Raw genomic sequence first — 144179 nt, 5'->3', positions numbered from 1 at the left:
CTGGACTGAATAGGAGTCTTGCACCTACTGTAACAAAAAGATCTTATGGAACAGCATTACAAGGGGGGGAAAAAACCCTGGCCTGCATTAGAGGATGTGATCCGTTAGCAGCACACCCTAAAGCAGGGCTGCCCAAGTTCGGTCCTCGAGATCTACTGGCAGGCCAGGTTTTCAGGATATCCACAATAAACATGCATGAGAGAGATTTGCATACCAAGAAGGCAGTGCAGGCAAATGTCTCTCATTTATATTCATTGTGGATATCCTGAAAACCTGGCCTGCCAGTAGATGTCGAGGACCGGACTTGGGCAGCCCTGCCCTAAAGAATTCCACAATGGTACTGGGAGGGGGAGTTGGCAGCAAGGACTTGTGCGTATGAGAAGTATGGTAAGAATATGGCCCCCTCTTCTGCACTTCTGTCACAAGAGCCATACTCAGAAGTTGATTGGGGAAGCAACTGCCTTCATTACACACAGCCTGTCTACCGATTCAGAACATGCCCTGATGCTTTCGATATGTGCCCATTTATAAAAATATACCATATCATTTCTACAGGATCTTGAAACATCTGCTGAAAGAAAATCAGAGACATAACAAAGCTGGGCTATTTGCCTTCTCGGGTGCATCCTTACCTTCAAATCCCAAATCTTAATCTGCGAGTCCATGGTCCCTGTTCCAAAAATGAGCCCATCAGGGTGAAACTGGGCACAGGTGAGAGCTGTAGAGATAGAGTGAGAGAGAGGTTAAGGGACTCAAAAATATTGTCATCCGAGTGCTTCTCTCTGTGACAAGCAGACCCAATCCCAAACTGTAATATACCACAATCCAACAGTAAAGGGCTAGATATTTGGAATCGAATAGTCAAACCAGAGGGATGAGGGGAAGATAAGCTCCAGCATCAATGAACTCAGCAAGGAGACGACTTTTGTAAATTATGGTGAAAACAGAATCCTTAACAGATACACAAAAAAAGCTTCCCAGTAGAAGGATTTAAGGGAGATAAATGAAAAACTAGCTCAAAGAGAAATCTCCCTCTAGGTCACTTAGGAAAGCAAGTTTAGCACACAGTCTGAAAGGTAAAAGCAAAAGGCTTAAATATTAATATCTGAAAAGTGAAGCTGCAATATTACAGAGTGACAGGGGAATCTGTCTCCACCCCCCCCCCCCCCAAGCTCGGTCCCCATCTCCACCCCATCCCCCGTGAGCTCGGCCCCCATCTCCACCCCATACCCATGAGCTCGGTTCTCGCCCCTACAAACCATCTGATCCCATCTGCACAAGCCTCAAATAGTTATGAATTTATATTGAACTTATTTTATTAAAGTATAAAAAGAAACAATATTCTGTACAATTATCATTTTATAAACACAAATAATATATTGCAAGGATCAACAAAACCCCCGTCTCCCCTACCCTTCACAAATATCCCCTCAACTATCAACAAAACTGAATAAGACTGTTGAGGCAACTGGGATCCCCAACTGAACCAGAAGGCTTCCCTCCGATGTCAGCTCTGACATCGGAGGGAAGCCTTCTGGGGCGCTTTGGGAAAGGGGGGCCTCTTTATAAATGAAATCCCCGGTGGTGGCAAACGAATTTGGCTGCGAGGGTGGGGGACTGTTCGACCCACGATAGGGAGGGAGGGTGGTTGCTGGACTCGCGAGGGGGGGAGGTGGAGGCTGCTGCTGCACGAGCAATCACGAGGGGGGAGGCTGCTGACCCGGAGGGGTGGGAAGGGAGGCAACTTGTGGCAGATCCTTTACTGCGAGGACAAGGCCAATCACCACTCCACGGGGCAGTGAATAGTCTTGTCCCTGTACCTGTGGAAACCAGTTGATTTTTTCTCCCCCTGTTCCGGCGGGTTAGCCACAGGTAACAATCACCATGTCATTCTCTAAACCCTTGCAAATGCTAGCAGTAACACAGTTCTGACTTTGGGTTTAACACTCTCAGATGGTAGCAGGTATCCTGAACCTGGCTCTCACAAAAGCAGACAAGTAAAGCATTCTTACCACAGCCAGATGTCTCATCTGTGACTTTGGTCAGAACACGTCCCATATGGATATCTGAGAAAGCCCAGTACTAAAACGAGAAAGAAAATGGAATATTACCAGGATGACATATTTAATTGGGTTCTTGATGGAGGAGTAAAGCCAGGTGCGATACCTGATCATCAGAAGAACTCAGCAAGTAGTCTCCCGTGGCATGCAAACTCAGACCTGTTACAGCACTCTCATGGGCACGGATAACTTGCATACAGGAGGCATTCGGTACAGACCAGATACGGATGGTGGCATCTGGAGAAGCTGAGAACACCAGCTCCTAAAGGATTAAGAATAGAAAATATTAGGAGCAGAATACATGGGGGAAAGAGAGTGAAGAAAAAAGGGCAGATCTTACCTGGGAGGGGTGAAAGACCACACTGGTGACCTTCTTGGTGTGACCTTTGAGGGTAGCCAGAATCTGTTCTGAACTTTTGTCAAATACAACAACATTCTTATCTGCTCCTCCTACAGGAATGGAGAAGGAAAACAGAGTTCCACAGTGGGGACAGAGTATCAGACATACACTATAATACACTTTTCCCTCCAAATCCGTGGTTTCAGCATCCGTGGATTCGGTTATTCGCAATTTTTTTTGGGGTGGGACTGAGTTTTATTTTTTGGGTTATTTTTAAGCCTTACCTTCCTATGCTCCTGCCCCGAAAGTCCGCTAGACCACCAAGTAAGGTCCGGGATGGTTTGTTTGAGTGAGAGTTTGTATTTAAAGCACGGGAGGGAGGCGGGGGTGGGGCAGAGCTGGCCTAGAAGTTATTTGTGGTTTTTCACACTTCGCGGTCCGGCTCTGCACCTAACCCCCGTGGATACAGAGGGAGAAGTGTATATAGAAGCAGGAAGGGAAAAGGTAAAGCACTAAAAAATAATCTAAACTAAACCTTAAGTTTATATACCGCATCCACTCCATAATTATAGAGCTTGGCACAGTTTACAAAACCTTAATATAAGGAAGGAACAGCATAATGAGGTTGGAGGTTGAGTATAGGGGGAAGAGAGCCTTACATTTTTGTAAATAGCCTAGTTTTTAGATGCTTTCAGAATAGTTGGAAGGAGCCCAGATTCCTTAGTGGGGAAGAAAGGTTATTCCAAAGCCCTGTGATTCTGAAGAGAGATTTCCCTAATCTTCCTGCATAGAGGATACCTTTGAGGGGAAGATAGTTTAAATTTTTGGGTGGACCTGGTGGTATCAGGACTCAAGGAGTTCCAAGATAGTGGAATTAGGGGAGGGAGGATGCCGTGTAAGATCTTAAAAAGCTAAGCAAGCGCATTTAAAATGAACCCTGGAAATTACTGGAAGCCAGTGAAGTTTGGACTTAAAGTAACTCTACTCTCAAGTTACATTACGTTTACAGGAAGAAAAAACTAACTGCCATTAGAGGTAACACTGTTGGGAATTAGGGAAAAAGTTGGGGCTCATTGAGGAACTTGTTTGTCTGAGTGAGTGGGACCTGCTCTACAAGTTTATTATTGGTGTTTACAGACAATGGGATGGTATCCCTTTCTCCTTTTTGTTCGATTTTCTTTCTTTTTCTCTCATAAAGTTCTTACATATACCTGAAAAAGGGAGATTACTTCAGGTTGAAAATTATTGGTATTATACTTGGAATATTAGTATGGAGTTTTGAGCCACACTGGTGTTATAAACATTTGCAAACCTCAATAAAAGACCTCTTGTTCAATAATTTTTTTTTTTTTTAAAAGATGTCCCTCAAGTTCTGGAAGTCGATATGGGGACAGATTAATGCTATACTTGAGGCATCGATTCCTTTGATATATGAGGCAGTCACATGTGGGACGATGTTACATCTGAAGCCCTCATTGAACATATATAGAGGGCGGCTTTTCCTTATCATGACCGGGGTAGCCATACAAATGATTACGCGTAACTGGAAGAATTGGGCTCGCCTTAACTTTAATTTTTGGTGGGCAAGTTTATGCTTAACTTATAGATTTGAAAAAATGAGTCATACTAAGAGATTTAAGTTAATCTGGGGCCCTTTGATATCTTTTATGGATGCGTTGTAATTGGGTTTTGGTTTTTTTTTCCTTTGATCCTGTTGGTATATTGCACCAGGGGAAGGGAGGGTGGGAGAAGGATATTTATGTCATGGTTTTATTCTCTTGCAAGGTATTGGTTGGGTGGGGGTGGGCTTTTTTTTAATCTTGCTGTGGGGATTTTGATTGATTATAAATGCATATATGAATAATGTTGTTTGTGTAGATACTGTACTGCATTTTTATTAACTTTGGAAAATTAATAAAAGATTTAAACACAAATAAAGATGTCCCTGTTCTGTTTGAAGCAGATCCTGTGGTGTCATGGAGGTAACTAAGAGAAAAGGAACCACAAACAGATCAGAGCATACCCAGGATGGACACTCACAGGGAATCCATATATAGAAAGGGATCTGTGCTACCTCAAGTAATACAAGAACTCCAAAATCCATGAACCTGGCTGCTTCTTCACGCTAGTGGGAAGGTGTGGCTTACTGGTAGAGCTGCTGTCTCTGCACCCAGAGGTTGAGAGATCAAATCTTAGTCCTGTTCCTTGTGATCCCGGGCAAATGACTTTAATCCTCCAGTGCCTACCATTTTGAATGTCAGCTTTGAATGCCAAAGCCACAAAAAGGTGGTATACAAGTTCCAGTCCCCTTTGCAGAGGTTTATGAGCTGTGCCACTTATTCTACATGAAAAAGATGGGTGGGGGGGAGGACTGATTCTCTCAGTAGTGCACTTTCATGGGGACAGCTGGGAACAGTCTATTAGCCCCGCAGGACAGAGAGCTTACCTGTCAGGGTCTTGTTGGTATCAGCGGGACAGAGGTCCAGAGCAAGGATTCCTGGGATGCTGGCACTGTGCAGTCCCTAAATACAGAATAGACAAAGTCACATCCCTATATGTGTACACTCTATATGGCAGTATTTTTCAAATTTTAGGTCACTTCCCCATTTTGTTCTTTTAAGTAATAATTTTAGATCCCCACACAAAATATAGCTTTTTATAATTCCATTGCAATACACTGAAGTAAAAGTTGCATCAAACAAAACATTCCATGAAGTATACAAAAGATGAGCCCATCGGGGTGAAACTGGACACAGGTGAGAGCTATAGAGCTAGAAAGTGAAGTTAATGGACACCGACATGCACAACATTGTCAACTGAGTGCTTCCCACTGTGGCAAGTGGCTTTAGAAATATGGGCAGCCACTGTGTCTCTGTGCAGGAAAATACTGGACCAGATGAGACAACCGATACAGGCAAATGAGAACGAGGATTGTTTTTGTCTGCCCCGAGATGCAAACGGAAATCTGTATTTGGCCGAGGAAAATATTCTGAGAAAGAGAGGGAACTAAAGATAGGTGAAATGTAGCTTATGACCCTCTCTATGCTAGATCAGCACCCCTCCCACATTATGAGGTATCCAAACTGAAGGGAAAGGAAAAAGACCTCTGCTCTCTATCCCCTGTTACTCACCACATGCGAGGACACTTGACGGTATTTATTCAGCTCCTCAGGCTTCACCAAGTCCTCAGGGACAGTCTTTCCTCTCTGACAGTAGAAAATAAATGCAAAGTGTCAGCAACAGTAAACCGGCAGGGTTATAGATGCTCAGTTTTATCTGCTTTCTTCTCCATTTGCTCCCCCTCCTCCCATCTTTAGCCTTTCCCAAAGTCCACAACTGAGCTCAGACATGGATATGCACTAATTCAGTCAAAACATTAGGAATTCCTACACTTCCATTTATCCAAGTTAGAGATTATAACACCCTCATTGGCTTATAAAAGCCACAAGACAGGTTATTAAGCACTGCTTGTATAGCACTCCTAGTCCTGGTCACCAAGTCCTGGTCACCAAAAAGTACAAGAAACCAAGTCTGGAACCAACTCCCCCCTCAACTCAGACTACAGAACTCACTAATGACATTCCGGAAAATGGTAAAGACCCTCCTCTTCAACTAAAGGTCACCCTCAGTCTTCACCCAACCTCTACCCTTCTTTCTCCATTCTAATCTGCCTAAATTTCTGTATAGTCCACTCTCAGCCTATACTCAAATAACTTGTATCTAAACTAAACTACTTATATTTAAACTACTGTTCTTTTTTTTTAAATTCTTTATTCATTTTTAATCATTCAACAAGTGTACAATAAAAAGTGATAAATAAGTTCAAAAACAGCACTTGATAAATCCAACAAGATAATAACAATTGTATATATAGAAACCCCTCCCCCACCCTCTCTTTCAATACTATTCTTCTTAATTCCTTTATCTTATTTCTTTTTACCTTTTTCTTCAATTATACAATCCCTCCCCATTCCCCTCCCTTAATAACTTATGTTAAACTACTGTTCTTAATTTGCTGTATAGTCCCTATATCTAAACTGCTGCACAGTCTCGTATGTCCAAGTATTTAAATCTACTGTATAATCTTGTATGTCCAATTCACTTCATTGTGTATGTTTACTTGTAAACCGTTCTGAGCTACTGGGAGGACGGGATAAAAATCTAAATAAATATATAAATAAGTTGATATATTCCTTTTCTTAGAGCTCCCAGCTTGGGTCATGACTGTACAGTGCACTGCAACCTGGCTTCTTCTGTACTAGAGAATGACATAGGGATGAATTTTTCCCCGTCTCCACAGGAACTCAATTTCCTCGTCCCGTCCCCACGAGTTTTGTCCCTGCCCCATTTCTGTAAGCTAAGCCTTAATAGCACAAGCCTCAGACACTTATAATTTTAAAGTGTTTGAGGCTTTGTGCAGATGAGGACAGAGCTTGCAGGAATGGGGCAGGGACAGGAAAAGAGCTTGCCGGGATGGAAAAATGAATCCCCATGTCTTCTCTACTCTGTACCCGTTTCATAAAGAAAGAATCAACGTCCCTTCTTAAAACAGATTAAGATCCCCTTTTCACCCCTGCTCCCCTGAATATTTAGGATTCCTGCTCAGGAAATCCAATTCTACCATTCCATCCCTCATTAAATCATCCAGTGACATGCAGCCTAACTCACCTTCTTACGCTCCGTGGTCAGCACCGTAGCTTTGTCTTGCAGCTGAAAGACAAGACCATCCATAACCATGATTCCAGCATAACAAGAGCTTCCACAATGAGAAGATGACACTACAAACGAACAAAACACCTTACTGCTCCCTTTCTTTATAGCAGTATCAACACCAAGCACATCAGATTCAGTGTGCCCCCTACACAACCAGCAACAGCTGTACCGCAACCCACCCGTCAGTGCCTATGTCAGTCGCAAGGAAGCAAATGCTATCTTTCCAGCTTTTTACCCCCTTGAAGGAGCAGGGGGAGAGTCTATTCTTCATTGGGGTGACACCGATGCTCCAGAATCCCACTCACAAGCTGTAAGCCTTTAAAGGCCCCTCCCCCACAGGGGCTAAGGAAAGCAATACACACAAAAGGAGGGTGGGGGGGGAGAAAGATGGATATGTTTGATCAGGACACTGGGGCAAAGGAGGAAAAGTTGAGACAGATGGTATTTGAAGGGTCCATAACGCAACTGCACAGAAAGAGCAAAGGTCTAAGACATGTGCTTCCCCTTTGTAGCACTACAATGCTCAGAGAGAGTGGGGAAGGCTGGAGAAAAGTATTAGCATCTTGTGCAAACAAAGCAAATAGTTGCTAGTAGTTTTGGGGTGAAACTCCTGAGGGCTGGTCATTGATACCATGAGTAGAGGTAATAAGGGTGAGATGTTCATGCTGTGTGACTTACCTTCTGAACAATTTCTGGTGTCATTCCCACCAGCTCTCCCAGGTCCATTGGCTCTCCTGCTCCCTGCAGGGTAAAGAGAGACTCAGTCAGAGGAAGAGCAGAGAGAGAAGCAGATTGAGTCAGAAATCATTTACAGATTAAGCCTGGCCCAGAACAGAGAGAAACAGAGACTCTTCTCGTCTCTCGACTCACCGCAGCAGCAGGTTGAGCAGCAGGTGCAGCTTGTGGAACCACAAGGCCAGCCTGGGGTTTCAAAGTTGCCAAAGCTGTAATGGAAGAAAAGGAAAGAGCTGTCTGGTAAATAATGGCACATGAAGCACAGTACTATCAGCTAAAGAATGCACACATTAACTAGAACAACAAAAAAAATTGAATAGGTATGCTCATCTCTGGGGTTGGAAGAGTAAGTACCCTTGGGTATCTGGCTACTGGGAAGGGGGAGTCACACAAAGTATTTCTTTATAGTAGGGCTGTGGGCCGAGACTAGTGCTAAGCTGGCAGGCCATCACAAGCACTCTTCACACTGTCTCTCACTCTTCTGATTAAGATAGACCATACAAATAGCTGCAAACTCAATTCTTTTATTTTTTTCTTTCCAACGGAAACAGAGGCACTTTCTTCAACAATGTGGTTTCAGAACCTCCTATCTCCTGGTGCATAACTCTACCCCAAGCTACAGAAGCATGAAATCTTGCTACTTTTTGGCTTTATTCTAGGTACTTATGACCTGGATTAGCCACTATTAAGAAACAGAATGCCAAGTTTGGTGTTCTTAGATCACCAAGCAGGAGAATGGATCACTGAATGCCATGAGCTAGTCCGGCCACTATCATAACAGCCGCCAAACTGTGGCCAATCCAGGTCACAAGTACCTAGCAGAAATCCAAATAGTAGCAACATTCCATGCTACCGATCCCAGAGCAAGCAGGTGCTTCCCCCATATCTGGCTCAATAGAAGACTATGGACTTTTCCTCCAGAAACTAATCCAAGCCTTTTTTAATAGTCATCTACGTTAACCACTGCTACCACGTCCTCTGGCAATGCATTCAAGAACTTAACTATTCTGAGTGAAAACATATTTCCTCCTATTGATTTTAAAAGTATTTTCCTGTAACTTCATTGAGTGTCCCCTAGTTTTTGTACTTTTTGAAATAGTAAAAATATCAATTTATTTTTACCTGTTCTACACCACTCAGGATTTCTCATACTTCGATCATAATCTCCCCACTCCCATTAGTTATCTCTTTTCCAAGCTAAAAAGCCCTAACCTCTTTAATCTTTCCTCATATGAGAGTTCCATCCCCTTTATCATCTTGGTCGCTCTTCTTTAAACCTTTTCTAATTCCGCTATATCTTTTTTGAGATACGGTGACCAGAAAAGAATGCAATACTCAAGGTGAGGTTGAGCGATACAGAGGAATTATAACATTGTTAGTCTTATTTACCATCCCTTTTCTAATAATTCATAGCATCTTGTGGAGGCAAAATAACAAACTGGATTCCAAAATGGATTAGACAAAATCATAATTACTCAAAACCTATTCAAATCGTTAGAAGGGGTCTAAATACTACAGTGTCCTCAACAAAGACCAGCTTCCAAGTTTTTTAGCTTGCTCACAGCACTTAACACTAAATCAAATTTTGTTTCAATAATGAAGGTATCAGTTTCTGGGGAATAACCTTATGTGTAATAGGTTTTCTCCCGGGTATATCCCACAGCAAACATGCACACAAGGTACACTGTGGGCCTTAAACAAAAACATCATTTTTAAATCACCAACATTTATTTTTTTAGAAAAGTACCCAGTGCAATAAAAACTTTTAAAACATTTGATATCTAATGTGTCACTGTGATTACTTAATGAAATAAATAATTAGAAAAACGTTGCTTGGACTTATCTGGAGATGAAGGTAGCTGTTCAATTCATTCAAGGGTGCCTTAGCTGAATGCCCTACAGAGAACCCCTGTTTCGTGTCCTTCCTCAGGGGCAAGCTCAAAAGATCAACCCGCTGCCATCATGACATGTCAATTACACTTCTCCCTCCAAATTCATGGGATTAGGGGCAGATCCGGCCCACAAATATGGAAATATCATGAACAACTTTAGGACCGACTGACCCCCCCCCCCCATACACACACACCTCTACACACCTTACCTGGTGGTCTAGCAGTAAAGAGGGGCAGGAGCAATCTTCCTACACTCCTGCCCCGTGCAGAACCTTGAATAAAAATGGCTGCCTGAACTCTCATTATAGTCTTGAGAGACCACGAGAACTCACGGCAGCCATTATTATTCACGGCTCTGCACAGGGCAGGAGTGTAGGAAGATCACTCCTGCCCTGCTTCACCATTAGACCACCAGGTAAGGTGTGAAGAGGTCCGGGAGGCGGGGTTGGGTCAGGGCGTGTACATTTTTAAAAGAAAATATAAGTGCATGGTTTTCCTTTCCAAACCTGCTGAGGAAACCTCAGCAGGTTTGCTGTGCAAGCTGTATATCATTGGCTGCCATCGGGGCAATGAGCTACTGTCACTGAACGCATGCTTGTTGGGATTTTATATTTGGGGATATAAGAGCTGTGTTGCTTCTCTCCTCTGTCCATTCCCTTCCTCCTCCAATCTACAAACATACCCTCTCTTGCAGCAGTGACCTCCTTGGTAAGACGGGCAATGACACGGCAAGCAGCATCGTGTTGGTAAAGGGCGTGCGAGAGCTCCTGGCGAGTTGTTTGCAGCTGCTGTCGCAGGGTAAAACTGTGAAGCATCACTGCATCCTGAAATCAAACAGAGGTTTGGGGTCATGGTCCCAGGAAACCAAAATGCATAAGCTCAAGGTAGCTCTCCTCACCTAGAAACTAGACTAAGGAGATAAGCCCCTTCTCTCCAGAAACCATGCACAAAAATATACACTTGTGTCTGAATTCAAGACGGCCTGGAATAGGCAGATGAGATAATGGTTACTGTGGATGGGCAGACTAGATGGGCCATTTGGCCTTTATCTGCCGTCATGTTTCTATGTACAATTCAAGGTTATTGTTCCCCAGAAACCAGGAAGGGACACTCTGGCTTCCCCCAAAACCACCAAACACAGAAACTCGGGGCCAGAAACTGTCGTCGTCCCCCCGCCAATCAAGCTGTCATACTGATCTTGAAAAATACTGAAGTCTTTATCCATTTAGAATTTTCCAATTATGAACATACTACAGGTTAGCCAATCCTATAGTATAACAATAACCACCTGCAAACAACTCAGTATTTTTTTCTATCCTTTCTAAAGGGGCCAGCAGTATGGTAATATTTATCCACCTCCTGCAAATGTTTCCTCACCTTTGACACCCCAAAATCAGCCTTCCCACAACCTTCCTAACGAGGCACCCTTCATCCTCTGTTGCCCACCCCAAATCTACTGCTATTGTCCCAATGATCACTCTTTATCCCAAGAGATTGAAGGCAGGCAAGCGTACTGTCTTAGTTGATGTGGAAACCATTATCGGCAAGAAAGAAGGGACTAAGCAGAAGATCATGCCTGAATCTGGAAATTCCAAGAAATGGATCTCTAAAGGATCAAGCCTGACATTCCGACACTCTTCAGGTGGAGGTGATCGCCACCAAAAAACACTGTCTTGATGTGAGGTCTCTCAAGGGAGCATGTTCCAAAAGGTTCATAGGGCATTCACATTAGGAGGACCCAGATTAAGATCCCATGTCAAATTTGGCAGTGTGGACTCAACTTATACAAAAGGTCACATCAATTTTGGCCATTTTTTGTCCCAAAATTGCCCTCTATCTATATACCGTATTTTCACGCATATAACGCGCGCGTTATACAAGATTTTACAAATCGAGCATAACCATGCGCGTTATTTGCATGAGCGCATTATACAATTGTTTTCTGTCTTGCTGGCGCCCTCCTCCATCTTCCTGCAGCGTTCGCTGAAAGCCGCAGCAGCGGCTTCCATGCATCTCCTGCGGCTGGGAAGCGTTCCCTCTGACATCGTGACGTCAGAGGAACACTTCTGGGTCAGCCGCAAGAGGCACATAGGATCCGCTGCCCGCGAACGATGACAGAAAACAGTGCATCACAATAGAATAGGCATTACAATAGAAAACCTGGGAAACAAAATTACTTCATTGGTAATTTCCCTGCTGGTGGCATGGCATTTGCTGATAGTTAAAATAGCTCAGCTAATATTTCTTGTGAAGTCATTTTGCATACGAAGCAACAGTTAGATAAATAGGACTTAAACGCTGGCATGGATTATAAAAGTTCAATGAGGAGCATGCGCGGTATATGCATGGGCGCGCTATACCAAAATTTTCTTACATAAATTCCTTGTTCCCGCGCGCTATACCCGTGTGCGCGTTGTACACGTGTGCACGTTATATGCGTGAAAATACGGTATATCATGACTTATAGTAGTTGTATGCAACTGTGTTCAATAAAGATATGCCAATAAAAATCCAAGCCAGCCGTTCACTTACCAATTGGTCTAAATGCTCTCCACTCAAATTCATCACTTTTGTGACTTTGCTTAAATGTGATCCCACCTCCTGCTCCATGCACTTACCCACTCATCTTGTAGCGCCTTCAGGATAGCCGGGATACTGGTGGCAGAAGGGGGCTTTGGTCGAATTGGGTGGGCAACTGTGAACAAAATGAAGCAAGACACAATGAGACAGGTTGATGATTTAGCTACAAAGGATGCTATTCAAATTCAGCAAAAAGTTTGATTAACTCTGGTGGTTTTTAATATAATATTATCCTTCTGGATTTTATTTCAGCCTTTAGAAAAAAAAACCTAATATCTAAAATTTTTTCAAAGTGCTACTTATCTGCTCCAATTGTGGTGAATCTAAGTAATCTCTATTAGAGCCACAAAGAATAATCACATGGTTTAATGTAAACAATGAATAAGCATGGACATAAAGATCCTCAAACCAAGCAGGTATTACAGCGATACAGGTAAAGCAATAATACTGCATTGATAGCTGAAAAGCAGATATTCACCCTAGCCCTGTGATGACATCATACAAATGTAAGTACAGCAAGAATACAGAATGGAAAGGAAGTGTGGCTCCTCTGCATAATCCCGTGTAGCCATTATACCAGAGGTTCAACCCAGTCCTTGGGACACAGCCGGCCAGTCAGGTTTTCAGGATATCCACAATGAATATGCATAATACAGATTTGCATGCAATGGAGATAGCATGGAGAGCGTAGAGAGCTGAGGATGGTACTTGGGAAAAAGAGAATTGGAAAGCTAGGGTTAGATATTTATATGACTTTAAAATACTGCCTAATTTGTGATTCAAGTCTACACAAATACAAATATATAGTATAAAAGACCTCCATTAACTTATGCAGGCCTCCCTTCTTGGAGTTCTCCAGGAGCGGGTCGTGCTGCAGCTGGATCCCTCCTTTCTTCTGAAGGTGGTTTCGTCTTTTTGTTAATTAGTCCGTGATCCTCCCAGTCTTGAGTAGCCAGGAGGGCTCTTCAGAGCAGAGACAGTTGCACAAATTGGATGTCCGTAGGGTCCTTCCCGTGTATTTTCAGCAGACCCAAGAGTTCAAGCAGTCAGATCATCTTTTTATTCTGTTGGCGGGTCCTCAAAAGGGGACAGTGTGTCTAAAGTTACAAGTGCGCGCTGGATCAAGGAGGCTATTGCTTTGTTGGATTTTTTTCAAAGCTCATTCCATTCGGGGTCAGGCAGCCTCATAAGCTGAGAGTTCGTTGGTGCCTCTGGTGAATATCTGTAAAGTGGCGGTTTGGTCTTTGCTCCATTCCTTTGTTTGTCACCACAGGGTGGACGTTCAGGCGCACTGGGACGCAGTGTTTAGGCAGCATGTGCTTGTGGTGGCCCTTCGGGGGTTCAACCCATGATGGGTACTGCTTTGGTAGGTTTCATCCGTTTTGTGCCAGTCTGGAGGAACCTCGGCGCTTTGGCATTGACACTCGTGGCCATGAGGTCCATCACCGGCCGGTCCCAGGCCTGAACAATCAACTTGAAGGCTTCCAACCTGAGACACCACTCTCCAGGATCCAGCACATGATGACTGAGGAAGTCTGCCTGGATGTTGTCCACTCCCGCTATGTGGGAGGCCGAGATGTCCAGAAAATGAGCTTCTGCCTATTCCATGAGAAGAGTCGCCTCCTGCGCTACCAGATGACTCTTGGTGCATCCCCCCCAACTGACGATTGACATAAGCCACCGTTATGGCATTTTCAAGAGAACCCAAACCGACTTGCCCTCCAGCAACACCAACCAAATAGCTCTAGTCCCCAGAATACTGATCGACCAGGAATCCTCCACCGGCGACTAGCTGCCCTGCGTCAAGCAACTGAGCTATTGGGCTCCCCAACCAAGGAGATTGATGTCCGTTAGAAGCACTGTTCATTGGGGCTGATCCAGACTCACTTCCTGAACCAGATGGAAAGACTGCAGCTACCAGAACAGAAGGCCACCATCGACCCCATGATCTGCAGAAAATCCTGCCCCCAAAAGCAGCGACAATCCACGAGGGAGCGAATCTGCGACTGCAATTTCAACACCCGGGCCTCAGGAAGGAAGACTCTCCCCAAGCTAGTGTCAAAGAGAACCCCAAGATACTCCAAGCACTGAGATGGAGTCAACCAGCTCTTGGACAGGTTGACCATCCAGCCCAGCAACTGCAGAAACTCCACTACTCGAGATGTGACCCGGGAGCTCTACTGAAAAGACTGCTCGAATCAACCAATCGTCCAGATAGGGATGAACTAGAATGTCCTCCTTGCGCAAGGCTGCCGCCACATCATCATAATCTTGGTGAAGGTCCGCGGAGCCGTGGCCAATCCAAAAGAAAGTGCACAAAACTGCATTCCCAATATTGCAAAGCGAAGGAAGTGCTGATAGGAGGCCCGAATAAGAACACGCAGGTAGGCCTCCATCAAATTCAGAGAAGTGAGAAATTCCCCAGGTTGGACGGCAAGAATTACAGATTTTTGGGTTTCCATATGAAAAGATGGGAACCCAGAGTGCCCTGTTGATACCTTTCAGATCCAAAATGGGCCGAAAAGACCCCGCCTTCTTGGGCACCATGAAGTAAATGGAGTACCTGCCGGTACAAAACTCCTGAGGCAGCACTGGGACTAGCACTTTGAGATCCAGCAACCTTTACAGCGCCTGACAAAATACCCGCTTCTTCCAAGTTGCCTGACAAGGAGAAGAGAGGAAACGATCTGGAAAGGAACGAGGGGAAACTCTAGCGCATAGCCATCCCGAATCACCTCAAGGACCCATTGTGATCTCGGTGTATCACTCCCCCCCCCCCCCCGGTAAAACTCCCACAAGCAGGCTCCCACCAGAGCCATGGAAAGGACCTGAAGCAAGTCATTGGGCTAGATGGGCAGAGGAAGAGCCACCGGCGGAATCCTGACCCTCCCTCCCCAGCGGGATCCCTGAAAGGACTGCATGCGCTGAAAGAAGAGAACCTCTTGAAGGAAAAAGGAGCCGACCCCCCTCCAGGGTGGTACTTATGAAATTCACACAAACGCCCCATGGGCGGAACCACCCCATGGCACTAAGGTGCCTCCAGAAGCCGATACACCTTAGAGTCACTCAAGGCCTGAACCAGCTTATCCAACTCCTCTCCAAAGAAGAAGGAACCTCGAAAGGGAAATTTACCGAGCTTAGACTTAGAGGCTATATCTGCCAACCAACCCCTGAAGCAACAGGGTATGTAGAGCTGCTACTCCAAGAGGCACTGACTTGGCCAATGCCCTTAAAAGATCATACATGGCATCTGAGAGTTAAGATGCACAAACTCAATTTTAGCTACCTCCTAATCCACTAAAGACCAGTCAGCCGACTCCCGGTCCAGGACCAGCTCCAGCTCCTACCACCAGAAGCAAGCTTGGGCCACCAAACCTCCTCATATTGCCGCCTGGATAGCTAAGACAGCTACATCAAAACTTTACTTAAGAAGAGCCTCCATCTTACGGTCCCGAGGATCTCTCAGGGCCTAACCGCCCTCAATCAGCACAGTGTGTCAACGAGCAATAGCCGAGACCACCGCATCCACAACAAGAGACTTAAAAGTATCCCTATCTCCATCAGGAATGAGATAAAGTTTGGCCATGGACCGCGCCAAACAAAAAGGCACGTCCGGCGTCTTCAACTCACTGTGCCTGCAACACATCCCAAATATCCTGATGTATAGGGAAAAAGTGGAATGCTGACCGGATCCCCTGAAGCAGAAGGTCCACAACTCGAGGGGGGTTCTTAGCTTCCTCCTCAAAACCGAAGACACCTGAAGAATGAGCTCCTGCACTCTTCTTGGTCAAAAATGCGTACCACCGATGCATCCTTGCCAGACACAAGCCAAAAGAAAAAGTTGTATCATGTAATGTCAAGAGGCCCAGGCTACTGATCCTATTTTTCTGTTTAACAATATAGATCTATATTATATGAGCCTTTCTGTCACTGATGCTAAAAATATAAATGTTCAGGTTTAGTTCAGGGTGGGGGTAGGAATGCTTGCATTTTTGCATTAGAGGGAGCATTGTTTTATGGTGTGTTTTCTAGTTTTCCTTTTTTGTGTGGGCCAAGATGTTTTTCCAAGCGTAGGATCTCTCAAGATACTGTACACTAGGTCAGTGTTTTTCAACCTTTTTTGGGCAAAGGCACACTTGTTTCATGAAAAAAATCACGAGGCACACCACCATTAGAAAATGTTAAAAAATTTAACTCTGTGCCTATATTGACTATATATAAAGTAATTCTCTTGAATAGGAATCAAATAAACACAAAGAAAGTATTTTATAATGCTGCCACCGCCAACAACACCGTTGGCGGCGGTGGCACTCAAGTGGCTAAAGAGCCGCAGTTTGCCGGCCTAGGGACAACACTGGAGGGTGGCCAGCTGTGCACCCCCTTGGGACGTAAACCCGGGGTGGGGCAGACCGCCCCCCCCACCCTGGTATGCCACTATCTGTACCTCACTCCCTCCCTATGACCAAAAATTCTCCTTTCTTCTATTCCCCGTGTACACAACCATCTCTTTCCCTCCCTTCCTCTCTCCAAAGTCCATGCCTTCTGTGTCCAAACACTCATTCCCTCCCTTCCTCTCTCCCAAGTCCATTTCTTCTGTGTCCAAAAACGCATTCCCTCCCCACCTCAGCATCTCTTTCCCTCCCTCCCAAGTCCATTTCTTCTGTGTCCAAAAACGCATTCCCTCCCCCACCTCAGCATCTCTTTCCCTCCCTTCCTCTCTCCCAAGTCCATGCCTTCTGTGTCCAAAAACCCATTCCCTCCCCCACCTCAGCATCTCTTTCCCTCCCTTCCTCTCTCCCAAGTCCATTTCTTCTGTGTCCAAAAACGCATTCCCTCCCCACCTCAGCATCTCTTTCCCTCCCTCCCAAGTCCATTTCTTCTGTGTCCAAAAACGCATTCCCTCCCCCACCTCAGCATCTCTTTCCCTCCCTTCCTCTCTCCCAAGTCCATGCCTTCTGTGTCCAAAAACCCATTCCCTCCCCCACCTCAGCATCTCTTTCCCTCCCTTCCTCTCTCCCAAGTCCATTTCTTCTGTGTCCAAAAACGCATTCCCTCCCCCACCTCAGCATCTCTTTCCCTCCCTTCCTCTCTCCCAAGTCCATGCCTTCTGTGTCCAAAAACGCATTCCCTCCCCCACCTCAGCATCTCTTTCCCTCCCTTCCTCTCTCCCAAGTCCATTTCTTCTGTGTCCAAAAACGCATTCCCTCCCCCACCTCAGCATCTCTTTCCCTCCCTTCCTCTCTCCCAAGTCCATTTCTTCTGTGTCCAAAAACGCATTCCCTCTCCCACCTCAGCATCTCTTTCCCTCCCTTCCTCTCTCCCAAGTCCATGCCTTCTGTGTCCAAAAACCCATTCCCTCCCCCACCTCAGCATCTCTTTCCCTCCCTTCCTCTCTCCCAAGTTCATGCCTTGTGTCCAAAACGCACTCCCTCCCCCCTTTTGTGTTCCGTGTTTGCCTCCCAGCCCATCTTTGCAACTTTCTCAGCAAAACGAAGCTCAAGCCGCAAGGCTTGTCTTCTGCTTCCTGCCTGCCCTGCCGCGCACAAATAGCCGAACGGAAGTATTCTCCGACGTCAGCGCTGACGTCGGAGGGCAGGCTTTGCTTAAGCCCTCCCTCCGACGTCAGCGCTGACATCGGGGAACGCTTGCGATCGGCTATATGTTAGCTGCAGGGCAGGCAGGAACAGAAGACGAGCCTCGCGGCTCGAGATGTATTGAACTCCGCGGGTCCCCCGTCTAGCTCTCTCCTGTCCACGTGGGGCGGACCGCCCCTCTCCCTAGACTGGTGGTACTGCCCTGATGGCGGCCCTGACCGTACGGCACACCAGGCAACATCTCGCGGCACACTAGTGTGCCGCGGAACAGCGGTTGAAAAACGCTGCACTAGGTCATGCTTTATTCTTTGAATGCATGCGATGTTCGTACTTCCCTTTTTAGAATTTCTGCTGGTTTTCTTGTACAAATGGTTGTAGTTGTTTAAAAATTTATTTGAATAAACAAAGTAAAAAAAACACACTTGTGAATACAGCACAATTGATGCACAAGTCCCACTGCAATGCCATGCCATTGCAGAGAGCCACCCAAGCCCGCTCTGTGCTCTTACCAGAGACAGGCTGCCATAATATCCAAAGGATATACTGCTTCATACTCTCCCCCTTGTCTTTTGGGGGCAAGGGAGAGAAGGGTCTCCAAATAGGATAGTTCTGCACATAGGACAGTAATGATCCTGGGTGCCGTGTAGGACAGAAGCAGATTTTTAACATAACTACATGCACAGGGAGATAGAGATGAATTCTATAAAAGGAACAGGTACTTATTAACTCCTATATAGAAGCTCCTACTTTCTCCTTTGAGGACAAGGAGCTGCTCCTCAGACAAGAGCTTCCTAGCAGCCTTTCCCCTCTCCCTCTCGCCCACCCCCCACCCAGGTCCAAAATGTATGTAACTCCATAATCTCCATAATCTTGAAGATCAATGGCCAACATCTTCTCCCCTCAGTGATGTCTCAAGATCTGACCCTCTCCATGACCTCTCTTCCCATTCTTACCTTTGAGATCTATTAGCTGCTCCTCTGACAAGGGGTGGTTGTTCACTGGGTCTGTGCCATTCTCTGCAATGTACTTCTCAATCAGTCGCCGCTCAAAAACATGATTGGACACTGGAGACACACAGGGGTGCTCTGGGACCTCATTGGAAACTAGGAAATAAATGCACAAAAACAATTTGATGAGACAGAGACCATTTGCTCTCAATAACCCCCAATCTCAAACACACATCTCCAAATCATCATTACTTCCCAACTTCAGTAGCCAAACAGATATACAAAATTAATGCATTCGTCCTCAGTTCCCAGATAATTGCAGTGATGCGACCTTTCCCTGGTAATAGAGCTGAGCCCCATGAAAACCATTTATTGCATTTAGAACTATGGTTAAAGTAGGGAACTGCAATTAAAACGGTGATGGGTCAAAAGCGCGCGAGCACAAAGGCGCGCCGACAACTGAGGGCGGACAACTGAGCGCAGGGCTTAATCGCGCTGAAGGAAACCCATATTTTAAAGGGCTCTGACGGGGGCGTGGTGGGGAACCCTCCCCACTCTACTTAATAGGGATCGCGCTGCCTCACGTTGCCATGTTGGGGGGGTGTGGGGGTGTAACCCCCTACATTATACTGAAAACTTAACTTTTTCCCTAAAAAACCGGGAAAAAGTTAAGTTTCCAGTATAATGAGGGGGGTTACAACTCCCCAAACCCCCCACAACGCCAGCACGATCTCTATTAAGTAAAGTGGGGGGGGGGGGGTTCCGCACCAACACCCCCCGTCGGAGCCCTTTAAAATACGTTTTTTCTTCGGTGCAATGAAGTCCTGCGCTAAGTTGTCCGCGCTCGGTTGTCGGCGTGCCATTAAAACACATTATGTAGGAAAGCTATAAACAGACGTGCATATAACAAAGCTAACCCTAAATAAACCACAAATCCAAAAGTCCAGGAAATAATAAAGTATACAGCATCCCTTAGTAATGCATAAAAAAATAAGTTATACAAAATAATTAAAATTAGAGAGTTAAAAACAGAAAATATAGTCACACATAGAAGCCATAATGCAAGTAAGGGAAGTCCAATTATTTGCACTCAAACACATTTCATCAGCTAAAAACAAAGATAAAATAAACCAAGAGAATGTGAGCACCTTCTCTATCCTTGAAACAGTGCTACCACAGAAGACAAAGGCTGTCTGACCGCTAGGGATTCCATCAAATTCCCAGCAGGATTTTGTTTGTATTCTTTTGCATGGCATATTAGCTGCTAAAACTCCTGATGGAGCCTCGTCTTTAAATCATCTCTAATTTTATCCATGCTGTCAAAAGATACCAGATTAAGCACTTTACTTTCCAGCTCATTTAATGTACAAAGTTGTACAGTTGCCATGCTTACTGATTGCAATTTCTATGCATTCTAATTAAAACATACATCTTGGACTACCTTTCAAAGCTCTAACTTGTTGAGATGCTAATTCTTGAAAGCTTGCCAGGAATATAGTTAGTCCTGTAAAAATGAATTAAATACACCTTGTTTGTTGACTTTCATATTTACAAATCCATAACTGATTGCATAAAGCAGGTTCTGCACAAGCGTAGCAATCCAAGGGCTCCTTTTATCAAGCCGCACTAGCATTAAACTGCTGGTCGCGCTAGCCGCTACCGCCTCCTCTTGAGCAGGCGGTAGTTTTTGGCCAGCGCAGGGGTTAGCGCATGATGAAACGTCACGCGCGTTAACCCCGCTAGCGCGGCTTGATAAAAGGAGCCCCAAGTTTCCTTTACCTATACCAGTGTCCCGCAAGCATTTTGGCACCGTGGCACACTAAACCCAGTGCTGTGGCCAGAAGGCATATGGCTGTGCGTGGGCGTCAACACGTGTGCGGAGGCCCTTTGGCCGTGACCCTGAATCTGTCGCTTCGCCGGTGGGGGTTCCTGGAGGAGGGGAGGAGAGTCGTCAGTGCCGGCTCACTGCCTACAGGACGTGCCTCTCGCCGCAAAAGGCACGTCCTGTAAGCAGTCAGCCGGTGCCTCGCCTCCTTGCCGATGTCTCACGGCTCACCTGGAATCTAATGCAGCACACAGTTTGCGATACACAGACCTAAACTAGCCCATAACAAAGCAGGCAGAAGCAGCAGTACAAGCTTCCAGACACACACACTGCCCCACCACAGAATAGAGGTCTGCACGGGAATGGGGATCGCAGGAATCCCGCAGGAATCCCCCCTAACCCACGGGACTCCCTCAGGCCCACGGGACTCCCACGGCGACACCCCTCTGGCCCACAGGACTCCCAAGGGGATGGAAGGCTTTGGAAACAGGGTTCGTCCATATAATATAATGGACACGTCAGCTTTAGTAAAAGAGGGGGCTTATAAGTTAATTACCTGAACAGAAAACAAAAAAAGGGTTCCACCAAAGAGATTCCACAAGGAAAACAGCAGCACAAACACAAAAGAAACTGTGGAATTGATGATCCTGTCAGAAGTAATTGCTGCTTTTTATGGGGACGGGCGGGGATGGAGGTAATTCCTTGCGGGGATGGGTGGGGACAGAGAGGATCATGGCGGGGACGGGTGGGGACGGAGAGGATCCTGGCGGGACGGGTTGGGATCCTGGCGGGGATGGGTGGGATTTCTGTCCCCACGCAACTCTCTACCACAGAATAGATAAAGCATGTGAAAGAAGACTGCAACCTTCAAACACACACATTCTGTCACAAAACAACAGCAGAGCAAGTTTCCCTCACACACTGCTGATGAAGTGTGTGTGGGGGGATTGCTGTTGTATTGGAAACTTGTGTCCATTTACCTAGCTCAAAAGCATGCACACTAATTTTATAGTCATTTTCATGCATATGTGGTCATATATTCATGAATATGGCCTGTTATAAAAGTGACCAACGTAAAAGCATACACTAAGACATGATACCACACACTTTGCCAATAAGCATGTATGGGGTGGAGTTTGGGAAGAGTTCACATGTACATGCACAGTTTATAAAATATGCAAATTAAACATGCACTTGAATAATCTAGGTGTGTGAACATTTTTATATACCTGCTCAACAGCAAGTGTTTACGCCCATGTGTTTTTATGAAATAGCACCTAAGTTCTCAGAAAAGTTCTCAGACCAACCAACGTCCTAAATTCGGAGCGTTGTTTTGTCCACTATAGCTGAAAAGTGTTATTTTATTTTGCAACGCGCCAATTTGCAGAACCGTAGTGCTCTGTTTTTTGACATTGTTTCAGATCATTGATTGAACCAAATTAACAAAAAGTGTGGCATTTTCAAGTGTGGAACTCTGAGCCGTCAAAAAGTTTCCATAAGTACACCACCTTTTGAGTTGTGAACCATAAAATGTGCACAAAGATCTTTATAAAATAGCATCTAAAAAGATGTGTGCAAAAAAATCCAAAATTGTTGCCAATTACCACCAATAATTCATTGCTAGCACTCAATTACCACCAATTGGTTCATTAGCCAATTTAGCTGTGCACACAACTAAGAGCTACTTGAAATTTTACATGTCATTAATAAACACGGAATATATGTGCAACCATGAAAAAGTTCATGGTGTCCCAGCTTCCAAATGCCTCTTCAAAAACAAGAGGACATGGACAGGTTCTAACTAATAAAAAAATTTGACAGTGTGAAGGATTATTATGCCAGGAATGGATGAGCAGCAGCATAATGGTTAGAGCAGTGGTTCTCAACCCTGTCCCTGGGGGACCCCCAGCCAGTTAGGTTTTCAAGATATCCCTAATGAATATGCATAAGACATATTTGCATGCCTGTCTCCTCCAGTCACAACCTGGATGAAAAATCACAAACTTAAACTCAACCAAGACAAAACCAAATTCATCCTCCTAGAAAATGACAAGATCCAAACCACAACCAACCTAGACATAAACGCAACCAAATATCCCATCCAAACCACCATAAAACTACTAGGCATGACCATAGACAGATGCTGCACAATGCAACCGCAAATAAATAAAACAATTCAAAAATCATTCGCAATCATGAGAAACCTGAGACAAGTCCGAAAATTCTTTGAAAGAACACAATTCCAACTTATAGTACAATCCCTAATACTAGGTATATTGGACTACTGTAACATACTCTTCCTTCCATGTCCTGCAACTACGATAAGACAACTCCAAACAATCCAAAATACAGCTTTGAGACTCATCTACTCATTGAAAAAACATGACCACATCACTGAAGCCTTCATCAACTCACACTGGCTCCCAATCCAAGAAAGAATCCATTTCAAATTCTACTGCATATTATTTAAAACCCTACACGGAGACAGCCCATCATACCTGAACAATCGCCTCATCCAAGCACCCAGTACCAGACACAGAAAAACGCACTCCCCATTCATACCCCCCCCAATCAAAGAAGTAAAAAGAACAAAACTACACGACGGCCTCCTAGCCACTCAAGCCGCAAGACTGGACAACCAGATCTCCAACCTTCTGATGACCACCCCAGACTATAGGACATTCAGAAAAGAAATAAAAACCACACTTTTCAAGAAATTCCTGAAACAGCAATAACAACACGACCTCTAAATGCTCTTAAGATCTACAACTTACCTCTCTAGCTAATCATTGTAATTCTGTCTTTTTTAAATTAACCTTTTGTAATCCGCCTTGAACCGCAAGGTAATGGCGGAATAGAAATCCCTAATGTAATGTAATGTAATGTAATATGCATATTCATTAGAGATATCTTGAAAACCCAACTGGCTGGGGGGTCCCCCAGGGACAGGGTTGAGAACCACTGGGTTAGAGCAACAGCCTATGGAACCGAGGGAGCTAATTGCTGTTCCTTTTGATTTTAGACATTGTATACCCCAATTGCCTCAAGTGCACACAAACTGTGAGCACTACAAAACAGGACTTTATCTACAGTTCTTGAGCATAACTCATCCTGAACTACAACTGAAAAAGGCTTGAGCTATAAATCCAAACTGCTTTCCTTTTCTATGTAAAAAAAAAATGAAAAATGCAAAAACAAGGAAGAGAAAGACTGAGAACCAATATAGAGAAAACATATGTAGAAAGCATTAATTATTTTGGGAAACACACCTACAAATATGCCAATAGAATGTTTTAATTTATTTTTAGAGAGGGGCTACGAATAAAATACTGTACTGTATTGTAAGCAAACACCAGCTCTAAGAAATGCATAGCAAGAAGTGGTGTCGCTGTGGGAGAAGGGGATGAAAGGTTTTGTGGAAGAAGTTACACGGGGGTGCTTTAGGAGAAGGACAGAATACATAACTGCAAGGTAGGTATACTATGGGAAGATTTAAGATGAAGGCAATCTGCAGAGAGGGGGAGGATATGAAAGGAGCTGCCATATTAAAGGAGCAAGATGCATAAGGGGTTCAAAGGATATTACAGTATGTGGAAGGGAGAGTTTAAAAGGGAGAAAGATGTATAAGGGTTCAAAGGATATTACAGTATGTGGAAGGGAGAGTTTAAAAGGGAGAAAGATACATAAGGGGTTCAAAGGATATTACAGTATGTGGAAGGGAGAGTTTAAAAGGGAGAAAGATGTATAAGGGGTTCAAAGGATATTACAGTATGTGGAAGGGAGAGTTTAAAAGGGAGAAAGATGCATAAGGGGTTCAAGGGATATTACAGATTGTGGAAGGGAGAGTTTAAAAGGGAGAAAGATGGATAAGGGGTTCAAGGGATATTAAAGTATATGGAAGGGAGAGTTTAAAAGGGAGAAAGATGCATAAGGGGTTCAAGGGTAAAGTATATGGAAGGGAGAGTTTAAAAGAGAGAAAGATGCATAAGGGGTTCAAGGGATATTAAAGTATGTGGAAGGGAGAGTTTAAAAGGGAGAAAGATGCATAAGGGGTTCAAGGGATATTAAAGTATATGGAAGGGAGAGTTTAAAAGAGAGAAAGATGCATAATGGGTTCAAGGGATATTACTGTATGTGGAAGGGAGAGTTAAAAGAGAGAAAGATGCATAAGGGGTTCAAGGGATATTACAGTATGTGGAAGGGAGAGTTTAAAAGAGAGAAAGATGCATAATGGGTTCAAGGGATATTACTGTATGTGGAAGGGAGAGTTAAAAGAGAGAAAGATGCATAATGGGTTCAAGGGATATTACTGTATGTGGAAGGGAGAGTTAAAAGAGAGAAAGATGCATAAAGGGTTCAAGGGATATTACTGTATGTGAAAGGGAGAGTTTAAAAGGGAGAAAGATGCATAAGGGGTTCAAGGGATATTAAAGTATGTGGAAGGGAGAGTTTAAAAGAGAGAAAGATGCATAAGGGGTTCAAGGGATATTACAGTATATGGAAGGGAGAGTTTAAAAGGGAGAAAGATGCATAAGGGGTTCAAGGGATATTAAAGTATATGGAAGGGAGAGTTTAAAAGAGCGAAAGATGCATAAGGGGTTCAAGGGATATTAAAGAATATGGAAGGGAGAGTTTAAAAGAGAGAAAGATGCATAAGGGATTCAAGGGATATTAAAGTATATGGAAGGGAGAGTTTAAAAGAGAGAAAGATGCATAAGGGATTCAAGGGATATTACAGTATGTGGAAGGGAGAGTTTAAAAGAGAGAAAGATGCATAAGGGGTTCAAGGGATATTACAGTATGTGGAAGGGAGAGTTTAAAAGGGAGAAAGATGCATAAGGGGTTCAAGGGATATTACAGTATGTGGAAGGGAGAGTTTAAAAGGGAGAAAGATGCATAAGGGGTTCAAGGGATATTAAAGTATATGGAAGGGACAGTTTAAAAGAGCAAAAGATGCATAAGGGGTTCAAGGGATATTAAAGTATATGGAAGGGAGAGTTTAAAAGAGAGAAAGATGCATAAGGGGTTCAAGGGATATTACAGTATGTGGAAGGGAGAGTTTAAAAGGGAGAAAGATGCATAAGGGGTTCAAGGGATATTAAAGTATATGGAAGGGAGAGTTTAAAAGGGAGAAAGATGCATAAGGGGTTCAAGGGATATTACAGTATGTGGAAGGGAGAGTTTAAAAGGGAGAAAGATGCATAAGGGGTTCAAGGGATATTAAAGTATATGGAAGGGAGAGTTTAAAAGGGAGAAAGATGGATAAGGGGTTCAAGGGATATTAAAGTATATGGAAGGGAGAGTTTAAAAGGGAGAAAGATGCATAAGGGGTTCAAGGGTAAAGTATATGGAAGGGAGAGTTTAAAAGAGAGAAAGATGCATAATGGGTTCAAGGGATATTACTGTATGTGGAAGGGAGAGTTAAAAGAGAGAAAGATGCATAATGGGTTCAAGGGATATTACTGTATGTGGAAGGGAGAGTTAAAAGAGAGAAAGATGCATAAAGGGTTCAAGGGATATTACAGTATGTGAAAGGGAGAAAGATGCATAAGGGATTCAAGGGATATTAAAGTATGTGGAAGGGAGAGTTTAAAAGAGAGAAAGATGCATAAGGGGTTCAAGGGATATTACAGTATATGGAAGGGAGAGTTTAAAAGGGAGAAAGATGCATAAGAGGTTCAAGGGATATTAAAGTATATGGAAAGGAGAGTTTAAAAGAGCGAAAGATGCATAAGGGGTTCAAGGGATATTAAAGTATATGGAAGGGAGAGTTTAAAAGAGAGAAAGATGCATAAGGGATTCAAGGGATATTAAAGTATATGGAAGGGAGAGTTTAAAAGAGAGAAAGATGCATAAGGGATTCAAGGGATATTACAGTATGTGGAAGGGAGAGTTTAAAAGAGAGAAAGATGCATAAGGGGTTCAAGGGATATTACAGTATGTGGAAGGGAGAAAGATGCATAAGGGGTTCAAGGGATATTACAGTATGTGGAAGGGAGAGTTTAAAAGGGAGAAAGATGCATAAGGGGTTCAAGGGATATTAAAGTATATGGAAGGGACAGTTTAAAAGAGCGAAAGATGCATAAGGGGTTCAAGGGATATTAAAGTATATGGAAGGGAGAGTTTAAAAGAGAGAAAGATGCATAAGGGGTTCAAGGGATATTACAGTATGTGGAAGGGAGAGTTTAAAAGGGAGAAAGATGCATAAGGGGTTCAAGGGATATTAAAGTATATGGAAGGGAGAGTTTAAAAGGGAGAAAGATGCATAAGGGGTTCAAGGGATATTACAGTATGTGGAAGGGAGAGTTTAAAAGAGAGAAAGATGCATAAGGGGTTCAAGGGATATTACAGTATATGGAAGGGAGAGTTTAAAAGGGAGAAAGATGCATAAGGGGTTCAAGGGATATTACAGTATGTGGAAGGGAGAGTTTAAAAGGGAGAAAGATGCATAAGGGGTTCTAGGGATATTACAGTATGTGGACGGGAGAGTTTAAAAGGGAGAAAGATGCATAAGGGGTTCAAGGGATATTAAAGTATATGGAAGGGAGCATTTAAAAGAGAGAAAGATGCATAAGGGGTTCAAGGGTAAAGTATATAGAAGGGAGAGTTTAAAATAGAGAAAGATGCATAAGGGGTTCAAGGGATATTACAGTATGTGGAAGGGAGAGTTTAAAAGAGCGAAAGATGCATAAGGGGTTCAAGGGATATTAAAGTATATGGAAGGGAGAGTTTAAAAGGGAGAAAGATGCATAAGGGGTTCAAGGGATATTACAGTATGTTGAAGGGAGAGTTTAAAAGAGAGAAAGATGCATAAGGGGTTCAAGGGATATTACAGTATGTTGAAGGGAGAGTTTAAAAGGGAGAAAGATGCATAAGGGGTTCAAGGGATATTAAAGTATATGGAAGGGAGAGTTTAAAATAGAGAAAGATGCATAAGGGGTTCAAGGGATATTAAAGTATATGGAAGGGAGAGTTTAAAAGAGTGAAAGATGCATAAGGGGTTCAAGGGATATTAAAGTATGTGGAAGGGAGAGTTTAAAAGAGAGAAAGATGCATAATGGGTTCAAGGGATATTACTGTATGTGGAAGGGAGAGTTAAAAGAGAGAAAGATGCATAATGGGTTCAAGGGATATTACTGTATGTGGAAGGGAGAGTTAAAAGAGAGAAAGATGCATAAGGGGTTCAAGGGATATTAAAGTATGTGGAAGGGAGAGTTTAAAAGAGAGAAAGATGCATAATGGGTTCAAGGGATATTACTGTATGTGGAAGGGAGAGTTAAAAGAGAGAAAGATGCATAAGGGGTTCAAGGGATATTAAAGTATGTGGAAGGGAGAGTTTAAAAGAGAGAAAGATGCATAAGGGGTTCAAGGGATATTACTGTATGTGGAAGGGAGAGTTAAAAGAGAGAAAGATGCATAATGGGTTCAAGGGATATTACTGTATGTGGAAGGGAGAGTTAAAAGAGAGAAAGATGCATAATGGGTTCAAGGGATATTACAGTATGTGGAAGGGAGAGTTTAAAAGGGAGAAAGATGCATAAGGGGTTCAAGGGATATTAAAGTATGTGGAAGGGAGAGTTTAAAAGAGAGAAAGATGCATAATGGGTTCAAGGGATATTACTGTATGTGGAAGGGAGAGTTAAAAGAGAGAAAGATGCATAATGGGTTCAAGGGATATTACTGTATGTGGAAGGGAGAGTTAAAAGAGAGAAAGATGCATAATGGGTTCAAGGGATATTACAGTATGTGGAAGGGAGAGTTAAAAGAGAAAAAGATGCATAAGGGGTTCAAGGGATATTACTGTATGTGGAAGGGAGAGTTTAAAAGGGAGAAAGATGCATAAGGGGTTCAAGGGATATTACAGTATGTGGAAGGGAGAGTTTAAAAGAGAGAAAGATGCATAAGGGGTTCAAGGGATATTACAGTATGTGGAAGGGATAGTTTATTCTATAGGAATGTGACTCATGTGCAGCAGCTCCTACGGGTGAAGGACGAGGTGGGCTAAAGAACGAGGGGAAGGAGGGAAATATGTCACTGGGCGAGTGTGGGGGCGGGGAGGGAGAAGGGAACCCACAACCGAGTCTATGAGCGACACTCACTGGAGCAGATCAGGGACATGGTTCGGGCCTAGGCTTCGGTTCTTCTATCCGATTCGGAGCCGGTTTTGCTAAACCGAGCCCTCCTCCCTTTCCGGTTCTACCGGACACCGATAGGTCCGTTCCTCAGCGTCCCTGCTACCACGCGCCACTGCTTGAAGCGCTCCTCCCCAGGGCCCGCGCGCTGAGGTCTAAAACGCGCAGGCGCACCGATGTTTTTTTTTTTCTCTCTCTGTCCTAGTGACCGCGCACTAAGTCTCAATCGCGCATGCCCTGTGACGTATTTCCGGATTTGTACTTCCTGTCCTGCTTGAGATGCTTCCTGGGTTAGTTCAACCCTGTTTCAGCTCCGCCTTTGACCTATGACGCAGAAGCGACAGGAAGAATTTTTGTGATAATTTTTTTTTATTGAATTTGTTCCGTAAGTGGAATGAGTAGCTCCGTCGTGTTGGATGTCAAAGAAAACACTTGGGTAAGAATGTTCTCCCATTATTTCCAGTTCTTTCTTGTCTAATGTGTGACTTTCCCATAATACCATAGTGTCAGCTGGATATGACGTTAGTTAAGGGGCGGGTCAGAAGTAGAACTTTTTTAATTTATTTATGTGTACAGTAGTAAGTTTTATTAGCATGACAATTTGTATGTGTGATGCCAAAGTAATAAATTAAGTAAAAAAAAGCATGATAGAGGATTCAAATTATTTGCTTACTATATTTATCCTGACCACAAAGTTTTTTAGTTAAAAATTTATAGAAATAATCTCTTTTTCCTACACTCAGACAGTCCTAAAAAGAGAACATGACCAGGTTTTCCCAGACGTCTAGGAACCCTAAGAAGATTGGATTCATTAAAAATGACAATAGTCCCCCAAATATTATACATATTAAATATATTCCCAATATTATTTCCTTCCACCTTCTACTAATCCTAACCCAAAAAAATACGTATAAGGCACTTAAAGAGATAGATAAAAAAATTAACAACTCCCTGGTCTAAATTATTACCCTCTCTGGTTAGGATTACCAGACATCCGGATTTACCCGGACATGTCCTCATTATAGAGGCTTTCACCTTTGTCCGGGTTTTCTTTCCTGTTCCCCACCTACCTCTGGCTCCGCTGAAACATAATCTTTGGGCCGACAGGCTGCAGCAGCGAGGTAAACCTGCTGCCGACGTCATGCCCTGAAAACTGCTTCTCTAGAGCAATTTAGCGTGCCTCGTTGGGCCACCAGTTCTGGTCTTGTCCATTGGTGTTTGTTAATGGAGGTCTTTGGGTTGCTATATTTCATCTATCTGGCCCCGGAGTTTGACCCCTAACCCACAAATGTTATTTGGATGTACTATGAGAGCTTATACTCAGCCAAGAAGTAATACAGTTTTTCTGGAATGAGCAATCTTGATGGGAAAGAAAGCTATCCTTTTAGCCTGGATGACACCTGAGGCACTTTCGGTGGCCCAATAGCGATCTTTATTGATCATTCAAGCATCTTTGGAATGTTGTAGACTACAAGAACTTGACTGCTAAGGGATGACGATTTTGTGCTGTTTGGGAACCATTTTAGTTTGATCTTACACCACATGCATAAGGTGACCATACATCCCGTTTTGAACGGGATTGTCCCTTTTTTAGATCTCCTGTCCTGTTGTCCCAACACACAGCTTCGGGACGCCAAAATGTCTTGTTTTCAGAGACGGCGTCCTGAAGCTGTGTGGGGACAATGGGACAGGCGATCACAGGAGAATGGGCTCTCTCCCTACTTCCCCGCACGCCGCAGCAACAACTGCAAGAAAGGAAGGTCCAGGCGCCGGCCCAGAAGCTTTCTCCCCAATGTCAATCGCTGCCTGGCTGGCCTGGAACTTCCTCTCTGACATCAGAATTGACATCGGGGAGAAGGCTTCTGGGCTGGTGCCTGGACCTTTCTTTCTTGCGGTTGTTGTGGTGGCGGCGAGTGGGAAGCAGCAGCGGGCTGCGGCAGTGGACCGGGTGGGGGGAGCAGAAGAATCGGAGGTAGGCCAGGCTCCGAAGGGAGTGAGGGAGGCAGGCAGGCAGGCAGACTGGCTGTCTGGCTTCGGCACGGCAGGGAGGGAGCGAGGTAGGCTGGCTGGCTTCAGGGGAGGGGGTGGGACAAAGGCAGGAAGGCAGTGAAGGGAACATAGGAAATGAGGGAGGGAGGAAGGCAAGAAAGGGGGGGTTGTAAGAAGATTTGAAAGGCTAGAGAGAAAGGCCTGGACCAAAGGGGAAAGACAGGAGGCAGATGAAGGACTATGGGAGGTTTAGACAGGGAGATAAGATCATAACAGAGGAAGTAGAGAGAGGGAGACCTGGAACAAAGGTACAAAGGGGAACTGACACTAGATCTGGGGAAGGTAACAGAGGAAAAAGAGAGAGAGACTTGGACCCAAAGGGAATGGGGCTGGATTGTGAAAGAAATGTTGGATGCGAAAGAAATAAATAAATATTGGACGCACAGTTGGAATGATATGCAACCAGAGTCTCATGAAATCACCAGACAACAAAGGTATGAAAAATTATTTTATTTTCAATTTAGTGATCAAAATGTGTCCATTTTGAAAATTTATATCAGCTGTCTATATTTTGCACTATATTTGTCTATTTTTCTATAGTTACTGAGGTGACATTGAATATTGCCTTGAAATCTTTGAAAATAACCCGAAACTCGTAAATAATAATTAACATTTTCTCTGTGTACAGTGTGCTTTGTGTTTTTTAAAAAATTTTATGTTTACCATTATGAATTAATAAGATAGTGTGTGTACATGAAAAATGAATGGAAGAAATTGGGGGTGGGGCTAGGGTGGGATTGGGGACGGGACTGTAAATTAATAGATGTCTCGTTTTGATGAAAAAAAATAAATGGTCACGTTACACATGCACATAGTAGAATTTTGAATATCTGAGATATTTGATACAGAGATTTATTTTTTTACTTAGCGGGATTGAGGATATGTCTTCGGGGGGTGGGGGGGATTTATGTGCTAGCTGTTTGCTCTGCATTGTAAACTTTTTGGGGTTTGTTACTTTGTTTTTACAAAACTTTAATAAAAAAACATTTAAACATAAAGGAATATGGACAAATGTCTGGTTACACAGTAAATTTCATAAAATCTGTGATACTGCCTTGTGGCATTGATTGTGGTAAAACCAGAGAGACCCTATTCCAAACCATGCTATCTTTCAGATACTTTGGAATTATAATCTCCTGTAATCTATCCAAACTGTAATCTATTACAAACTCAAGTCAAAATAGACTGTAAAATGTAGCAAGATACCACAATATCATGGCTAGGAAGTATAAACACCTTAAAATGATCATCTTTCATAAATTCATATATCTTTTCACCAATCTACCTATCTCTCTGCCAAGATTTTTCTTTAAAGAAGTAAAAATAATTTTCTCAATTTTTATCTAGCAAGGTAAAAAGCTGTGATGAATTGTCCTCTCTGTGATGAATCGTGCCTCTCCTCCTCTCTGCACCCCCCACCTCCTGCTCCCCTCCTGCTGATGCCTCATCTCCTTTCTACCTTCTCCAACAGTGCCTCTCTTCTCTGCCTCCCCCCTGCATACCTCTTCAAAAGTTCACCAGCACATTTTCCACCCCCCTGCTTGGTCAGCCTTGGCTCCCTTCTTATATCCCTTCTAGTTGTGGGACTAGAATGTGATGTCAGAAAGGAGCAAGGCCGGCTTGAGCAGGGAGTCAAAGATGCTGCATGCACCGGCGGACTTTTCAACAAGTATGCATACTGGGGGAGGGCACTTCTACCTTGGGGAGATGCAAGAGGTGCTCCTACCTTGGGGGAATGTGGAGGGATACTTTTTTGGGGTGTATGGGGTTGCTCCTTCTTGTGGGAGGGGGATGTGGGGGGCATAGCCCTCCAAAAGAGGTCAGGCGCATGGGGAGTTGGGGGGGTGTTGTTCCTACTTTGGGGGGTATAGCTCCCCCATAAGAGGCTGAACAATTCATCGTGGCCAATTCAACGATGAAACAGCTTCGATGAAATAGCCATTCTGAATCAGCTGTACTGAATCATCCTAGACCCGATGTTAGTATCTACCTTAAGAATCAGCACCCATGAAAAAGATCTAGATGTAATCATATACAATGTGCTAAAATCTTCTGCCCCCATGTCTGTCGGCAGACAAAAATGTAAACAGTATGTTAGCAATTATTAGGAAAGGGATGATAAATAAAACCAAGAATATTATAATGCCTCTGTATCACTCCATTGTGAAACCTCACTTTGAGTATTGCATGCAGTTCTCGTCAATGTATCTCAAAAAAAGATATAGCAGAATTAGAAAAGGTTCAAAGAAGGGTGACCAAAATGATAAAGTGGATGGAACTCCTTTCATAATGAGAAAAGACTAAAGAGGTTCTTCAGCTTGAAAAAGAGATAGATGAGGGGAGATATGACTGAAGGGACTAATATCTGATATCAAGGTTACAGGTTCATTCTATAACTCCAGAACAACACAGCATTTTAAGCTGACCTTTCCTGCTCCCCAATAAGTTCACTGAAAAAAGCTATTCAAGACTACCTTTCAGGGTCCCAAAACCTGGAATAACCTACTATTGTACCTGCATCGGATCTCTTCCTACTACTATTTCAGAAAAATGTTAAGGACTTATCTCTTCTCTTTGTATTTCTCATGATCATTCAGTCGGGGATTCTCTCTCAGTAATGATGTTATTCTATCACTGGGGAGCAGAGAGCGCTAGCCCAGTAGTGAGGAAACTACAACTCCCAGGATGCACTGGGCCCAGCATTCCTGTCGAGTCACAGGGGAAGTCCTCAGGCAGGGAGGAGTATATATGCTTGAGCCTGGGGGTCAGTTCAGAGAGGTCCCTGAGAGAGAAGAGAACTTCTGAGGAGGTGCTAATCAAATGTGGAACTACAGGTCCCAGCATGCACTGGGCTATGGACCTCAGTGTTGAGTCATGGGGCGAGACTCACTCACAGGAGAGAGCTATTTCTACCCTGGATGGGTTTATTCTAGGGAGGTCCTGAAGGAGAAAGAGGAACTCTCAAGTTTTCCCTAGAGATAGGCAGAGCCAGGCCTTGGGAAAACAGACTGGTTCCTGTACATGCTTGGCTGAGGTAAGCCAAATTCATTCTATTTTCTGTGAGGCAAACAATAAAACAAAGTGTTTTTGTTTCTGTGAAAAGTAAATGTGTGTTAATTGCTCCTAGCAAGCCAGGCTAGCCTTCGTAAAAGGAGCCCTTCCTGTAATTGTCCCAGAAATTTAGAAATCTTATTGAAAGCTGCAATGAATCCTTGTCGAGATTTGCAGGCTATACGAAATTGGATGGCATGGTAAGTTTACAAAATCCTGAGTGGTATAAAACAAGTAAAAGTGGATTGATTTTTATGCTTCCTAAAAGTATAAAGACACGAGGACACTAAGGGCTCCTTTTACAAAGGCGCGCTAGCGGTTTAACGCCCGTAATAGCGCACGCTAAACCACCGGACGCGCTAGCCGCTACCGCCTCCTCTTGAGCAGGCGGTAGTTTTTAGCCAGTGCATGATGAAAAGTCGCGCATTAACCCCGCTAGCGCGGCTTTGTAAAAGGAGCCGTAAATTAAGTTACATGGTAATACTGTACTTTTAAAATGAACAGGAGGTTCTAAAGAATGCAATTTGAAGATCCAGAATGATTCCTTCCTCTTCAATGCTAAAGAAGAAAAGGGTCGGGGATCGGTCTTTACCACTGAAGAGGAAAGAATCCTTCTAGATCTTCAAACTGAATTTGTTTAGAACCTCATGGTTTAAATTCAGCGACTGAGTGGATTGCTTATTATTGAGAAGCGCATTAGGATCTTTAGAATGTCTTAGCATTTTAAAGAAGGGTTTTAAACATATGCATATTTGCTTTAATCTCAGTGGTTTATTCACCATATGTTGTGGCATCTTTTTACTGCTTAGATTAAGTGATAGCATAGCATCTGATGTCAGCTACGCTATTTTGGTTAAGCAAACATTAATGGGATGGATGTGTTCCACGAGTCTATGAAACGTAACATATTTCAAGATTATGATTTGTTTTTTTTTAATTTTGAAATTTATTTTTGAAGGAATGGTATAGCACTGGACCCCTGAAGAATCAGACTTGGGAGTGAAAGGGAGGCCCAGTCAGGCATGAGATAAGTGCTATGTTCATCTATTTGTCATTTCCTGCTACAATGATATATATATTTTCACATAAGTTTTGTATAAAATGTATAGTTTAAAATAGTTTTGGGAAGGTTTTTTTTTAGACCTTTGATAGAGAACTGACCTGCTTTTCATGTTAAGGATTCTGAGGTCTTTTTCCTTCCACAATTAATAATTGTTTGAATTTATTTTGTGTTTTGATAATCTTACTACTGATCATATTTTTGATCTGAGTTCAAAAGAAGCACCATATTGTGTAGTGACTGCTTGCAAGAGTATAATGCCTGCCATCAGGAATGTTAAAACCTTTATTATTTCTTGAAAATGTTTTCTAAATCATGGTAGAACTGTGATGCAGGTTCATTCTGTAGGTTGGAACTCCAAGTCCCATGATTCCTAGAGGGAGTGCCTTTGAAACTGTATCCTCCACAGGATAGGGCTCAGTTCAGCCCGAAGCGAGAACCACATGTGAAGTGCTGAAACAGGGTGAGTGAGTGCCTTGGGTGCTAGCTTGGAGGCTGTGTGTTCTCTGTTTCGCTATACCACCTCCACTCTCCTGTAGTAGGGGATTGTGCTCATTTCCTAGATCCGTGAGTGCCCTGCCTGGTTCAGTTCCAACCTCTGCTCAGAGAAACTTGTTGCTTTCCTTACTAGGAGACTTTCAGGGACCTTAAGAGGAATGAGGTCACAAGGAGGTTTTATCATCTCTTTTACAGTGACGAGATAGTAAGGATTTATATTTCTCCAGCAGAGCAATTCAGTTGGAACAGTTTATTTTTTGCAATGAGAAACAGACGTGTGTAATTGGGTCTGCTTCCGTCCTTTGTTTGGATTCCCTCCTCCCCTCCCTAGAGTTGGGATATTCCTGAAATGACAGTTCTTAGCACGGCTGCTCCTCCTCCTTGCTGCCCCACCCTTTACAGAGCAAGTGTTTTTCCCATCAGCAGAGCCTCAGAGAGGGCATATCCTGCCAAAGAGATTTTGGAGTTTGTCCTTAGGCGTAGAGGCCGTGTCTGCTGCATTGCATGAGTAGGACTTATTTAAAGCAGTTTCTTTCCGTCGGTTGACACACTCTGCTGTGCTGTGAGACTTCCCTAGGCTCGTGGGGAAGAATTGATTCATCACTGACCTGGCTTATCCCAGAGAAATGCAAACACTGGAGAATAGTGAAACAGCTCTTTAAAATGCCTCTGTGTTATCCGCATATGTTTGATTTCCTGTGTTTGAGCATTTGTTATCCTTTCTCATTCTGGCAAGCACCCCAGTAGTCTCATCTCTTAAGTCTCTTTGAATTCATGCTGCTGTCTTTTCAGCTATATGTGCTGTATTAATATTTTAGATCAGTGATTCTTAAATCTGTCCTGGGGGACCCCCAGCCAGTCGGGTTTTCAAGATATCTCTATTGAATATGCATGAGGTAAATTTGCATATAATAGAGGTGACAGGGTTGCAAATCTACCTCATGCATATTCTTTAGAGATATCTTCAAAACCCAATTGGATAGGGGGTCCCTCAGGACAGGTTTAAGAACCACTATTTTAGATGCCTTTTGTTGCTTCTGTCCCCTTCCTGAGATCTCTCTTGAACTGTTTGTTATCTTTATATTTATACGTTGGATGCAGCAGGAGTGGAAAAACACAGGTGATTAAAATTTCTATGCTGGCACTTGCCCCATGCACTCCCTGCCAGCCTGTGATGTGCTCCTTGCCCCCATCAGGAAAAGACAATGAGCCAACTAAGCCTGCCAACTGGAGAGATGTGCCAGGAGCTGGCCTTGCTAGGCTAGGCTGCCCAAATTAGGGTTACCCCATATAGCTCCAGAAAAAGGAGGACGGATTGAGACATCTGGGTTTTACTTCCATTGCTTTCAATGGAAGTAAAACCCGGATGTCTCAATCCGTCCTCCTTTTTCTGGAGCCATATGGTAACCCTAGCCCAAATTAAAGATAAGGTTCCAAGATAGGGGAGCTGGTTTTAAAGGAGGGAGGGAGGGCAAGAACCTGGCAGGGTAAATTAAGAAAAGAAAAAAAACGATGACAAAAAGTCTACTCCATGAAGTCTACACCATTTCTGATGGCGTTATTTATTTATTTAATTCATTTTCTATCCTGTTCTCCCCAAGGAGATTACAATTTGCTATAGTTGTAGTGCAAGTTATTTTGATAAGTTTTTATCCTAACTTGACATATGCTAGGGATCTAATACCAACATACATAGTATACAGTTAACAGGTTACAATTTGCCATAGTTCCAGTGCAAGGTTTTTCAAAACAAGTTTTATCCTAACTCGACACATATTAGGGGTTTAATACCAATATACATAGAGTGGCATGATCAAAAATACGTCTAAGTCCGATTCGGATGCATGGCGCTAGACGTCCAAACTCGGCAGGGGAAAAATGTCCATTTTCGAAAAATACATCTAGAATTTTTTTTTTTCTCAAAAATCATCTGGACTTCCAGGCCATTGATCATCCAGACCACCAGTATGTCTATCTTTTTACCACATTCTTGACCCAAAATTTGTCCAAGTCTGAAACGTCCAGAACAAGACCTTTTGGATGTGGAAGGGGTCAGCATTGTGATGGGCTGACCACCCAGACATGGCAACAGAGCAGTGGGGCACATTACAGGACACTAATGTGAACTTCACAAAAAGGGTGCTACATAAACATCTTGCCACAACTCCCTTATAGGTCATGGTAAGCCCCCCCAAAACCCACTATACCCACCTGTCTACAACCTCAAAACCCCTATGGCTGCAGGTGGCACCTATGTGGCAATAGAGTAGGGTTTGGGGGGATTTGGTGGGCTCACATTTTCCACCATTGATGTAGTGGTTAGAGTGGTTTATGGGCCTGGGTCTTCCTCTCTATGGTTCACTAGCTCCCCTCCACCGGGTTATTTAAGACACCTGTGTGCAGCTCTAATAGGCTTTCCTATACTAGGTGCTGATGTTCTGGAGACAGGTACATAGGTTTTTATTCCAATCTTTGTGGGGGTGTGAGGGGGTCAGTGAACACTGGGAGAGCGTGTGGAGGTCTTTACTTTGTCTCTGCAGTGGTTATCTGATCACTTTGGATACCTTTTGGGCACTTATATATGTGTTTTTACATTGTCTAAGTCACAATGTATAAGTTCCATCTAGGCAGTCTCGTCAAACCTTCGATTATCCCTTCAGGATGACTAAGTCTAGGTCGGCCCACATCCCACCCTAACCACTCCTCCAAAAACGCCCTTTTCAGCTCTGGGTGCACAGTGGGATTCAGAGGCCTAAAAAGTCCCTGGATACATCTAAAAAAACGTTTTGATTATCGGCACTTGGACAATCTGTCTTGCACAAGTATACCCATAAATAAAACAAAACGTGGCAGGCATGTAAAGTCCTTGGTAATAGAGCATATACTGGACCCCAACACAGTCTGTGTTTCAGCCACAACGGCCTTCCTCAGGGGTGTCAAAGTAGCCCAGTAGATGGCGCCAATTGACATAAAATCAAACCAAACTGCGGAAAGGCTCACAAGGTTCCTGCCGCCTAGCGTAATGTGAGTAAACAAACGCAATGAAAGAAAAACGCGTCTAAATCTTAAGGGGGTTTGTTAAAGGCATGTTTTGGGCGGGATTAGGGCGGTGTTAGGACTTGGATGTCTTGCCAGGATAATGAAACCTTTTTGAAGATGTCCAGGGTGTCATTTAGACGTTCGGAGTTAGACCGGTTTTAAAAGCACTTAAGGGCCAAAAAGGTAGCCAAACTAGGGTTACCAGATTTTTAAAGTATAAAAAGAGGACTCGTGGCCCCCCTCCCCACCCTCAGTCATGCTTTGTTCTGCCCCCAGCCCGGCCCTGTTCCACCCCCAGTCACCTGAGCTTGGGGATACGTCTGGAGGGCCTTTGAGCATGCGCAGATGCGTGTGATGTTTTTGCATCGCATGCTTAAAGGCCCCCCCTCCCCCCTCAGATGTGGCCCTGAGCTCAAGCTTTCCAAAGGGCAACAAAAGTAGTCAATGGACTCCATACGTCATTAAAGGACTTACAAGTCCCCAAATGTTCCGCTATCATTCTTTCATACAGTAATGGTCATGTTTCTTCCCTTTTCATTAGATTTCTTTACACATCCAGGGAGGATGGGTGGGGGGAGAGAAATGTACTTTGAGGAGTTAAATTATTTAATTATAATATTGAAATCACATCATACGTATTATTGTATTAATAATTAAGATGAGGATGGGAGTAAATGACTGTTTATGTATAACAATTTTTATTGAAAGAATCAAATAATCAGTACAATAGGATAATACAAAAATACATTCAATACAATAAGAATCACAATAATATTTCATACAAATTTAAATCATTCTTTCAAATTTAATTTCCATATCAATTAATTCAATCTTATCTACACCCCCCCTTAATTCCATTTCCTACCCACTATCTTCCTCTAAATGAAATCCCTCACCCTGGACGAAAGTTGACAAAAATAAAGAACTAATAAAATAAATAACTAGAATGTAATTAGTAAACCTAATTTTCATAATAAATCATTGATAACCAAACTTCGTATTGTTGGTGAAAGATTCTGAATATAAGGATCCCAAACCTCCATAAAAAGACGAGTTTTTTTAGGTGAACCTCGAACCTCCCAACTCTCAAATAAAAATAAGCGATGTAATTGATTCCTCCAATGCCAAAAACTTGGAGATTCTTTCTGCAACCCAAATTGCATAATTCATTTATGCCCAATCATACAGGCTTTCTGAAATTAAAGACATTTTAGTTGGCCAAAAACCCGACTGTTTAATGTAATAATTGCCGAGCTCTACGATTGTGGAGAAGATGCGGTATACAAACCTAAGGTTTAGTTTAGTTTAATAATTGTATAGTTATTAGTGCGTTCTATGCAGTATTTATGATTTACCAATTGTATTGCACTATCAAAGTTTGAAAATCAATAAAGATTTAAACAAGCTTTCCAAAGGGAAATCCACCCAAGCACCCCGGACAGTCTAATAAGAGGACATGTCTGGGTTTTCACAGACATCTGGTAATACTAACCCAAACTGACCAGATGACTACTGGATACATGAAGGTATAACCCACACACACACACTCCCCCAGTGGTCACTGACCCTCCTCTTACCCTCCGAAGATGTGAACGAAACAGTACATACCAGCCTCTATGACAGCTGCAGATAATATGGGAAATCCTAGTAGAGCAGTAAGCAGATGTCTGGAGTAGCCTGGTGGGTGGTATAGTGAGATGCTTGGATGTTTCTGCCTCTGGCCCTGAAGCAGTGGATTGAAAGTTATTCCCACGAAACGCTGGCCGCGTCGGCAGTAGACTGGCAGCATACAAGGCAGCATACGACAGTATACATAGCAATGGCAATGGCAATATTGAGATAAGTGCTTAGCTGTCAATTATTTTTCTAAACCGAGGAAGAGATACATCCATAGATATGAGTTTAAGTCTTAAAAAGTTTACTATTTAAAATTATTTAAACTATTTAAAACTATTTAAAAAATTACAAAAAATTATTTTAAAAATTATAAAAATATAATCTCAGGTTTTTCTGGCCGATGACTGGAGCAAGGAGCAGAAAACACTACGCTGATGGTTCAGTCTGTGATAGGACTGTGCGTAGGCTCCAATTCTGAGGCCTTTTCCTGAGTGCATTAGATATAAGATATTGTGAATAGAGTTACATCATAGAACATTCTGGATGCACTCTCTACGAAAAGTGGTATTGATATAGTAATTTGATATAGTAATTCTTTAGCCACTTTGGGTAAATAACTTTTTGGGTGGTATAGTGAACCGTAGAGAGGGGGATCCAGGCCTATATCCCATCCTACCCACTCTATTTATGGTGGAAAGTGAGGCCACCAAAATTCCCCCAAAGCCTACTTTACTGCCATATAGGTGACACCTGCAGCCATAAGGGCTGTTCGGGCGGTAGTCAGATGGGTCCAGTAGGTTTTGGGGGAGTTTTGGAGGGCTCACTCTCCAAAAGGGGGTTCTGGTGTACCTAGATTTACACATGTAATCGATGCATAAACAATAGAATCTACTTTGTAGAATTACCCACTTAGGCATGTTTTATGTTCTTATAATGAAACTGAACCGTTAGACCTCTGCAAAAAAAAAAATCAGATTTTGTCCCACGCTGATGACATAATTGATTGGCACAAATGATAACCAGTGCAGAAAAATTATATCATCAGCTATATGATTATTTGCTGGATCATAGAGGTGTCATTGTTCATCGTGATAAACAGATGACCCAAATACACCTTAACTGAGGAGTAGGGTTACCAGATTTTCCAGAAGGAAAATCTGGACCCATGGCCACACCCCCAGGCCCGCCCAGTTCCACCCGTGTCACGCCACATTCCGCCCCCTAGCCCCGTCCCCAAATGGTATCTGCGCATGCGTGACATCACCGCATTGCAGATGCCCCTTCCCAATGCGATTTTGACGGAAAGCTTTTCAAAACACGAACAAAGTGCTGGGTTTTGAAAAGCCGTCTGGACCCCCCAGACAGGTCCTCTAAAAGGAGGACATGTCCAGAGAAATCTAGACATTTGGTAACCCTACTGAGGAGGTATCTCTGATACATTCCTTTTGTTTCAGGGTTTTATTTTTGGAGGAGAGTATGGTGAAGTGGTTAGAGCTACAGCCTCAGCACCCTGAGGTTGTGGGTTCAAACCTTGTGTGACCCTGGGAAAGTCACCTAATCCTCCCTTTGCCCCAGTTACATTAGATAGATTGTTAGCCCACCAGAACAGATAGGGAAAATGCTTGAAGTACCTGCTTTGAGTGTGGTCGTAAAACTACAAAAAGGCAGTAAACAAGTCGCAATCCCTCTCCCTTTATTTTTGGACAGGGCAATCAGTGTAGTAAGCTATCATAATTGTGTATCTTTTCTTCCCTACAAGTGCTTCTCCCCTCCTTACATAACATTTGGACAATTCATCTGATCTCGGTAACAGAGCACCCAATGACCTTTGGCTGACACTCTTTTCGTGTGCCCTCAAAGGCCCTTCCTTTCCTTTTCTATAGGGAAACAGGCCAATTCAGTTGGAATCCTAGGAAGGTCAGAGCAAGAGGGAAGCCACTGCTTGCCCTGGATCGGTTGCATGGAATGTTGCTACTCTTTGGGTTTTTTGCCGGGTACTAGTGACCTGGATTGGCCACCATGAGGACGGGCTACTGAGCTTGATAGACCATTGGTTTGACCCAGTAAGGCGTCAGTGGTCACTTTTAAGACTGCCTCAACTTGGGTTACTGCCTGTGGTCACTAGCTGGCTCCATCCTATAGGGAAAATTTGTCTCTAACATAGTAACATAGCAAATGACAGCAGATAAAGACCTGAACAGTCAATCCAGTCTGCCCATTAGTTATTCTCATTAAAAATACATGATGAAATTAACTCGTCTCTTCTTTGATATTTCTGGGCCACAGACTAAAGTCCAGCTGGTATTGTCCTAGGTTCCAAATGCTGAAGTTGTCATTTGAGCTCACTCCAGCCTATCCAACCATCCCGTTCTTTGCAGGATATCTACTGTAAAGTCTGGCCAGTAACGTCCTCATGTAATGTTCCAAGTTAGTGGAGCTCCCGTTGATGCCCTCCCCAGCCCATCTTACCCAAATCATCCCATATGGGACACAAGCCGTACAAGTCTGTCCAATGTCTCTAATGGTTAATGATAATGTATTTGTAGCCCAGATTTAAAGAACACAGGAATCCCCCCCCCACACACACACATACATTTATTCACAGAATGTCAATACCCTGTGGTAAAAGGTGCAACACTCATAGAATTCCTATGAGTGTCGGAACTTTTACGTTAACACACCGTCATAAAAGTTTATTTAAAATTCCTTATACCGCCTAATCAAACCTTCTAGGGCAGGCGGTGTACAAAAATGTTAAAACCGTCTATTAACTAAAATACAGTTTAAAAACACATAACACTAGGGAAAATACTAACTTTAAAAGACTAAAAAAAAAAAAAAAATTTACAAACAGAGACAAGAGGGAAAGAAGGGCTAGAACTACAATATGCAAAGAAAAAGAAAACATTTAAGGGAAAAAACCAAAATCATCCTTAGAATGGGAATTTCCTATCTGTAAGGAGTAGTGGCATTCTCTGCCATTATTGAGAGAGGAGAATGGAACCCATTACTAATACCACTCCTTGTCATTAAACATGTAAGAGACAGTGCTTGTTCAACAGAGCTTACAATCTAATTAATACAGACAAATAGGGGTTAGGGAATTTCTAACTTAAAGGATAATTTAAAGGTAGATGCACACAGTAAAATGAGCACGCATGTACTTAGCTCTCCTACTTGTAGCTAAGGAATTATAGCAATTATGTCCACCCCATTTCTTCCTGTCATTTTTCTCTAAGGATATGCTTTTATTTTTTCCCTTCTCTCCATAGATTTCTCTGCATTATTCCCCCAAGGTTGAGACTGTCGTGAAGATGACACGGATGTGCTTTCCCTCCGGCTCTCGGTTCCTACTCCGAGTGATCGCTGCCGCCATACTTAGCTGTGCCATCTTCCACATCCCTGCAGCGTCAGCGCAGAAGAAAGAGGCTGAGAGGCCCGGAGACGTCCTGTCTCAGGGGGCCCACACAGTGAGACAGACATTGGAGGGGCTGCTGGGAGAAGAGCTAACTGAGCAAATAACTTCAGTAAGCATAAAACCACTTCCATGTGTGAGATAATAGCTACCTATAAGAAGGGATTATGAGATATTGTGACTCTGTCATGTAATTTCTTCCTTAACAGCATATGCTTATAAAATGTATAACAAGCATCAGTCCTTTATGAAGCACCAGAAATTGGGTTGCCAACTGGCTCCAGATTTGCCCAACAGGGCTGATCCAGTCCAGGTTTTACCTCATTGCACGGAGGAGCTTGTAGCTTTTCTTTTCTTAAGGAATTCAGTTTGGAAATCAGAACTACACTTCCCCTTCCGCATTCGTGGTGATAGGGGAACGGCAAGGCAGCGAATAACTTTTCGCATGTTATTCGCGGTTTTTCTGTAAAAAAGGCTCAAAACCGCGAATAACCTGACCTGTTCCAGGGAAGAAAGTGCAGCTGGGAGGATCGATTTTTCTCAGTGCAATGCCGGGAGCAGCGATTTCCTGTAATGTAAATATGGGGGCGGGGCCTTCGATTGAAAAACCGTAAATAACTGAGACCGCAAAACCACGAATAAAGAGGGGTAAGTGTACAAGTGTCTGCTTGCACTGAGGTAGAATCTGGAGCCAGTTGGCAACCGTAAAATGCTTCAGCAGGAACATGCCACATATATGCCTCACCAGGAGACTGGGTTTCCTAGGCCTTCCTGCCCGACTACTCGGCAGCTCCTCTCTCCTTAGCCAGCTGCGTCTTGCCTCTGTTCCTGCATTTGTAAATGCTACTGCTCCTCTAACATTCCTTGCAGAAAATCTCCTTCCTTGTCCATTTTATGTGCACAAAGGAAAGATCCGATAAGTACCTCTGAGGGTAGTGAAAATCCAAATAACAACATAAGAATTGCCGCTGCTGGGTCAGACCAGTGGGCCATCATGCCCAATAGTCCGCTCACGCGGCGGCCCCCGGGTCAAAGACCAGTACTTTAAAATGAGTCCAGTCTCACCTGTGTACGTCCCAGTTTAGCAGGAACTTGTCCAGCTTAGTCTTGAAACCCTGGAGGGTGTTTTCCCCTACAACAGACTCCGGAAGGAGGAAGAGATGTCAATAACTAGGATGGGGTTCAGCAAGGATAGTCTTTATTAAATCTATATTTAGCCTGGTCTCAACACGATCAGGGTTTCAGCACTTCATGCCTTTTCAAGAGTCAGCTAATTCTGATATATCACCATCGATGAACGTGTATTATTTCTTCTATGAATATGCATCGAATGCAGCGCAACAAGCCTAAACTTCAAACAACTGCAGAAAGATCACCAAACTGCCCTGCGTCCCATAAACATATACTCTCTCACTTTCCTCCTTCCCACTTTGTTTTCCCTTACAGGCTCTCTCCAATCTCGTCTGGATGCTCTGCTCAGGCATCTCTGCAGGTCTGACGACGCTCTCGGGTTTCATCCACCAGCTGCTCACAGTGCTTGGAGTTCAGGGTAAGTGTTAGGATTAATGCATGTTCCCCCACTGGATCAGGCGGAGAATGAGCACAGAGGAAGGAAATTTTTATCTTTTTCCTACACTCTCTCGAGACTATGACGGGAGCTCAAGGCATCCATTTCCTGTGAGCGATCTGCACAGGGCAGGAACGTGGGAAGATAGCTCCTGCCCAAAAACCCGCTAGACCATCAGGTAAGGCTTAAGGGGAGGGGCTCACAGGGCTTAAAATAGCCCGAAAAATGAAAATCGTAAATAATCGAAACCATAGATACGGAAACCGCGAATATGGAGGAGGAAGTGTAACCTTATTGCTGTATTCTGGACCAGCCGCATTCTATGAAGATCTCTCTCTGGAGACCTGCAGACAATATTGCAGTGGTCAAGCGAACTAAGAATCAAAGACTGTACCAAGAGTCTGAAATGGAAAGAATCAAAATAGGATCTTATAGTTCGTAACTTCCAAAGTGTATAGAAACATTTCCCAACCAGATGATTAGTATGTTCTTTCATCGATAGGTCTTGATCTATAATAATCCCTAGGGTCTTAATTGTGGGGCTTAATGAGTAAGAAGTTCCACCTAGTACTATACATTGCTCAGCAATCTTTTAGGTGCTGGTTTTATATATATTTATATAAAATGCTTTGATTTTATATCACAGAAAGGTGGTATATCAAGGGCTCCTTTTACGAAGCCGCGTTAGGGGCTCTACATGTGTAATTGCGCTAATGTGCCAGCCGCGCTAGCTGCTACCGCCTCCTCTTGAGCAGGTGGTAGTTTTTCGGCTAGCGCGGGGGGTGATAAAAAGTCGCCGTGCGATAAAGCCGCTAACGCGGCTTCGTAAAAGGAGCCCCAAGTCCCCTCCCTTTCCCTTTTCTTTTATGGGTCCCTATTTTCAGAAGTGACTTCCTAAGGACTTGATATTACTGGAGCATTCTTAGTCTGTTTTGAAAATCTAACGTCCTTTTTATTGAGCATACTGTTTAATCTTTTACGTAAATTATTTGTCTTTTGATAATATAATTTTGGGGCTCCTTTTATGAAGCCGCGTTAGCGGCTTTATCGCACGGCGACTTTATATCACGCACTAACCCCCGCGCTAGCTGAAAAACTACCGCCTGCTCAAGAGGAGGCGGTAGCGGCTAGCGCGGCTGGCACATTAGCGCGCGTAAAGCTGCTAATGCGGCTTCGTAAAAGGAGCCCTAGGTTGTTTGTATTGTCAATACTGTGCTGGATTTTAATTTCAAGCATTTGCTCTTCACCTTGAGCCTGGATTACATGTGCCAGTAACCAAACTGAATAAAAAAAATAAATGGCATTTTGACGCTAATAGTCTGGATTCAGCAACTCCTGCTTTTGTTTCATTCTGTACTAGTGGCTTTTCTCTTTTTTAAATTTTCTTAGGTGAGCATTTGACAAGTTTTCTGGAACTATCCCCAAGCCAGGTGCAGTACATCCTTCTCTGGGCACTGGCTGCTCTGATTGGCTACTGGATTGTGTCCTTTGTGCTGGGATTGGCCCTCTCCTTGGTGTACCGGACCTTCTGGCTGATGAAGGTCTCTGTCTTCCTGCTAGCATTCTTCTACATCCTCATGATGGTCCCAGAAACCAATCTCCGGGTCCTGTTCCTGCTGGGCTTAGTTGGCCTCTACGCCTTACTTGGGCGGTTGGGTTCGGGGGGTCCTCGCTACGATGCCCATGTGGAAAACAAGCTGTGGAACCTGGAGAGGCAGGTGGCGAAATTGCAACAAAACCAGAAGCGGGTTGAAAAGCTTTCAAAGAACTTTGATAAATGAAGGACAGTGGAAGAGAGGGGAGGGAGGAGGCTATGAGCATTGGTACTGTTTAATCTTGTTTTGACCATGAACCAAATATTACTCAGAATTTACCAAAGAGTGAGAGATGGGTCTCCTCAATAATCCATCTCCACCCTTGCCTCACCACCAGAAAATTGAGCAATCCAATTGGCTAAAGGTTAGTCCACATTTACTAGGTCCTTATCCTGTTCTGGAAATTTAAGCAGAGTCTACAGATAACTTCACATTATACCTCACACAGATCTAAATGCTGCTTCTCGTTAAATGTTCTTCCATGGTCTAGTGGCCTGTGTGGACTATATTGCTAGTGAAAGTCCAGTTCCTAGTAGATGCTTGTCTAAAACCTCACCCTCTATCTCAACATTAATTGGCAGAGGCTAAGTGGAGACAGAACTTACAGAAAATCCATGTGTCCAGCACCCATCAGTATATAGGGGTAAATTCTGTTCTCACCCCCAAGCAAGGCTGACATGGACTGTGTTTCTAGACTGCTGTTAAGCCATTGGTTCCCAAGCTTTGTTCTTATAAATGCAAGATGGACAAAATAGGGTTATGGTGGTCAGCAGATAAGGACCATTTGGCCCCCACAATCTCCCTGGATGCTTCTGCCTATGTTTTCCTAGCTTAAAGATATCTCATAATTGTGGTAATACATAGAGGTTGATGGCAGATAAAGAGGAATCAGCCCATCCAGTCCAACCAATTAGTCATCTCCACATGGCCTAGGATGTATTCCCAGTGACAGCCAGCTTGTGACTGCTGGTACGAGATTACTCCTTATCATAGTAATTTTTTGTCCTTCTTTGATTCTCATCTATACTTAATCTAATACCCAGCCTCCGTCTTACCACCAAGTTCTGTAATAATCTAAACAATCGCCAAAACTAGTGAGAGGTGTTTTTTTTTTTTTCCTATGCATCCATCCTATCTCCTGTGGCCTGTAACCTGCTGCATTGGGCAGCTTCCAGACTGGCTACTCCATGACCTTCTCTTTCATGTTTGTGCTGAACTGTTTCCAGTGGCGCCATCTTGGTGGGGGCACCAGCACCCTCTGTCCCCACCACGCACACTGCTTCCCTTCCCCCGCACCTTTTTAATATTCATGGTGCGAGCAGCAACCCCGACCTGCTGCTCGCACCAGTGTTGGCTCTTCTGACATCACTTCCTGGACCCGCGCCTAGGAAGTTACATTGGAGGAAGCCGATGCTGGCACGAGCAGCAGGTTGGGTTGCTGCTTGTGCTGCAAATGTTAAAGAGATATGGGGGGGGAGAGGCGCCACTGCTCCGGACTCCTCTCACCCTGGCTATGCCAAAGGGTGTGTCTCTTATGGTTTTTTCCTGATCACCTTGCTGGACTTTCAGATTTCCATCCCGGCTGTATCAGTTGCAAAAGTTATTGGGTGAGGGGGAGAAAATAGGACTGGATTAAAACCACCCGAGCAAACGGAGTTTGTGTTTGGATCTTCTTTGAAGAAACGCATGTCTCTTCCTGCTGCAGACAGGCGAGGAGGCAAGTGACACTTCTCAGAATGACTAGATAAGAGGGCTTAGTGTTATTCAAGCCATTTTGGACTATCCTGTAGTCGGTCAGGTTTTTTTCAGGATATCCATAATGAATATGCATGAGAGAGATTGGCGTGCATTGCCTACCCTCTGGTGCTTGACAGTCTTTCTGATGCATATTTTGTCGTGGATATCCTGAAAACCTGACTGGTTAGGGGTCGTCAGGAAAACAACTACACTTCTCCCTCCGATCCGTGGTTTCAGCATCCGCGGACTCAGTTATTCGCGATTTTTTTTTTTTTTGATCCATTTTCATTTTTGGGGCTTTTTTTAAGCCCTCTTAGACCCCCCTTTAAGCCTTACCTAGTGGTCTAGCGGGTTTTCTGGGCATGAGCGATCTTCCTACGCTCCTGCCCCATGCAGATCACTCGAGACTACGACGGGAGTTCACGGCAGCCACGGATCGATTTTACTGTGGATTGTTGGGTCTTCCTTTTTTGTTTTTTGCTGGGTTGATATGCAGGACCTTCTGACAGACAGCCCTCCTCTTTTGCCATATCTCTCCCACTTTCTGCTCTTACCAGTGCCTCTGTATCTGTCTAAGCATTCTTCAATCCCATCATGACTGAGCCTATTATACCTATGCTAGTAACTGTTCCAGGCACCAACCACTCCCATAGATAAGCATTTCTTCACAGTTCCTCTGAGTATTCCTCCAGCTCCAACTTAAATTTCTTTATGTTATCCAAATGCCTCTTTTCAGCAGAGAACATTTCCATTGTCTCCACTGCGTCTCTTCTAAGCTTCAACAAGTATATTTTGAGCTCCTTAAGCTTTGTTGTGTAGGGTTTGTGTTGCAGGCTGTGGATCATTTTTGTTGCCCTTCTCAGGGCCGCTTCCATTCGCTCAGTGTCACCCGAAAGTGGGGTTTGACCGCTAAACTGTACAAAGGAAACGTTGTCTCTCTCTTCCTGATGTACCACGCATGAGCCGTCATTGCTGCCCCATTATGCTGGCTGAGAACCTTCAGCTCGTGCAAACAGTAGTCTAGAATAGACATAAAGCAAATGGACTTAGATATGTGCAATACATGAATGTTTTGAAAATGCTGAAAGTAACTGCATTAAAATTAAACAGGCTACATATTATTTCATATAATGTATGAATGAAATTTACTGTGGAAAGAAATACAGTATAAGCCCCCTTTTATGAAGTTGTATTAGGGGTTTTTAACGGAAAAAATTCCTATTAGCGTCTGAGCTTTAACCACAGCGACCAGTGATTTTTTTTTAAACCCCTCTAATGCGGCTTCATAAAAGGGGGCCATAATTTGCTACTGATTTCCTGGTTTGGGGAAGATATTTGACTTGGATCACTCAGGTCAGAATCATAAGAAGTAATGCCCCATGGGAATGTGAAAGTTGCCTTGGACTTCCATGGTCCAAAACGATGCAGTCTGAAATGTCTAGACCTGTTTGTCAATATTTGATCTGTGGACTTCATGTGATAGTTTAAGGGCTCCTTTTACAAAGCCGCGCTAGGGCCTTAACGCGCGGAATGGCGTGCGCTAAATTTCCATACGCGCTAGCTGCTACCGCCTCCATTGAGCAGGCGGTAGATTTCCAGCTAGCACGCGCTAATCCGGTGCGTGCGATAAAACCGCTAGCACGGCTTTGTAAAAGGAGCCCTAAGTATTCCTGTAACGGGCTTGCCATAGAACTGTGCAGGCTTTGTATGAAGGGTGGGTGTTCCTTTAAAATCCACATGTGTGCCTTTGCCATTCTGCTGCCTTCCCCCAGAAGCCGTTAATAAACATACGGAAAGTTCAGAGCCTTCCTCCTACTACTGCATACCCATCGTAAGGGGCGTCCTATGTATGACATCACACCCAGTTCCCATAGGGGTGACTGAGATGTGGTAAGACACTACAGTATGACATAAACATCATTTGGATGGGACTTATTTAATACTTCAAGCTGGTGAGTAGTTTCAGGTTTCACTGCATGTACCAAAGAGGAGGTGAATAGATGATTCTATGGACAATGCATCCAGCCTTTAAATGTTTATCCCAAAGTCTGATGGGATCTGTAGTTCTGCTGTACTTACTGTGGAACAAGGCGGCACCGATCCCAGAATGATGTGGGTAGGACTGAGCCTAAGGACCCTGAGTTCATCAGACCATCTGTTCACCCTTTTGTTTATTTCTCTTATGGCTATTAAGGGCCTCTTCTATCAAACGGCGCTAGCAATTTGTAGCGCGGTGAGTCGCGCTGCTCCCGACGCTCATAGAGTTCCTGTGAGCGTCGGGAGCTGCGCGGGCCATTCAGCGCGGCTCTCTGCACTAAAAACTGCTGGCACAGTTTGATAGACAAGGCCCTAAGTTTCATTTATATAAAGTCACTCTTATAATCTGGATAGAAAAAAAAATACGAGAAATGAAATTTGTATTTTAGTTTGATCTGGAGAAGAATATGCAATTATGGATTTTTTAAAATACTGTGTCTTTAAATCCTTTGTGAAGAAACAATAATTTTGATATCCAGCTCCAAATAAAATATTTTTGAGACATGTTTTTCAGTTTATAATGTTGTTTCCTTTTCCCGTCTTATTTGTTATTTCTCTGTTTTGCATTATCTTTCTTATTGTGTCAAACTTGTTTTCTAGGGCAGTGCTTAACCTACCGTGTTTCCCCGAAAATAAGACAGTCTTACATTAATTTTGGGCCCAAAAAAGGCACCAGGTCTTATTTTCTGGGAGGTCTTATTTTTTTCATGTACAATGATTATCTCTCCCTTCCTCTCCTCCACCCCTATTCTTCCTATTTTCTTTCTCTCCCCCACAGGTGTAGCATCTTTCCTCCACCTCTCACCCCTCCCCTTGTGCAGTATCTTTCCATCCATCTCCCTGTGCAGCAGAACCCTTGCAGCTTCTATTCCTCCTTTCCTCCCATCTCCCCGTGGAGCATTTTTTAATCCCTCCCATCCCCACCACCATCGCCGCACACCCGCCCTCTTCCTGCTGACCCTTTCATCTCTCCCACCCACCCGAACCCCGACCGCGAGACTGAAATACAGTACCTTATAAAAAACTGCATCGTTGGCAGCACAGGCCCCATCGTGGCTTTCTCATGTCCAGGCATTCCTCTGCCGCGTTGCTGATGATATCAAGGCGGGTTTATATGTCAAGAAGTTGAGTCATTAATCAGGAAAATTCATTAAATTAAACAGTCATATACCAAAAGATCATAAAAATAAAAAAAACTATCACATGTGGAGGGGCATAATCAAAAGATATGTCTAAGTCCGATTCAGACGTATGGCACTAGACGCCCAAAGTCGACAGGGGAAAAATGTTCATTTTCAAAAATACATCTAGAATTTTTAATTTTTTTTTTTTTTTTTTAATCATTTATCTGGACATCCAGGCCATTGATCGTCCAGACTGCCAGTACGTTTATATACCACATTTTCGACCAAAAATTTGTCCAAGTCCCAAATGCCCAGAAAAGGACCATTTGTACGTGGGAGGAGCCAGCATTGTGATGGACTGGCAACCTAGACGTGACAACAGAGCAGTGGGGCACCTTAAAGGGCACTGCTGTGAACTTCACAAAAAGGGTGCCACATAATCATCTCACCAGAACTCCCTTATAGATTATGGTGAGCCCCCCCAAAACCCACTATACCCATCTGTCTACAACCCCAATAGCCCTTATGGCTGCAGGTGCCACCTATATGGCATTACAGTAGGGTTTGGGGGGGGTTGTTGGGCACCATTTATAGAACTACGCCTAGTGGCGCCTAAGCATTCTTATACATTGGTAGGCGTAAAATCCTTAGGCGCACTCCATTTAGGCCAGGGTTTTCTTGACTTAAATTAATGCGCTTAAAGTAGGCACCTACTGGTTCCTAACTCAATCAACACCTAAACTCCACCCCGAATCTACTCCTAACCACACCTACTTGCTGGTAGGTGTAGACGCCTACCAGCAAATTTTTTAAAATTGTTTTTAATGGCGATATCAATTATCAGTGCCAATTAAAAAAATAAAAAGTTAGGCACCTAAGGGCTCCTTTTACAAAGCCGCACTAGGGCCTTAACGTGTGGAATAGTGCGCACTAAATTGCCGCACGCGCTAGCCGTTAACGCCTCCTTTGGAGTAGGCAATAGATTTCCTGATAGCGCGCGCTAATCTGGTGCGTGCGTTAAAACCACTAGCGCGGCTTTGTAAAAGGAGCCCTAAGTGTAGGTATCTTTTATAGAATCAAGGCCATATGGTTGAAAATAAAAATGTAGAAAATAATTTTTCAATATCTTGCAAAACTAAAACTAATTTGAATGTTATCCACTGATATTTAAAAGACTTTTCATATAGAGAGAACTTCTTCATCCCCTTAAGAACAGAATATTAAAAAAGGGATGGTTAACAAGACTAAGAATGTTATAGTGCCTCTGTATCGCTCCATGGTGCAACCTCAACTAGAGTATTGCGTTCAATTCTGGTCTCCTTATCTCAAGAAAGATATAGCGGCGCTAGAAAAGGTTCAAAGAAGAGCGACCAAAATGATATGAGGAAAGACTAAAGAGGTTAGGGCTCTTCACCTTGGAAAAGAGATGGCTGAGAGGAGATAGGATTGAAGCCTACAAAATCTGGCTAACCCCAAGGGCAAGACAGCCATCTTGGTTACCCAGTGGGCCCCTTCTCCCCACACCTGACACCTCAGAGGCCAGCAGCCAGACAGCACCACCATCAGAGTCTGCAGAATATGGCAGGTGACTCGGGGCCTATACCAAGCGTAAAGAGTGGCTGGCAGTCTTCCACAGCAATACAGAGGTGGAAGCGCAAGTGGCAGGATGGCAAGGCCAAGGCTGGAGAGGACCCTCAGGAAGCCGACATTCCCAGTTCCACCCCTGTGCTCTCCATTTCCCAAAGCTTCTCAGGCTTGAGGGCTGTGCTCCAGGCATAAAGAGCTGCCTCCTGGCTAGGTGAATAGGCACATATCCCCATAGCGACATTATCACAGCATTAAAACTATAAATAGTGCAGTCCATAAAAACCAATCAATACTGAGTGACTTTTAAAACAATAAATAGTGAAGTCCATTAAAAGCATTGTGGCTAAAATGCCACAGCTGCCCTGTGTCCAACAGTGAGGTCCTGCAAAATGGAAGGATTCCTTTATTACAAGAAGCAGAATTCAGACCAGGTCTCAAATCATCTCCCCATAGGATTGCCAGACATCCAGGAAAACCCTGACAAGTCTTTTTTAGAGAACTGTCCGGGACGGGTACCCGCAGGAATTTCCAAAACCCAGCAGTTTGTCCAGATTTTGGAAGTCCCCGAGCTTGGGCCCATGTCCAGAGACCCTCTGCACCTATGTGGACATTGGTGCGATGACATCATGCACGTCCGCGCATACGTGTGACATCATCGCTTCGACGCGTGCGCAGAAGCCATCCAGAGGCAGCCCTGAGCTTGGGGAAGGAGACCGGAGGTTCATGTGTGGTCAAGGCTGGGGGGCGGACCGGGGCGAAGCTGGAGGTGGAACAGGATGGGGCTGGGGCAGAACAGGCGGGGCTAGGTATCCTCTTTTTTTTTTTTAAAGAGGAAATCTAGCAGCCCTAACCATCAGAAAGGGAAGGGTGGGTTCAGTGGTCTCAGCTTACCTGGACACATTTGCAAATGAGGCATTCTGCTGGCTAGTGCTGTGGGGGAGAGGTTGGTTTCACAGATGTTGAAGGTTCCACAAGCCACATCCCTCTTTGCAATATTAGGGCAACATTGAGGTTTGAAAATGACATCTAGAATACTCAATATATTTATTTATTTATTTAAAAAATTTCTATTCCGCAGAATATAGATTCACATACATAAAATAAATGACAGATGCAAATACCAAATCAATAGGTAAAAGTAATTTTTAAAATAATATGCCAGAACTTCATTTTAAATTAGTCTTAATGAGAGAACTACCAACATCTCCTTATTTATAAAAGGTTTTTACAAATAGGTGAGTCTTCAACAGTTTTTCAATGATCCGAAATCAGAACATAATCTCACTGACCCATGCATTCCATAATCTTGGGCCGACTGCCGAGATTGCTGACATCCAGGTCTTTTTATCCCGCACATCACAGCCACATTCAAGAGACATCATTTCCCACAGATGCCCGCATGCAAGATCAGTTTTCAAATTGAAAATATACAGATTGAAAACATCCAAATGGTCGCAGATGACACACCCACCATGTCCTACGAAGTCACCCAAAGGCCAAAAGGGATCAAGTGCATCTTTCGAACTGGGCACTTGTCTCCCTTTGGTATTTCAGGCCTGCACTGATCCCAGGCCCTTGACCTAGCTGGGCAGTTGCACTGTCCTGTATTATTTAAAAAATTTATCAACCGCCTATTCCTAGGCAGCATTACAAAAGTAACATACACAAAATGACAGACCGAGCTTATACAGACATCTTAAATTACAAATGAATAGTTACGACTTAGGGAGCCATGATTTAATAGATCTTCACAGTACAAATTGGCGCATTCTGAAAATCAATTAAATCTGCTCTGTTTGACAAATTCATCTCCTAAACAGAAGCCTCTCCACTCTCAAGGATATATTCCCTATCTTTCACGATGCAATTTAATATCCTCTTTCTATTTCTTATGTAACCCTCATTCTTGCCTCCTGTAATTCGCTGATTGTCCAGCCTTCTTTGAATGTAAACCGCCTAGAAGCCTCTCGACTATGGCAGTATAGAAGAACGGGTTACAAAGTACTAAACTAAACCTTGGGTTTATATACCGCACCATCTCAGTAAATGCAGAGCTCGGCACGGTTTACAGGAATTAGGATGAGAGAGGAACTCCAGTGGAGAGTTTAAGAGTTAGATGTGAAAGGGTGGGGAAGGTGGGAGAGGCCTAAGAGGGGGGAAATGTTACAGTTTTGAGAATAGCCAGGTTTTTAGGTGTTTACGGAAAAGTTGGAGGGAGCTTGAGGATCGGAGCGGGGAGGTAAGGTTATTCCAGATCTCAGTGATTTTAAAGGGGAGGGATGACCCAAGTTTGCCTGCATGAGAAATACCTTTTGTGGAAGGGAAGGATAGTTTAAGAGTTTGGGAGGATCTGGAGGCGGTAGGGGTTGGGGAGTTCCAGGATAGAGGGATAACGGCAGGAAGGATGCCATGTAGGATCTTGTAGGCTAGGCACGCACATTTGAAGTGGATCCTGGAGATTACTGGGAGCCAATGGAGCTTAGACAGGAGTGGCGAGACGTGATCAAATTTGCTTTTCGCGAAAATAAGCTTAGCCGCGGCGTTCTGAATCCGCTGCAGTCTGTGGAGGCTTTTCTTGGTTAGGCTGAGGTAGATAGAATTGCAATAGTCCAATCTGGAGAGGATGATGGATTGTACTAGGACTGCGAAGTATTTTTGGTGAAAATAGGGTCTGACTTTCCTTAGCATGTGAAGGCTGAAGAAGCATTTTTTTACCAAGGATTGGAGATGGTCGTTGAAGGATAGAGAAGAGTCTAAGGTGACACCCAGGACTTTGCTTGAGAGCTCGAGCTGTACATCCACAATATAATCAAAACAGGACAGAGATGACATAATTTACAATATAGACCAACTCAAAGGGTAGACCAAAACTTAGTCACCCCTTTCATGCCCTAGAGTGCTTATAAGTTTGGCGGTGTATTATACTGAGGGGTTATCCTTGATAAAGCTTGTATAGCGAAACATGTCGGTGTTATAATCCCCTGCCAGAGACCACATGATTAAGCTAAGTGATATGCTTAAAACTATTCTAAATGTGAATATTGAAATCTTATAAATATAGAATATACAAAAGTTAAGAAAAACACGAAAACTATAATATAAAAGATCAATCCGATGACGAATTGACACGTAAAGCTTGGAGCAATGAGATTGTTTTGAGCTCCAAGTGATGCCGCTGAGGATCGGGGTAAAACTTATAAGCACTCTAGGGCATGAAAGGGGTGACTAAGTTTTGGTCTACCCTTCGAGTTGGTCTATATTGACTGTATACCCTTGGTGATAAGTAATTCTTGTGCTACTATAGAATAATTTACAATATAGACATGACAATAAAACATATACACATATACACTTATACATATACACATATACACTTATACATATACACATACATATACACATATACACTTATACATATACACATATACACATATACACTTATACATATACACATATACGCATGTGGTGAGAGTAGGTGGCGAAGGTGCTTTGACTTTTGAGTGGCATTTCAACCACAGACTACCAAACCTTCAAAAAAGAAGCAAAACCCTACTCTTCAAAAAATACATAAAACCAATATAACACAATCAAACATGTTCCAAACACCTCCTGTAATTCCAACTACTCCTTAGCAAATTAGAAAATGTTCAACCTATTCCTTAAGTGCTTCTTAATATCTTAACAATATGTACCTCTTATCTTCACAACAATTCTTATGTAATCCGCCTTGAACCGCAAGGTAAAGGTGGAATAGAAATCACTAATGTAATGTAATTATTATTATTAAAACCAGCATTAAACACCACATCTTTCATTGAAAAGCTTCTAAAAATTAGTGTACTTTTAAGTATTTTTTTTAAACTTTGAATATCAGATAGCGCCCTTAGCAGTCCAGTTAATTTGTTCCACAGCGTTACTCCCTACGGTGCCTTTTGGAGAGAAATTAAAACCGTACTGTATGACAGATTCATCTCCTAAACAGAAGCCTCACTAAACTTCCTAAGTTTTAATTTCCCTCTGTCTATTTCTTGTGTAATAAGTTGTAACCTCACTTCTTGCATTCTGTAATTCGCTGATTGTCCAGCCCTCTTCGATGTGAACTGCCTAGAAGTCATCTGACTATGGCGCTATAGAAGAATAAAATTATATTATACATTATATATATATTATGATGGAAATAGCAGAAGTTCTCGTGTTCTCATAGGGCATTTTTGAGAAGTCTGTCAGAGCCAATCACATCGCACCTTCAGATTGCAAAGTTCTGAGTGGTCGGTAGATGGCCATACCCCCTCTTCTACGAAACCGCGCTAGCAGTTTCTACCGCGGAGAGCCGCACTGAATGTCCTGCGCTGCTCCCGACGCTCATAGGAACTCTATGAGCATCGGGAGCAGCGCGGGACATTCAGCGCGGCTCTCCACGCTAAAAACCGCTAGCACGGTTTCATAGAAGAGGGGGGATAGTTTGAGATAGATACCAGGGAATCCCATGGTAAATGACTTTGAACACCAGAGTTAGGGTTTTGAAGATGATACGTAATCGCATAGTTTTCTAGGGGCAAGTCTTTTCCTGTGGAGTTTGCTTTCAGTTTGTTTGCTTTGCTCTAAAATTGTGTGAGAGAACCAGCTGCTGATAAACTATCCCTGCAACAAAGCTGAGGTGCTCCGCCAGGTTGTGCAACACAGGCACAAGAGAGCAGCCTGCAAGTGCCGTGAGAGAGGCACTGGAATTCCCAGGAGGCTTGGGACAACCTGTTGCTGCAGTTTGTGGATCTCTGGAGGGACTTGTAGGCCATCCCCGAGGACCAGACCACTGCCCAGCTTACCAAGTGGGCACCTTCCCTCTCCCCCCTCCCCCACACCTGACACCAGAGGAGCCAGAAACAGTCAAAAACTGCCCCCAGAGCATCCACCAGAGGATCCACCAGCATCCCTGCTGCTCCCGTGCTTGAGGACTGCAGAGGAGAAGCCCAAATGATGTGCTGGCCTCGGACTGGTCAGCCTTCAGCCATCAGGGGATTTGATATCTGTAGAGAATCCCCTGATAGCATAACTCCGACCTGACCCATAATCGTGTTGGAGGAGCCAAGCACAGAGGTAAAGAGCCGGGAGTATGCAATCAGCAGCCTGCAGTCAAGGCCTTCACTGAATATTTTTAGTATTTAGCATTTATATATCACTTATAACCTAAGGTACTCAAGCATTCAGGTACTCAAGCATTATTCCCTGTCTGTCCTGGCAGGCTCACACTCTACCTAATGTACCTGCGGCAATGGGGGGATTAAGTGATTTGCCCAGAGTCACAAGGAGCATCATGGGATTTGAACCCACAACCTCAGGGTGCTGAGGCTGTAGCTTTAGCCACTGTGCCACACACTCCTCTGAAGGCCCTGATCGCACACCACAGAACTGTCTATTAAAGTTCTCCAGTTGTTCAATTTTCCTTCAAATAAATTTTTGATCCTTAATCACTGCTGATACTGTCTCTTTTAAATTATTTGTCTCAACATTTATAACTTTGTAATACCTGGTAATATGTGTCAACTTCCTTTCAAAAGAGAGGGGGGGGGATTGGGGGATGTAGGGGTAAGATGAAATAGGTCATATTGAAATGTATATTGAAGGAATGATCAATTTCATTTTATATTATAGTTTTATGAATTACTTCAATACAATGTGAATAGGAGGGAAAAAAGGGAGAGGGAAGTGGGGGGAAGGGGGGAAGGGAGGTGGGGGGGTAGTAGGATTTGGGTTATATGGAAATATATTTTGAAGGAATGATAGAAATATGTATGTAAATATTATAATTGTGAATCTATTTGAAATGAAATCTATTTATATTTAATTATTTCCTTCAATAAAATGTTATAAATTAAATTATTTGTCTCAATATGTATTGCAGTTGGAGATTTTATCCAGATAATCTTGGCATACTTTGTCTACATTCTGAGAAATTAAATTCACTTTACTTACAAAGTGCTGCCATATTCTCTACCGTTCCATCTCACTTGTGTCCTCTTTTTTTGCACAAACAAATCGGGTAACCCTAATATCAGTGCCCAAGGGTGCATGTGTGTGTGTGTGTGTGTTATGCTGGAATGCTGTTCTGTTTATATAATTTTTGCACTACTACTGTTTATACAGAGAATGGCAATCCATCAAGTGCACGGATGTGAGCACAAGCAACTCTGGGTGCCGATGCAGTCTAGAGGCTGACCAAAGATCAGTTTCACAGTCCAAAATCCGTATTCGGCCTTGTTTAAGTTTTAACCGAAAATTCCAGCATATTTTCAGTTGGAACAGAAACTATGCTGCACAGACCCCCTTCCCCCCCCCCCACTCCCTCCCTCCTCTGCCTCAGCCCATCTGCCAATAAAAGCCCCCCTCCTAGACTCACCTATCAGCAGCAGACCCGTCCTGGAGCTTCTATGTTGGACTTGGTGACTAGAAGAGGTAGGAGCAATCCCCCCTCACTTCTGCCTATGCCTGCTCCTGCCTCAAAACGGCATCTGGGAGTTCCAGCGGTAGCATTATTAGGGTTACCATAGGGCTCCAGAAAAGAAGAGGATGGATTGAGACATCTGGGTTTTGAAAACAATGGAAGTAAAACCTGGATGTCTCAATCCATCCTCCTTTTTCTGGAGCCATATGGAAGATGTCTGGATTAGAGAGTTGTGTGGGGACAGAAATCCCACCCATCCCCGCCTGTCCCCACCAGGATCCTCTCCATCCTCACCCGTCCCCGCCAGGATCCTCTCCATCCCCACCCGTCCCCGTCAGGATCCTCTCCGTCCCCACCCATCCCCGCAAGGAATTACCTCCAGCCCCACCCGTCCCCATAAAAAGCAGCAATTACTTCTGACAGGATCATCAATTCCAGTTTCTTTTGTGTTTGCGCTGCTGTTTTCCTTGTGGAATCTCTTTGCTGGAACCCTTTTTTTGTTTTCTGTTCAGGTAATTAACTTATAAACCCCCTCTTTTACTAAGGCTGATGTGTCAATTATATTATATGGACGAACCCTGCTTCCAAAACCTTCCATCCCCGTGGGAGTCCCGTTGGCTAGAGGGGGGTCCCCGTGGGAGTCCTGTGAGCAAGAGAGGGGTCCCCGTGGGAGTCCCGTGGTTTAGGGAGGGATTCCCGCGGGACTCCCATGATCCCTGTTCCCGTGCAGATCTCTAGTCTGGATTTCCCTGGACGGCTTTTCAAAACCCAGCACTTTGTGTGGGTTTTGAAAAGCTTTCCTTTGGGCAGGAGGACATCCACCTGATGAGAGCAGACAGCAGAGGGGGGTTTGGAGGAGGGACTGTGGCAGGATTGGGGGCATGACAGGGCAGGGATGGGGCTGGGGGCGGGTCTAGGGGGGTACAGATTTTCCAGTCGGAAAATCTAGTAACCCTACTCAAAGCATTATGTCACAGTAGGCCCGGGATGAGGCTGCTGCTGGGGATAGGTTTGGGAGTGGGGCTCTTTTGGGTTGGGTGGGGGTAGGGCTAGTTTTTTTTGGGGGGGTTGGCTTCGGTTCTGCCAAATCCAAGCGGCCAATGTCAGTTTGAAGTTTCAGTTTTGGCAGAAACCTGAGATCCTGGTTTAATTCGGGCCCTAATACAGTCCAGTGTTTCTTTGTTCAAGAGAAACACTCCCTCCACCCAACTTCTCTTCAATAGAACAGACATAAAATCTTCATTAGTGCTGACTGTAGAGGAACAGGCTAACCTTTGAGCCCTCCATTGACCTTGTGTTAAAACCTCAGCATTAGAAACCCCTGTGCTCGGCCTTATGGTCTTCTGTGCTGAATAGTTAATATCTTCATTACCAAGGGATCTATGTATTACAATTTTTATTGAAAGAATCAAATAATCAGGATAATACAAAAATACATTCAATACAATAAGAATCACAATAATATTTTATACAAATTTAAATAATTCTTTCAAATTTAATTTCCATATGAATTAATTCAATCTTATCTACACCCCCCTTAATTCCATTTCCTACCCACTATCTTCCCCTAAATGAAATCCCTCACCCTGGATGAAAGTTGACAAAAATAAAGAATTAAAATAAATAACTAGAATGTAATTAGTAAACCTAATTTTCATAATAAATCATTGATAACCAAACTTCGTATTGTTGGTGAAAGATTCTGAATATAAGGATCCCAAACCTCCATAAAAAGATGAGTTTTTTTAGGCAAACCCCGAACCTCCCAACTCTCAAATAAAAATAAGCGACGCAATTGATTCTTCCAATGCCAAAAACTTGGAGATTCTTTCTGCAACCCAAATTGCATAATACATTTATGCCCAATCATACAGGCTTTCTGAAATAAAAGACATTGTAGTTGGCCAAAAACTCCACAAGCTGATGCTTTACCAAAAATTATTCCCCTAGGACAACCCACTATCGAATTACCCCATAAAGAACCCAAAAATAATAGGATGGCAGACCAAAATGAGTTGATCAAAGGACACAACCAAAAAGCATGAGATAATGTGCCAGGATCTTTATTACATCTAATACAAATTGGGCTACCCTTTTATAATCTTTGGTAGTCTGTTAATAGATTGAGTAAAACCAAGAAGAGAAAAACCACCAAGGGATCTAAACGAGGTGTATGCTAATATCTACCTCAGACTTCGCACACGGTTAACTCGTGAGCAAAGCTCATTTCTGTTTAGGATGCCCACGAAATTGTGTGCAGAAGCTGAGTTAACCTTGGTGCAAAGCCGAGTGCCCTTTCCTGCATCAGCCCATGTGTGAGTGTTGGTTTTGTAGGAGGGGCGGGGATGTAGGCAGTGCTAAGGAAGCACAGTGCCGTGATTGCTCACTGTGTGTAATGAGTGCCGATTATATATATATACTGGCTCTATGTAGGAGGGTGTGCCAACTGAGCTGGCACTTATAGAGGCGCCAAGGGTGGCTCAGCTGGAGATTGAAAGCCAATGAGCAAGGTTTTTTTTCTCACAGGCCCCACCCTCACATCTAAAACCAGTTCTGGCAGAAGCATACTCCAAAAACTGACAAATTGACCACACAACAAAGTTATAAAAAAAAAATAATAATAATGGAATTTTCTATTTATTGATTATATTTTTCTTTTTATGTTGGTATCAGTTGGGTTTCTGCTTTCCTCTCCTGTCTTGACGGAATCTTCTTGTCCACTTGGCACTTCTTTTCTCTCCATGTTCACCGTGCATCTTCTCTTGGAACCCTGTCTATCTTACCCAGCTTCACCCCTGTGTCTTTGCCCCTGTCTTCCCACCTTGTTAAATTTGTAACCCATGGGAGGACGAGCTAAAGAATTTAATAAATAAATCCATGTTGTTCAACTCCCATCTCTCTTTTCCTATTTTTGCCCTGTCCAAAATAACTTATCGGTGTCCCAATGCCCTCCTTGCCATATACCACATATCTCCCTTTCTTTTCCTTTCTTCCTGTCTCCCTCCCCCACCTCTGTTCCCTCCCTCTGTTTCCCTTCCCAGGGATCCAGCAGGGATTCCTCTCTCTTCCCTTCCTCCTGTTCTCTCTTTCCTTTGCAGGATCATCACCTCTACCTTTTCTTTCTTTCCTCGCAGTACCTGGCACTCTCTCCTTCATTGCCCTTCCTTCAACCCCCACCCCAGTCCTCTTTTCTTCTCCATGCCCCCTGTCTTCCTCACTCACCTCATTGGTTTTCTATCTTTCCTACTTGACCTCCCTGTCCAGCACCTCTCTCCTTCCTTCCCCCAATGCAGCACTGCTCACCTTCATTCTCATAATCACAGGCCGTAGTCCAGCATCTCTCTCTCTCACTCTCCGATCCCCAGCTCCAGTCCAGTAGCTCTTCCTCACTTTCAAACCCCAGCCCCAGCATCTCCCCCAATTCTCAAACCTCCAGCCCCAATGCCTCTCCCTCATTCTCAAACCCCCAGTGCCAGTCCAATACCTCATTCTCAAACTCCCCACCCCTATGTCCCACCTTCCAACTTGTCTTTCAGGCCACCCGAGACAGATCCCAGATGGGAGGGACGGAATTCAGTCAAGGGAGAGAATTTGTGTCAGAGAGGTCAGGGTGCTGGAGAAGGAAAGCCAGGGGAACAGTTTGAGATTGAGGAAAAGGTGTTGTATCGTAGACAGGGAGGGGGGAGATATGCTGAACTGGGGAGAGTGGGAGAGATGGCAGACCACAGGGAGGGGACCAGTCCCTGAATGCGCATGAAGATGGATGCTCAGCATGTGAAGGCAGCCCAAAGCTTGTGACTTGATATCTCTGCACTTTTTAAAATAATGATCTTTTATATCTTGTTTATGCTTTTGGATGTCTGAGGATTTAAATACGTATTACTCCATCTATTGGCTACAGAGAATCTCTTACGGGGGGGGGAGGGGGGAGAGGGGGGAAATGGGAGAGAAGTACAGAAAACAAGCAGCCTGTCTTTTGCAATGTCTCCCTCCTGTCTTCCCAGTTTTTTTTCTATCTTTCTCCAGTGTCTGTTTCATCTCTCCCTTTTTTTCCTAGTGTCTCTCCATTGCTCCTCTCCTCTCTGCCTCTTGATCCTTCTCCTCTCCTCAGTCTCTTTGCCTCTGCCTTTCTTTTCCAGTCGCTACCTCTTTATCTCCCTGTCTAACGCTGGTTTCCTCCCATCCTTTCTTTCTGGTTTCTCCTTCTCCATTCTTTTCTTTGCTGTCTGCTGGGTACTCCTGGTCCAGCCTGCTGTGAATTTTCAGAATGAGATGCTACTCTGTTCCTGGCTCTTGCCCAAGCTTACTCCTGCTTCTCAGTGGTTATTCCATGCTGGAAATTGGGCAACTGTTGCTTCAAGATTCCCTGTATCATGCTCCGGCTCATGCCAGCCTCCTCTTTCCCACTATCTGAGCCCCCGAGGGACGTCTCTTCTAGCTGCAGATGGTTTCCTTTGTTCTACTTGAAAATTAAAGCATATTCTTGCTGGGGTCCATCACAGTTCGATCCCTGAGACTCAGAAGAGGGGGGGGGGGGGGGGAGAGAAGACAGTAAACCAAACGCAGGACAAGGATGGAGAGAGAAACAGAGAGGTAAAATGGATAGAAAAGAAAATGGAAAGAGGGAGATAATAGAGATTCGCTTAAAACAGAGCTTCCCAAACCTGATTAGGCTTCTATTCTAGTAAAATGATTTATATAAGGAGTTTCTGAGGATCTATTTATGGGTTTGTTTTTTTAATACTGTCTTAAAACTTATGTATGTAAGATTTTATAAACCGTTTAGGCCAGGCATGGGCAACTCCGGTCCTCGAGGGCAAGAATCCAATCGGGTTTTCAGGATTTCCCCAATGAATATGCATGATATCTATTTGCATGCACTTCTTTCTATGCATTGGGGAAATCCTGAAAACCCGATTGGATTCCGGCCCTCGAGGACCAGAATTGCCCATGTCTGGTTTAGGCTATAAACGGTATAGAAATTTTTATAAAATAACTAAATAAGGAATGGGGATGAGACTTGATATATCATCTTTCTGTGGTAACGATCAAAAAAGGCTTACGTAAGAATGAAATACAGGTTCTTGTTTTGTACCTGGGGCAATGAAGGGTTAAGTATATACTACTCGAAAGCTAATTAAAGCTAGCCAAGGGGTGTACAATAACGCCCACCCACCAGACCCATCTAATCTTAAAAAATAAAAAATTATAAATGCCTGAGATAAAATGTACATGTACTGAAAACCATAAAATGCAAATGCATCATAAATATTCACTGTGGATATTAAAAAAAAACAACCCCGACTTGACTGTTATGTCAGGTCTCCAGGGCAGGTTTGGAGAGCACTGGGGTTTGAAGTACTTTGCAAGGATAGAGAGGGACACCGAGACTAATTCAGGGGCGGAAGACATGTTCTGTTTTTAATATCCACCCTTATCCCTAAGATAAGTAATAACCAAGACGTGGCATCCTCATTATTCTAGCTGCCCTTCCTCCCCAGGCAGAGATTACTATGTCTAGGTTACACACCCAAAATGAGGACCATGAGGTCCTTCCTGTCTGCCCAATTTACTTCCTGTTATAATGTCATAAACCAAGTTTGATTGTAGGCTTTCTCTTACTAGAAACAGGCCAGGATCTTTGTACCAATTCCTTGCTTTTCTTAGACATGAACAAAACCAAAAAGAGAACGGCAGAAAATGTACAAGGTTCAGGAATGTTTATTCAAGACAATAAAAGGTTGTATTTCCAAAGTTGGTCCTCGAGTGTGATGGGTACGGGCCCGACACGGTCCATGTTTCGAAAAACACTTCTTCCTCAGGGGTCCGTGATACTCAATACATTTCTATGCAAAAGCCATATGGAATACAGTAATTGAACATAAAATTCTGGAGAAACATGCGGCAAAAATCCTGTCTGAGATACTGCTCAGCAGAGGCACTGAATGCAGAATTGAGACATGCCCATTGTTAGGGTATGGCTGTCTGCTTCTCTCTGTTTGCATGGCCTATAGAAAGTAGCAGCAGTGGATTGAGAGCTGGTGGATTTGAGAATCCCATGCCCCACCATTCTGGAGTTACAGCAAGTGCACTGTGGGTTTGGTAGAGTATCCAGACCCTGCCAGCACAAAGAGGACCCCAAAGCTGCCATAGGTGAGTCATGGCTTTGGAGAGGAACCCAGGTACCAACAACCAAAGAGGACAGGGAGCAGGGGAAATGGAGGAGAACAAGGTAGTACTGCAAGTGGGAGGGATGTGGAGGCAGATGGAGAGAAATATATAAGTAGGGCTACCAGACGTCCGTGGAAACCCAGACATCCTCATTTTAGAGGACTGTCCGGGTGCCCAGAGGGATTTCCAAAACCCGGCAGTTTGTCCAGGTTTTGGAAGTCCCCGACCTTAAGGCAGTGTCTGGAGTGCGTCTATGCAGATATACATGCATATGACATCATTGTGTAGACGCCCTCCAGACGTGGTCCCGATCTCGGGGAGGTTTGTGTAGGGGTGGGGGCGGGGCGGAGCTGGAAGTGGAACAGGCGGGGCAGGGGGCAGAATGGGGCGAGACCGATGTCCTCTTTTTTAATAGAGGAAATTTGGCAACCCTATATAAAAGGCCTGTTCCTACAGGAGTTCATCTTAAATGAGAGAAGTTACAGCATAGGAGCTCAAGGAGTCACCCCTAAGGAGAAAAGAGGGAGGTGAGAGAGACCCTAAGGCCTTGGTCTTCACTCCCAGACCTTGAGGGTCACCAACAGGTCAGACGCCATTTATAGAATTCCCCCTATGTGTGCACACGCAATATATTGGTGCACAGTGGGTACCCTCTTTACAAATAGTGCCCCTTCTCTCGAAAGAATGCACACCCTTTATTGTCAAGTGATAAAGCTCAAGATTTTGTGATTTTTCTTTCTCCATGCAATAACATGGGATATGTTGTCGACCTGTCCCAAATTGTTGCAAATGAATGTCCATCACTATTAACACATAAAGGACAAAATAACAATAACACAATACATAAGACAAAGTAACGACACGCAAATCCAACAACCCATCATAACTTGACCGTGGCACATACAAACCACCTAAAAACAATAAAATAAAGATACCACCATCATCATCCCTTAAACATGCAGCTCTCATCTGCCAAAGCTCCCAAAACATCAAGGCTAGAGTTGCATCAAAGGCCAACACAAACAAGCGATCCTTCACCAATTTCCTAAAATGTAATGAATCGCCCCCCCCCCCCCTGCCTAATAGTCAAGGTTTATTAAAAATTTGATTAATGGCCTATCAACATTCTAGGCCAGGGGTAGGGAATTCCGGTCCTCGAGAGCTGTATTCCAGTCGGGTTTTCAGGATTTCCCCAATGAATATGCATTGAAAGCAGTGCATGCAAATAGATCTCATGCATATTCATTGAGGAAATCCTGAAAGCCCGACTGGATTGCGGCCCTCAAGGAGGGACTTTGAGACCTCTGTCTTATGGGAACATATCACTAGATCACAGATATAAAGTACTCCAGACTAGAGAATGATACGCTGTGCCATATCCAGGCTCTGCCATTGAATTTCCAGGTATAAAGACTGGCAAAAGCATGAAGATAGAACGGACTTCTATAGGGTCCCATTTATGTGGTTTCAGAACGCTCCCAAATAGCTGGTTTCATGGACATTTTCAGCAGTCCTGTCCAGCTAAGTGCCGCTGAATAAGACCAACTAGCCCTAAATAAGTAATTTAACTGGTCAGGAGCCTTTTCTGGTTGGTTAAATCAGTAATGTTTTCTTGTGTAGGCCCCCCAAGAGTGGAATAATCTTCCTCTATATCAGTGGTCTCAAACTCGTGGCCCGGGGGCCACATGTGGCCCGCCAGGTACTATTTTGAGGCCCTCGGTATGTTTATCATAATCACAAAAGTAAAATAAAACAGTTTCTTGATCATATGTCTCTTTAGCTATAAATGACAATATTATTATTAAGACTTAGCCAAAAGAAAAGATTTACAAACTATAAAGAGTTTTACCTCATGCAAAATTGTCATTTCTTTAATAAGACATTAACTATTTTTTTCTGAGGCCCTCCAAGTACCTACAAATCCAAAATGTGGCCCTGCAGAGGGTTTGACTTTGAGACACTGGCTAAACTGTAACCATGACATCCTGCTTGTCTTTGGGAAGCAGAGCTGAGATTGTGATGTCATAATGCCTCATTCCACCAACAGTTCAATGCCTTATCTATCCCTCTTGTAAGTTCAGCATCTCCTTTGCCCTCCAACCCCCTAGTCCAGCATCTCCCCTTACCCTTCAACTCCCTTAATCCAGGATCTCCTCTTATCCTCCAATCCCCCTAGTCCAGCATCTCTCTTTGCCCTCCAACCCCCAGTCCAGCATCTCCCAATGCTTTCCAACCCTCCTGTCCACTCCCTAAGTCCAGCATTTCCCTTTACTCTCCAACACCCCCAGTCCAGCATCTCCCTTTACCCTTCAACTCCCTTAATCCAGCATCTCCTCTTATCTTCCAATCCCTCTAGTCCAGCATCTCTCTGCCCTCCACCCCCAGTCCAGCATCTCTCAATGCTTTCCAACCCTCCTGTCAACTCCCTAAGTCCAGCATTTCCCTTTACTCTCCAACACCCCCAGTCCAGCATCTCCCTTTACCCTTCAACTCCCTTAATCCAGCATCTCCTCTTATCTTCCAATCCCTCTAGTCCAGCATCTCTCTGCCCTCCACCCCCAGTCCAGCATCTCTCAATGCTTTCCAACCCTCCTGTCCACTCCCTAAGTCCAGCATTTCCCTTTACTCTCCAACACCCCCAGTCCAGCATCTCCCTTTACCCTTCAACTCCCTTAATCCAGCATCTCCTCTTATCTTCCAATCCCTCTAGTCCAGCATCTCTCTGCCCTCCACCCCCAGTCCAGCATCTCTCAATGCTTTCCAACCCTCCTGTCCACTCCCTAAGTCCAGCATTTCCCTTTACTCTCCAACACCCCCAGTCCAGCATCTCCCTTTACCCTTCAACTCCCTTAATCCAGCATCTCCTCTTATCTTCCAATCCCTCTAGTCCAGCATCTCTCTGCCCTCCACCCCCAGTCCAGCATCTCTCAATGCTTTCCAACCCTCCTGTCCACTCCCTAAGTCCAGCATTTCCCTTTACTCTCCAAAACCCCCAGCCCAGCATCTCCCTTTACCACTAACCTTTCCCCCATAGTTCAGCATGCCCTTTTCCCCTCTAATCTACCTCCTCTCCCATAGTTAATTCACCATTCTTCACCTTCTACTTCTTACAGCATTTCCCTTTCTCTATCTCCCCCTTGTTCACCATCCAACTTCTCCCCCTTTTTCCTTCCTCCTGCCATACCTGACCTGGTGTCACTTCCGCCCTCCCTCTTTTGGGGTTGAAGGGACCAGTAGATTCAATGCTGGTATGGAATCTTTAGGCAGAGGCCTTCACTCTGTTCCCTCTCTGCTGCAGAACTTCTTGTCAGAGTGGGGGGAGAGACAGGGCAGTGCTTGAGTGCAGGCATGTGGTAAAAGACCCTAAGCTGGCATTGAATCTGCCAGGAAGAGACTGGGCAATGGGGAAATAAAATGCTGCACTTTTGCCAAACCCGAAATACTGCCAACCTAGGCAGATCCATAGTCTGCCTGGTGGCAGTGATTAGTGCACATGCAAGACTTTGTTAACCTCCGAAAAATCCTGGATCTGGAGATTTTTGCTGAAAGGAATTCCTAACTTTTACTCTCAGGGTACAAACGGAGGGAATTTGCTCTTGTGGAAAAGAGCGCAAATCCTATTGTTTTTTTTTATCCTTGGCGTTGATCTGTGGATTTCCTAAGCTGCATCACTCCAGCGAAGAGTCCCTCATATATAGACCCCTAATTTTTCTGTCACTGGGGGCCAGGGCCTCACCAGCCTCCTTTATGACTCCTGTCCTGCCTTCATGAGGTCTCTTTTTCATCACTCACCCTGTCTCTCTCATCTATTCTCATCCCCAGAAATCTCTTCCCTAACCCACCTTTACTTGCAGGTACTCTTTCTCTCCATTCCACATCTTGCCTTCAGCAGTTTCTCATCCCTCTTGTCCTCAGCCCCTTTCTCTCATCCTTCTCTCTCTTTCCCACCCCCAGAAGTCTAACTCTTTTCAATCTCCCTTTCCCAAAAACATTCACAGTTCCCTTCTTCTCAGCTTCTCTTTATCCTCAGGCCATAGAACCAGAGAAAAATGACTCCAAAAGAGCAGACTCGGGGAATAGAATTAGAAAAGATTTCTTCACAGGAAAAGTGGTGGTCAGGTTGCCAAGTGGTTTTATGTTGTAGACTTAATCCAGTCCTTCTGTACCCACTGCATGTATAGATGGCTTTCTTAAAAAAAGCAAGGACATCAAGTCTGAGCAGGAACAAGCTAAAGCCAGACCCGGATTAAATTGTTCCACATGACAGAATCAGCTGATTATCTTTTCAGTGGTTCCCAAACCCTGTCCTGGGGGACCCCCAGCCAGTCAGGTTTTCAAGATATCCCTAATGAATATGCATGATAGAGATTTGCATATAATGGAAGCGACAGGTATGCAAATCTCTCTCATGCATATTCATTAGGGATATCTTGAAAACCCGACTGGCTAGGGGTCCCCCAGGACAGGGTTTGGGAACCACTGTCTTAGATGCTGGACGGATGATGGTGGAAAAACATAAACAACAATACATCCACATGAATATATACGAGATAGATCCGGAAAAAAAACTGTGAGGTTCCCAGGACAGGTTGGGAAGCCCTCCAAAAACAGTTTCCAAGAACACAAAAACAGGATTTTCCAGAGCCCCCCCAAAAAGGTAGCCAACACAAGTAGATCAGGGGATTTTGAGCCCTGCCCTAGAGTATTCCCTGAGCTCTAAGAGCCTGGGGCTTCAGGATGCCTCCTACGAGACAGAGTGAAATGCACGCTCTCTCCATTGAATGTAACTTATAATGCAACGAATTTGTGGTCCTCAAGGTCTGCCCTGGCTAATCGGGTTAACAATAAGTAGGGTTACCACATGTCCAGATTTACCCAGACATGTTACCTCATGCTCCCTACAGTCTAGACATGAGACCACCAGACTTTGACCTTTTTCCAAAGTTGAAACAACCTATGCGTGGACATCGTTTTGCATCTCTGGAAGAGCTTTCTTCCGCCGTTACCCGAGCCATTCGGCAACTGAACTAAAATGGTGTCTTGGATGGAATAATGATGCTTCCCGGACATTGGGACTCGGTCATTGCAAAGCAGGGAGACTATATTCAAGGATTGTAAAGAAAAATCAAACAAACATGTACATTAAAAAAAATAGTGTGCATTATTTATGAAATGACCCTCGTATCATAAAATGTTGCCCTTTTAATTTGCAAAGCAAATACAATACCCAGATATATACCCTGAGTGTACCAGGTGAGAAATCTGATTTTGGGGTGGTTGACTCTTAGACATTGGTGGAATGAGGCATTATGACGTCACAATGCCAGCTCTGGTTATCAAAGCCTGAAACTTTTCACACTATTTCTTTATTCAATTTTCTATACCGTTCTTCCAGGGGAGCTCAGAATGGTTTACATGAATTTATGCAGGTACTCAAGCATTTTCCCTTATCTAAATGGGGGAATTAAGTGACTTGGGGTGCTGAGGCTGTAACTTTAACCAAGGTGCTACTCTAGAAATCAAAATGAAGTGAAAGTGAGCCAAGTAAAGGACAATCAAGCTATTGTGACATCACTGATGAGGCTGGCTCTTAGGCTTTGGTGGAATGAGGCATTATGATGTCACAATACCAGCTCTGGTTATCAGAGGCTGAAACTTTTCACACTATTTCTTTATTCAAATTTTGGAGTAGATTTAAACGGAGAGTTCGGCAGTTGGAACCCAAACACAGTACCGGGTAGAGCTTAAATTGAATCAGGTTGGGCAGACTGGATGGACCATTCAGGTCTTTATCTGCCGTCATCTACTATGTTACACTGTTCTCTCAGGGGAGCTCAGAATGGTTTATATGAATTTATTCAGGTACACAAACATTTTTCCCTGTCTGTCCTGGTGGGCTCACAATCTAGCTAATGTACCTGGGGCAATGGGGGGATTAAGTGACTTGCCCAGGGTCACAAGAAGCAGCATGGGTTTGAACCCACAACCCCAGGGTGCTGAGGCTGTAGCTTTAACCACTGCGCCACTCTAGAAATCATAATCAAGTGAGCCAAGTAAAGGACAATCAAATCATTATGACATCACTGATGAGGTTGGCTCTTATTGGTGGAATGAGGCATTATGATGTCACAATGCCAGCTCTGGTTATCAGAGGCTGAAACTTTTCACACTGTTTCTTTATTCAATTTTCTATATTGTTCTCCCAGGGGAACTCCGAACAGTTTTACATGAATTTATGCAGGTACTCAAGCATTTCTCCCTGTCTGTCCTGGCGGCCTCACAATCTATCTAATGTACCTGGGGCAATGGGGAGGGAGATTGGGTGACTTGCCTAGGGTCATAAGGAGCGGTGTGGGTTACTTTGACCCCTCACAACCTCAGGGTACTGAACCGTGGCGTAGCGAGGGTGAGATGTGCCCCTCCCCTGCCCTCATCTCCGCCCCCCCCGCTACTACCCAGATCCCGCCTGCCGCGTGCACCCCCTGCTCCTTCCCCACTCCCGCCTGCCACGCGTGCCCCATTCCTCCCCCCCTTCTAGTTGAAGTTGTTGCTCGCAGCGGAAAACAATGCTCCTCGCGACCCCGTCGGTTCTCCCTATGATGTCACTTCCTATGCGGGGCATCCAGAAGTGACATCAGCGGGAGAGCTGATGGGGGCGCAAAGAGCATGTCGTTGACCACCATGGTACGGAGGAAGGGGGCGCGCGCGTGTGGAGGGGAGGAATGGGAAGAGGCGGGGTGGGGGGGGGGGCGCCGGCGTCCCCACCAACCCTCCCTCACTCCGCCACTGGTACTGAAACCACAGTCTGCCCCCACCCCCCCAAGAAGTTAGAAAGTGTTCTAAAAGCAGCAGCTACTCTCCTGGCTGTGGTAGGGACAAAATGGTGGTCTCTAGGACCCTGAGAGGGGGGCTAGTGTTTCTTACGAAGGGCTGGTCCAGCCCCATGTGCTTCCCTTCCCCCTTTCTCTGTCTCTTTATTGTCTTCCGAGCCCTGGAGCCACCGAGGCGATGTGAGCCGAAACTCCTCCGAGGGGGGCTTTCGGGAGCAGCAATTGGGCCAGAAGCCGGTCCAGAGCGAGCTCATTGCAGACCGGAGGGATGAGACCGGGCATGGGACCCCGTAGGACTAGGAGCCCCCGCTCCGCAGGGTCTCCTTCGCTCCCAAGCCTCCTTGTCCTCCTCCTGCTCGGCGTCACCCGGGAACTTTTGCAAGGTAAAGCCCCCGGGGGGGGGGGGGGGTTGCATCGCTTTCTGCATTCTTTGTGGGTTCGCGTCGGCCGGATGGGTCCGCACTTGCCCCCACCTCTGCCCAGGCGCAGTTTGACAAATGCCCAGCTGAAATGCACCCCCACCTGTAACTCTGCCCCCCCCCCCTGTAACCCTAGGGAGCCTGCAGGTCCCTCTCCCTGCCGCTGACAAAGCTTTATGGCAGCCCTGGGTGGCACTAGTGCTGACCTATTGCTACAGGAGGCTGTGAACAAGTCTCCCAGGAAGCCCCAGGGCTTCCCGACATAGAATTATTCCATGTAAGCTGTTGCAGACGGTGGAGGGAGCAGATGTTTTCTTTTCAAAGCAGAATCTAGCAGGGACCTCCAGTGCAGTGGGCTCCATATAAAGTCAGACAGCAGGGAGTGGGCATTATGTCCTCAATATACAGTGTAACTTGTGTAGTGGGGACAGGGAGAGCTGTGTGATCCTTTTTATCCTTAACACAGTCACACACATAATTCTTGCATTGAGAACAGAAGGGAGTGGGTACTGTATCCTTAATATACAGTGTAACTTGTGTAATGGGGACAGAGAGAGGTCTGATCCTTTTTATCCTATACACATAATTCTTGCATTGAGAACAGAGGGGAATGGGTACTGTGTCTTTAATATACAGTGTAACTTGTGTAGTGGGGACAGGGAGAGGTGTGATCCTTTTTATCCTTAACACAGTCACACACATAATTCTTGCATTGGGAACAGAGGGGAGTGGGTACTGTATCCTTAATATACAGTGTAACTTGTGTAATGGGGACAGAGAGAGGTCTGATCCTTTTTATCCTATACACATAATTCTTGCATTGAGAACAGAGGGAAATGGGTACTGTGTCCTTAATATACAGTGTAACTTGTGTAGTGGGGACAGGGAGAGGTGTGATCCTTTTTATCCTTAACACAGTCACACACATAATTCTTGCATTGAGAACAGAGGGGAGTGGGTACTGTATCCTTAATATACAGTGTAACTTGTGTAGTGGGGACAGGGAGAGGTGTGATCCTTTTTATCCTTAACACAGTCACACACATAATTCTTGCATTGAGAACAGAGGGGAGTGGGTACTGTATCCTTAATATACAGTGTAACTTGTGTAATGGGGACAGGGAGAGGTGTGATCCTTTTTATCCTCAACACAGTCACACACATAATTCTTGCATTGAGAACAGAGGGGAATGGGTACTGTGTCCTTAATATACAGTGTAACTTGTGTAGTGGGGACAGGGAGAGGTGTGATCCTTTTTATCCTTAACACAGTCACACACATAATTCTTGCATTGGGAACAGAGGGGAGTAGGTACTGTATCCTTAATATACAGTGTAACTTGTGTAGTGGGGACAGGGAGAGGTGTGATCTTTTTTATCCTTAACACAGTCACACACATAATTCTTGCATTGAGAACAGAGGGGAGTGGGTACTGTGTCCTTAATATACAGTGTAACTTGTGTAGTGGGGACAGGGAGAGGTGTGATCCTTTTTATCCTTAACACAGTCACACACATAATTCTTGCATTGGGAACAGAGGGGAGTGGGTACTGTGTCCTTAATACACAGTGTAACTTGTGTAATGGGGACAGAGAGAGGTCTGATCCTTTTTATCCTATACACATAATTCTTGCATTGAGAACAGAGGGAAATGGGTACTGTGTCCTTAATATACAGTGTAACTTGTGTAATGGGGACAGAGAGAGGTCTGATCCTTTTTATCCTATACACATAATTCTTGCATTGGAAACAGAGGGGAGTGGGTACTGTGTCCTTAATACACAGTGTAACTTGTGTAATGGGGACAGAGAGAGGTCTGATCCTTTTTATCCTATACACATAATTCTTGCATTGAGAACAGAGGGGAATGGGTACTGTGTCCTTAATATACAGTGTAACTTGTGTAGTGGGGACAGGGAGAGGTGTGATCCTTTTTATCCTTAACACAGTCACACACATAATTCTTGCATTGAGAACAGAGGGGAGTAGGTACTGTATCCTTAATATACAGTGTAACTTGTGTAGTGGGGACAGGGAGAGGTGTGATCTTTTTTATCCTTAACACAGTCACACACATAATTCTTGCATTGAGAACAGAGGGGAGTGGGTACTGTGTCCTTAATATACAGTGTAACTTGTGTAGTGGGGACAGGGAGAGGTGTGATCCTTTTTATCCTTAACACAGTCACACACATAATTCTTGCATTGGGAACAGAGGGGAGTGGGTACTGTGTCCTTAATACACAGTGTAACTTGTGTAATGGGGACAGAGAGAGGTCTGATCCTTTTTATCCTATACACATAATTCTTGCATTGAGAACAGAGGGAAATGGGTACTGTGTCCTTAATATACAGTGTAACTTGTGTAATGGGGACAGAGAGAGGTCTGATCCTTTTTATCCTATACACATAATTCTTGCATTGGGAACAGAGGGGAGTGGGTACTGTGTCCTTAATACACAGTGTAACTTGTGTAATGGGGACAGAGAGAGGTCTGATCCTTTTTATCCTATACACATAATTCTTGCATTGAGAATAGAGGGGAATGGGTACTGTGTCCTTAATATACAGTGTAACTTGTGTAGTGGGGACAGGGAGCATGACTGTGCCACAGATATTTATTTATATATTTATTCATTCAGTTTTCTACACCATTCTCCCAGGGGAGTTCAGAACAGTTTATATGAATTTATTCAGGTACTCAAGCATTTTTCCCTGTCGGTCCCGGAGGGCTCACAATATACCTAATATACCTGTGGCAATGGGGGGATTAAGTGACTTGCCCAGGGTCAGAAGGAGCAGCGTGGGTTTGAACCCACAACCGCAGGGTGCGGAGGCTGTGGCATTTTAACCGCTGCGCCACACTCTCCCCCAGAATTTGCTACACCGCTCTTATCTAAAGGCTCCTTTCTTAAAGCTGCGGCAGCGATTTCCCCCCCCCCCCCCCGCGGCACATGCACCGAAGCCCATTCGGTTCCTATGGGTTCTGGTGCATTTGCCGTGGGAGAATCGCTACCCTGGCCTCGTTTAAAGAGGCCCTAAGTGAAGGTCAAAGCCATTTACAAAAACGATAAACCATAAGGAATGAGTGCCATAAAAATTGATAGGACAGACCTAACTGTTCAATCGCAACCATAAAGTAGAGCAAATAAAAATATGTAGCCTTTAAAAAAAAATGAAACGGTGGATTGGGGGGTAACGGTAGAAGCATTCCACTAGAGAAAGCAGCATTTTCCTTGCAGAAAAGGCCTTGCGCATGATTGCTTCGTGTTCATGCACACATATCCTGGGAGCAGGGGTGGGTTGGGGGTTTGGACTTCTGTTATAAACACCCCCCCTCCCCCTTTTACAAAAGCGTAGTGCAGTTTATAGCGCCAGCCGCAGAGGTAACAGCTCCTACGCTCTTAGGGGTTTTATGAGTGTCGGAGCAGTTACCGTCACGGCTGGCGCTAAAAACCGCGCTACGCTTTTGTAAAAGGTGGGAAAATGTGCTCATATGCATGTATAATGAACTAGGAATTCTGTATATGTTAAACAATATGTATAAACTAGTGTTTAAGCCCGTTACATTAACGGGTGCTAGAATATATGGCTGTCTGTCTTTCTTTCTTTATGTCTCTCTCCCTGCTCCTGTTTCTTTCTTCCTTTCTTTCTGTCTTTCTCCCTCCTGCAATTTTTTTCTCTCTCTCCCTGGCACCCTTTGCCTGTCTGTCTTTATTTCTGTGTCTCTCTGGTCCCCTGTCTGTCTTTATTTCTGTCTATCTCTCTCCCTAGCCTCCTTTGTCTGTCTGTATTTCTTTCTGTGTCTCCCCCCCCCCCCCACTTTCCTTTGCAGAAGCAGCAGTGCTATTTCCCTTCCCCTCCAGATCCCTGTGAAGTAGTAGCAGCATTTCCCCCCACCCACCCCCCATTCCCTTCTCTCCCCCCCCACTTTCCTTTGCAGAAGCAGCAGCGGTATTTCTCTTTCCCTCCAGGTCCTTGCTGAAGCAGTAGCAGCATTTTCCCCCACCCCCCATTCCCTTCTCTCCCCCCCACTTTATTTTGCAGAAGCAGCTGTGATATTTCCCTTCCCCTCCAGATCTCTGAGAAGTAGTAGCAGCATTTCCCCCCACCCACCCCCCATTCCCTTCTCTCCCCCCCCCCACTTTCCTTTGCAGAAGCAGCAGTGCTATTTCCCTTCCCCTCCAGATCCCTGTGAAGTAGTAGCAGCATTTCCCCCCCCCCACCCCCCATTCCCTTCTCTCCCCCCCCCCCCACTTTCCTTTGCAGAAGCAGCAGTGCTATTTCCCTTCCCCTCCAGATCCCTGTGAAGTAGTAGCAGCATTTCCCCCCCCCCACCCCCCCATTCCCTTCTCTCCCCCCCCCCCACTTTCCTTTGCAGAAGCAGCAGCGGTATTTCTCTTTCCCTCCAGGTCCTTGCTGAAGCAGTAGCAGCATTTTCCCCCACCCCCCATTCCCTTCTCTCCCCCCCCCCACTTTATTTTGCAGAAGCAGCTGTGATATTTCCCTTCCCCTCCAGATCTCTGAGAAGTAGTAGCAGCATTTTCCCCCACCCACCCCCCATTTCCTTCTCTCCCCTACCACCACTTTCCTTTGCAGAAGCAGCAGCGGTTTTCCCTTCCCCTCCAGGTCCCTGCTGAGTAGTAGAAACATTTTCCCCCACCCCCCATTCCCTTCTTACCTTGAGCTGCCCTGCTCCGTTCGGCCCCTCCCCCTTCCCTTCCCGTGTGCTGGCCTGCTGCGGCTGAAGGTTTTTTTCGGCGACTCCTCCTGTTAAAACTCCCCCCCTCCTCCTCCCGCAACCGCTCCTGTTCAAAACGGCCTGCTGAGGTTCGCGGCCGCTGTAACGAACCTCGCAGGCCGCTCTCCAACTCGGTAGCATGTTCCCTCTGACGCGATTGCGTCAGAGGGAACGTGCTACCATGTGGAGAGCGGCCTGCGAGGTTCGTTACAGCGGCCGCGAACCTCAGCAAGCCGCTTTGAACAGGAGCGGTAGCGGCTGTTGCAGGAGGATTGGGGGGGGGGGGTGAATTCGTGAGCGGCGGCAGGACCATGAGGCGGGATTGAGTTTTTCGGCTTCCCCTATCTGGGGAAACCGCCGTGCCAAACTGAGCTGCGCGTGGGGCCGTAGTAAGCGCGGGGCATGCTGCAGTCTTGGCGGCCACGGACATACGGATCATGGAAGCACGCTGATAAGACTGCGCATGCGCCGCCTACGGTTTTATTATATAGATGGGGGTATATATATTCTGTTGGGTAATTTTCAAAGGGGAAATATTTAAATATCTTCTCTTAGAAAACTTGTAAATTATGCATGTACCTGCCTGACAAGTTAGGGGGTAATGGTGGACATGACAATGAAGCCGACGGCACAGTGCGCAGCGGCCGCTAAGAGAGCGAACAGAATGCTAGGTATAATCAAGAAGGGTATTACAACCAGAACGAAAGAAGTTATCCTGCCGTTGTATCGGGCGATGGTGCGTCCGCATCTGGAGTACTGCGTCCAATATTGGTCGCCGTACCTTAAGAAGGATATGGCAATACTCGAGAGGGTTCAGAGGAGAGCGACACGTCTGATAAAAGGGATGGAAAACCTTTCATACGCTGAGAGATTGGAGAAACTGGGACTCTTTTCCCTGGAGAAGAGGAGACTTAGAGGGGATATGATAGAAACTTACAATATCATGAAGGGCATAGATAGAGTAGAGAGGGACAGAAAAAGAAAGAGAAAGGGAGAGAGAGAGAAAGAAAGAAAGAGAGAGAAAGGGACAAACACAGAAATAGAGAGAGAGAAAGAGATAGAGAAAGATTGGAGAAACTGGGTCTTTTTTCCCTGGAGAAGAGGAGACTCAGAGGGGATATGATAGAGACTTACAAGATCATGAAGGGCATAGATAGAGTAGAGAGGGACAGAAAAAGAAAGAGAAAGGGAGAGAGAGAGAAAGAAAGAAAGAGAGAGAAAGGGACAAACACAGAAATAGAGAGAGAGAAAGAGATAGAGAAAGATTGGAGAAACTGGGTCTTTTTTCCCTGGAGAAGAGGAGACTCAGAGGGGATATGATAGAGACTTACAAGATCATGAAGGGCATAGATAGAGTAGAGAGGGACAGAAAAAGAAAGAGAAAGGGAGAGAGAGAGAAAGAAAGAAAGAGAGAGAAAGGGACAAACACAGAAATAGAGAGAGAGAAAGAGATAGAGAAAGATTGGAGAAACTGGGTCTTTTTTCCCTGTAGAAGAGGAGACTCAGAGGGGATATGATAGAGACTTACAAGATCATGAAGGGCATAGATAGAGTAGAGAGGGACAGAAAAAGAAAGAGAAAGGGAGAGAGAGAGAAAGAAAGAAAGAGAGAGAAAGGGACAAACACAGAAATAGAGAGAGAGAAAGAGATAGAGAAAGATTGGAGAAACTGGGTCTTTTTTCGCTTGAGAAGCAGAGACTTAGAGGGGATATGATAGAGACTTACAAGATCATGAAGAGCACAGAGAGAGTAGAGAGGGACAGAAAAAGAAAGAGAAAGGGAGAGAGAGAGAAAGAAAGAAAGAGAGAGAAAGGGACAAACACAGAAATAGAGAGAGAGAAAGAGATAGAGAAAGATTGGAGAAACTGGGTCTTTTTTCGCTTGAGAAGCAGAGACTTAGAGGGGATATGATAGAGACTTACAAGATCATGAAGAGCACAGAGAGAGTAGAGAGGGACAGAAAAAGAAAGAGAAAGGGAGAGAGAGAGAAAGAAAGAAAGAGAGAGAAAGGGACAAACACAGAAATAGAGAGAGAGAAAGAGATAGAGAAAGATTGGAGAAACTGGGTCTTTTTTCGCTTGAGAAGCAGAGACTTAGAGGGGATATGATAGAGACTTACAAGATCATGAAGAGCACAGAGAGAGTAGAGAGGGACAGGTTCTTCAAACTTTCAAAAAAAATATAAGAACAAGAGGGCATTCGGAAAAGTTGAAAGGGGACAGGTTCAAAACGAATGCTAGGAAGTTTTTCTTCACTCAACGTGTGGTGGACACCTGGAATGCGCTTCCAGAGGGCGTGATAGGACAGAGTACGGTATTAGGGTTCAAGAAAGGATTGGACAATTTCCTGCTGGAAAAGGGGATAGAGGGGTGTAGATAGAGGATTACTGCACAGGTCCTGGACCTGTTGGGCCGTCGCGTGAGCGGGCTGCTGGGCGCAATGGACCTCGGGTCTGACCCAGCAGAGGCATTGCTTATGTTCTTATGGGAGAGGAGGAGATAGTGGATGCTCTGGATGGGCCATTTGGCCTTTATCTGCCATCATGTTTCTATGTTACTAAAGTTCTGTGACATCACAATGCAGGTGCAAAGAGCTTTAGCCTATAGGAAGAGGAGATGCAAATGTTAAGAGCCTTAGCCAATAGGGAGAGGAGGAGATAGTGGATGCTCTGGATGGGCCATTTGGCCTTTATCTGCCATCATGTTTCTATGTTACTAAAGTTCTGTGACATCACAATGCAGGTGCAAAGAGCTTTAGCCTATAGGAAGAGGAGATGCAAATGTTAAGAGCCTTAGCCAATGCGCTTCCAGAGAGCGTAATAGGGCAGAGAACGGTACTGGGGTTCAAGAAAGGATTGGACAATTTCCTGCTGGAAAAGGGGATAGAGGGGTGTAGATAGAGGATTACTGCACAGGTCCTGGACCTGTTGGGCCGCCGCGTGAGCAGACTGCTGGGCGCGATGGACCTCAGGTCTGACCGAGCGGAGGCATTGCTTATGTTCTTAAGGTGCGCTAATTGATTTAGCGCGCGCTAAATGCTAAGTCATCCATACAATATAATGGATGCCTTAGCATTTAGCGCGTGCTAAATTGGTTAGTGCACCCCTGGGTGAGCTGTTAAAAATAACTCTTATTGAGTCTTTCTGGTATTCTAGTGCTGGTGCATAGATTTTGCAGGTTGGAAACTATCCCCCTCCCCCCCTCCCCCCCCCCCCCCCCCCCCCCGCTGTTTAAACGTTCAGCAGTGGCTGCTAACTGCGAATATTCAGTGGGAGATAGCTGGTTACTTCTGCTGAATACTCACAGTTAGCGCATAGCTGCTAACTGGCTATATTGCACAATGTAGTCAGTTGGGCCCAGATTCTGTAACCAGCGCCGTTGTTGGCGGCCCTCTTCACATGACGTCTCTGGGTACAGAATCAGGCCTCTGGCAAAGGCAGGTGCCGGAAATATAGGCCAGGGTTTTCCGGGCCTACATTTCCAGCGCCTAGCGTTGATGTGAATCGCACTTCTGTAGGCATTTTGGGCCACCTAACGCCACTCCTGGGCATGGCTAAAACACCTACAAAGGCACGTGTCTGGCATCTTAAAACTCGGTTAAAAACACTGTCTGAATGTCATTTTTTGTACTGAGCTTGAAGGGTGCCTGCTGGCACCTAAAAAAATTGGCATGCATTAGAGAATCTGGGCCTTGGTGCCGATATTCAACGCTAGGTTTAGTGGTTAAATAGGACCCCATAAATAGCAGTCCTGTCTTCAGCTGCTAGGAATTTAACCGGTTAGTGCTAAATATGGGCTTAACCACTTAAGTTCCAGAGGTCAAAAATGAAACCGGAAATTCAATGCCGATTGCCGGATACAGAGCAGCACTGAATCTCCAGGTTCAGTATATCAGAGAAGAAAAAGACTTATCATCGTTTAAAAAAAATTTTAAAAACTCACCTTTTTAAAGACGCATCCAATCTTTTACCTTCCATCCAATAATATGTCGTCTCAAGTTTTAAATCAAATTCACCCTTCCTTTCGTTCTTCCCATCACTGTTTTTCTTCTTCTCTATCACAGAATTGTAACTTTTCCCCCCCCTTTTCCTCACGACTCACGTAAGTTTTACCCAATCACTTTTGAGGTTATTTTGTTCGTCAGCACTCCCTGTTTGTCTGCTTTGATTTATTAAATTGTACATCGCTTAGTAAATTAAATAAGCGATCCATTAAATACCAATAAAAACTTGAAACTTGAAAACTTCAGCGCCAGCAGCAGGCATTAAGCTGCCTGTCCCCTGCTGGATATTGGCCTCCGTGTTCTTAGTTCGGTGATAAAGCAGTCAGATTTAATAGAACTAGCGCTGCAAGCTAAAAATACGGCACTGTTAACATTAATCGTAGTGAAAAGAACATTAATATAGGGCATTCCAGAGCTCAAGGACACATTCCAGAGCTCAAGGACAAACTGCGGCGACTGCTTTAGCTTGAGATATCTGTGGAGGTACTGTATGGAACTGGCGTCGGCAGCTCGGGCAAAGAGAGATGAAGGATTCAGAGAGACGGCAAACACTTCATGGGTCGGAAGGCTGGTGTACAAATGGATCTTAACCTTCCCATGCTTCAAGTTTCAAGTTTCAAGTTTATTAGGTTTTAATATACCGACCATCAAATAAATATCTGGCCGGTGTACATTACAATAAAAATATAAAAAAGGAAGAGGAGTTAATATATTCAATATTTAGAGGTACAGACAGTGTATATTAAAACATAGACTAGACAAACTTGATTGTGAGGGAAGAGGTTGATGGTAGGGTAAAGTTACAATGTTGAGAGAAAAGGGAGAAAGAGGGGATGGGAAAAAAACATTTGGGTGGGGAAAAGTCTTTGAACTAATTTTTTGAAGTTAAATAATTAAAAATAACTGAGAAATAGATACTAAACTGAAATAAATGCATCACGGAATAGAAAAGTCTTTAGGCCTATCTTAAATTTATCCAGTTGTTGTTCGTCACGAAGAGGTTGTGGTAAAGAATTCCATAGTGTTGGAGCAGTGACAGAGAAATTTATTTTCCGTGTGTAATAAAAATTTTTAATAGAGGGAATCGGAAGAAGATTTTGATTTGTGGATCTCAGAGTACGAGATGAACATTGGGGGATGAGAAGTTTATGTAGAAATGAAGGCAAATGAGAGGATTTTATTTTAAAGGTCAAGAGAATAATTTTATATGTAATTCGGTGGGCCACAGGAAGCCAGTGGGCATCTTTCAGAATTGGAGTGACATGATCATATTTCCCTAGTTTGTAAATGAGTTTTATTGCTGTATTTTGAATCAATTGAAGACGTCGGATTTCTTTTTGTGGGAGACCGTTAAAAAGGGAATTACAATAGTCTAGGTGAGAGATGATCAAAGAATGAACCAGGATTGCAATTGATTCGGTCTGTAAGATTGAAGTCAATGAACGAATAATACGGAGTTTATAGAAACAAGTTTTTATTATAGAGCTGATGTGATCGTGGAATGATAAATCTTTATCTATAATTACCCCTAAAAGTTTTATTTTTGTTTCCATTTGGATAGGAACTGATTTAATAGCTATTTTTTCCGGTAAGGATTCAGTATTTTTGGTTGAGAATAAGAGTCCACGGGATTTGTTAACATTAAGGGAAAGTTTGTTAGAGTAGAGCCAGTCGTTTATGGAATCCAGTTTATTGTTAATATCTTTTATGTCAGAAGTATTAGAAGTGTCGATTGGATGAAGGAGTTGAATGTCATCTGCATAGGCGAAGATCGTAAATCCGATAGATTCAGGAGGATTCAGGAGGAACCCAAACCTGGTTCATATTTCAAAGTCCTTGATGGGAATACCTGTCCATCAGAGCTCTGGAGAGCCCTCCTGGGCAGATTTATTACTGCCGGACATTATGTAAAACCCTCTGAAACACCTTTTTCCAGTGTCTTGAAAATTCAGAACCAGATTAAGTAATGTGTTTTTGTGTATTTCACGCGGTAAATTGTATGGCCCTCCTAGGGACAGGCGGTCTATAAAAATTTGTAAAATAAACAACATAAATAAAGCTTGGGGGGGGGGGGGGGGAATGTAGAAAAAATTACAGTGGAAGCAATTTTCAGTTGCCCAGCTGGGAAAAAAATTCCATAGATACCTTTCTGACTAGAAACCTTGCACTTAACTTTCAAATGGAAAATTAGCTGTGGACTTTATCTCTCCTTTTACAGCAGACAGAGAAATGAGGGTAAAAATACACATACATACTTGAAAATACAATTCTGTGTTCACGCTTTCCTCTCTACCCCCCTCAGCACATCCCCCCCCCCATGGTTAGTCTGTCTAATATAATAAAACCCTAAGCCGCGCATGCGCACTCCCACCTGCGTGCTCCCGTTTTCCGTGCGCTGTAGGGCACCGCAGGTAGGAGTGCGCATGCGCTAGAATCCCCCATGGCGGATGTCGGCCGTGGCGGCTGTCGGCGGCTCTGCACCAGGTTGGATTTCTAAGTGAAGAAGTCGGCAGTTCTTCTAAAAGTCCTAAACTGCCGGTTTGACAGTTTGAGGTGCTTTTTGTGAGAAGACAGCTGTATAAGGAGAGTTGTCTGGTGGTTTGAAGCTGGTTAAGTTGGCAGGGGCAGGAGGTGAGGAGAGAGAGACAGAGACAGATGGACGAGAAGGACAGAGGGGCTACTAGGGGGACCGGGAGAGATGGTAGGGGATAGGGAGAGATAGACTTCAGGGAGTGTGGAGGGGGCAGGAGAGAGAGATGGTCTTGAGGAAGGACAGGAAAGGGAAAGATAGCAAAAGAGGTGAAAAAGGGTCAGAGAGAGATGGTAGAGGGTGGGAAAGGGGGAAAGGGAGAGATGGAAATGGTAGGACCACTGCTGCTTTGGGGCACTGAGGTAGGAAAGGTTGGTACGTCAGGACTGCTGCTGCCGCCTCAGGTAAGTAAAGACCCTGTCAGGAGGGCCAAAAGGGTACAAAGGAAATGGTGAAAGGTGAGGTGATGGGACTGGGATCAGTGGGAGGCAGGGTCCGGCCATGATAGAGGCGGGGCATGGGTGGGATCAGAGTCAGGGTCAGGGGCTATTCTAGCACCCGTTACTGTAACTCAGTGGTTCCCAAACCTGTCCTGGGGGACCCCCAGCCAGTCAGGTTTTCAAGATATCCCTAATGAATATGCATGAGAGAGATTTGCATATAATGGAAGTGACAGGTATTCAAATCTCTCTCATGCATATTCATTAGGGATATCTTGAAAACCCGACTGGCTGGGGGTCCCCCAGGACAGGTTTGGGAACCACCGCTGTAACTAATGTAACGGGCTAAAACACTAGTTCTAGATATAACCACTGAAGGAAAGTTACAGTGTTCAGCCAAGCCAGGTAATTGGGGTAAATTTTGAGCCTCCCATGTTCTGCAAGGACAAAATTATCAAAAGGAAAAATTGTAAAGCAAAGATGGCACTTTATGCATAACATTTGAAAATTAGGTAAAAGTCTCATGGCACTTTTTTTTACATACCATTTTCTTTAAACATAGAAACATGATGGCAGATAAAGGCCAAATGGCCCATCTAGTCTGCCCATCCGCAGTAGCCATTATCTCTTTCTCTCTCCGATTGACTTTTTTCCTTCCAGAGTGTTGTTTGCCGAGAACAGGGGTAGGCAATTCCGGTCCTCAAGAGCCACCGGCGGGTCAGGTTTTCAGGAACTCCACCATGAATATGTATGAGATGGATTTGCATGCACTGCCTCCTTGAGATGCAAATCCATCTCATGCATATTTATTGTGGATATTTTGAAAACCTGACCTGCCTGTGGCTCTCAAGGACTGGAATTCCCTGGCCTAGAACATGCAGCTGGTTGTATGATTGTTACGTATTAGAGTACCAGAATAATTTCTCGTGGCTTTTTTTGAACCAAAAAGACTTTGAAGAGGAACTTGCCTCTCTCTCCAGGTCCTTAAATCCTGTGCAAAACCCTTTAAGGCCACCAGGATCACAAGCTCCTGTTGGCATGTGTTTTGACCCACAGCTAGCCTGCATCAGTGGCAACAGCTTGATGAATCCCAATGTGGCTTTAATTAATGGAAATGCATGTTTAGGAAATGTTTCTAAAATGCTGCTTTGAAGATGCTGATGCCAGTGCCCAAAGGCACGTATCCGGCTGGCAGGTGCTGTTAACCGGATAAGAGCGCTGACCAGAGAATGTTACTGAACGGGCCATCTGACCACTTCAACACTATCTGTGGATGCAGTTTGGGCGAAACTGAAAACTATCTGTGCGTGTTCTGTAAAACGTCCAAACTCGGATGTGGACGTCATATTGAAAATGCCCCACCTCGTCAGCAAAACTGGCTTGTTCAGCTCTTCTATATTCCTTAAATTTGAATTTTAAAAGTACTGCTTGAGAATCTGGAAAATCTGGACTGATCCAGTCCCCAAGCAGTCCAGATTTTTGGACTTGTACTGTACAACAGAAAGGCTTAGCTATCTGTTTAGTGGGTCTGAAAAATCACTGCTAACTTGACGTAATACTTTTGGGTTGGTGCTGAAACCATATATTCCGTTTTGGCTAGTTTCCGGGTGCTGGCTGATTGCAACAGTTAAATGTTAGTCCTATGATGGGTGGATTCAGCTTCTCAGTATTCGCAAACCATAGGATGTGTTCTTTTTTTTAGTCTCAGTCCACATGGGTGGAGCTTAATAATGAACCAGAGCTCCTCCCTGCAGTCTTTGTGGCACGAGACTGATAAGAAGACATTAACATATTCAGTGGGACAGTATCTTGTATTACATAAGCATTCTGGCCGGTGACGATGTACAAAGTTCTAGTTTTATGTAATAAGAGATACACTTCTCCCTCCGCATTCGCAGTTTCGATTATTCACGTTTTTTAGCTTGCTGGTTCCTCCCCCCCCCCCCCCCCCCCAAATTTCAGAGAAATCGCTAATTCAAAGCGTTTACAGAGAAAATCATTGATTCCCAGCACTTTGTTCACCGTGTTTTGCCTCTCTCAGAAACTGGCCAGGTCTCCCACCATGTTATTCGTGGTTTCACCCTATTCACGATGGTTTGTAATAGAAAACAACAAATAACATTTTTAAAAGTTATTCGCGGTTTTTCAGTATTTGCGATTCTGTTAATCCCCTATCACAGCAAATACGGAGGGAGAAGTGTACTTTTAAATACAGGTAATATAAGGCACCTGTCCAATTTTGCATTTCTAAATGTTTCCTAATAAACATTACATTACATTACATTACAGATTTCTATTCCGCCATTACCTTTCGGTTCAAAGCGAGTGTTTTAAATTATTTAACAAAATGCTGGGCAAAAGTTCCCCAATGACCTCTAAGGTAACGGTCTGCCCTCTGTTCCCTTGTATGCTCAGATGCTGTAGGGACTAATTGGACATAAGGAGGGCGTCGGCCAGTGCGATTGACCGAACACCCATAAATGTTATGGATGTGCTGACTGAGTTTGTAGAAATAACTAATCCTTGGCAATATAGTTTATTCTTGGCTTCTGTTAATTTAGGCTAAGACAAGGCGTTTATTTCCTTCTGACATGGAGGACCCCATATTTTGATAACTCGAATCTCCCTTGGTAGGCCTTAACGGCTGGGATAGTCCCTTGTTTTGTATCACAATAGCACTGATATTTGGGGTGACCCTGGTCCCCTCAGCTTGGTATTGGTTTGAGGGTGTATTCCCTCCAGGTTTTTGATATAGTGCTTTTACTTCGAGAAGCATGCACTGGAGTACTTGCTGGCTGATGTCCTGAGGCCTTCACAGTAGGCCTTAACGGCTGGGATAGTCCCTTGTTTTGTATCACAATAGCACTGATATATGGGGTGACCCTGGTCCCCTCAGCTTGGTATTGGTTTGAGGGTGTATTCCCTCCAGGTTTTTGATATAGTGCTTTTACTTCGAGAAGCATGCACTGGAGTACTTGCTGGCTGATGTCCTGAGGCCTTCACAGTAGCCCTGGGAGGCTAGTTAGGTCATTCAAGTAGATCAATGCAGAATGAAGCTGGCGGAAGGAAGGGAGGGGGTGTGGAAGGGGGAGAGATTGAGAAGGCAGCACTGAAAGATTTATAACAGAACTTAAAATGTAATTTACTGTGTTTTAGTGCTTTCAAAGGCAGCTCTAGGTCATGCGTGATTTACCAACTCATTATGTATGTATAGACGTGTACATTTTTTATGTATAGATATAGATATAAATATACTGTATGTAACCCTATCTTGCCCGGTGAGCACATCAGGGCAGGTTTATTTTAGGATATTTAAGACAGAGGAGGGATGCTATCTATGAGAGCTACCGTTAAGACATGTTGACTCGTTCTGTTTTAGCATACGTCCCATCTTATGTAATGAGATCTACTTACTAATAACTGGGCTTAACAATAAAAGAATACATCTTAATGATAGCTCTAGAAATCAACATCAACATATGTAATAAATCTTGAGCCAAGTATTAGGGGGAATATACCGTCGACTCCGCTTAAGTGCACGCCCTTCGGACCGGGTCTCCACTTGCGCTTAAACGGAGTGTGAGCTTCATAGGAGCGGGGGAGGGGGGAGGCTGTAGCTAAGCCAGCTCAGTTTAAATATGGCGCGTGGGCTGCTGGGGCCTAAAGTACTAGTCGACAGAGCAGTTCACTCGAGGGAATGAGTTCCAAACCATGAAGGGTTTTCACTCAGATTTGGAGATCAAGTGACTGGGACAACGCTTCAGAGCAGCCATTTACATGAACTGTATCTGTCAGGCAGGCGCAGGCAAGTTATAGAGTTACAGATGCAGTCTCTTATATTTTCATCTCTAATTCTCTCTTCTTAAATACCAGGCTAGTGTAAAGCCTGCTTTCCCCTGAGGAATGTTTGAAATTGGAAGCTTCACCTTGGCTGATCTTCTGGGGCTCCGCCTAGTCCCTGCATTCTTCTTCTCTCTGTAGGATGTGGCAATAGACTAGTTTTCTGTTCCAGTGTTACTACTATTTATCACTTTAATATAGCTCTGAAAAGCTTATGCAGCGCTGTACAGTTTTGACATTCACCTGAAGCGGTCCAGCAGCTTTCCCGGCCCTGTGATTGGTTTCCACTCCCAGTACATCAGGGTTAGAGGCTATAGGCTGACTGAATTTCAGGTTCAGCTTTGGTGCCAAAACAGGGCCGCAATGCATGCTTGGCTTTGTTTCAGTTTTGGTTGAAAATGCTGACGGCATTGCTGGCTGGAATCAAAAGTTTATGCTGGATTTACTAGCACTCATTCACACACACCCCCCTCCCCCAAACAGTAGCCCTCCTTGACCACCCCCTGAGGCATTCCATCCTACCATCCATCCTTGATGGTCTACTAGCTAGATGGAGCATGCCCTCTCCGCTGCCAAAATGGCTGCTGCAGTTATGAGAGACTGCCATTGGAGGTCGTGGCAGCCATTTTGAGATTGGAACCAACTTGAGCAGGAGTGACTGGTGATTGCACCTGACTGTGCCAGCTCTAGTCTCCAAAATGGCTGCTGCGATATCCAATGGCAGTCTCACAGTACTGCTACTGAGATTGTGGCAGCCATTTTGGCAGCAAAAAGGACATGGGGAGGCGTGATTGGGGATTGCTCCTGCCCTGACTAACCACTAGATCACCAACGGATTGACAGTTGGCTCAAGTGAGAGCCTACAGGTGGGTCTGGGAGGAGGCTCATTATGTTTTGAGAGGAAAGAGAGGGAGGGTCTCATTTTGTGTGCAGTACGGGAGAGGGAGGAAGTGAGAGCTTATTCTGTGTGGGGGCCAGGCTGGGCTGGGCCCTAACAGCCAGTTTTGGTTTTGGCTTTGGCTTTGTCTTCGTCTGAAACCAAGCTGCATCTTTCAGTCTCAGATTCGGTTTCGGTTGCTAATCAAGGGTCTTTCATTTGGTAAGAAAATGCTGCAGCTATGAGGTTAAGAGTTAGATTTTTAGTTCCTTGCATTGATAAGAGATTTGCCAGGGACTCGGAGTCAAAAGCCCGGCCACCTTGCTGAATGGCACAGAGGACAGGAATCTGAATCCAGACCCATGGAGGCCTCCTGTTCTGGTGCATCAGAGCAACCTAGGTGGGTCAGTTTTGTTTTTATCTGCCGTTATCTACTCTGTTACCATATATATATATATATGAATGTACATATACACACTGTCCAATTAAAAACAGAATTTAGGCCTGGTTTAACCTATGGACCAGGCGAAGCACAGGGCACTGGTGATAACGGGTGCCAAAATTTGGTGTTCTTTATCACCAGTGCTCTGATCTAGTGCTTCTCCTGGTGCAGCATTGGTGGGGCGGGACAGGGAGGAGAGAATGGAGGGAGAGATACCAGATTTCATGGGGTGGGGGTGGGGGGAATGCACCGATGCAAAAGTTGGCTCAGGGCACCGCAGTCCCTTAAGCCTGCCCTGACAGAACCCCTTACATAGTTTCCAAAATACTTTGCACTTGTTTAAACATGTAGGGCTCCTTTTTATCAAGCAGTGGCAGAGCTCCGATGCTTATTCAATTCCTATGAGTGTTGGGAGTATTTACCTTGCTGGCCTGTGGTCAAGCACTCGACCGTTGCTTGATAAAAGGAGCCCTTAGTGCGATCTTAGTATAATGGATTTTAATTCATAGTTTCTGTTCAGTGTCCTCCTTCAACCCTGACAAACATTCACAGAGTCTTCGACGTCACTGAGCTGCTGGCTCAATGGATTCTGGGGCTTCACTAATTAAGCGAGCTCGATGCACTGGCGCTCCATTCTGTTGAAAAATACAGTACTCGGAAATGTCTCAAATTTCAGGCAGAAGTTTCTAGGACAATTGTGGGTTATTTGGGAAAATGTGGGTGGGGAGGTCCTGGTTTTTTTTCCAGACACCATATACAGTATATCTGTCTGTCTGTCTGTCTCTCAAGTATATACTGTATATCAGTGGTCTCCAACTCAAACTCTTTGCAGGGCCACACTTTGGATTTGTCGGTACTTGGAGGGCCTCCGAAAAAATAGTTAATGTCTTATTAAAGAAATGACAATTTTGCATGAGATAAAGCTCTTTATAGTTTATAAATCTTTCCTTTTGGCTAAGTCTTAATAATAATATTGTAATTTATAGCTAAAGAGACGTATGATCAAGAAACTGTTTTATTTTACTTTTGTGATTATGATAAACAGACCGAGGGCCTCAAAATAGTATCTGGAGGGCCGCGAGTTTGAGACCACTGCTATAGGCTAAGGCTCTTTACACCTGCATTGTGATGTCATAGAACTTTATGGTTATGGAAACATACAAACATGATGGCAGATAAAGGCCAAATGGCCAATCCACAGCATCCACTATCTCCTCCTCTCCCTATTGGCTAAGGCTCTTAACATTTGCATCTCCTCTTCCTATAGGCCAGTGGTCTCCAACTCCAACCCTTTGCAGGGCCACATTTTGGATTTGTAGGTCCTTGGAGGGCCTCAGAAAAAAATAGTTAATGTCTTATTAAAAAAATGACAGTTTTGCATGAGGTAAAACTCTTTATAGTTTATAAATCTTTCCTTTTGGCTAAGTCTTAATAATAATATTGTAATTTATAGCTAAAGAGACATATGATCAAGAAACTGTTTTATTTTACTTTTGTGATTATGATAAACATACCGAGGGCCTCAAAATAATGCCTGGCGGGCCGCAAGTTTGAGACCACTGCTGTATATGTATAAGATGTGGAACTATATATACTGTTTCAAAAAAAACAAACTACACTTCTCCCTCCCTATTCGCAGGGGTTAGGGGCAGAGCCGGCCCGTGAATACGGAAAAATCGTGAATAACTTTTGGCCGGCTCTGACTCACCCCTGGACCTTACCTGGTGGTCTAGCGGTGACATGGGGCAGGAGTGGTCTTCCTACAGAGCCGTGCTGCTGAGTTCCTGTGGTCTCACGAGACTACAACAGGAACTCCCTGTTGTAGTCTCGTGAGATCACGGGAACTCACTGCACGGGGCAGGAGTGTAGGAAGATCGCTCCTGCCCCGCGTCACCACTAGACCACCAGGTAAGGTCCATGCTCCGATCGCCCCCATGCCACCTCCGATCGCTCCCCCGACGCCTCTGATCGCCTCCCTCCGCCTCTGATCGCCCCCCGCTCCCCGCCACCTCTGATTGCCTCCCTCCAAGTCTTGGGGTCGTTTTTTATCAGGGGGGGGCCTAGGGGAAAAAACCGCGGATAATCGAAACTGCGAATAGGGAGGGGAAAATGTATACCCAGCTTGCTTTCTGCAGAAATTGGTCAGGTCTTGAACAACTGATAAAATTTGGGATGTATTATCCTGAATAAATTTGCAGTAAAGCCTACACTCATGCCAGCCACCTTACCTAAATGATGTTGCCATATGCATTTTGCTTTAAACATAAACAGTTACCATAGTTTTCAAACAGGAGGAAAATTTATATCTGGAAAAAGGTTATGGTTCTTGGTACAAGAGCTTCCAGGAAAGTGGTGGCAGAGGGTAAGTATTTCCTTTTCCATATATAATTAGATTGTACGTCCCAGCTGTCTCTGTACTATGGGCGGAATAGTAAGCCCCAATAAAACTTGGAAACTTGATAAGCGTAGACCAGTGGTCTTTAACTCCAACCCTTTGCAGGACCACATTTTGGGATTTTGTAGGTACTTGGAGGGCCTCAGAAAAAAAAAATAGTTAATGTCTTATTAAAGAAATGACAATTCTGCATGAGGTAAAACTCTTTATAGTTTATAAATCGTTCCTTTTGGCTAAGTCTTAATAATAATATTGTCATTTATAGCTAAAGACACATATGATCACGAAACTGTTTTATTTTACTTTTGTGATTATGATAAACATACCGAGGGCCTCAAAATAGGACCTGGCGGGCCGCGAGTACATTAGGTAGATTGTGAGCCTGTGCTTGAGTACCGTTTCGGAGCTTGTTTTGGAGGATGGCTATAAAAAGCACCCAGCATCTGTTCTAATTAAATGAAACAAGGATTGCAGCGCTAAATGCATCTACTGACTGCTGGCCACACCGAAAAATACAGTATATATTTAGTGGCTGAGTATTACTGTTATCTAGATAATTTGTAAGGGCCATTCTTGTTCCGCCCCTAAAACCACACAGAATTATACAGATGGTATTGAGCCTTTAGTGATTTAAATGGCCTGGTCCTGTCCGTATAACTTTTTAAAATTGTACAGATAAGCCAATTGTGCATTTTCTGGCCGCTTGTGGATGCGTAACTAGCCATGAGTTAGCCCGACAGTATGTCATTGTAATAACAGTAAATGAGAAAGCAAAGGAAGACGAGTAAAGGGGACAATTCCTGGGATCTGCTCCTAGGGGCCCTTTTTTTAAAGTGCGCTAACCGATTTTGCTAAATGCTAAGACGCCCATTATATTCCTGTGGGCATCTTAACCATTAACGAAGTCTGGAATTGGCAGTGGAGGAGAAGGGTAACGCTAAGAGTGACTTAACCGAGGAACGGAGAGAGAAGCGAGGAGAGATATTGAGGGGCAGCAGAATAAACACATTTTTTGTGAGAAGGTTTTGATTTTCTCTTTTAGTCTTGGGACATGTGCATCTCTGATAGCTTTGTGTTTTGCATGGTACCAGATGAAATTCATATATGTTTTCCCCTCCTCCTTGTACTGCTTCTGTAATGCAGATGTCCATGGCGAGACTCCTGCCACCGACGCCGTGACTTCTCGCAGATGCTCAGTTCGCCTCCGACGTCCGCATTACAGAAGCAGCGCAAGGAGGTAGGGAGCGGCTCGGGCACTGCTTTCTTTGGCTGGCGGGACTTTGGCACCCCTATCAGCATAGGTATGTTTTAATACACACCGAGGGGAGAGGAGGAAAGTGTTGCCCCCCCCAAATTGGAGGGCTTGCTATGCCTCTGGTGTGGACAGGAATAAGTAGGAGACTGGATGGATTAGTCTTTCTCATCCCCCCCCCCCCTCCGACCAGCAAACGTAGCAGCCGCGGGGCATTTGCTAGGCCGGCCCACTTTGATAATGCGAGGTGGGCCGGCCTAGCAAAAGCCCTGGCTAGCGGATGCAGGACAAGGGGAGCAGGGAAAGGAGAAGGCCTACTGCTGGACAGGGGGATCAGGTAAGAGGTGCTGCTGGACAGGGGGGTAAAAGGAAGGGAGAGCAGGGAAGAGGTGCTGCCGGACAGGGGGGGCGGGTAAAAGGAAAGGAGAAGGGCTACTGCTGGACAGGGGGATCAGGTATGACTGGTGCTGCTGGACAGGGGGGATAATGCGAAGTGGGCCGGCCTAGCAAAAGCCCTGAGGCTGCCCAGGCTAGCGGATGCTGGACAAGGGGAGCAGGGAAAGGAGAAGGCCTACTGCTGGACAGGGGGATCAGGTAAGAAGTGCTGCTGGACAGGGGGGTAAAAGGAAGGGAGAAGGCCTACTGCTGGACAGGGAGAGCAGGGAAGAGGTGCTGCTGGACGGGGGGGGGGGGGAGTGTAAAAGAAAAGAAGAAGGGATACTGCTGGACAGGGGGAGCAGGCAAGGGGTGGTGGTGGACAGCCGAGGAGAGAGAGAGAAAGAAAGACAGACACACACATCTATTCTAGCACCCGTTAATGTAACAGGCTTAAAGACTAGTATTAAAGAAAACCTTTAATAAGCAATTAGATACTGAGTGTGATTACAGGCTTTTGTGTTAACTTCACATGACTCAGTACTATGACATATCATTTCTATAGCGCTTCTAGACATTCGCAGCGCTGTACATCAAAACATAGAAGAGACAGTCCCTGCTCCAAAGAGCTTACAATCTAGTCAAGACGGGCAATCTGGACAAGAAGGTGCGTCAAAACACAGCGTTCAAGTGGGGGGGAATGACAGCAGAGACGCCAGAATTTGAATATTCCTGTTATTAACTATGTAATAAGGGAGTTCATTGTTAGGGATGGTTTTGTGGAAAGGCAGTTTGTGGAACTGGAGTTGCAGTGTTTCTCTATAGCTGCTGTGTTAATAATGGACCCGGCATCTATCCCATTTAAAAGGATTGGACAAATGATGCTGTCAACAACAGCTTTAATCGTAGGGAGTGAGTATCAGAGCTTTCTTTATTGCACATAAGGCCTTTAGAGCTCTCTCTTTATTGTTTTTATAGCCACTTTAAATCTTCTAGTTACTCTTAGGGCCCTGAATTACTAGGCCTTGTAAAATTGTCATGTCAATAAAGTTATCTGAATTGGAATCTTTTTTTCCCCCCATTGTGTGTCTCTGGGAAAGAGCTTAGTGAATCAGCATGCACATTTGTATTGAAAATTTTTGACTCTTCCCCCCCCCCCCCCTAGAAAATCTTAATATATTTTTTTCTAGATTCACCTGTAGGGTCCATCATGTGCAGGCAGTCTGTAGCAGGTTTAAGATTTTGTGGGGCGGGAGGTAGGAGATAAATTGTTCATATTATCCACAGGCAGTAGGAATTTGATCTCTGGGTCTCGCCTGTCTCTCTTGTGGACTGAACGCCTGTCAGCTTGATAAAAGGGGAATTGATGGACAGGGAATTGTAATTACCATGGCAGATACTTGTAATGAGGAGGGGGGATGTCAGGCAAGTCAGTCCCCTCAGGCTCTTTCTACCCACCCGGACAGAAATCGCCTACCTGTTCCACCCCCTAGCAGCTGCAAAGAAGGAGAGAGGCAATGAAGGGAATCTCGGACCACCTGCTCTTCAATCTGGGGAGTCCCAAGGGGGGGGAATGCAGTGGGACTGATAAGGAAGCACTGAAGAGGGAGGGGGTTCTCTGTCCCTTGTGCTGTCAAGAGTCTGGCAAGAACCCCTCTTATCAAGGGAAAAACATTCATTGCCCTTGCACTTTAGGGTGGTCAGTTTAGTGCATGGTTGCCTCCATCCCAGTGACAGGAACCGGTTTAGATGGAGATAAATAACCCTTTCTGCACTCACTGGGTGACAGCAAAGCTGCGGAGCTAGATCAGAGGCTGCAGGCTTGGATTCCGTCCACTACCATTCCTCATTTCAGCGTGCTGACATGGAAGGTTATCCCAGGACAAGCAGGCATGATATTCTCACATGTGGGTGACGTCATCTACGGAGCCCCAGCGCGGACAGCTTTTCAAGCAAACTTGCTAGAAGTTTCAAGTTTGCACACTGCACCACGCATGTGCATGCCTTCTCGCCCACTAGAGGGCGCATCCCACCTCGTGGTCCTCAGTTCAATTTTTTCCGCGGAGCCAGAAAGCCCTGTGGATCTGAGCTCCAGTGTATTGCCTTCTAGCTGCCGCGTTTCGTTGTTCTTTTATTTGAATAAGTTCGCGGTGCTGCTTTCTTGTCTTTTCGTTTCTTTTCTTTTCAAAAAAAAAAAAAAAAAAATATTTTATTTTTCGTTGGGCTCCGGGGGCTCCCGGAAGCCGTGGCCGCGGGACGTCGGTCGTTCCCGGCCTTCTTCTTCGTTGATGTCCCGTCCTGTTACGGGATTTAAAAAGTGCAGCCGGTGTGAGAGGTTACTTTCCATCACTGACCCTCACCGGTGGTGCATTGTCTGTCTTGGGCCGGATCATCCGACAGCGTCGTGTGATCGCTGTGCTACTTTCTAAAACAGAGCCCTCCCTCGCCGTACGGCCAGAATGGCGGAATTGTTCGCCGTCGACACGCCGCCTAAGGCCTCGACGTCGGCCTCGGCCTCGGCCCCGGCCTTGACCTCGGCCTCGGCATCCTCGGGGGCCTCGGCTTCGCCTCGGCCCTCGTCTTCGAAGGCGTCTACAGGGAAGCCGGCTTCGGGTAAGTCCTCTGTTCCATCCCCTTCAGCAAAGAAGCCATCTTCGACTCAGGCTAAGGCGGGTGGGTCGACCCCGGCCCCGCCTCGGACCTCGACTTCGCACACCCCGAGGGAATACTCGAGACCGAGGTCGCCCTCCAGGGAGTGTGCTCCGGACTCGGAACTCCCCACCTTCGTGGGGATTCCGGCCTTCCAGGAACTCCTTCGTGCCCTGATTTCATCGGAGCTGACGGGGGCCCTGGAAGTGTTGCAGCAGGCTGCGGTTCCGGCGGCCTCGACCTCGGCCGGGGCGCCTTCGGTCTCGGAGGCTCCAGCCTCGGCTCCCTCGACCTCGGGAGCCCCGGCCTCGGTGACCTCGGTCTCGGGTACTGTCGCCCCCTTAACCTCGGTCTCGGCCCCGCCCATGACCTCGACCTCGGGGGGGCCGCCTGAGCGGAGTGTGAGGCCCAAGGAAAAGTTGCGCAGAGTGCGCCGTCTTTCCTCCTCTTCCTCGGGGTCTTCCCGGGACGCCTCGCCCTCGACGCGACCTCGGACGAGGCGCCGATCGAGGAAGTCTAAGCGGCCGCGAGGCTCGCCTCGGCACGATCGTTCCTCGCCGCTCGGGGGCGAGGCGCTGCAGGTGTCGGAGTTGCGCCTCGACAATCCGAGGCTCCTCCGATCACCTCATGGGAAGTCTTCCCGTGCCGCCTCGCCGAGGAAGTGGGAGAGTGCCCCCCGGACCCCGGGGTCCTCACCCAAGGGTTCTGCGAGGCGGAGAATTTCTCCTTCCCCCTCGAGGGCCTTGGGGAGGGGATCCTGGGACTCGGGGTCAGTTAGGGATCCTCATTATTCCCATGAGGCCTCTCCCCTCTCCTCGGTGGGGCGGTCGAGAACCCCGTCTCCCCCGGCCAGGCCGTCCTCATTTTCCTCCTTTGTTCAGGACATGGCCCGAGCCCTGGGGTTAGACTTGATGGTCGGTTCTCAATACTCCAAAGAATTTTTGGAGGAACAGGACCTTCCCACTCCTCCTAGAGAGGTGCCTAGGCTCCCCCTCAACAGAGTCCTTCTGCAGACCTGGTTGAAGAACTTGTCAAACCCTCTTACAGTCACGTCTGTGCCTTCAAAAATGGAGGCGAAATATAGGACGGTGCCCCCTAAAGGGTTCGAAAAGGCGCAGCTCTCCCACCAGTCTCTTCTGGTGGAGTCTGCCCTTAAAAAATCACAGCCCTCACGGGTTTCTGCGGCGGTTCCACCCGGCAGGGAGGGGCGGACCCTGGACAAGTTTGGCCGTCGCCTCTATTCAAATTCCCTGATGGCCACCAGGGTTCTAAATTACGCCTTCACCTTTTCCTCCTATTTGCGTGGCATGGTGAAGGATCTTCCTCAATATCGAGACTCGTTACCGGACTCCCAGAGAGCAGGATTCGATAAGTTTATGTCCAACCTGTCTCAATTGCGGTTGTACCTATTTCATGCGGTGTATGACGCATTTGAGCTGGTTTCGAGGGTGTCGGCCTTCGCAGTGGCCATGCGCCGCTTGGCCTGGCTTCGCACCCTCGACATGGACCCAAACCTGCAGGACCGTCTTGCAGATTTGCCTTGTGTGGGGTCCGAGTTATTTGACGAGTCCTTAGATGCGGCGACCAAGCGGTTGTCGGAGCAGGAGCGCTCGTTAGCATCCCTGGTCCGCCCCAAACCTAGGCCCCCGCCGCAGAAACCTTTCCGGCCTCCGCCGCGCCGATATCCTCAGAAGTCGACCCCGGCCTTCTCAAGGCCACCTCCGAGACGTCCGTCTCAGCGAGGCAGAGGGGGACAACCCCAAGCCCCGGCGCAGGGTCCTTCTAAGCCCGCGCCTTCCTTTTGACGGGCTGAGCGGACGGGGCGGGTTCCCCTCCGCGATATCACAGGAACCCCTTCCTATCGGGGGGGCGTCTTCGGTTCTTCCGGGTGGCATGGGCCGAGATAACCTCAGACGCTTGGGTGCTCCGGACCGTCTCCGAGGGCTACTCGCTCAACTTTGTATCCTCGCCACCGGACCATCCTCCAAATCTGGCCTCTTGCAACCGATCGCAGCTGCCGACCCTTCTGGCCGAGGCCAGGGCCCTCTTGGTACTTCGGGCGGTCGAACCGGTCCCCCAGGACCAGCGGGGTACGGGGTTTTACTCCCGTTACTTTTTGGTTCCAAAAAAGACCGGGGACCTGCGCCCCATACTGGACCTCAGGAAGCTCAACAAATTCCTGGTCCGGGAGAAGTTTCGAATGCTGTCTCTCCCGGTCTTATATCCTCTTTTGGAGGAGGGGGACTGGATGTGCTCCCTCGACTTGAAGGAAGCATACACCCATGTTCCGGTGCATCCCGCCTTCCGAAGATTTTTACGATTCCAGGTGGGGGATTTGCACCTACAGTACAGGGTCCTGCCCTTCGGCCTGGCTTCCTCTCCACGAGTCTTCACGAAGTGCATGGTGGTGGTTGCGGCAGCCCTGAGGTCTCGTGGGCTTCATGTGTTCCCTTACCTGGACGATTGGCTTATCAAAGCCCCGACCAGGGAGGGGGTTATCTCAGCGACCCGACGGTCTATTGCCTTCCTGCAGAGCCTCGGGTTCGAGATAAACTTTCCAAAATCTCAGTTGTGCCCGGCTCAGTCTCTTCAATTTATAGGCGCGGTGCTGGACACGGTGCGCCTGCGCTCCTATCTCCCGCCCCAGCGGTTGGAAGCCTTGGTCCGGATGGGCCGTCAGGTTTCTCAACTATCGGCGGTGTCGGCCCACCGCATGATGATACTGCTCGGGCATATGGCGTCGACGGTCCACGTCGCTCCGTTTGCCAGGCTGCATCTGAGGATCCCACAATGGACCCTTGCTTCCCAGTGGCGTCAGGAGTGCGATCCAGTGTCTCGCCTCATTGCGGTGACTCCGCTTTTGCGGAAATCGCTGCGTTGGTGGACAAACTCTTCACATCTGTCCAAGGGTTTGCTGTTTCTCACCCCTCCGTTTCGCAAGGTTCTGACCACAGACTCCTCGGAGTACGCATGGGGAGCCCACATCGACGGTCTTCGCACGCAGGGCCTGTGGTCTGCCGAGGACCGTCGGTGTCACATCAACGTGCTAGAGCTTCGAGCCATCTTTCTAGCACTCCGAGCTTTCGTTCACATAGTGCGGAATCAGGTTGTCCTCGTTCGCACGGACAATCAAGTGGCAATGTACTATGTGAACAAGCAGGGTGGAACGGGCTCTTGGCCCCTCTGCTCGGAGGCTCTTCGCCTTTGGGAGTGGGCAGTCTCCCGGAACATCTTCCTTCGGGCGGTCTACATCCAAGGAGAACTGAATTGTCTGGCAGACAAACTCAGTCGACTTCTGCAACCGCACGAGTGGACTCTACACTCCGCAGTTCTGCGCGAGGTTTTCGTTCGCTGGGGAACCGCCACAGGTGGATCTGTTTGCCTCTCCGGAGACCCACAAACTGCCCCTGTATTGTTCTCGGATGTACTCGCGGGACCGTCTGGAGGCCGATGCCTTTCTCCTCGATTGGGAGGGGAGGTTCCTGTATGCATTCCCTCCTTTTCCTCTAATCATGCGAACGTTAGTACATCTGAAATCATCCACGGCCACGATGATTCTCATCGCACCTCGGTGGCCGCGTCAGCACTGGTTCTCCCTACTGCTTCAGCTCAGTGTCAGGGAGCCTCTTCTTCTGCCTGTGTTTCCTTCTCTGCTGTCACAGAGTCAAGGATCCATGTTACATCCCAATCTGCAGTCATTACACCTGACAGCCTGGTTTCTTGCTCCCTAACTGCGCCTGATCTGTCTCAATCGGTGAGGGAGGTATTGGAAGCCTCACGCAAGATTTCGACAAGGCTTTGTTATTCGCAGAAATGGACCAGGTTCTCTACCTGGTGTTCGTCTTTTCACCTGGATCCGGTGTCGGTTCCGGTGTCCTCGGTTTTGGACTATTTATTCCACCTGTCGCACTCTGGTCTGAAAACCACTTCGGTGCGTGTTCATCTTAGTGCTATTTCTGCCTTCCATCAACATCTGGATGGCCGCCCTCTGTCGCTCCATCCTTTGGTGACACGCTTCATGAAAGGGTTACTCAGGGTTTGTCCCCCGCTTAAGCCTCCTTCAGTCGTGTGGAATTTGAATGTGGTTTTGGCTCAACTGATGAAACCTCCTTTTGAGCCACTCAACAAGTCTCTCTTGAAATTTCTGACTTGGAAGGTGGTGTTTCTGATTGCCCTCACCTCCGCTAGGCGGATTGGGGAGTTGCAAGCCTTGGTTGCGGACCCTCCTTTCACTGTCTTCCATCATGACAAGGTGGTTCTCCGCACCCATCCTAAGTTTGTACCTAAAGTTGTTTCTGATTTCCACCTCAATCAGTCCATTGTCCTTCCTGTGTTCTTTCCTAAGCCCCACTCCCATCCTGGCGAGACGGCGCTTCATACGCTTGACTGTAAGAGGGCGTTGGCATATTACCTTCAACGCACCAGGTCTCATCGGAAGGTTCCTCAATTGTTTTTGTCCTTCGATCCCAATCGATTAGGGCATCCGGTTTCCAAGCGCACTCTGTCTAACTGGTTGGCTGCTTGCATTTCCTTTTGCTATGCTCAGGCTGGACTTCCGCCCCCGGGTCGAGTCACGGGGCATAAGGTCCGAGCGATGGCAGCTTCAGTGGCTTTCCTCCGATCCACTCCTATGGAGGACATATGTAAGGCTGCCACTTGGTCTTCGGTTCATACGTTCACCTCTCATTACTGTCTGGACACTTTATCCAGGAGTGACGGCCGGTTTGGCCAGTCAGTTTTGCAAAATCTGTTTTCCTAAATTGCCATCCTCCCACCTGCCCTTTTTTAGTTGGCTTGGAGGTCACCCACATGTGAGAATATCATGCCTGCTTGTCCTGGGATAAAGCACAGTTACTTACCGTAACAGGTGTTATCCAGGGACAGCAGGCATATATTCTCACAACCCGCCCGCCTCCCCGGGGATGGCTTCTCTGCTAGTTATGGAACTGAGGACCACGAGGTGGGATGCGCCCTCTAGTGGGCGAGAAGGCATGCACATGCGTGGTGCAGTGTGCAAACTTGAAACTTCTAGCAAGTTTGCTTGAAAAGCTGTCCGCGCTGGGGCTCCGTAGATGACGTCACCCACATGTGAGAATATATGCCTGCTGTCCCTGGATAACACCTGTTACGGTAAGTAACTGTGCTTTTTGAACACACATCCCAGCACACTGGGGGATTTGGCATTTGGCTTATTTCATTTAAAATCACCTTAGCAAGCCAGGACTGGCTCAACTCTTCCTGTAGGGAGGGACTGGGTCACTTGGCAGCTCAGGACGGTTCATAGACAACCCCGCGAAAGACAAAGGCGCGCGCCGACAACTGAGCGCAAGACGGAGGCGCGCACCGAAGAAAATTACAGTTTTTAGGTGCTTCGATGGGGGTTTTTGTTAGGGAGCCCCCCCAGTTTACTTAATAGAGATCGCGCCGGCATTGTGGGGGGTTGTAACCCTCTACATTTTACTGTAAACTTAACTTTTTCCCTAAAAACAGGGAAAAAGTAAAGTTTTCATTAAATGTGGGGGGTTACAACCCCCCAAACCCCACACAACGCCCCCACAACGCAGCGCAATCTCTATTAAGTAAAGTGTGTGTGTGGGGGGGTGTCCCCCCGTCGGAGCCCTAAAAACAGTAATTTTCTGCGCGCTGCGCTCAATTGTCTGCGCTCGCCTTTGTCCCGGCGCGCTTTTGACCTGACACCGCTCAGGACACTTCAGGACCGTGTTTACCAGTCTTTGTCATGTTAATGGCATACCAGGGCCGGTTATAGACATGCTGGGGCCCAGGGCAAAAATTAAGAAGGGGGCCCCTCTTTCCTCTGCCCTTCTCCCAATTTCCCCACCCTCCATTACTGCCACATTGAAAACAACTTTAGATGACTTCTTCACACAGAAAACAAGAGACAGACCTTCACCAAACACAGAACAAATGGATCACAAATTAGAAACAGAAATATGAATACCAAAACTGAACTGGAAACCCCAAAACATTAAACTCAGCAATTACTTCATTTTGTGCATCTCCCTTGCTGAAGCTGGTGGGAATCCCCAAGCTTCACCTGTAGCTTGCAACAGTATTTCAGAGCTGCTACTGCTGCCTCCCCCACCCAGCTTTCTTGCATGCATGAAAGCAGTGGAAGTTTACACCACTAGTTACAAAGCTTGGAGATTTCTGGTTGCCAGACTGGAGGAGGAGGTCTTTAGTTGGCAGGATTTGGGGACCCCCACCAGCTCAAGTACTTATATTTTGCATTCAGGCTGGGAACAAATTTGGTGCCCAACCACCCATTTTTAGCTCCGGCCCCTCCCCCAAATCAGCCGAGTGGCTATGCACTGAATGTGATGCACATTGCACATATCCCAAACCTGACATAGTTCAGTTAATAAATTCAAAACAAAACACTTTTTTCTACCTTGTTGTCTGGACATTTTGTTTTTCCATCATCTTGGTCCCAGTTTCTCTTTCTGCTTTTTGTCTATCTTCTGCTAATTCTCTTTCCAGTGTCTGCTGTCCATTTTTTCTCTCTCCTGCTCCATTCCCTTACTATACCTGCCTCCCGTATATTGGATTTTTCCTTTCCAATTTCATCCCTTTTTTTCTTTTCTGCCTCTTTCTCACCTTTCTCCTTTTCAAAGTTTCAGCTACCGATTTTCATCTCATTTCCCATCTCACTCCTTTCCCAGCCTCCTATTTCCTTCTATCTACTCCCCATTACCACATTTCTACCACTGTACTCAGTGTTCTGTCACTCATCTTGTCATCCTCCTTTTGACCTCTTCCACTTGGCTCACCACTTCCAGAATCCCCCTTCCTCTCTCGTCAGGCTATATCTCCCTGTCTCTTTCTCTCCATTCCCTAGCATCTTCTTATTCCACCTCTCTTCCCTCCTGCCCTCCCATGGGCCCATTTTTCATCCTCTCTCCCTATGGTCCAACATCTCTCCCTGTCTTATCTGTTGTTGTTCTTCTCTCTCCCCCTTGATGATGAATAATGAGCGTGAGTGAGGGGGAGGGAGAGATGATGCATCTCTCCCTCCCTACCCTCCTTTCATCCCCAGGTTCAATTTCTCTCCCTTTCTCTTCCCAACTGCCCTCCCATCCCATATCACTCCCTGCTTCCCCCAGGACCACCATCTCTCCCTTTCCAAATACCTTACCCTCCCATCCTATATCTCTCTCTCCCTCTACACCACCCCAGGTCCACCATTTGTTCATTTCTCTTCCCAAATGTCCTCCCTTCAAGTATTTCTTTCCCCTTTCCTCCATCCAACTTCTTTCCCTTTCTCTTCTCTCCCTCCAGACCATTGCCCACCATTTCTCTTTCTAGCCTCTGTTTCTGACCCTCTTAAGTTTTTCCCCTAGCATCACCAGTCTGGAACTTCTTTAAACCTCCCCCTCCCCATTCTATTTTAAAACAAAAAAACAGTTGATTCAGGGGGTTTCCTGGCTCGGCATGTCCTGCCCTTTCTAATCGTGCCGGTCTGACGTCGCCTTCACCTTTGTTCTTGCTAACAAATCCACTTTTGATGCAGGGGAGTGCTGGCTGTGGCCCCTCTCCATGCTTCTTTTCTGCCACGGTCTGTCCTTCAGTGATGCAAATTTCTGTTTCTGCCTGGGGTGGACCGCAGCAGAATAAAAGCATGCAGGGGGCCGCATGCAATGCTTCAGAATCGCTGCTGTGGCCAGCAGTCCCCTGCAACAAAAGTGGATTTGTTGGCAAGAATGAAGGTGAAGATGACGTCGGACCAGCACAGTTAAAAGGGGGAAAACATGCTGGCTCACTGGGCTCCCCCCCTTAGCCTTGTGGCCCAGGGCAATTGTCCTGTTTGGCCCCCCTCTAACGCTGGCCCTGAGTGGCACACCATCGCCTTCCCTTCCAAGTTCAGCAAGTCAGTTCAGTGAATGGCCACCCGGATGGTCTCAGGACATAAGGATCTCCCATATGAGGAACGGCTGGATAAGCTGCAGCTATACTCACTCAAGGAACGCAGAGAGGGGAGACATGATCGAGACGTTCAAATATGTCACGGGCCGTTTCGAGGTGGAAGAAGATATCTTTTTTCTTAAAGGTCCCACGGCTACAAGAGGGCATCCGTTGAAACTCAGGGGTAGGAAATTTCATGGTAACACCAGAAAATATTTCTTCACCGAAAGGGTGGTTGATCGCTGGAATAGTCTTCCACTACAGGTAATTGAGGCCAGCAACGTGCTAGATTTTAAGAAAAAATGGAATTGGCACGTGGGATCTCTTCACGGAGGAAGTTAGGGGGTGGGTCATTAGTGTGGGCAGACTAGATGGGCTGTGGCCTTTTTCTGCTGTAAGTTTCTATGTTTATTATGGCATAATCATCATCCGTTACTTTCTCAAGCATTCATTTTCTCCACTTCCTCATATATCCCTCTAGAGCAGGGGTCCGCAACTCAACTTGGTTTTTCAGGATTTCCCCAATGAATATGTATGAGATCTATTTGTACGCAGTGGAAGCAGTCAATGCAAATAGATCTCATAGATATTGTAGAAATCCTGAAAGCCAGGCTGGACTGTGGACCTTGAGGACTGGATTTGAGGACCCCCCTTCTCTAGAGCAACTCCTCTCCCCCAAGCCTCCTAATTTCCTGTGACTGGCAGATCTTAGATAGCAGCATTTTACCCCAGCTGTAGCACCCTCCTTTTCTGACCTGCATTTGGAACTGCGTGGGGCTGTAGAATATTTTGAGGCTACAGGGTACCCTTTTAATTGGTCCCACACCTGAACATAAAGGAAGCGGAGGAAGTCCAGGCCTCTTTTCCTCTTTATGGTTTTCCAACCCCTCCATCTTTAATCCTTTGGGCCTGCCCACGAAACAGATGTCCTTTTAAGTAGCTGGCTCATGGATGTAATAAATCATATCTTAGTCACAGAGATAGACTTCCTGTAGTACAGAATACGCTCTCACACAGGGCCACCCCAGAACAGCTGTCCCTAGTGCCTTTCCAAAGGTCTCCCTGTGGTGAAAATTTGAATTGTCTGGGTTGCATCACACTGTCCAACTATCCAAGATGTGTTGCACTGACATGTCTTTCCCTTTTCACCTATTTTTTTTTTTTTCCTGCTTTTTTACATGTCTTACCCATTTGATTGTCTTGGACAAGAACGCACACTGGAGGGGGTGGATTTTATTTGGTCTGTTTGCATTTCTCTCACAGTCTTAGATGGCATTTATAATAGACTATTTTCTTCCAGTGACCATATGCTCTGTGGGGGGTTTTTTTCTCTCACCTGCGTCATGCTTACGAGAGAGAGTTGGTTAGAAATAGAAGGTGACTGTCACAGCACACAGCCGTCACTCAGGGAGGAGAGAAACTTATGTTCTCCCTTGCAACGGCTGTGACGAGCTTCTTTTTTTCTGTGTCTTGACAGTCTCTGTCTGTCAGGAAACTCAGCTCCTACTACCCTGTTTCCCCGAAAATAAGCCCTAGCATGATTTTTTTTTAATGCTCCTAATATAAGCCCTACCCCAAAAATGAACCCTAGTTAAGATCGACCCCTGAAGGCCCCCCCCCCCCAAAAAAATGTCCCCGACACTCCCTTTATTCCATCCCTGCTTTGCTGAAAAAAAAATCAGACTTGTCAATTCAGCAACCCCCACCCCGGCTTTACGGAGGTATGTGGATCTAAGGGCTCTGGGGGGGGGGGGGAGTCATATGGAATTAGAAGTCTGTCAATGAATGCTGGGATAATCTAGGGTAGGGGTCCGTTTGATTGAGACCCTTCCTGGAAAAATTGTAAGACAAAAACCATATCGGCTCCCGGAAGCGAAAAAAAAGAAAGGTGGAGAGGGAAGTGGATGATAATATTGAAACTTAGCATGATAGAAGAATCTAATACTGAATGGGCCGACCTTATTGTGCTAGTTTCGAAGCCTGATGGGACTATAAGGTTCTGTGTAGATTTTCGAGGTGTCAACAATTCCACCATTGCCCCCAGATACGTTAGACAGATTGTGAGCCCACCAGGATAGACAGGGGAAATACTCGAGTGCTTTTAATAAATTCATGTAAACCATTCTGGGCTCCCCAGGGAGAACAGTATAGAAAATTGAATAAACATTTAAGTTGTATATAATTCAACATTCTTTTCTCAGACTATTTGAGCTCTGGGAATCTTGCTATTCGAGGACTTAAAATTTTGGACGACACGTTTATATTTTCTTGTATTTTTTTTTTTCTCTCGAAATTTATAATTTGTGATCTTTCATCCGATTTCCGTAAGGGAATATATTCCTGTTCATAATTTGGAAATTTAAATAAAAAATAAATTGGGAAAGACATAACATGCAGGTCCGTCTTTGACTGTTATGACTTAGCTGGCTATGGCTTGACGAGGCAACCCCTCCCCCCCCCCCCCCCCCAAAAAAAATAAAAAATTCAATGCTGGTGAGATACGGCACTGGGACTGCAAGAGACAGCCAGCTATCGCCTGCGATTTGAATATCAGGTGACTAGCACATGGTATGAAACGGAGCGTTTCGGTGACCGAGAGCGCGAGCGGAATTTTTTGAATCGTTAAACAAAACGAAATATAACCTACTTGATGCTGATCTGACCTTGCCATTTTCGGGGGCACAGACCGAGGTGACGCTAGTATTGAAATATTCTTTATTCTGTAGGGTGAGTATTAAGGGAAAACATTAAAGGACTGAAGTGCTGACCTATTTTTATTTTCTGCTCATTTTTAAGGTTATTTTTAAATTTAATTTTCTATCCCATTGTCCCCAAAGAGCTCAGAACGGCTGTTCTTCTTTTCCTTGTTAGTGCCATGTTTGAATTGTGAGAAATTTTGTCAGACTTTGGAGCAGAGGACACGGGCAGACGCTGTAATATGTCGATGCTTTTTGTCTCTTATGGGACTATGTGCTGTGACGGTCTGTTTCTCTCTTTCTCTCCTGTGACAGCGTGTTGTGAAACCACAGTGACAGATCCCGTCTTCCTCCCGGCGGGCTTGGAATTGATGGATGTTCCAGAGTATTTCCGCCTGCAAGAGATGGGTCGATATCTCCAGGGAAACACTTCGCTGGGATCCCGGACTGAGACCTACCTGCTCAGCCACCGGGGATCGCACACCCCTGTTGTTGGGGCTACCTATCGGCCCTTCTCCGCACGCCAGGTAATGCAGGATGGGACGAGAGTGTGGCTTTTTGTCAACCTGTTTCTTCTCATCTATTTCTATCAATTTGGCTCAATTCAAGACCACTTTGATTGGCAAGGCAATTTCTATACGCTTTCTTAAAGTAATAGCAAAAAAAAAAACAACAACTTACTACAGGGCTGACAGTAGATAGCTTATTTTGCTTTTAGGGCCCGGTATTCAAATGATTTGTGGTCCTGACCATTGTTCCCTCAAAACTGAGCAGGAATTTGCCACCTCTAGTTCTGCCAGTAGGAGGTGCTATTTCACTGTCACATTTTCAATAGTGAGGAAGAGGCTAGTTCTGCAGGACTCCAGGGAAGCTGCTTGTCTCTAGCCATTGAAAAACCCAATATTGAAACACCAGCCCCACTGGCAGCAAAGCAATTAGAGGACTCCCGCTCGGCTTAGAGGGAACAGTGCTGAGTTATGCTCGTTAATCGGCCTCTTTGAATATTTACTAGGGCTGAGGGTAGGGATACCATATTTTTCTCCGGGAAACCCCAGACATATGACCCCCGCCCCATTCCACCCCAAAGCCCTGTCCCCACAAAAGCCTCCTCTCTTCTGGTTGAGCTCCAGCCACGGCTCCTACGTTTGGGAGCATAAAAAATGTGTAATAATGTGGGTGGATTTAGAACAGGAAAAAGGAGTTAGGAGCTTAGTTAGCACTGGGCTCATAAATTAGGCTTATAAATCTAGGCAAATGAACGGCAGGTCTAACTTTATGAGCATAACTTTTAAGCTCTTAAATCAACAGACAGCACTTTTGTCTACCACCGGCTTTAAACTCGGATATTTAATGTCAGGCTGTTTCCAGTAACCGGCATCGAATATGTTTTTTTAAACTGCTAAAGGGTTAACTAGCTATGCCGCTATTCAGCGCTAACTGGTTAACGTTTTGGTGGTTAAAACAGCTATTTATGCGGTCCTACTTGGTCGCCAAACTTACCGAGTTAGGTGCAGAATATCAGCACCTAACTGGATAAGTCACGTGATGTAGCCAGTTAGCTGCTAACTGGAGATATTTCATGTGAGATAACTGGTTATCTCTGCTGAATATCTGTGGTTAGGCGCTAAAATGCTATTTAACCGGCCAGGAGCCGTTCCTGGCAGGTTAAATAGTTTTGAATATCGGTCAGTGCGCTTCTAAATTGGGCTGAAAATAGCTCACAAATTTAGGAGACTTAAGTTAGGAGTAGAGAACGACAGGGGGGGACAAATTTGTCACCGTCCCCGCAGGAACTCAATTTCCCCGAGTTTTGTCGCTGTCCCTCTCGCTGCCCCCATTCTTGTATGCTCTGCCTTAACCGCAAAAGCATCAGACACTTTATGATTTTAACGTGTTTGAGGCTTGTGCAGATGAGGATGGAGCTTTCAGGAACGGGGCAGGGACGGGAAGATGAGTTCCCGCGGGGATGGGGAGAAATTCGTCCCCGTGCCATTAGGGTGCTGGTCTTTGACCGGAGGGCCTCTGCGTGAGTGGGCTGCTGGGCACGATGGACCACTGGTCTGACCCAGTGCGGCAATTCTTATGTTTTTGTTAGAATTAAGTCCTTGTCTAAAGTAGACAATCCTCATCAACTTTTTTACCTTGACAATATTTCAGTTTGGATGATTTGCAAGATGGAAAAATTACCATTTAAACTTTATCGAGCCTTTCTGTGATCGATGTACCCCTCTCCTCTACTGCCAACTCTGTCTCTTTTGTCTTGCTGCTTCAGGCTCCGTGTCTGGCAGTTTCAAATCCAGTCTTAAAACCTACTTTATCGAAGCTGCCATATATGTTTATCATTCCTAGCTAAGGACGGATCATCCAAAGAGGGAAGGTGGGTTGGTTGTGTGGCCAACATCCTGTTGGCATTAGATGGTTAGAAATAAAAGGTGAAAACCTGGTGAGCAAACAGGGTTAAACTTTCAAGATCCTGAAAGGCATAGCTAAGGTAGACAGGGACAGATTCTTCAGACTGTGGGGAACAACAAGTACAAGGGGGCACTCGGAGAAACTGAAAGGGGATAGGTTTAGAACCAATGCCAGGAAGTTCTTCTTCACCCAGAGAGTGGTGGACACATGGAACGCACTCCCGGAGGTTGTGGTGGGGCAGAAGACACTACAGGGATTCAAAGAAGGTTTGGATAAATTCTTGAAGGAAAAGGGGATTGAAGGATACAGATAGAAGTAAGGATAGGTTTTTTTAGGGCAGGGAACACTTGACAGGTCATGGACCTGATGGGCCGCCGCGGGTGCGGACCGCTGGGTGCGATGGACCTCTGGTCTGATCCCGGTGGAGGCAACTTCTTATGTTCTTAACCCCCAGGTTTCTGTGCAGCCATTCGGTCCCACAAATAGGGCCACTGTTCTCTCTCAAACTGAAGAAGAAGGGCTGTGGTTGTAACCAAGCTCTCTGGGAAAAGCAAAGCTCTGGGGATTTAAGTCCACAGACCACACTTTACTTATACAGTACATCTTAGAATAAACACTTAAAACTTGTTCTTATACAAGAAACTGAGCAAATGCCCACATAACATGGGGGGGCAGAACAGCTCTATTGCTCAATTATTTACATAACATTTGAATTGCTTTTCTGGATGAAAGAGGTAATTTTTTATGTATTTTGGATTCCTCTTTCCTTCTCGCTCCCCTCCCCCTCCCTCGCCTCCCTCCCCCAATCCCTCTCTCTTTGCCTCCTCTCTCCCTCTTGCTATCTCTTTATTCCTACTTCCCGTTCTTTCTCTACCCCTGCCCCTCTGTCTCTTTATCCTTCCTTCTTTCTCTCTATCTGTCCTCCTTATATCTCTCTGCTCCTTCTTTCTCCTCTCTCTCTCTCTATCCCTGCTCCCTCCTTCCTTCCTCTCTGTCTGTCTCTGTCTCTCTTTTCTCCTTGCTCTAATTTTCAGTGCATAGATTGACCTTGTCTCCACATGTGTTTGCCATCCAGCTTGCTGTCGGTTCATTTCTCTTTGCAGGAGGTTCCTGATGAGCTCCTGTACTCTGGTGATATCGCTGCATGGATGGTGCGAGCTGTTCTCATCGAAGGCACTGTTTCCCCATCGGATCCCTATGCTCGGGTCCTCTTTCACCTCACAGGCAAAGACTGGTTGACGGAGAAGCCACACCTACCGTGTGTCACCTTGCAGGCTTTCCATCAGACATGGTCCATTCACAGAGCCTGCCGATTACAGGTCAGTGCAAGAGCCCAGGAGGCAGAAGGGGGCAGGAGAGTCAGGGACGAGAAAAGGGCAGGAGAGACAGAGAATAATCCAGAAGGGAGAAAGAGGATTGTTCATGTGAGATATCTAGAGAGAGATAAGGGGAAATGCTTCAGTGTATAATCTAGGCCATAAGAATTGCCATATTTGGTCAGACCAAAATTCTGTCTAACCCAGTATCCTCGTTTGAAAAGTGACCAGTTCAGGTCACAAGTACTTGTCAGAGCCCTAAACACAAGGCAGAGATGATGATAGAAACATATGGGCCTTAATGTGTGACCCATGGGAAAGACTAAACTGGGAGAGACCCAAAAAAACTCCTCAGCATGTGGCATCCTATACAGAGGTGATGAGGGGTAGTCATTTAGTACAGGGGCTCTTAACTACTGCTGGATGTGGGAAGAGGTCAAATGGGATATGGAAAAGGGCAGTTTATTGATTCTTTCTAGACAGAGAGAAGGCAGTTATTAGGACAGTTTTCAGCAGAATTTGTCTAGGTAATTTAATAGGCTAAATTCCTTCAGCTGAAAATTTTACTTTCTAGTCATACAGGTACATTTTTCAACAGCATTTACGCTAAATAAATGTAGCATTGGAGCTTTAGAGGAGACTTCTTTGGTAGTATAACTAATTGTATGTCCTCTTGTATTTTGGATGTCTTTTGCAATCCGCATAGAACTGTAGGATATGCGGAATATAAATTTTTAAAGCAACAACAACAACAAAAAAACCCCCACCCCAAAATAGCAACAAAAAAACCAAAAAAGAACTGCAGAAAATGTACAAGGTGCAGGGATTTAATTCAAATCAATGAAGTAAAAATAAAAATAAATAAAAGTCAATAAAGTTCAATAAAAAAAAGGTATGGTATCCAAAATTAGTCCTTGATGTTGATTAAATACTACTGTAATTTTATCAACATTCCAGTAATTAACATTGTTAAGAGCTAACGGCGACATATGTAGCTGTCAGTAGCCACTAGTGGACACATGGGGCGCTAGCGTTTTTAGTGTGCACTGCAGATTAGTGCACACTACGCAGAAAAAATAACGCCAGTTCAATGGAGGAGTCTAGCGTGCGCAGCATTGTAGCTTGCGCTAAAACCACTAGCACAGCTTAGTAAAAAGAGCCCATGGTTTAAGGGGGTCGGGTAAGGGTTTCATTGATCAGTGAAAGGGGGGTGGGAGCCAGAAAAGGTTAAGCGCCCCTGCTGTCGTAGGTGAGGGATCCTATGATGGAGCAGGGTGTGATTGCTCCTGTCTGTCTTTAGGCTCCCCTAGGAGTGTGTGTGGTGGAGCTGGAGTTCCCCCACCGCTGGTTCTCTGCCTCTCCAACAGCGGCCAGTCGAGGGCTCTCGGACTCTCCGAGCGACACTTCGCGGCACGCAGAACTCTACTTTCAACTGTCTGCAGCAGCGGGAAAGAAGGACGAATGCAGCCACGAGGTGCAACCAGGCCGCCACCGGCGTCGGAGCGTGGAGGCGTCAAAGGACGGACTCCAACATGTTGCTGCTGTGGAGATTAAGATGACCGCCGTGCCTCGGTACCAAGAGCTCCGGTTAGACAAAGACATCGTGGTGCGGCTCCCCAACCGGACGCTGCTCCCCGGAGAGGTTTTTACAGCCACCGTCGGCGTTGGGAGGAACTTCTCTGTGAACTTTGTCAATGTCAGGTCAGTGGCATCCACATTTCCACCTTCTCTTGAGTCCTGTTCTATGGAGGCGAGGTCACTGGTGCTCCCTTAATTTATAGTTAAGTAGAGTGGCTTGGTATTAGGATCTGGGCTATAATTCAAATTCCATCACGCTTCTCTCCCTTCTGAAAAATGCACACATAGAATTACCTTCAAACTGGCGCTGTTAGCGTCCAAAACCCGTCAGTCAAAACAACCAATTTTTCTTGATAAACAACTCATCCCTTAGGCTCCCTTAAGAACACTTAAGATCTGCTCATCAAAATCTCCCGGTCGTTCCCTCTTTTTGAAAATCATCGACTCAAGAAGAGCAGAAATCTTCTCTGTAACCGCGCCGCAAACTTGGAACCATTTGCCGTCCTTTATTAGAGCAGAAACACGGTTAGATAAATGTAAAAGTTCACTCAAGAGTTTCCTTTTCAACAGCGCCTGCGCCGCGTTACTGATGACATGGTCAGCGATGCGGCAGAGGGAATTCCCCGGCGGGAAGGCCGCGAAGCAGCCTGTTTAGAGTGCTGCTGGCCCGACGCTGCTGTGGAGGAGGGTATTTATGGCTTGTGGTTGACGGGAGGGTTCAGACGGGAGGGAAGGATGGAGTGTCAGCGGGGGTTCGGCGGCGGGGGGAAGCGGTGCTGCCGGTGAATCCAGGGACTAAGGCTCTTTTTTTGGGGTAGGGCTTGTAGTAAGACCTACCCCGAAAATCATGCTAGGACTTATTTTCAGCGAAACACTAGATGGCGCTAGAGGTTTTTAGTGTGGGCCAGTGAGGTAAAGGCTCCAACGCTCATAGAATCCATATGAGTGTTGGAGCATTTACCTTGCCAATCCGCGGTAAAAAAAAAAAAACCCTCTAGCGCTGTTAGTAAATCCCAGCATTTAAGAGAAAGCTCAGCATGTGGGTTAACAGGACAGCTCATTCCATAATTTAGGAGCTAAAAAGAAAAATGCAGAATGGCACTTACCCCCGGTTTTACTAAGGTGCGTTTTAGCACACGCTAACGCATCCATAGACTAACATGCACGCGTTAGCGTTTAGCACATGGTTAGCACCCTCATGGGAATTTGAACCCGCAACCTTGGGAAGATGGAAGAAATGCCTTTAACCAGTGAGCCATATAGCTGATAGTACCCCAACACACCCAACCACTCTATTCGACAAATTTATTACCTAAACAGATGACCTTCTCTCACTATGTTATTTCCCCACTGCAATTCCTGATGAAATCGCTCAGGTATCTCCAACCTCTCATATTTTCCTTCCCCATATAACCCCATTCTCTTATGTAACTTTTCTCTCCATGCATCTGTAATTCTGTAACTCCAATCTTTTATGTAACATTTCCTCTTAGTGCATTCTGTAATTCGCTGATTTTCCAGCTTTATTTCAATGTGAACCGCCTAGAAGTCGTTTGATTATGGCGGTATAGAAAAATAAAATTATTATTATTATTATATTCCTATCTAGCTGATAAGGATCTTGGAGAACCAAGGTAAAGAGGAAAACCTTTAAGGAAGGTGTAATGTATTTGCAGGATTTTAAACCAGATCCTAAAGATAGGCTAGCTAACCAGTGGAATTTAATGATCAAGGGAGAAACTTGATTGTATCTATGAGCACAAGGAAATATTTCTTCACCGAGATAGTGATTGATCCTTGGAACGAGCTCCCGGTGCAGGTGATCGAGGCAAACAGCGTGCAAGAATTTAAGAGCAAATGGGATGCCCATGTGGGATCCCTTAGAGGGTTAAGCCAAGGGAACCTGTCACCAGGAGTGGGATCCCTAGGATAGTAGACTTGGGGGTGGGTCAGTAGAGTGGGCAGACCTGATGGGCTATGGCCCTTATCTGCCGTCATCTATGTTTCTATAACACAGGAATGTAGCCAGTATATTTCTAAAATTTATTCATTGGGATTTATTATTATTGTGATGAGATAATATTTTTTTTTAGAAGAAATTGAACAACACTGGAATGCAGTAGTTTGCAAAGAAAAAAAAAATCAAGGTAACCTTGGCGTGAACAGAGTTTGGTGCTCCCCTCTGTGGCTGAGACTTTGTGTGACCCTGGGCAGGTCACGTAATCTCTTTGTGCTTCTGTGATCCAAGTGAAATACAATGTTTGTCTTATTAATATTTGATATGGTTTATTAGTCGCTCGTTCATTTTACTGGTCCAAGCGGTTTACATGATACAATTAAAAAAAAGAACTCCATTGATAGATAGAATAGACCTAACTCACGCAACAACAAATATACAGGATAACATTCACTCCTAAATAAAATAATAGTATAGTAATAAGATGTCATAGGATTGCTGACTGAGGACCCACAAATGATTTTAAAAACCCTATGGGTTAATTCAGATTGGATCGAATCTTGTCCAAATGCTTCTTTAAAAAAAAACACCTTTTTAACATAGAGGAAAAATTCCAATCTTTTAAAAAACTAATCTTAACTCTCGGGATAAGTGATTCCATAAGTTTGGAACTGCGAAGTAGAACACCTTATTTCGTGTAGACTCCCGACTTGCTTTGTTAACCGAAGCGAGTACTAACCTGTTGTCTTGAATAGATCTCAAAGTTCTTGAAGGCAAATAAGGAATTAGAAATGAAGGTGTAAAGAATTAAAAAAAAAAAAAAAAAGCTTGATGGGCAAGGGTTAAGGCTTTAAACTGAATTATATAGTGGACAGGTAACCAATGATATTGCAAATAGAAGGGTGTAACCCTATCAAACTTTTTCTTATAGCCCCAAACTTTTGTCGCAGTGTTTTGCATAGTTTGTAATCTTTTCAGATGCCTTCTTGATGTTCTCCATGTACACGATCATCCAACTTTGAGATAATTAAAGTATGGAGAATAAAGTGTAAGTATTTCTCTTGAAATGGTCCCCTTATTGTCCTCAAAGGTCATAATGTATAGAATCTTTTTTTAATGATCTCTGACATAAAGGTCAGCTTGTAATCAACCCAAAATCCAAGATATTTAAAGCTTTTACCTAATGGCCTTATTCAGTGGCGTATCGAGGGTGGAAGGCACCCCTCTGCTTCTTCCCCGCCCCCACCCCCATCACATGTGCACACCCCTTCCCTACCCCCCACATCTCTGTAACTTCCCCGGTGCAAGAAGCATCTCAAACTTGCTACCGGCTCTCCCTCGCGGGACCAGGAAGTGACATCAGAGGGAGAGCTGAGGCCGGCGTGGGCTGCAGGTTGGAGCTAGAGGTACTGGGTGGGGGGAGGGGAGTGAAGGTGTGCACACAGCAGGGAAGGAGGGGGGTGATGGAGAGGAGGAGATGTGCCGGTGCCCCTACCAAGATGGTGTCCACGGCGGTCAGGGTCCCCTTACAATGCCACTGGCCTTACTTAAGGCTTCAAAGCAATGTATTTATTTATTGACATTTTATATACCACCATCCAAGTAAAGACCTTTGTGCTTTTTCATTCTGCCCATTTTCACTTTCTGTTGCACAACCACAGACCTTACTTTATTTTCCCAGTGGCCAGGGTCATCTGTATTTATCCCCTGCTCTCTTAAATTCTGTTCCTGGTTTTACCTTTGTTGAATCCACTATCATTTTGGATGTTACTCTTTAGTCTACTCCATCTGCCTTCAGCGGCTAGTTGGGGAGGATGCACAGGCAGCGATTTACACGCTGTACATGGCTGATCCGCAAGCCTTCCCTCCGACGTCGGTTCTGACATCGGAGAGAAAGTTTCCAGGTCAGCCATGCGCAGCGTGTGAACCGCTGCCGGCTGCGCATTCTCCCAATGAGCCGCTGAGAGCAGAAGGAGCGAGCGAGAGGTTTCGGAGGAAACCTCTTCCCCCCCCCACCCCCGTGCACTGACCTGGAAGGTTTTCCTCTGACATCAGCTCTGACATTGGAGGGAAGCCCTGTGGGTCTGCTTCGGGAGGGAGGAGAGGGCGGGGGGGGCAGGGATCCACGGCAGCGGCTTCAGTGGATGGGGCGAGCAGCAAGAAGGGATCCCCAGTGGCGGCAGCGCGGCTTCGACGGATGGGCGGGCAGAGAATATTCTCTGTGGCGGCCATGCCGCGTACCCCCAACAAGCGGCCCACATACCCTCAAGGGTACAAGTACCGTGTGTTGAGAAACACTGATCTGCGGGGTGGAAGAGTGATTGATTATCATTCGATGGGGTTTGATATAACACCTTTCTGTGGCTACAGTCAAAACAATTTACATATTTATTTATTTTTCTTTTTTAAAACGTATATGCCGCTCTATCAACATTTCTAGGCAGGTTCCAACAAACCTACATAATTTAAAACAACAATTAATATGCTCCAAAACACATAATGAAAAAGAAAGCTGCTTTTCAAGCTTATTCTGGCCCATCCTAATCGGTCTTGCCATGTCCGGGACACCGTCTGTCTGGAACCGGCCTCCCTTCCTCACTGCTGGGGCTGCCATCTAAACACCACTCATGCCCATCATCAATGAACATGATAACTCCTTTTCACTGTCGCTGGTATCGGATTCTTTATGCAAAACCAAGCTCCTTCTAGCGTAGATCGGTCCCAGAGGCCTTCAGTCACTCACTAGTTTCTGAGACTACCTTGCTCTTTGTTTTCATTTTTTTTCCCCAGGGTAAAATTTAAGAAGGGTCTGTATGTGATCTTCGCTCGCTCGGCAGCCCCCGAGACCTGGGCAGTGAAGCTGGAGAAGCAAAAAGGCGCAAAGCCGCACACAGCTTTGGTCACTTGTCGCCGTATCAGTGGGGGAGCTTCAGACTGGAGGTACGCTACGCTTTTTCCTCGGCTCTGGCCATGCGGGTGTGACTATGGGCGTGACCTGGGACTTCAGTGCTGGCTGTGTGTGACTGACTGACTGGCATTAGTCTTTCCAGAGCCGTAGAGCAGGCAATGTGGCGCTTATGGCCAGGCCAAAAACTGCAGCATCGACCTGCGTTTGATACCACAAGGTGGGAGGTTTAGTCCCATTTTTAAACTATAACCCTGTGTCTATAGTCTGTAAGTATATACAAGTGTGACCTTGATCCCCAAAGTGTGATCCTGAACCTCTATCACAGGCTTATCTAATCTTAGAGAAAAGGTGTGGGGGCCACATTTAAGCTTTTCATGTGAATTTAATAGATACTCCAATTTGTATTAAATGTAATAAAGATCCTGGCACATTATCTCATGCTTTTTGGTTGTGTCCTTTGATCAACTCATTTTGGTCTGCCATCCTATTATTTTTGGGTTCTTTATGGGGTAATTCGATAGTGGGTTGTCCTAGGGGAATAATTTTTGGTAAAGCATCAGCTTGTGGAGTTTTTGGCCAACTACAATGTCTTTTATTTCAGAAAGCCTGTATGATTGGGCATAAATGTATTATGCAATTTTGGTTGCAGAAAGAATCTCCAAGTTTTTGGCATTGGAGGAATCAATTGCGTCGCTTATTTTTATTTGAGAGTTGGGAGGTTCGGGGTTCGCCTAAAAAAACTCGTCTTTTTATGGAGGTTTGGGATCCTTATATTCAGAATCTTTCACCAAAAATACGAAGTTTGGTTATCAATGATTTATTATGAAAATTAGGTTTACTAATTACATTCCAGTTATTTATTTTAATTCTTTATTTTTGTCAACTTTCATCCAGGGTGAGGGATTTCATTTAGGGGAAGATAGTGGGTAGGAAATGGAATTAAGGGGGGTGTAGATAAGATTGAATTAATTCATATGGAAATTAAATTTGAAAGAATGATTTAAATTTGTATGAAATATTATTGTGATTCTTATTGTATTGAATGTATTTTTGTATTATCCTATTGTACTGATTATTTGATTCTTTCAATAAAAATTGTTATACATAAGGGCCAAGACACCCATGTGCGCATGCTTACCATCTCTCCCATGCCGTCCTATTTGTTTAATTTATTTTCACCACTAGGTAGTGTATTGGTGTGTTAGGGTCCATTGCGCTGCCTTTTCAAGCATGAGGTTGGTGCACTTTTCTGTCTTAGGGGGTTAGTGCTGTTATGGTTTGGTAAGGTTCTGAGTTTGGGTTTTTTTGCCCAGTTTTGTATAGTGTTTTGCAGCGATGGGGATTGCGTGTTGGTCATTCTCATGTGACACCAAAGTGTCAGAAATGGTTACAGAGCCTCAGGGCTCCTTTTTACAAAAGCCACAATAGTGATGCCGCTGTGGTAAACGCACCGAAGCCGAGATCCTGCCCTTCTCATCAAGTGGCCCAAATTGGCCAGTCCTAGAGTTCAGGGGTTCTCAACCCTGTCCTGGAGGACCACCAGCCGGTCAGGTTTTCAGGACATCCCTAATGAATACGCATGGTGCAGATTTGCAGGCCTGCCTCCTCCATTATATGCAAATCTCTCTCATGCATATTCATTAGGGCTATCCCAAAAACCTGACTGGCTGGTGGTCCTCCAGGACAGGGTTGGGAACCACTGCCCTAGTTGACAATGGAGATCAGTAGTAAAATCCTGGGCACATCAAGTTTCAAGTTTAAGTTTCAAGTTTGTTAATAAAATTTGATAAATCGCCTATTAGAATCACTAAGCGATGTACAAATCAAAAATATATATATCCTCTCTATTTGCTCCTATCAAGTGGATAATTGCACGCCTCTGTAATCATATATATTTTTAAAATTTATTTTATTCACGAGTTGTTTATTTAAATCATGTGGTTCACTTACACGCACAAGTGTTGATGGTGTGTGGCTGAAATCTATTGATGGTTTCTATGCCGGGTTATATCCGAGGTTTAAGAGGGTAATAGAGTTGTCTCCCGAAGGGGGGATTTCCACCTTAGAGCTGACAACCTCACACTGAGGATTCACTTCAAAATTTATAACCACCTGTTCGGCTCATAGACGAAACCGCATGAGACAATCGCGCGCGGACAAGCCCGCCCGGACAATCGCTCACAGGACATCAACGCTCTGTATTTCAACACTATATATATATATTTTTTAAACAGTTTATTAAATGATAAAGGCCAAACAGAGCAAGTACAATAACATTTCAGGCTACAGAATACAGTAACAGAAACATCAACAGCAAACCACCCACACGGGCAGAGATCGGTAGAGTCCGGGTCGGGTTATTTCAACACTATTTTAAAGCGATGTGAAGGGGGTGTGTGGGGGGAGAACCCTGCCACTTTAGTTAGAAATGTTGGCGCTCCCGTGGGGGAGGGACCCCCCATTACAGAGGAAACAGCCTTTTTCCCTGTTTTTAAGGGAAAAATTACTGTTTGCTCTGTAATGGTGGTGGTGGGGGGGGTTCCTCCCACCCCCCCCAACAGTGCAGCAACATTTCTAAGTAAGCTGGTGGGGTTCCCTCACACACACACACCCTCAAAGCGCTTTAAAATAGTGTTGAAATCCAGCACGCTGATGTACTGCGCGCGATTGTCTGGACGGGTTTGTCCACGCGTGAATGTCTCGCGCGCTTTTGACTGGACACCACTTGTTCTCTCAAGTTCAATGTGTTAGCCCTCCGGATACTTATTTTTGTTCTTTGGTATCTTATGAAGTACCTTTTTGTTTGACCATGACCAGCTCAACACCTTTCCTGCCCTGGCCTAGAAGTTATATTGACCATAGACTTACTATAGATTTGGCCTTGTAGGCTTTCTCCCCAACAAGGGCCCTACGGATGTGACTGGGTCTCATTTTCAACAGAGAAAAATGTCCAAATAATGACAAAGTAGCATTTGGACATTTCCCCCCCCCCCCCTTTTACGGATGCGTAGCGCGGTTTTTAGCGCAGGCAGCGGCGGTAACTGCTCCGACACCCATAGGAATTCTATGAACGTCGGAGTAGTTACCGCCTCTGCCGGCGCTAAAACCCGCGTTACGCGTTCGTAAAAGAGGGGGGTTTATTTGCTAAAACATTTTTGAAACACAAACGCATCTGAGAAATGGCCATTTTTGGGGAAAAAAACAAAGATTAAGATGTTTTTCTGGTTTGAAAATGACCATTTTCTCTACTGGATATTTGGATGTTCCCCCCCCACCCCCAAACTTTCAAAATCGGATTTAGACATCATATCGAAAATGCACCCCCCTTGCCTCCTCCTGAGTGCTGACTGTCTTTCTGTGACTGTATCTCGTCTCGGCACCAGCTGTGTATATATGTGGAGCTGTGACATCAGTGCTGTATGTGCGTGGTTGTAACTGCAACTTGTCCACGGTGCTGGCTGTGTTCCTGCACTTTTGTGCGTCTTTGATTCCTCCTACACCTTTTTTTTTTTTCCCCCCCACAGTATGGCCGACTTTCCCGAGTTCCTTTACCTGGATTTTGGTGTGGAGAACGGCACAGGCTCGGTGTCCACCCGCCGGGTCTCCTGGCAGGTGGAGTACTCTGGTCTTGGTGCTTCAGAAGAGGGGGAGAAAGTGTTCTGGGAAGTGCTAGTGTCGGACCGTGACCTCCGGGCTATCGTTCCCCTGGTTAAGGTAAGGGGCCATTTCTTCACCTGTATGGGCCTAAGGATTCTTAGGGTGCTTGCAACTTTCTCTCTGCAAATGAAAATAGGCAGATAAAAAAAGTACGAGCTCCCTAGACCAGTGTTCTTCAACCACCGGTCCACGGACCAGTGCCGGTCCACAGAAATTTCCTGCCGGTCCACAGGGCCAGCACGTGCATCAGACCCAAAACAGTGTTCTTCGACCGCCGGTCCACGGTGCGATCGATGCGCCAGCTCCCTCTTCCTAACTGATTCAGTGCACAAAGCCACTTACGGGCATCCTGGGCCTGAACCGGAAGCCTTTCTCTCTGACGTTGCAACGTCAGAGGGAAGGCTTCCAGATGAGGTACGGGACGTGCAAGGTGCAATTAGTAGTATTATGGGGCGGAGTCTGGGGTGGAGATCGGGTAGGGATGGGCGGGGCCTGGCCCACAACTTAGCCCAGTGTTCTTCAACTGCCGGTCCACGGACCAGTGCCGATCCACAGAAATTTCCTGCCAGTCCACAGGGCCAGCACGTGCATCAGACCCAAAACAGTGTTCTTCAACCGCCGGTCCACGGTGCGATCGATGCGGCGTTATCTTCGAGCCAGCTCCCTCTTCCTAACTGATTCAGTGCACAAAGCCACTTACAGGCATCCTGGGCCTGAACCGGAAGCCTTCTCTCTGACGTTGCAACGTCGGAGGGAAGGTTTCCAGATGAGGCACGGGACGTGCAAGGTGCAATTAGTAGTATTATGGGGGCGGGGTCTGGGGTGGAGATTGGGTAGAGATGGGTGGGGCCTGGCCCACAACTTAGCCCAGTGTTCTTCAACCGTCGGTCCACGGACCGATACCGGTCCACAGAATAATTCTTTTATTTCTGCCGGTCCATAGGTGTAAAAAGGTTGAAAAACACTGCCCTAGACAATTTTGTATCTGTAACATTGCGAGCACTTCTGTTTTCTGTCACACACCTCCTGGCTGGAGCAGCCAAATGAAGTCCTAGAACCAGAGTCCCCAAGTACTTGACCTGGGTTTAACGAGTTTCTATTTCAGTAGTGTACGATTTATTTGTTCAATTTTCTATGCCATTCTCCCAGGGGAGCTCAGAATGGTTTACATGAATTTATTCATGTGTTCGGGCATTTTTCACTGGTGGGCTCACAATCTATCTAATGCAGTGTTTCTCAACTCGGTCCTGGAGTACCCCCCATCCATACACTGCCTCCATTATATGCAAATGTCTTTCATGCATATTCATTGTGGATATCTTGAAAACCTGACTCGCAAGGGGGTACTCCAGGACCGAGCTGAGAAACACTGATCTAACGGCCAATGGGGAACCCACAACCTCAGGGTGCTGAGGCTGTAGCTTTGACCACTGTGACACATTCTCCCCTGTACTAATCATTACCCTTTACCTGGTGGTTAAATAAAACTTGAAATTTGATTTCCAGAGTTAATCACAGCAAGTGGGTTTCATTTTGCATTTGTAGAGTCATTGATAGCCTAAAATGTATGGGCTAAGCCGGAGGCTGATCTGGGTTAATGGGCAGGACAGAGAGTCTATGACTGGAATGATTTCTGTGTGCGTGGTGTTACTGGTAACTATTTTGTGGTGTTAACCAAAACCATACAGAACTTTAAATTGAGCACAGAGAGACGCGGGAGACTGTTGAGAGCGTGTGTGCAAGACCGGGCGATGTCTTGTAAACTTTGTCCATCGATGCCGGATCTTAATTTGGCATTCTTCTACCACAGGAAGAGGAGATTCTGAACACAGCTGTGCTGACCGGCATTCCCCGGAAGGTGCCAGTAAAGCTGGTTGCTGTGGAGACGGGGGGCTTTGCGTTGGACATCTCGGACCGTGTGCGTTGCGCATCTTCCAACGTACAAGTGATTCAGGTAGGTAGTGACTTCTTTCGGTTATGGAGTGCAGTGGTTCCTCTTAGAGATAGAAACAGGAATGTGCCTTTTGTTTCTTCCTTACAAAAAAGGTTTCTGGAGAGCGGGATGGAAGTACTGGGGTTTCTCTTCTTCTTTTTCAGTTTTAGTAGGGTTTTTGTTTCTCGATCAGCCCTCATAAGGTAGTGGCTAGAGAATGACACGGGGACAAATTTTTCCCCGTCCCCGCGGGAACTCATTTTCCCGTTCCGTCCCCGTGAGTTCTTTTCCTGTCCCTGCCCCGTTCCTGCGAGCTCTGTCCTCAACTTCCACAAACCTCGAACACTTTACAATCATAAGTATTCGAGCCTTGTGTGGTTAAGCCAGAGCTTGCAGGGACGGGGACAGTGACAAAATTTGCAGGGACGGGACGGGGAAATTGCCATATTGCATTTGACCAATTGCAGTTGATTTTACTAGACCTTTGCTCTCATGTTTTCATTTGAAAATCAGACTGCTGATGGAAGCCAGTAGGCCAAAATACGATTTGTGTTGAGTCAACTATTTTGTTACACCATTGTCCAATGAAGCTCAGTTTGCTATCTCCATTTCGCCTTGGTTTGCTTGCCATCCACTCCGTAATGTAGTTATAAGACATTGACATTCAAATTTTGTAATGTTGTAGTTCATTACTTTTTTCCTTTTTTTCCTTTTTTTTTTTTTTTAGTTTCAAAGGTTTTTATTGAGGAAATTGCAGTAATACAAGATAGAAAATGCACTTTTACAACCATTGTCGTCCAATTTTATATATAGAATAACCCATCCCTCGTCATCCTACATACAACAGTCTCATGAAAATCAACAAGCTGAGGGTTCCAAAATTCCATGGAAACCCCCCCCCCATGCAATCATAGCTTGACACAATGATCAATCCAAGTCTGCATGTTGTACTTACCCCCCCCCCCCCTAATCCCCAGCCTTCACACCATTCCAATGATCAGGAATTGGTTCCTTATTCCGCAGGACATTGCATGAAAGCAAAGACACCCCCCACATACCTCCAACCCCTACCAAATAGCCCAATATCCAGAAAGTGGCAATAATATTCAGTCTGCTGTCCAGATACTAACTGGTAGGGGTGGTCCATAAGACTGTGGTAAAAATTCAACCTTATCAGAACATGCCTCCACAAGTCAGAATATATTCTATCTCTTGCAGATAAGATATGGTTAAAATCTGAAGCAGTTTGGGACAAATTTAGAGGTTGCTCATGGTCCGACAAAATCCTCATAATGTGGCTGGATATTCATAACAATGTGGTTAGAAACTGTGACTTAATATTAGCTGATTCAAAATAACTATTCTTTGAAGCTGTTATTGACAACAATAGCTTTATTGTTATTTGAACAACTTATTACTAGTATTCTTGCAAAGCAGAGAGTTAGTTTAGTGATAAATAGGCAGTTGAACACAAAGTTGATGTTGAGATAAAAACTAAGACGTAAGAATGTCAAAAACTAAAAGCTAGGGAAGGGCACTGATGAATTGCTTTTTACCATAATTGTCCTTCTTTCTATCATTATTATTGTATTTCATTACCCTGCCTTTCCCTTTGTTTTCCTTTTCTGTTTATTCTGTTAGTCGTTAATTTAATATGTTTTGTTCAGTGTCCATCTGTCTTTTATAACCCCTGTATTATCTGTAAATTGAATGATTTGTTCATCGCTTAGATATTTGAGTAAGTGATTAATCAAATACTTAATAAACTTGATATCTTCCAACCATCGGCGATGTTCTTCGATTGATGATGTACTTACACACCGACAAAAAAAAGGCTGTTTTGAAAGAGGCAGCTCATCTGGCCATGTTCAAGGTCTTGTAAATGTGGCAGCGTGCAAAAATACCACGTCAGCAAATAGACTCAGGGATTCGCATATGGATGACGCTTTACGATGACTAGGAGAAGCTAAACCAGAACCAGCTCAGATGCAACGAATGTGATCTGGTGAATCAAGAAACCTTCAAAGATTTAGCTAAGTACTTGGGAGCTGAGTTATCCACTGTTGGAAGCGGGATACTGGGCTTCTTGGACCTTCGGGTCTGTCCCAATTCTTATGTTATGTTGTTACTGGTGACAATAAAAATTGAAAAAGACAGACAATTTCTAATCCTGCAGCATGGCCCGGCATTGACGCTGAACTTGCAAAGGAGGAAGATAGAAAGAGAATGCGAGGAGAAAGATTGTCTAAATTTGCCCAGCATCAATCTCTGCACTGCTTGGCTTTCTCAAGAAAAACACTGGAGAAAAAACAGTGGGAAGATCTATGCAGGATGTTTTTTTGACCCCTGAGGCAGGCTTGTAAGAGCCGAAACACAGACTGTTAAGTCTAGCTGATGTGCAATAATAAAGATTGAAGATCCAAGTTTTTTGTCCAGAGTATTGTATCTAGTAGTTGGTTGGGGGTTGCCTGTCCTAGATTGCATTCCCACTTTCATGTTTTAGTGATTTAGTCATGAAATTTTGTTTCCATTTTTTGGCCTTTAAATTATAGGCTCACCAGCATATGTTTATCAGTCTCCAGCCTTTTATCTTGCTACCCCCTTTTGTATGTAATTGTCTCTCATTTGCTTACTCAGGTGACAGACGCATGTGATTTTGTCTACGTTGGGGGGAAGGAGAGCCGCGGGGCTCTCAGAGTTCGGGTGGATTTCTGGTACGAGCGCCTCTGGACGTCTTTGCACCTCCGAGTCTGGCTTCCACTGCTGCCCCTGCGTGTCGAAGTGTCAGACATCAATCTGGAGCAGATTAGAGGGTGGCGGGCAGCCACCCGAGATAGGTGAGTGCAGAGCTTTCATCTGTTCTACAGAGTCCCTGAATGGACCGACCAAACCCTACTGACCCTCCCACCGTGAGACTGACATACCTCTGCACCGAGGCCTCCAATAACAGCAGTGGTGGCAGCAATCTGAACGGACTGCTTTGCGGTCTTCCCTGCCCGGGCCGGGCTTTCCCTGTGCAGCATCTTTCTATCCCTCCCTCCCATCCCCCTGTGCAGCAGAACCCCTCTGACCCTCCCACTGTGACATGGCAGAGGGAAAGCCCCCGCAGGGAAGACCACAAAGCAATCCTTTCAGAGTGCTGCCGCCGCTGCTGCTTTAAGAGGCCGCAGAGCAGAGGTCTGTCAGATCTCACCGGGGTGGGGGTGGGGCCGCTGAATTGACGAGTCTGATTTTTTTCGGAAAATCAGGCAACACTAATGCTAGGGATGGAGTCGTGGTGTGTCGGAGACTTTTGTGGGTGGGGGGACTTCGGGGAATCGATCTTCAGTAGGGCTTATTTTTGGGGAAACAGGGTAGTATGGAATTGTGTGCGACATTACAAAAGTCATTTAAGTCTAACTTGAAGGCTTTTTATTTTACGCATTAGCGGTTTAACGCGCATAATAGCGTGCGCTAAACCGCCGGACGTGCTCCTCTTGAGCAGGTGGTAGTTTTTCAGCTAACGCAGGGGTAGCGCGTGATTAAAAGTCGCGCACGCTAAAGCCGCTAACGCGGCTTCGTAAAAGGAGCCCTAAGACTTGGAAAACGAACTTTTCAATCGCAAAGAATTTACAGATCTGCTGTAGTTTTCTTAGTCAAAAGAAAGATTTCCTCACCAAGACAGATTTGGGGGTTCCAAAGATAGAGTTTAATCTCAGTTCAATTTCAATTTAATCCAAGGTTCTATTATTATTAGGGGTGGGCAACGATTAAACATTTTAATTGCAATTAATCATGCAGTTAAAAATTTGAATCACATGACTGATTGCACTCAATCTTGGCATGCAAAGGCAAAATAGGAAGTTGTGTTGGAGAGGGGTAAGACACAGCAGAGAGAAGGCTTCCAGGTCAGCTTCAGACAGCGTTTGGGAATTGCCTCCTCTGTCAGCGACTCTATGAAGAGCCAGGCCTGTAAGGGTAAATGTGGAGAGGTGGGAGAAGAGATGCTGGACTGTGGGATAAGCAAGGGGAGAGAAAGCAATGCTGGACAACAGAGAGGAGTTAAAATTTAACAAATTAATCAAATTAATAGCATATTAAATGCACATCTCTTATTATTACGAGTTTCTACATATTGGAATTAAAATTGTTATATGTAGACTCTGTTATCCAGCACCCATGGGGATTGGTAGATGCTGGATAAATTGTGGTTTCTGGTTGCTTGAGAGATACTTTTTTAAAAATAGGCCTAACCACTGTATATATAGTACTCGGATGTAAACTGAGATTTTGGGCCCAAAAAATGGGCCCAAAATGGAGGTTTTGGTTTATATTCTAGCCCCCCTGAAGACCACTGTCATTGCTGTCCTCCCACTCCAAACTCGCTTCTGACTCGCTTCTCCAAACTCCACTCTATCCCTAATTAAGGATATCCTAAAAACCTAGCCTGGTTTCAGCCGTCGAGGCCTGAACTCCTGCATCCTTGGATTAGGGATCATGGGAATGATTAAAATAACATGGGTATTGAAAAAGTGAATAAGAAGTGTTAAAAGCTAGGTTCAATTTCAATTACTTATTCTCCTTTTCTTATCTCTTTGTAAAATCTGGTCTTTTGACTTTTGGAAACCGAGTTGAGCTCCGTTCAGAGATGGCCCGGTATATAAACCCAAGATTAGATTAAAAGCAGCCTGAAAAAGGTGGGCTTTTAGCCTAGATTTGAATATAGACAGAGCTTGATGTACTGACTCAGGAAGTCTATTCCAAGCATATGGTGCAGCAAGATAAAAGGAACAGAGTCTGCAGTTGGCAGTGGAGGAGAAGGGTACAGATAAGAGAGACTTAATGGAGTTTCTGGGGAAGGGTGTAGGGAGAGGTCAGAGTGGAGAGATACTGAGGAGCTTCAGAATGAATGCACTTATAAGTCAATAACAGGAGTTTGAACTGTACACAGAAATGGATAAGGAGCCAATGAAATGACTTGAAGAGAGGGAATATGTGAATGCAGTGACACTGGTGGAAGGTAAGTCATGAAGCAGAATTTTGATATGATTAAGGGGAGAGCGATGGATTAATGGGAGACCTGTGAGAAGCAAGTTGCCTTAATCTAAGTGGGAGGTGATGAACACGTGGATAAGGGTTTTGATATCGTGTTGAAAAAGGAAGGGATGAATTTTGGTGATATTATAGGGAAAGAGGGCAGTTTCTAGCAGTCTGCTGGATATGTGCAGAGAAAGAGGGAGAAGAGTCAAAGATGACCTCAAGATTATGAGCTGACAAGATGAGCATAAGTGCAAGTCAGCTGTAGCCAATGGGTAAAAGCCCTGTTCCCATCTTCCAAAAGTCATGGGTTTGAATCCCAAGTATGGTTAGCTCGCCCAGCACATATCTCCATTTTAATTGCACCTTGATGATCTCACAATGAGGTCACCATTGTGCAGCTGGAGACCTCCATTTGCAATGAACTAGAAGCCATGCTGAGGTCTGTATCTCTTTCTGTTCTTATTAGGAGAATAGTTAAGATCTGGAATGCCAGAGGTTGTGGTAAAAGTGGATAGTGTAGCTGGTTTTAAGAAAGGTTTAGACAGGTTCCTGGAGGAAAAGTCTATAGTCTGTTATTGAGAAAGACATGGGGGAAGCCATTGATTGCCCTGGATCGGTAGCATGGATTATCCCAGGACAAGCAGGCAGCATATTCTTAACACATGGGTGACGTCACCGACGGAGCCCTCGGTACGGACCTTTTTAACTAGAAGTTTCTAGTTGGCCGCACCGCGCGTGCGCGAGTGCCTTCCCGCCCGACGGAGGAGTGCGTGGTCCCCAGTTTCTTCGTTTCCGCGGAGCGAAGAAGACGCGTGTGTTTTTTCAACGGCCGTTGAAACCACTTTTTTGCCTTCCCGCTCGCGCTTTTTTCCTTATTTTTTCTCTCTTTACCTTCGGGTTTATTTTTCTTTGATTTGCAAAAAAAAAAAAAAAAAACAACTTTACTTTTTCCCTTTTTTCTTTCGTTTTTGCCCCGGCGGGGCCTGTTGCCAGTATACAGGCCTCGGGCTTCGATTTTGCGGAGGCTATCTTCCCCTTCATGCCCCCGCAGGTCGGTTTTAAGAAGTGCCAGCGGTGTGCACGCCCGATCTCCATAACTGACCCACACAATTGGTGTTTGCAGTGTCTGGGTCCGGAGCATCGGGCGGACTCCTGCACCCGCTGTGCCACTCTTCAAAAGAGAACTCTTAAAAACCGAAGGATTCAACAAACTCTTCTCTTCGGCACCGAGTCGGCGATGGACTCCTCACCTTCAACGGCGGTACCTCAAAAATCGGCACCGTCGACCTCGACACCGACCGACCCCACATCGGCGTCGCTGGCGCCAGGTAAGCCGGCTAAGAAGCCTTCCTCTTCCCTCGAGCGCCCTCCAGCTACGGTGGCGACACCGTCCCTACCGGCATCGCACTGGTCCCGCAAACGCTCCGCCCCGATCTCGGTGAGTGCCTCGTCATCGGCCTCCTCATCGCCGGGGCGTGGAGCGGCATCTAAGGAACCGAAGAAAAAGAAAGCGGTTCCGATGCCACCCCTAGATGACCGTATCTCGGCCATCTTAAAGGCTCAACTCCAAGAGCAGTTGAAGAAACAACTTGAACAACTGTTGCCCACTATCCTGGCACCGCTCCTTCCGGTACCAGACCGGCCCGAGCCCCGTACTGAGCCCCCGGTGTCCACTCCTTCGGTACCGGTGAACACATCCATGCCGATCCTTTCGGCCCAACAACTTCATGGCGATCCGGTGGTTCATTCTCAGGCCACATTGGATCCTCCTCGGCACCAGGCGGTACGGCATTCTTCTCGGGACCGAGATAGACGCCGGTCGTCCTCCCCTGGTACCGTTTCGGTGCGCTCTGGAAAGTCTTTGTCCAAGACTCGCCATACCGCGCCCTCCACCCCGGTGTCTCGACATGCACCAGAGGTCAGGGACCCTGACTTATGGGAGGAAACTCCTCTCGGTACCGAGGAGGATCCCTCCTCATCTGATGAGGAACCATCGGCACCCGATGCCACCTCTAAACCAGAGCAGTCCTCATTTTCTAAATTTCTGAGGGAAATGTCTGCTGCCCTGTCCCTTCCTCTGGAATCTGACTCAAAAAAGTCTCAAGCCTTTCTAGAGGCTTTAGACTTTGAGCAACCTCCTAAGGAGTTCCTCAAGCTTCCCGTGCATGACATCCTACGGGAAACGTTCTACAATAACTTGGAAAATCCCCTCACGGTACCGGGAGCCCCCCGTAAACTGGACAACCTTTACCGTGTCATTCCCATTCCTGGATTCGACAAATCTCAATTGCCCCATGAGTCTCTTCTGGTGGAATCCACCTTAAAAAAGACTCAGGGCTCCAGTGTCTATGCCTCTACCCCTCCTGGCAGAGAAGGTAAGACTATGGACAAGTTTGGCAAGAGGCTTTACCAGAATGCCATGCTTGCCAACAGGGCAAACAACTATTCCTTCCATTTTTCTATCTGAAACACTTGGTCCAACAACTGTCTGCCCTCCAGAAGTACCTTCCTGAGCGCAAGGTCCCGCTATTCCAACAACACATCTCTGGCCTTCTCCAGATGCGAAAATATATGGTCCGCTCAATATACGACTCCTTCGAGCTCACCTCTCGGGCCTCTGCCATGGCCATAGCCATGCGTCGCTTAGCCTGGCTCAGAGTCTCCGACCTGGACATCAACCACCAGGATCGTTTGGCCAACGCCCCCTGTCTCGGGGATGAACTCTTTGGAGAGTCCCTGGATTCCACCACCCAGAAACTCTCGGCCCATGAGACCAGGTGGGACACCCTGATCAAGCCGAAAAGGAAGGCTCCGCCTGCTCGACCCTATCGGCCTCAATCCTCTTACCAGCGGAGGTTCTCAGCCAGGCCACTCAATCCGCCTCCCCAACAATCTCGGCGACCCCGTCAACAGCAGCACCATGCCCAGGCTCGATCTCAGGCCACTCAACCCTCCAAGCCTTCTCAGCCTGCTAAACAATCTCAGCCCTTTTGACTCTTCTCTCCAGGGCATAGCCAGTCATCCACCCTCGCTGCCTCTTCCACAGCCTATCGGGGGTCGTCTCACCATTTTCTCAAGCCGTTGGGAAGTCATCACGTCAGACCAGTGGGTCCTCAACATCATTCGCCACGGCTACTCTCTCAACTTCCAGACTCTTCCACCGGACAACCTTCCCGTAGAGTCTGCTTCACACTCCTCTCAAACCCCCCTCCTTCTGAGGGAGGTTCAATCCCTCCTCCTTCTCAATGCCATCGAAGAAGTACCTCCAGATCAAAGGGGTCAGGGATTCTACTCCCGCTACTTCCTGGTACCCAAAAAGACGGGAGACCTCCGTCCCATTCTCGATCTCAGGGACCTCAACAAGTGTCTGGTCAAGGAGAAGTTCAGAATGCTCTCCCTTGCCACGCTCTACCCTCTTCTTTCTCACCACGACTGGCTATGTTCCCTGGACCTCAAAGAGGCCTACACTCACATCTCCATCAATCAGAATTCTCGCCGCTACCTGCGGTTCCAGGTGCTGCACCACCACTATCAGTACAAGGTGCTACCGTTCGGCCTCGCTTCCTCACCCAGAGTCTTCACCAAATGCCTGATAGTGGTGGCGGCCTTCCTCAGGTCTCACAACCTCCAGGTGTTCCCCTACTTGGACGATTGGTTGGTGAAAGCACCCTCATCTCAACTCGTGCTACAAGCTACTCATCACACCATCTCTCTCCTCCACCTCCTGGGGTTCGAGATCAACTACCCCAAGTCGCATCTGCTTCCCACCCAGCGACTTCAATTCATTGGAGCAGTTCTGGACACCACGCTGATGAGGGCCTTTCTCCCCTCCGATCGCCAGCAGACCCTGCTCCACCTCTGCCGTCAGGTACTCAGACATCCCTCCATTCCTGCCCGACAGATGATGGTCCTCCTGGGTCACATGGCCTCGACGGTGCATGTCCTTCCTCTGGCACGTCTCCACCTTCGTACACCTCAGTGGACTCTCGCCAACCAATGGTCACAGACTACAGATCTTCTTTCGCATCCCATCTCTGTGACATCATCTCTTCAGCAATCTCTCCAATGGTGGTTGAACTCCTCAAATCTTTCCAGGGGTCTTCTTTTTCATCTGCCCCCCCACTCTATGATCATCACCACCGATGCGTCCCCCTACGCATGGGGAGCTCACCTAGGAGATCTACGCACCCAGGGACTTTGGACCCCACAGGAGCGTCGTCATCACATAAATTTCCTGGAACTCAGAGCCATGTTCTACGCCCTCAAGGCTTTCCAACATCTTCTCTGCCCTCAAGTCCTCCTCCTGTGCACAGACAATCAAGTTGCCATGTACTACATAAACAAGCAAGGCGGCACCGGATCTCGCCCCCTTTGTTTGGAGGCTCTGCGCATCTGGACCTGGGCCACGGACCGCAATCTCTTTCTCAGGGCGGTCTATATCCAGGGCGAACAGAACTCTCTGGCCGACAATCTCAGCCGCATCCTTCAACCTCACGAGTGGACGTTGGACCCTCCGACTCTGCTCTCCATCTTTGCTCGATGGGGCACTCCACAGGTGGACCTCTTTGCAGCACCTCACAACCATCAGCTGCCCCAATTCTGTTCCAGACTCTTCTCTCCTCACCGTCTGGCTCCGGATGCATTCCTGCTCGACTGGAGGGATCGGTTCCTCTATGCCTTCCCTCCACTTCCTCTGATGTTGCGGACCTTGTCCAAACTCCGCAAGGACAACGCCACCATGATTCTCATCGCCCCTCGGTGGCCTCGTCAACACTGGTTCTCCCTCCTGCTTCAACTCAGCTCCAGGGAGCCCATTCCTCTTCCTGTGTTTCCTACTCTGCTTACACAGCAGCATCAGTCTCTACTGCATCCCAATCTGTCTTCCCTCCACCTGACAGCTTGGTTTCTCTCGGGCTGACCTCTCCGGAGAATCTATCTCAACCGGTCCGCCTCATTGTGGACGCCTCCAGGAAACCGGCCACTCTCCAATGTTACCATCAGAAGTGGACCAGATTCTCTTCGTGGTGTCTCCGGCATCATCAGGAACCCACCTCCTTAGCGGTGGAAACTGTCTTGGAATATTTGCTCTCACTGTCCAACGCTGGCCTCAAAACCACCTCAATCAGAGTCCACCTCAGTGCCATCACTGCGTTTCATGAGCCTATTCTCGGAAAACCCCTCACGGCTCATCCTCTGGTTTCCAGATTTATGAGAGGGCTCTTCAATATCAAGCCGCCTCTCAAGCCTCCTCCTGTCGTCTGGGACCTGAATGTGGTTCTCTCAGCACTCATGAAACCTCCGTTTGAGCCTCTTGCCACAACTTCGCTCAGACTTCTTACCTGGAAGGTGCTTTTCCTAATTGCCATCACCTCTGCCAGGAGGGTTAGCGAACTGCATGCACTGGTTGCCGACCCACCTTTCACTGTTTTTCACCATGACAAGGTTGTTCTGCGTACCCACCCTAAATTCCTTCCCAAGGTGGTCTCAGCTTTTCACCTTAACCAGTCCATTGTGCTACCCGTCTTCTTCCCTAAGCCTCACTCGCATCCTGGGGAACAGGCGTTGCACACACTGGATTGTAAGCGTGCCCTTGCTTACTATCTTGATCGTACCAGAGCTCACCGAACATCCCCTCAGCTATTTGTATCTTTCGATCCCAACCGTTTGGGTCGTCCTGTCTCCAAACGGACGCTTTCAAATTGGCTTGCTGCCTGTATTGCCTTCTGTTATTCTCGGGCCGGTCTCTCACTGGAAGGAGCTGTCACGGCCCACAGAGTCCGAGCTATGGCTGCTTCTGTAGCTTTCCTCCGTTCCACGCCCATCGAGGAAATCTGCAAGGCGGCCACTTGGTCCTCAGTTCACACGTTCACTACTCACTACTGTCTGGATGCGTTCTCCAGACGGGATGGACACTTCGGCCAATCTGTGTTACAAAATTTATTTTCCTAATGGCCAACCATCCCACCTCCCTCTTTGTTAGCTTGGAGGTCACCCATGTGTTAAGAATATGCTGCCTGCTTGTCCTGGGATAAAGCACAGTTACTTACCGTAACAGGTGTTATCCAGGGACAGCAGGCAGATATTCTTACGTCCCACCCACCTCCCCGGGTTGGCTTCTTAGCTGGCTTATCCTAACTGGGGACCACGCACTCCTCCGTCGGGCGGGAAGGCACTCGCGCACGCGCGGTGCGGCCAACTAGAAACTTCTAGTTAAAAAGGTCCGTACCGAGGGCTCCGTCGGTGACGTCACCCATGTGTTAAGAATATCTGCCTGCTGTCCCTGGATAACACCTGTTACGGTAAGTAACTGTGCTATATTGCTACTCCTTGGGTTTTGGCTAGGTTCTAGTGACCTGGATTGACCACTGTGAGAACGGGCTACTGGGCTTGATGGACCATTGGTCTGACCCATTAAGGATATTCGTATGTTCTTATCTCTCTCTGGCAGGCTCACTGACCTGGACCAAGCAGATGAGGATGGTACGGTGGAGAGAAAGGCGCGAGAGTGCAGACCGCAGTACCAACATGCCAGTGTTCGCTTCCTAGCCCACTTTGTGGCTCACCCATTGGATGGCGGCCGACACGTCACATACTTGCTGGGGTCTGATTGGCTGCTGGACGTCTCGCACTTGTTGAGGGAGCACGCAAGAGCCAAGGACCCTCAAGTAGCAGCGCTGGAGGAGGGAAGCATCCTGATTGGCCGGGAGCCAGGCGTGACCTCGGTGGAAGTGAGTAGCTTTTGATTCATCTCTGTCCTTCATTCCTGGAGCGTGCCGTGTTGAGGCCGTGTACGGTATGATGAGCAAACAGGGCAGCCCGCCAAAATGGCCAGCACTTCCAATGCAGACACAAAGTTGAAAGGCGAGAGCACCTAATTTATGGTGTAATTCCTGGCAGTGCTGCTGTGTAGTCCTTAGATCTGTACTCTCTTACGAAACAGATGGGAGAAGATCTTAAATTTTCCTGTCATGTTTCAATGCGGTGATTAATTTCATGGTGACCTTTCACCACAGTGAACACAGTGTAACCTTTTCACGTAAAGAGTGGCATATTCTTGTGTTGAGAATACTAACAAATAATAATAACTTTATAATAATAATAAAAATAACTTAATTTTTGTATACCGCCATATCCCGAAGAGTTCTAGGCGGTTCACATTAGTTAGACAGAGATTACAAGTGGTTACATATCAAGTTGATCATACAGTTGCAAACAGCAAGGAGAGAAGTGGGAGGAGAGGAGGGAGATGGGGCGGGGAGTAGATCAGAAGGGGGGGGAGGAGGAGGGTTGAAAAGGGGCATTAAGGTGAATAGGTGAGTTTTGAATAATTTGCAATAGTGTAAGTCAGCGTATTTATGACAGCTGGCTGGAATATTTTGTTTCACGCATTTATTTGAGAGGATGAAAATGTCAGGTTTTTTTTCCCGTAGTATTTCACGTCTTGTACCCCGCTGTTAGGGCGCGGACCAATAATGATTTTGGATGTGTTGCAGGTTCGCTCCCCGGTCTCGCACTCTGTTCTTGGGGAGCAGACGGTGGTGGTATCGGAGGATAAAGTTGCCATTTCGGAGCTGCGCACCCAGTTGGTGTCGGGGATCTCTCTGTCGCTCAGCAGCATGGCGGGACATAGCGGAGTGTTTATAGCCACGTGCCAAGCTCAGCAGGAGTTGCAGAGCTACAAACAGGTGAGAGAGGTGAAGAAGGAAAGGGTGGAAGAGGAGCTTTCAGAACTGATGTCTTTCCCCCTCCCCCCCCACCTCAGTGGCATAGTAAAAGGGGGTGGGGAGGGTAGTCCACCCTGGGCGCCGTCTTGATGGGACCCCTTGCCGTGCGCCTTCACTTCCCTCTGACACCCCAGACACCAAGCGCCCCCTCCTCCCTCCCCCCGCTTTCCAATCTCCCCGACCCCCCTCCTACAAAATCCCAGCCTTCTGCCCATGACACCGCCCCCTTAGGCCCCTTCCAGTGCATCCAGGATGCACCGGGAGGGGGAAGGGCCACCATTTTGAAGAGGCGGCCCTTCAAGGCAGGAGGGAGTGGGCATCTCTCCTGCCTGATTTTCGATGAAAGGTACGGGGGAGGGGGGAGGAGCGGTGTTGGGGGTGGAGGGTTCTTGAGCTGGGGATGAGGGTCTGAACCGAGCCCAGCCCACTAGACCACCACGATTTTGTAGGAGGGGGAGGGGCGCTTGGTGTCAGGGGGGTCACGGTTTTGGCGGTGGAGGAGGGAGGTGCATGCACGACAGGGCTTCTGTGTATAAGTGATCTCTTGTGAAATGCTGACGATCATAAAAGAATGGACTCTGTAAGAAATTAAAAGATCACGGGTTAGAAGGTAATGGTCTATCATGGATTGCCAACTGGTGAGAGGATAGGAAACAGAGTGCAGAACAGTCAGTTTCCCCAAAGAAATGGGCTTGGTTAACAGTAGAATTCTCCAGGCATCTGTATTGGAGCCAGACACTATGATTTAATTCATTCCTTAATGACCCGGAAAGGAGAGGGTTGAGCGAGTTCGTGACATTTTCAGATTACGCAAATTTATGCAAATAATTTTAAAACATGGCCCGACTGTGAAAGAGTGCAGGAGGACCTCGTCAGATTGGGGAAGTGAGCAGCTGACACGGAGGGTGGAGAAGTGAAGCACATACAGCAGTGGAGTCACCAGCCAGAAAGAGGATCTCGGCGTCGCTGCTGCCGCTACTGTTATGTATCATTTCTGTGGTGCTACTGGGTGTACACAGCACTGTACACATACATATAAGAGACGGTCCCTGCTCTATGAGATTTACAACCTATTCAAAACAGACAAACAGGACAAATAAGAGATTAAGAAGATGAATTTATTACAATAAACAGTTCAAAAATAACTCAGGTGTGAAAAGGAGAATAGGAGACTAAGCTGTTATTTAGGGGCCCTATTTTCAATTTACACATGCAAATACATGTCTGTATCAAGACGGGGCTGGCACAAGGGTATCGGACAACCTAAGTGAACCTTAAGCCATGCTTCTCCCAGGGGCAGCTCCAAGCCCCTCCTCCCCAAGGTTCAGAGAGACTGGATGAAGACAGGGTGGGTATGAGAGACGGGGAGGCAGTTCATAGACAAAACCGCCGAAGACAAAGGCGCGCGCCGACAACTGAGCGCAAGACGGAAGTGCGCGCCGAAGAAAAAGAGTGTTTTTAGGGGCTCCAACGGGGGTTTTTGTTGGGGAACCCCCCCACACTTTACTTAATACAGATTGCAGCGCGTTGTGGGGGGTTTCGGGGGTTGTAACCGCTCTCATTATACTGGAAACTGAACTGTTTCCCTGTTTTTAGGGAAAAAGTGAAGTTTTCAGTAAAATGTGGGGGGTTACAACCCCCCAAACCCCCCACAACATGGCGCTATCTGTATAAAGTAAACCCACACCCCCCGTTGGAGCCCTTGAAAACAGTCATTTTCTTCGGTGCGCACCTCCGCATTGCGCTTAGTTGTCTGCGCGCGCTTTTGACCTGGGGGGGGGCACGTAAGAAACAGGGTGAAGAGGGGATAAAAGAGAGAGAGAGACTGGGTGAAGGTGAGCAGGAGGTATAGGAGCGAGAGAGAGGCTGTTTCATCTATCAAGAGTGCTCTCATACAGCTTGAGTGTGCGCTTTGGAAAGGGAGTCAACTGGCTTCTGCTAGTGATTTGCAAGAGGGATGGGATTGGAATACCGCCTTTCTGCGGTTACAGTCAAATATCTTATATGCAGGTACTTATTTTGTATCTGGGGCAAAGGAGAATTAGGTTGACCTGCCCAGAGTCGCATGAGCCCGCCGTGGGGATCGAGCCCGGTTTCCCTGGTTCTAAGGTCACTGTGCTAACCGCGAGGGCTGCTCCAGAGGCACCTTAAGGGTCTGATTCACTAAACTTTCGTAGCCTACAGACACAGAATAGGAAAACAGCCGTCATAAATTAATTTCTAAAAGAGCTACTGCTGATCTGGAAGGGGATTCCCACCCCTCCCCCTCCCAGCAGGCAATGTTGGAGGCGTGAGGAAGTTGAAGTGACGGAGGTCTCAGCTGCTAGGCTCCTAAGATTTTAGGCTGGCTCCTAGATTTATTGAAAATTTTGTTCAAGCCTGCTATAAGTAGGTAGAAACATAGAAATAGACGGCAGATAAGGGCCCACGGCCCATCTAGTCTGCCCACCCTAATGTCCCTCCCCTACCTTTGCCCTGTGAAGAGATCCCATGTGCCGATCCCATTTGGCCTTAAAATCAGGCACGCTGCTGGCCTCAATCACCTGCAGTGGAAGACTATTCCAGCGATCAACCACCCTTTCAGTGAAAAAGAATTTCCTGGTGTCACCATCAAGCCCAGTTGCCCATTCTCATGGTGGCCAATCCAGGTCCCTAGTACCTGGCCAAACCCCAAGAAGTAGCAACATTCCAGCATCTCAAAGAATAGCAAGATTCCGGAACCCCACTGAGAGCAACATTCCAGAGCTGAGATCATGATGTCATAATGCCTCATTTCACAGTGCCTCAGAGCCAACCTCATCAGTGGTGTTACTTGTACAATAGCTTAATTATCTTATGCTGTATTTGGCTCACATAAGAACATAAGAATAGCTCTATTGGGTCAGACCAATGGTCATAGAAACATAGAAATAGACGGCAGATAAGGGCCCACGGCCCATCTAGTCTGCCCACCTTAATGTCCCTCCCCTACCTTTGCCCTGTGAAGAGATCCCATGTGCCGATCCCATTTGGCCTTAAAATCAGGCACGCTGCTGGCCTCAATCACCTGTAGTGGAAGACTATTCCAGCGATCAACCACCCTTTCAGTGAAAAAGAATTTCCTGGTGTCACCTCGTAGTTTCCCGCCCCTGATTTTCAACGGATGCCCTCTTGTTGTCGTGGGACCCTTGAAAAAGAAGATATCTTCCTCCGCCTCGATGCGGCACTAATTTAAGATACTTGAACGTCTCGATCATGTCCCCCCTCTCTCTGCGCTCCTCCAGCGAGTATAGCTGTAATTTGTCAAGCCGTTTTTCGTACGGTAGATCCTTGAGTCCCGAGACCATCCGGGTGGCCATTCTCTGCACCGACTCCAGGTAGTGGTACATTTTATGAAAAACATACGGGATAGAGGCAAAGTAAGGCAGTGGGGGGGAGAAGGAGCTATTTTCCTTTCAAACGGGGCGTGGAGGATAGTTTTCTACAGACTGAGCTGGTCAGCATTTTTTTTCAATGCTTTCTTAGTAACACCCCCCCCCCCCCCAAACACATACACACACACTTTTACGAAGCCACGTGACGCTTTTTTTTAATCACCGGTCGCGGTGGTAAAAGCACCGACGCTTATAGGATTCCTACGAGCGTCGGAGCTGATACCACCTCTGCCGGCGATAAAGCCTAACGCATCTTCATAAAAGGGGGGCCAGTTAAAATGTGATTGTCTCTAGTTTTATCGGAATTTTTAGCTGGAGAGTAAAAATTCACCTCAAGAAACCAATCGGAATTAGTTGGTTGTTGTACCTTTTCAGTGTGTCTTTGAATATGGGCCTCTAGATTTTTGAAAATCTTGTTTTAACTGTATATTCTATATTGGAAATATTTGAAAGGCATCAACATGAGAAGAAATGTTTTGCTTGGTGGGTTTTTTTTTTGTTTTTTTTGGGGGGGGGTTTCTTGCTATTTCTTTGCCCTCAGTTTTGTGGTCACTCTGCTACTGTCAAATTGTCTCACTGCCTCAAAATGCCTATTTGTCACTTGTTCTCCAAATCTTTCTCTCTTATTTTCTGTCTCTACAGGAATCCATCCTCAGTATCTGGTTGCAATTCAGCGATCACACCATGGCTCCGATTGAACTGTACAGCTGGCAGAACCTCAAAGTGTCCATCACCTCTGCAGACCACCGCCTGGTGTCCGTGAACCCAAATGTAGATTTCACACACCCTGTGATCCATGTGTCTGAGGGCGATGGGGAGGGATTCCTCCTACAGGTCACCATCCAAGCCCCTGAGCTTTGCCAGAAAGGAAAGCATCGGGGAACTCTAGCATCAGGGACCACCTGGGTTAGAGTCAGCTACGATACCACTGAAGGCAGGAAGAAGAGCGGGAAAGCAGGTGTGAAGTTCCCGACCATGCCAAACCTAACGCTGAGTGACTCGAACCTGAAATCGGAGTCTCCTTTTCAGGGAATTGAAGGATCCATGTTGGACGAAGCCCCTACCCGTGCAGCTCAAAGCAAAGTGGAAATTAAGAAGGGTGGCGGGATTGTTCAAGATCCTGACACGGCACCCCAGTCTCCAGTGTGGAAATTTGATCTTGGGAGAAGTAAAGACCAATTTTCTTCCTCTGAGTCATCACACTTTGATGACATGGACAACTACGATTATGAGGAAGACGACTATGACGATTCTATTATAAAGGCTCCACAGCCAGTCACTGACCTGGAAATTGGCATGTATGTTCTCCTGGGAGTCTTCTCTCTCGCTATTCTCATCTTCCTTATCAACTGCATCACCTTTATGCTTCGTTACCAGCGTAAAAAGGCGCCCGAGGCAGATGAAGCCTCAACTTCACAACCACACAATTGGCTGTGGCTTGGAGCAGACCAGCAGGAACTAAACCAGGAGCGGGACCTCCGCAACCAGAACCAGGAGCATTGTTCTTCTGGGGACATAAAGCAGGGGGGAGCAGAAGGTGGAAGCTGTGATGATGGTGTTCCAAAATCAGGGATACAGGAGGGGGCACCAGAACCTGTAGGTGAGGAGCAGAAAGACTTCCATGGGATACCAGAGACAGACTGCGAAGTTGGGTTATTGGAGAATTCAGTAGGAAAGGCTCGGATGGGATCCCAGGACATTCCGCTAGAGAATCCCACTTACATAACCACCACTTTCCTTCCATTCCAGTCAAACACGGACATGGGACTTGTCAGCCTCTCTCAGGGTGACTTGAACTCAAGATTTTACAGCACTTTGCTATGCAAGGAGCTGAATATGCCAGCATCTAGTATCCTGTCTCAGAAGGAGCGGAGCTGTCCGAGCTCCAGTACTCTGTCTCGCAAAGAGAAGAATATGCCACTTTCTGGCACTCTATCTAGGAAGGAGCTAAATACGCCACTATCTAGCATCCTGTCTCGCAAAGAGCTGAATGCTCCACTGTCTGGCACTTTATCTAGGAAGGAGTTGAGTACCAGTGTTCTGGCTCGCAAGGAAATGAATGTCCCAATGTCTGGCACCCTATTTCAGAAAGATCTGAGTTCCCAAGGCTCCAACACCCTGAGTCGTAAGGAGTTGAATGTTCCAGTGTCTGCCACCCTGTCTCAAACAGAACTGAACTTCCAAGGCTCCAATGCTGTGTCTTGCAAAGAACGGAACGTGCCAATATCTGGCATATTGTTTCAGAAAGAGCCACCCCCGTTGGGCTCCAGTGCTCTGCTGTCTAAAAAAGTGGGTTCTCAGGGGTCTAGCAACCTCTCTCAGAAGGAGCCAGACTCGCAAGTTCCTCGGCGCAAGCGGGGAGAATTTGTGACCTTTGCACCCCGCATCTCAGATGGGTCTCTCTCGGCCCCAGTCCAGTCCATCCTGGTGGCCAGTGAGGAAGATATCCGGTGGGTTTGTGAGGACATGGGGCTGAAGGACCCTGAGGATCTTCAAAGCTACATGGAGAGGATTAGGGGCAGTTCATAAGGCATTCGGTTGTGGTGTATAACCTTTTCTGTTAAGGGCTGATCTATGTTCCTCCACACTACAGACTAACGTAGGGAAATTATTCTGATCTGCACCCCAGAAACCACTGCTAATTAGTGAGGGCATCAAGGGCTCTTGGCAACTGTCAAAGCCACCGCCATATAGAGGTGACCTGAGCTTTTGCCTTGGAAAAGATCCTATTTAACCTGAATAGATCAGGCTTGATTGTGTTTCTGAAGGTATGGTGGAGACTTTGGGAGGGATGAAAGTTCTAGAAACAAAGCAATTACCTTTTCTACTTTGTCATTTTTCTTCTCATTGGTCACCAGCTGCAAACTTGTCTCTTTTCCTGGGGATGTCTAATTCTTCCTGTTATCTCTTCCAGTTCACTGCCAATTTGAAGCTAATGTAAGATGGCCGTAACCTCACTCGCTCTGACCACACACACACACACACACACACATTTTGTGTGTATTCATATATCACTACACTGTTGTACAATGCGCACAGCTATCACTTACTATCCTTCTCGTGTTTGATAGTTTTAAAAAAGAAAATTTAAATGATTTTGTTATTTATATTAAAAGAAAAAAAAAAAAATTGTTTCCGCTCTTTTACCGTTAATAAAGTTTTAACATGTTTTTCTAATGCCTTGCTTTCGAAATCTGGGTTTTTCTTTCTGCGTCTTTCTTGCTTGAGGAAACAGACAGTTCAGAATCTTACGACCCTTGAGAAGATTTCAGAACTGATTGTACAGGTTTGTGAGCTAAAGAGGTGGAGGGCACTTCTATAACTATGTGTGGCAGAATCCACATGCACTCAAAACAGCACAAAAAAAAACCCACTGTCAAAAGATGCAACAATAAGAAAGCTTTTATTTTTCTAGAGACCTGAGTCTGTTTCCTCATAGACTCAGGAAAGGCACAAACAATGGCTTGGTTTTCATAGCCTTAAGTCATGTCCATATTTATTCTCCTTATGGGTTTGGCTTACCCTGTTTCAGTAGAGACCAGTTATTCCTGGAGGTTCTTGCACACGTCCCAAATCTTTCCAAGGCTCCCTCAGCCTACAGCTAGGAAAGAGGCAGTCTCTCTCTCTCCCCGGGACTTCTTCCTTCCTCAGAGACTTTTCTCTCTCATGGGGATCTCTCCCAGTGATCTTTCTCTGTGGGCAGATAAACACCTCCCTGCTGAGTCCCGCCCCCTGACTCAGCAGAGTTACCTTGTGAAGGTGGCTCAGCGCTGAGCTGTAAAACCCAGTGCAGTCTGGAACATGTAGTCCACTCAGCTTGTGCTAGCAGCCCCTGCTGTATGGAGGAGCATTAGCGGAAGATAACCCCTTATTGTGTGTTAGGGCTCCTTTTGCTAAGCTGCGATAACGTTTTTAACGCATGCAGAATTTTAGCGTGCGCTAAACCCGCGCTACGTGGCTAGAACTAACAGCTCAATGCTGGCGTTAGCGTCTAGTGCGCAGTAAAACCACCATCGCAACTTAGTAAAAGGAGCCCTTAGTGTGTATTTCCCCTTGACAGTGTCAACAGAGCATCTAAGCCAGGGATGGGCAACTCCGGTCCTCGAGGGCCGGAATCCAGTCGGGTTTTCAGGATTTCCCCAATGAATATGCATGAGATCTATTAGCCTACAATGAAAGCAGTACATGCAAATAGATCTCATGCATATTCATTGGGAAATCCTGGAAACCCGACTGGATTGCGGCCCTCGAGGAGGGACTTTGACACCCCTGATGTAGAGGGAGGAGGAGCAGGGTTGGAACTCGTCTCGCATCAGGAAAGACTAAAGAGGTTGGTGCTCTTCAGCTTGGAAAATAGAGGGCTGATGGCAGAGGATATGATTGAGGTCTACAAAATGATGAGCGGTGTAGCATGGGTAAGAATGAATTGATTTTTCACCCTTTCAAAAAAAAAACCCAAAAAGCTGGGGACACTCAACAAAATTGCACGGGCATATTTTTAAAACAAATAGGAGGAAATATTATTTAACGCAAAGAATAGTTAAGCTCTGAAACTCGTTGCCAGAGGATGTAGTTCCAGCGGCTAGCTTAGCTGGGTTTAAAAAAGGTTTAGACAAGTTCCTGCAGGAAAAGTCCATAGCCTGCTATTGAGACAGTCATGGGGCTGCACTTAAGCTCCTGAAGCTCACTTTGTTTAAATTTTGGTATTTAAGTGTGTCTTGACAAAAGCAAACTTCTATATATTGTGGTACTTGGTGGTATAATCTAAGTTTGCTTCTTTCCTTCCACTGCCATATCCAACATTTCTTTCGTACTGTCTACTGTCTCTCTCTCTCTCTGCCTTGTGGCTCTCTCTCTTCCCCTCCATGCAGCATCTCTCCCTTCCTCCCTCCATTATCATGTTTAAATATTTCTTTCTGTTTTCCCATACACCATCTCTCCCTGCCCTCCGCCCTATGTCTAACATTTCTCCCTTTCCATGCATGTATCTCTCCCCTCCACTATATGCAGGGTTTCTCCTCACCCCTTTCTACCTCTTTGTTGCACTCC

The 144179-nt window shown here is 45.7% G+C and overlaps 3 protein-coding genes across 5 annotated transcripts in view; 2 read left to right on the top strand and 1 right to left on the bottom strand.

Moving 5' to 3' along the window:
- PRPF19 (pre-mRNA processing factor 19) overlaps positions 1-29024 on the bottom strand; it is a 31039-nt gene extending 2015 nt beyond the window's left edge. The window contains exons 1-13 of the mRNA XM_033920084.1: positions 28786-29024; positions 18868-19017; positions 12359-12435; positions 10423-10564; positions 7984-8057; positions 7792-7854; positions 7069-7110; positions 5532-5606; positions 4847-4922; positions 2401-2510; positions 2167-2322; positions 2013-2082; positions 633-718 (exon numbers count right to left, since the gene is read on the bottom strand). Of these exons, the coding sequence (XP_033775975.1) occupies positions 633-718; positions 2013-2082; positions 2167-2322; positions 2401-2510; positions 4847-4922; positions 5532-5606; positions 7069-7110; positions 7792-7854; positions 7984-8057; positions 10423-10564; positions 12359-12435; positions 18868-19017; positions 28786-28804 (1140 nt within the window). The 5' untranslated portion in view covers positions 28805-29024. The remainder of the gene's footprint in view (positions 1-632; positions 719-2012; positions 2083-2166; positions 2323-2400; positions 2511-4846; positions 4923-5531; positions 5607-7068; positions 7111-7791; positions 7855-7983; positions 8058-10422; positions 10565-12358; positions 12436-18867; positions 19018-28785) is intronic.
- Positions 29025-29110: 86 nt separating this feature from the next.
- Positions 29111-48063, top strand: TMEM109 (transmembrane protein 109). The gene is made up of 5 exons (XM_033920085.1): positions 29111-29254; positions 34877-35441; positions 43405-43659; positions 44994-45096; positions 46504-48063. The coding sequence occupies exons 3-5, from the start codon at positions 43447-43449 to the stop codon at positions 46893-46895; spliced, it is 708 nt and encodes a 235-aa protein (XP_033775976.1). The 5' UTR covers positions 29111-29254; positions 34877-35441; positions 43405-43446; the 3' UTR covers positions 46896-48063.
- Positions 48064-72770: 24707 nt separating this feature from the next.
- TMEM132A (transmembrane protein 132A) lies at positions 72771-142307 on the top strand. 3 transcript variants are annotated; one of them, XM_033920568.1, is made up of 11 exons: positions 72771-73017; positions 107529-107740; positions 110729-110944; positions 112242-112642; positions 117267-117416; positions 120909-121098; positions 122852-122995; positions 125612-125811; positions 134442-134721; positions 135487-135678; positions 139773-142307. In XM_033920568.1, the coding sequence occupies exons 1-11, from the start codon at positions 72903-72905 to the stop codon at positions 141657-141659; spliced, it is 3987 nt and encodes a 1328-aa protein (XP_033776459.1). In that variant the 5' UTR covers positions 72771-72902; the 3' UTR covers positions 141660-142307. The 3 variants fall into 3 exon arrangements, with proteins under 3 accessions (XP_033776459.1, XP_033776461.1, XP_033776462.1); XM_033920570.1 differs by lacking the exon at positions 72771-73017 and adding an exon at positions 88000-88572; XM_033920571.1 differs by lacking the exon at positions 72771-73017 and adding an exon at positions 89520-89884.
- Positions 142308-144179: the final 1872 nt, after the last annotated feature.

Source organism: Geotrypetes seraphini, chromosome 14 (genome assembly GCF_902459505.1).
Source record: "Geotrypetes seraphini chromosome 14, aGeoSer1.1, whole genome shotgun sequence".
Lineage (NCBI taxonomy): Eukaryota > Metazoa > Chordata > Amphibia > Gymnophiona > Dermophiidae > Geotrypetes > Geotrypetes seraphini.
Note: the sequence above shows the minus strand (reverse complement) of the source record. Positions and strands in the feature narration are given on the sequence as shown.

Bases quoted from the DNA above. Each gene is read 5' to 3' on its own strand.
- TMEM109 (XM_033920085.1), top strand. From the start codon at position 43,447: ATGACACGGATGTGCTTTCCCTCCGGCTCTCGGTTCCTACTCCGAGTG. The intron at 43,660-44,993 runs GTAAGCATAAAA...TTTCCCTTACAG, and splicing joins TAACTGAGCAAATAACTTCA to GCTCTCTCCAATCTCGTCTG. The intron at 45,097-46,503 runs GTAAGTGTTAGG...AAATTTTCTTAG, and splicing joins CACAGTGCTTGGAGTTCAGG to GTGAGCATTTGACAAGTTTT.
- TMEM132A (XM_033920568.1), top strand. From the start codon at position 72,903: ATGAGACCGGGCATGGGACCCCGTAGGACTAGGAGCCCCCGCTCCGCA. The intron at 73,018-107,528 runs GTAAAGCCCCCG...CTCCTGTGACAG, and splicing joins CACCCGGGAACTTTTGCAAG to CGTGTTGTGAAACCACAGTG. The intron at 125,812-134,441 runs GTGAGTGCAGAG...TCTCTCTGGCAG, and splicing joins CGGGCAGCCACCCGAGATAG to GCTCACTGACCTGGACCAAG.